This window comes from Strix aluco, chromosome Z, assembly GCF_031877795.1.
Source record: "Strix aluco isolate bStrAlu1 chromosome Z, bStrAlu1.hap1, whole genome shotgun sequence".
Taxonomy (NCBI): Eukaryota; Metazoa; Chordata; class Aves; order Strigiformes; family Strigidae; genus Strix; species Strix aluco.
Genome location: NC_133971.1, coordinates 59,344,513 through 59,488,691, shown reverse-complemented (window position 1 = coordinate 59,488,691; position 144,179 = coordinate 59,344,513). Strand labels below are relative to the sequence as shown.

At 41.6% G+C, this 144,179-nt stretch overlaps 1 protein-coding gene across 4 annotated transcripts; it reads left to right on the top strand.

The window, feature by feature from the left end:
* Positions 1–26,258: 26,258 nt before the first annotated feature.
* PCGF3 (polycomb group ring finger 3) lies at positions 26,259–96,018 on the top strand. 4 transcript variants are annotated; one of them, XM_074812819.1, is made up of 10 exons: positions 26,259–26,553; positions 63,539–63,581; positions 71,486–71,603; positions 77,693–77,789; positions 85,468–85,523; positions 86,485–86,595; positions 87,076–87,164; positions 88,384–88,521; positions 88,842–88,922; positions 90,664–96,018. In XM_074812819.1, the coding sequence occupies exons 3-10, from the start codon at positions 71,495–71,497 to the stop codon at positions 90,709–90,711; spliced, it is 729 nt and encodes a 242-aa protein (XP_074668920.1). In that variant the 5' UTR covers positions 26,259–26,553; positions 63,539–63,581; positions 71,486–71,494; the 3' UTR covers positions 90,712–96,018. The 4 variants fall into 4 exon arrangements, with proteins under 4 accessions (XP_074668920.1, XP_074668923.1, XP_074668922.1 ...); XM_074812821.1 differs by lacking the exon at positions 26,259–26,553 and adding an exon at positions 43,298–43,328; XM_074812822.1 differs by lacking the exon at positions 63,539–63,581.
* The last annotated feature ends 48,161 nt before the right edge of the window (positions 96,019–144,179 follow it).

The window sequence follows — 144,179 nt, the reverse complement described above, 5'->3', positions numbered from 1 at the left end:
AGCTTTTTAAAACATTTTCCTTTTAAACATTAGCAATCAGGGTTCTAGTATTACCGTATTTTCACAGTTTTGTCATTCTTACTTGTTAGGTGGGGGCACAGCAACATCTAACCAGTACAACATTTTTGCTCGATACCCAGTACAATGGTGGTGTCCCATTCCAAAGTTATCAGAGGTGTCCTCAACACACAAGCAGCTGCTGCTGTATTGCAGGCACAGTGCTAATGAGACAAGACAGTCTTTTTTCTCAGAAACATTCCCTGATTTATCCTTTGTTCTCCACACAAAGAAATGTGTTATGTGGGAGCTAAAGAATAGAGTAAGGATCCACATATTGGAAACAAGATTGGATGCTTGATGGTCCCAGAAAGCAACTGCTCTAAGTCTGCAGGTGCACTGCAGCCAAGATGATAAGAGATGCTCAGTGCTGGAAGTGAGCACACAAGTGACTTTGTTAAATCTGCTTTGCAGAGACACTGTGCAAGGGCCATATGATTATAATTAAACCTCCTGTCAGGTAGTTGTAGAGGGCGATGAGGTCTCCCCTCAGCCTCCCCTTCTCCACACTAAACAACCCCAGTTCCCTTAGCTGCTTCTTGTATGACATGTGCTCCAGACCCTTCATCAGCTTCGTTGCCCTTCTCTGGACACGCTCGAGTAATTCAATGTCCTTTTTGTAGTGAGGGGCCCAAAACTGAGCACAGTAATCAAGGTGCGGCCTCACCAGGGGTAAGATCACTTCCCTGTCCCTGCTGGCCATGCTATTTCTGATACAAGCCAGGATGCCATTGGCCTTCTTGGCCACCTGGACACACTGCTGGCTCATGTTCAGCCAGCTGTCAATCAACACCCCCAGGTCCCTCTCTGACTGGCAGCTCTCCAGCCACTCCTTCCCAAGCCTGTAGCGCTGCTGGGGGTTGTTGTGGCTGAAGTGCAGCACCCGGCATTTGGCCTTATTGAAACTCCTACAGTTGGCCTTAGCCCATCGCTCCAGCCTGTCCAGGTCTCTCTGCAGAGCCTCCCTACCCTCGAGCAGATCAACACTCCCACCCAACTTGGTGTCATCTGCAAACTTACTGAGGGTGCACTCGATCCCCTCGTCTAGGTCATCAATAAAGATGTTAAACAGGAGTGGCCCCTAAATCGAGCCCTGGGAGACACCACTTGTGACCGGCCACCAACTGGCTTTAACTCCATTCACCACAACTCTGGGCCCGGCCATCCAGCCAGTTTTTTACCCAGCAAAGCGTGTGCCCATCCAAGCCACGAGCAGCCAGTTTCACCAGGAGAATGTTGTGGGAAACGGTGTCAAAGGCCTTCCTAATGTCAAGGTACACTACATCCACAGCCTTTCCCTCATCCAATACGCAGGTCGCCCTCTCGTAGAATGAGATCAGGTTTGTCAAGCAGGACCTGTCTTTCATAAACCCATGCTGACTGGGCCTGATCATCTGGTTGTCCCGCATCTGTTGTGCGATGGTACTCAGGATGAGCTGCTCCGTCAGCTTCTCGGGCACCGAAGTCAAGCTGACAGGCCTGTAATTTCCCGGATCATCCTTCCAACCCTTCTTATATATGGGTGTCACATTGGCCAGTTTCCAATCTGTCAGGACCTCCCCGGTCAGCCAGGACTGCTGGTAAATGATGGAAAGTGGGTCGGCGAGCACCCCAGCCAGCTCCTTCAGCACCCTCGGGTGTATCCTGTCTGGTCCCATAGACTTGTGTGTGTCTGTGTGATGCAGTAGGTCACTGACTATCTCCTCCTAGATTGCGGGGGGATCGTTCTCCCAGTCTCTGTCTTCTGGCTGAGGAGGCTGGATTCCCTCAGTACAACTAGTCTTGTTATTAAAGACTGAGGCAAAGAAGGCAGGATCTGCAAACTCTGCAATTAAAGGCAGTAAGTGACTCCCAGGCCAGTTTTAAACACCTTGCAGACAGTAATTATATGCGGTTTCTCTCTTCCCCATCTTACGGGAACTGACACTGTTGGTTTGCGAACAATAAGTTCTTGCCACTGAAGGTCTTGTTTTCTCCTTCTCTATGGTTGTTTGCAAGTACCTCCTATCTCAAATGATTACAGTAGGGCTGAGTTTGAACCATGGGGTTCATTTTACTTTTTCAAATTTAGATCTCACTTAAGCTACTTAGAATGAAATTATAACTGATCATCTTTAAAGTCAAGCTCCAAATCCAATAGCTTATTTAAAGAATATAAATTAATTTCTGGACATGAGAGGGAAGTTTGAAAGACAGTTTTAGATAGATTTTTTAGTTCTGAAAATAATTTGTTTGGAAATGGATATCTCTTAGATTCTTGTATGGAGACAAGTCTCTGTGTAGTTTCTGAAAGGTACTTATAAAAATTTGAACCAAAAGACTTCTAGTGACATTTAAGAATTAGTATGGTGTGTGCCGATGTCCCAAGGTAGCAATGTTAGGCAGCCTTTCAGTTGTTTTCTGTTGGACAAGAAAACCCTCTTTCCTGGGCAGACAGGCAGTGGAACAGCATTCATTTTATTATGAAAGTCTCTGGATCACAGTTTCACACATCAGCATCTGCGAGTAATTAAACCCACAATGAGTAAGTGCAATTATATAGGGGGTCTCATGGCACAAAATAGATGACAAGCTTAAATATGTCACATTTTTCCCTCTTATGAGGCCAAAGAAAATCAGACTGAACTTTAGGTATGAGACAGTAGAAAGGAACACATGTACTTCAGCATTCCATGAGGACAGTTTTAAATGGTGTTCCCCTGCAGGGCTGGCGCAGTGTTAAGGAACTATTCTATACACTGTATTCTGTATCATTCACAATTTGCTGTTTCCTTCTGGAAAAAACAGTATCTTGTGTGCACCAATTTCTGACCCAAGAACTCCCCTCTCAAACCCAGGGGAGAATGAAGGCCACTGTTAATTGATAGCCCCAATAGACTCAGCTACCAAAACCTGCTTCTGTGCCACCTCATCCCAATCCTAGGGATCTTTCCCCTTACATCAGCACCACTAAGCCTGACAGCATCTGGAGACCTGTGTCCAGTTTGGCCTTCCCAGAGCAGGAGAACCACTGACTCCATGGAAAAAGTTCAGCAGATGCCACAGAGATGAGGAGGGTGCTGGAGCACAGCACATCTGGAAAGAGGTGGAGAGAAAGGCCTTTGTTCAGTCCAGAGAACAGAAGGAAAAGGAGGACTCTTTTGGATGTCTTCCTTGGGGTGGGAGAACAGAAAGGAAGGAGCCAGACTCTTCTCAGAGGTGCAGAGGGACAGTACCAAAGACACCTGCCAGAGACCAAAGAAGCCCCTTCTTCCCCAGGAAGATGCTCGACCCAGGAAAAGAGACCCAGAGAAGCCATGGGATCTCCACTTCTGTGGATCTTCCCAGGTCTACTGGACAAGGCCTGTGGCCGTCTGATTCAGCTGGCACTGCTTTAAACTTCATGAGTGGTGATGGAGCAAGTGGTGGATCAGAGAACTCCAGAGGTCCCTTGTGAACAAAATTATTCTACAATATCTCACAGCTTCCTGAACATTGCTTCAGCTGTGCTCATTTTCCTGAAATATCCTCTGCAATGTGTTAGCATTCCAGAACTAACAGGGGTAGTATTTGTTGTGCTGGCTGAATCCTCACCTTGGAGGACAAATATAGGCAGGAGGAGCTAATTTGTTGTGAGGCTTCTTTGCCCAGAAGTTCTAGTACTGGTGACAACTGCTCTGCCCTCAGGTCACCAAATATATTTCTACTGCCTGTTCTTCATCAAACTATGATCCCCAAATTTATCCTGATTTCAGAAGTTAGTAGTGTTTTTTTTTAAAAAAAAGAGACTTTTAATGTGTCATGTTGCATCCAGGTGGAATTCATTCGGGTATAAAGCTTACAGGAGGAAAGGGAGTCTGGGGCCTCTGTAAGTAAACCTAAATGATGCCTTGGCTACTGGAGAGGGGTAAGAAAAGTTGAGGCAGAAACTGTAGTAGCAGCACCAGGTATGAGCAGGTAGAAAGGGTTAATGGTCTACTCCAGAGAGAAAAGTAGTGCAAGAAGATGTTTATAAAGGTGTTACTTGAGAAAAAAACTTCTTAACAAGGAAAGGGAGAGCTGAAATCTAACATGGGTATATGCTTTCAGTCTGTAAAAAAGGGAACTACTATCAGCTTTGATTGCTCAGAACATGAAGGCTCTTCAGAAGAAATCAGCACAGAGCTAAGGGATAATGTGTTTCCCTTTACAGATCGCTATTCTAAGAAATACTGTGTGGTTTACATCTAGATATGGGCTTTGGAATTACTTTCTAATTCCTGGGTCTGAGCCTTGTGTCCCATGATTTGTCTTGGCTTCCTTAGTAACAAAACCTCAGTGTGAATGCTGAAGAAAATGAGTTGTGGTGTTTTTCTAATGAGAAGCTGAAAATACAGCCTTTGTATTCCTCTGGTACACAGCTTCACATATGTGCCCATTGTTTCTGCTTGTTTTCTGCCTGTTGCACTAGAAATACTGAAAAAACAGTGTTGTAGTAGCAGAGCTGTACTTGGGAACCCACCACTTGGGAGCCCCCATACCTCAGCTCCAAATTTCTACATGGCTGGAACAGTCTTTCTGTCCATATTTTTGTTTTGTTTTCCGTTTGAAACATTTTCTTGCTCCTTTTAAAGTGTACTCAGATTCCCGAAAGATCTGGCTACTTCGGGAGCCAGGACTCTGTCATTAATGTCTCTTATCACTATAGTCTAAATATGATGCTGCACTGGTGACCATAGAAATATCCTGTCACTGTGAGTCTTTCATGCATCATGCAAAAACATTTCTCAATTTTCTTTTTTAAATCTGAACTGCAGTAAGCTAACCCACAAATGTCTTGGCATGATCCCACTCTTAATCACTGTCGTTGCTTTGTAGGAGTCCGGCATCTCAGTTTATCCTGTTTGCAGTTTGGTCCTTGATACTGAGGCTAACCTGGAAGGAGGGAAGAGAGAAAGGTGGGACAGCACCTTCCCTGCCCTCAAACTCTTGTGCACTCAAGGCTGCAAAAGCTTCTGGAAGTCTTATGCCACTGAAATAATTCTGCAGCCTGCAGATCCTCCTCCACGTGCTTGGAAATGTGGCACAGATGGAGCTGTGCTGTCAGTGGAGATTACATAATGGGAGAGAGTGGCTATGTACAAGAACCCTGTCAGTGTTCAAACCCACTCACTGGAGGCTCATGGGGAGGAACAGAACATGGGGATGAGCTGTGACACCTCAGCTCTTGGGTGGGTCCTGTCCCAGACAGGGAAGCACAACTTGAGAGTCTGTCTTCTGACCATGGACAGAGGAGTACCTCTGGAAACACACAGTGGAAATGGATTTCTTAGCGCCTCTAGGAAGGCCATAAGTAGGGCTGAAAAGTAGATTTTTAGTGAGGGAAAGACAGGAAAAGAAGTCAAAGCATGTACGTTTTCTGCATGCAGAGTGCAAGTTACAACCCAGGGACCTAAAAGGATCAGATCACATCAAATGGAAGTAACTTCTGTCTTTCCCTACTCTTCCCTGCAGAGCTGTTCCTTCACAGCTCCTATTTTCAGGGCACAGTAACTCCTGCATGCTGCACCACTTGAAGGCTACACATGCTATCAAATCAGGGTGTGCTGAAAGTCTTTTGAGAAAATTTCTCCTCCTCAAGGAGAATCATGCACTGTTTTGTATTCAGGAGAGTTTCAGGAAAGTTTTTAGTGTCCATCTGGTGTTAAGATACGGGGCTAATGAGGAGGAATTAATTTTGAGGCCATTTACTCAGGTGCAGGTCTTTTAGCTCTTGCAGAACTTTTTTATTGCTATGCTTTTTTAACTGTAGTTGAGCATTACATGTATTTCAGATAAATGAAGTTAATTGAGCTGGTATTATTGGCCAAACAGGCTATTTTAACAAAGTGCTGGGTGGCTGCTCAGTATGCAAATGCTATAATGACACTGAATTTTGGAAAGAGAAAAGCACCCATATAGGAACTGTATAACGTACTATGCAACAAAACTTTGAATTACCCAAGCTGAATGTTTAAATAAATAGGTGTAGACTAACCATTAGAGATTTATCTTCAGTAATCAATTCAATTCTAACCTGCAGCACTTAACAGAATCCTCTTTGCCAGAGATTTGGACTCCACTGTGGGACCCATTCCCACCCTCACCCATACCCCACCAAAGTGAAAGAAGTGTAGGAGTCTGTTTGGGGGCCCATCTGTAAATAAGGAGGCTAGAACAGATGTGGTCCTGTGCTTGGATGGTCCCAACACTGTCCTCAGTCCATGCAACAGCCCGTTGAACAGACTGCCCACTTCAGTAGACTGGAGGTAAATGTGAAGATTTGACTCTCTCTTTACATATAATGGAAATTTCATTTAAATGTCTTAAGGATAGATTTAAGTGCAAAACTTTGTATTCACAAACCTGTTGACACTGGTGGTTTCACAGAGTGCTGGCTAAAAGAGTCGTATAATTAGTGTTAGTCCTGTTAACTGCTTGCCTTCCCCAAAGTCCTTTACCTTCAGCCTATTTTTCCCCCAGATTAATAGTGAGGACAAACTTTTCAAAAAGATCAAAACAGTGCTAATAAGCTACAATTTGAGGTACAAAGAAGGCAGAAAAACATTAGGTAAAAATCCAGGGTTTCAAAGCAGGCTAGCACAACAGTTGGTACTTCAGAACTGCTTGTGGCCTAAGCAATCTTCTTTGTTCTCAGAGAAAAATGACACTCATTTAAGCCAAAAACTTCTGGGAACCTACAATGGGGTTTGAGAATGGAAGTAGGTTGTTAACTTAATTTTGCTTCTCACAAAAAATAAATGTTAAAGAACAAAATACTTCAAAAGGGATTAAAGGTATCAATATAAGAAACCAAAACCAGATGCCTGACTTTCAGAGTGAGCATGCAATACCTCCTATACTGCACCTCTTCAAAACACCCCAAATCATTAGTGACTGGTGAATAACATCATCTTCAGAGTTCACAGAAGGGATAAATATATTCCTGTCCATGACTGAGGACCTCAGCAGACTAGGATTCATTAATCAGCACTGCCTTTTCCTCAAAGAAAATGATAGTGCTTCTAAATTTTATCTGTAGTTTTCATAATGTGTGAGTGATTCGGCTGACTCATTAACCCTGGAGGAAGATTGTTAATCAGTGTATGACTGATATATGTGCCACAAAGCCATGATTCAGATTTGCTCCTTTATGGGAATGCCTGGTTGAAATAAATTGCATGTCTTACATTAAGCTGTAGTCTTCTCACTTTGATCCTTGTTTTCCTAAGAAATGTGGCTTGTGTAAACACTCCCTGTCTTTTCTCTGCCTTCCCAAAATCTTTGCTTTCCTTTGCCAATCTCCAAAAAATTAATCAATAGTGACCTCTGTCTTTAGTTGCCACAAGGTTTGTCATAGCAGGTGGCTGGGTCAAGAGACACCACATTATTGTAGCCTCTTGACAGAAAGAGTTGCAGTCCTTACTAAGCCTGGGTGAAGAAGGGGTAGGGGAGCTAGGGCTTCACTTCCCCTGTTACACCCAATGAGTGCATAGACAGTGGGAGGCAGGTTCTCCTCCTGTGCACCTTTGTGGCCACTACAGAAGAGGTTTTAGATATGCAATTATATATCTCCAGAGGAATTACTTGCATTTTTTCCACTTAGAAAGTTGATTTATTTCTTTTTGGTTTTGATGTAAATAGTTCTTCTACATCCCAATGTGCAGTTACAGACAGGGCAGATATTGCAGGTGTGAAGGAGACTAAGAGGAGGCAGTTAGTAGACTTTTTCCAAGTCTTAGGATTCTCCAGTATAAACTACTGTTATCTTAGTCATAAGACTGAAAATATTGCAAGGCTTTGTACACAGCGCTGGGTGAAGGGTAGCGGAGTACCCCAACAATTTCTTAACTAAAGCTGTTTAAAAAAATCTTGAAAAGCTCAGCCTAGAAATCCCTGGGCTTCATAGTAGCTGGCTTTTAGAAGGCACCCCACATGCTGAAATGTCCTTTCAAAATTGGATGTGAATTCACAGCTTCAACTGTACCTTAGTGCAGTGTACTTTGGTTGGAAAGTAAAAGAGAAAGCAATGCACTAGTGCCAGTTTGGAAACACAATCCAAATCCAACAAGCCTTCTGGGTTTAGGTCATGGCACATAACCTTGTGCCACTGCCAAATAACCTTCAGGGCTCAGTCACAGGTCACACGCCAAACAGAAAGGGGACCATCCATTTAATTTTGCCTACCAAAGCTTTCAAGCGGCATGAAACAAAAGAACATGTTTGCAGTATGGATACTTGAAAATGATAAATGGGGAATTGGCTTTCATGTATAGGTACAACATTTTTTGTAAAACTTAAGAAAAAAACAAATCTAAACCTCATATGCTGTCTCCTCCACTTTCTCTCTTCCTCTCCTTCCCCCCCTCCTACAGACTTTCATAATAGTTTGTATTAACTCTTCCCCCTCTTCCCTGCAATATTATTCTCTCCCTTGGTATTAATTTGTGCTTAATTTTTTCCTGCTTAGCTTGCCTAGTAGATCTCAAGGTGTGCATCTCCCAGCTTCCCTTTGCTCCTCCTGCACAGCCCATTGCTTTGCTCATGGCCATTCCTCCTCACTCCCTGAAGCCATGGGGCCATTAACTTGCCACTCCTCCATGTATCTGCCTCCTTGCAGTCCTTATTGTTTGCTCCTCCCCCCCTTCCTCTTTAGTCTTCCATGGTTTTGCCCACTTCTTTCCTTCTGTCTTGTGCTCCATCAGTGGCTGAGGCTCCCATGCACTCCTGATCTCTCTCCAGCTTTCCTCCCTTCTTTCTAGTTAGCAAGTGCTCCCCATGTATCTCCCCATGGAGAAACCCAGACCAAACCTATAGAGTTTTTCACTTGTATCGGGTTTATGTGACAAGGTTTCAGTAGCAGAGGGGCTGCAGGGGGGCCTTTGTGAGGAGAAGCCAGGGCTGATCTGTGCCAGACCCACCCCAGGGCACAGCTGAGGCCCCTCAGCCAAGATGGGAGGAAGTACTTAAGAAAGGGCAAAAATACCATGAAGGCAAAGAAGGAAAGGAAAAAAAAAAGTGTGGGAAACAGCCCTGCAGACTCCAAGGCAGAGGAGGTGCTCCAGATGCTGGAGCAGAGATTCCCCTGCAGCCTGTGGAGAAGGCCATGGTGGAGCAGGTAGTCCCCTAGCAACCTAAGGAGGACTATAGTGGAGCAGATATCCACGCCGTAACCTGTGGAGGACCCCACATCACAGCAGGTGGAGATGCCCTGAAGGAAGCTGCTGCAACCTGTGGAGAGCCTGCACCAGAGCAGGCAGCTGGCAGGAGCTGTGGCCCTTGGAGAGGACCCCATGCAGGAGCAGGTTTTCTAGCAGAAGCTGCGACCCATGGGGGACCCATACTAGTGCAGTCTGTTCCTTAAAGACTGCAACCCTGTGGAGAGGACCCACATTGGAGCAGTTCGTGAGACTTGATCCCATGTGAGCAACCCCATGCTGGAGCAGGGGAACAGTGTGTGGAGGAAGGAAAGGCAGAGAGGAACCTATGGACTGACCACAACTCTCATTCCTCTGTGTGTCTGGGGTGAGAAGAGGTAGAGGAGTTGGGAGTGAAGAAGTGAAGTTGAGCCTGAGAAGAAGGGGTAGGGTGAGGGGAAAGTGTTTTATGCTTCTCTTTGTTTCTCACCATCCTACTTTGTTTCTAATTGGCAATAAATTAATATAATTTTCACCAAGCTGAGTCTGCTTTGTCTGTTGTAGCAACTGCCTTTATCTTGACCCACAAGCTTTTCCATCTTATATTCTCATCCTGCCCTGTTGGTGAGGGGGAGTAAGAGAGCAGCTGGGTGGGAGTCTGGTAGCCAGTTGAGGTCAAACCTGCACATCTTCACTGAGCATTTTCCCTTGCCCAGTTTCTTTAACGGGACTGTCAGCCCTCTACATTCGTGGGTTTTTTTCTTCACCCCAGTAGACCCCCACACTTTCCTCAACACTCTTCTCTCCTTTGTCCCCAGCACTTCCTGGTACTTCACTGCTTGCCTGCTGATTTGCCTGTTGGCTGGAGGACCCCATTACTGTCCCATTCTGACATGGCAATGCAACTCTAACCACATGGGTATGTCCATGCTCAGCCTCTCTCTCACTGTTACTTCTCTGCCCTAGCACATCCAGGACTCAGCTGCCTTCTGAAATCTGTTTTGAACCTCACCTTGGCATCTCCCTTCTTTGACATAACAAACTTCCCCTACACTATGCCCACTCACTATAATCCCAGGCTCACACCTATTGCTTAGCTTCCTCCTGCTCTACTGGGTAGGGGCTGCCTATTGTGACCTTAGACACTAAAAGCCAAGCACAGAGGAAAAGGCATTACAGCAGCTTCTCCTGGCCACAGGAGGTCACATCTATGGGCAATCCTACTTGATGCTGACTGGTCTGTCTGGAGAAAGTAATTATGGGCAAGCTGATATCACTCTGTGAAGACAATCTCATTCTGGTCATGACTGGACTGGATTACCTTAGGGAAATAGATGAAAGTTCTGTCTTTCCCAAACCACATACAGGAGTTCTTTAGTATCAGTGAGGCAGAAGACCTAGCTTCATCTCAGCCTTCTGGGCAAACAGCAGATCCACATTAGAAATAAGGTCATTAATTCTCCTAGACAAAGAGAAACTTGGTTTGCTCATCCCTGAAAATGAGCTTGCTGCTTTGAACTCCTGTTTAGTGACCACTGCAAACACAAAGCTTGGCTAGTCCTTTCAGGCCAATGCAGGACATAAATAGGTCAGTGCTGATCTATGACTGATCTATGCTGGAATGAAACAGTGCATAATCTAACTTGCCCTGCTGGGAGGAGGAAGGACTCCTCATAGCATCTTTCCAGGAGAAATGATGTTGACACCAGAAGAAGTGGCAACTGAGTCTCTTATTTTGGAGGAGTGGAGAGGAATTGGGAAATTGTATCTTGTTTGGAGAAGACATCACTTGAGATCTCTCTTAGCCCATAGGCAATGAAAAGTTTCTGCTACAATACTCTGTATTTTATTTGGCAGTTGCCAAGCCCTTGATATGTAACAGCCTGTGAACCTTTTCCATTTCTCTTGGCCGTATGACTATCTTCCACCTTATTAAGCAGATTGAATGTCTGTTCTTAGGCTGCAGTTTCCATGTAAGCTTCCAGAACTCCAGTTTTCAGATCTGTCATTGGAGACAAAGGCTTGTCAGTGGAGCCTGCCAGTGGCTCAGAACTCATTTTAGGACATGGTTTCTATTCCTTCCTGAACTTCTGCGTGGTTTAGCAGCTGGTGCTGTTGGACTTCAACCTTTCCCCATGGTTTCTAGCTAGGTCTGTCTCTTTGTGGTCTTATCGGTTCATTATTTTCCCAGAGAAGGCCTCACAGCTGTCAAGGGAAACACTGATGCTTGTCTCCATAGTCAGTAATAAATTGTCAGGAAGACGTGGTTGTGGCATCTTGTCCAGGTTGTCTGTGGTGTGAAGTAGATGGTTCTGGCTAAATTTCAGTAGTTTGAAGGTCTGGGGAGACATGCATTAGCAGGTACATCTCTTGCTGATAAGCCCTAGGTCTCTGTACCATTTGGGGAATCATTTTTGTTCTCATACATTATCTAAAATCTCATTCAGAATTGAGGCCTTAAAAATTATTTTAATTCGTTTCCTTGTTCTAAGGGTAATAAACCCTAGGGAACTCAGGAAATCCCACCTACAGCCTTCAAAGATAATACTTTGGCCTGAAACCCCTTTTTATTTGCAGAACTACAAAGCCTGATTTGGGGTCTTGGAGCACATAAACTTACGAAAGCAGACCTGTTCTTTCAACCTGAAATGTATTCATTGAAACAGAGCTGTCCTTAAAACACAATGTGGCTGAAAAACTTCAGCTTGTTTTCTGGCCAAGAATATTTCAAAAGTATTTTATATTGAAGCAGATAACTTATCTAGCATCTGACCTGTGACCTAACATGTCCACTAACAATTGTGCTCCCATTCAAAAAGACCAGCAAGTGCCAACTCTGCACAACTGCTTTTGAGGCTGAAGCATCCTTGAGGAACTGCTGGATATACTACATGTTGGTGAAGAGGCAAGTAAAACTTACCGAAGCTCTGGCTGCAACAGAAGTATTAAATAAATGTAAATTTTCCTTGGTTTCAAGTCATTGTATATGTCCTGATGAAAACACAGAGTGGTGTGCAAACTTCCTCCAAAGAAGAATTTAAGCATGAGGAAAATAGGGAAGACCCAGGAAGAAAGGGGAAGAGAAATGCTTGAAATAAGCTTCTTGAGGAAGACTAAGTGTGGCATTGTTTTTGAGGTGTGCATTACTTAACAGTGTGCTCGGCCTGGTTTTATAATATTGTCTATTTGAGTTCAGGGAGTGGATTGTAGGAAACCTGTTCATGACTTGGGTGTGGGACCTCATTTATCCAGTGGTGCAAACAGAAAATGTACAATTACTTAATAATTTAAATATAAAACCCACAATTATTTTTGTTGCTTTGAGTAATATATCTCCATGCAGGGCTGACATGAACAAGCAGACAGTACACATGGTTCTGCCTAGGGCAAGATTCTGCAAGGGGTGGCAAATATGGAGACTCTGGCTGTGGGTGTATGCAGATGAAATGGTGGCCACCCCTGCCTTCTAGCGGTCTGCTAGACTGGTCTGCATTGCTTCTGCACCATAGGTGCAGCGGTCTGTACTGATTCTGCATCATAGGTGATTCCCCCCTTACCAGGGATGGGCGATTGACATGCCCATTTGCTTCTGGTCTCCAGTTACTAACTGCACTGACCTAAACTAGAAAGCTGTTCAGAATGTGGGCTGTGTGTACTGTTTCCATAGGTTGTGAGTAGGTATCAAGTTTTAGTACAATTAAAGCCCTTTGTTAGGAGAACAATGATTTTTTAAAACTTTTATATGGTTATGCATAACTTTCAGCTAGCCATGTCTCCTAGATACAGACAGAACTGTTCTTTTTTTGTTATGTATTTAAATGTCTGAAGTAATACTGTTAAATAAAGAGTGGGGCAGATATAAAAAGGAGGTAAAATGGTACCAGCTTGAAAACCAGACTAACGTAATTAAACTGTATTTAATACTTCCAAAAGCAACTTTTATTCTCTTTTCATTCTTCACTTTTGTTTAGTTTATTTGGTGGATTTAGTGGTAGATGGGATGGTCAAAATATACTGTTCCCTTCCAGTAGTCAGCTGTTTTCTGTTTTCCCCTCATTCTTCACAGAATGAAGCATTTTCTGACTTACAAAAAAAATCGGGAGCCACTTTCTTGTTTGTGAAACGTTAAGCTGGTGTGATATCTACCTCTTGCCTGAGCTCAGAAAAAAAAAAAATTCTGATGATCTGGACAACCATTCTTCCTCTTAGAAGGGACAATTATTCATTGCAATGTTTTAAAGGCACAATCCCAACTCCTGCTTACCTGCCCACCAACCCTGCAAAATTCCAAGGACGGTCTGACTCTGTGGCCCATATTTTTTTAATCTTGCTGAGTTCTAAAAATTGAAGTTGTTTCAAAATGTCGCCTAAGTCAAGAATAACATGCTCGAGAGTGATGCTGATTTGACTGGTAGGGTTCAAGGTGGAGGCAGCATATTTTTCCATTAAATTGTTAGATGTAAGAATCCAGAACTCCTCTATCTCCCTCTTTCTGTAGTTCAGGGCTTCCCAAATTATGTTATATGTCCCAGTAGTAGTATGCAAACCATTTCAGAGTAATATTCTGTCCCAACAGACTGCAACCTTCTCCCTCATGCTGGCTTAGTAGAACCTCAGAAACCTTTGGAAACCTTTGATCAGAACAATATGGTCTCTTCAGACAGGCTGAACGAAAGATCAGTCACTCTTCCTCCTCATCTAGCTGAGAGGTGGAGGCACAGAAGAAGTAGTAGAGCCAGAATGATAAAGGAGAGCTGTGGAAACACTGAGATTTTGATTTGGGTGTGCCTCAGTTGCTGATCTACTTCTTTCTTTGGGACTTTCCCTGTTGAGTACATGGCAGCAGAGCTCTACTTGACTTGGCAATCAGAGAACCTTAAATGCAAGCTCCCAAGCATGACAGCTGTGTCATCTCTGAAAAAAAACAGTGCAGTCCCTGCTTGTACTGGGGGCAAAGATTTCCCCGCCAAGTCCCCGGAGCCCACAGGGGTTCAGGGAAGGCTCAAACTCTGCAGGACCTTATGTTGCAAATATGTTCATGGGACAACTGGATTTTGTCCTTAATTATCTCTCACTTCTCCCCGTGTTTTCAGATACTTCTCTAAAGAAAAAGGAGAAATACTACACAGTGGTAGATGATGGGGAGGTGGAGGAACCAGATACAAAGTTTTATGACTAGGTTCTCTGGTAATAAAGAGTAGTACAGTCCAAACACTTCCAGTGTTAATATCTACAGGAGATTTGCCTTGACTTGAGATGTCTAAGACTGCCTTTAGACAATTATCCCACAAAAGTTTTGGCTTCAAGACATCAATATCTCATCCCAAAGAAATAGCTACTTTGGGGACTTATATCCACCATTAAACATTTCTCTTTGTCTCCAGGCTACATCTCTTCCTCCTCCCTGGAGGAAGTAGTAAGCATGAACTATTCCAAGTAAACACCATAAAAGCAGGGCACTTTGGTTCCCCTGTGAGACAGGATCACAAAGATCAACCAGAAAAAAAATTGAATTCAGTTTATTGTAATAAACTGAAGTGCCTTGTCTTCATTGGGGGAAGGTGGAGTTATTTTTCAGTGATCCACACTATTTAACTGGATGTTAACATAATAATAATTTCAATTATAAAAATCTATAATTTAAATTGTATAAATTAAATTTAAACAAGATAATATCTAATATATACTTTTATGTATATTATTATAATATAATAATATAAATTTATCTAAATTATAAAATGTGCTTCCTAGGTCTGGGTGCAGCTCTTGATAAATCCAGGTCACTATCAAACTGCTTTAAGACACCTTGTTTCCCCTTCCCGTATAAACATCTGAATCCTTTCCAGTCCTGAGACCTTCCACTTAAAGTTGAATGTCTTACATGCTTCTGGGGAGATTTGTGATAATTAGGTGGTGGTCTAAGTAAGTTACTGCTTTGAGGAAGGCTGTGAGAATCACTTATGTGATGCAGACCCAGCTATTGCATGGGATGGCTCAGAGTGTATCCTCTGTGTCACTTAGCACAGAAGGTCTCACATTGAATCCCTGTACCCCTTTGGACATGGTCACAAAGGGAAGTCACAGCCATCTAGAGCTGCTCCATTTCAGGACACGGTTCCCCATGCCTGCAGGTGCAGCCTATTCTTGCTACACTCAAGTCCAGCCACCCGATGCAGCTTATCATAACATAGCTCTTTCCATAATGGACTATGAGTATTTCTTCAGAGTGAGGTGGCTGTTGTGCCTGGTGCAGCAGGAATATGCTAGTCTCACAAATAGGTATGATTACAAGTTAAGCATATGAATTCCTGAGGTCTTGATGGTAGTAAATTAGTCTTCTTGAGCTTTCTTTTCTCCCTCTGTCTCTCTCCTGATTCCTAGATCAACGGAATGCTTCACCTCAAGGGCTGCAGCAGCATCTGGAAACATTTACCTTCTAGTACATGAGGCAGAAACTCCTCTGCTATTGACACTGATCTGACAAGCTTTAGCATATCATCAGGATGCCCCCATATTTTTTTCTGCCACAAGAAAGCTGATCCTAAATTTATAAATCTTATGGTGGTCTTGACTGACCAAATCCACGTGGATGAGTTACTGGGTGGGTATATTTAGCAGGGAGAATGCTTTTTGATAGTATACTGGACATCATCCAGATACATCCACGACAATTTATAAATCTCTTGTAATACCATTGTGCAAAATGCTATAGGGGAATATTCTCTCCATTGCAGAGAAATGGAAAGCTTAGGCATGAATGTCCAAGGATGATCAGAAAAAGACTAAAAAGGAGTCTATCAAAGGCCACAGGAATCCCCAGCCATGCTGGAGATCACAGCATGGGCTATGTGTCTTTCCATGAAAGGAAGGATGTGCCACTTCAGCCCACAAGACAATAGGTGATATAGATCTCTAGTTATTGTAGAGAATATTAATTGAAACTTGGGGATAAAGCTCCTGTATCAGTGAGACTATTACAGTAAGCAGCAGAAATAATTTGTGCTGGTTGAGCAAGTGTAACAAAAGAAAATTGGCTGTTTTGATTTTAAAGTTGTGTTTTAAAAGACACTATTAAGCACCTGCAGCAAATTTGTCTTTAGAAATGGAGAACCACCTAGCAGGTAAAAAATGTACTGAGAAGATATATCTGGAATTATATAATCAGGGGAATTCAGAAAGAAAGAAACAATAGATGTAGAAGAAAAGTAGAGGTGCACTGTACACATTAATCCCTCTACAGTGCAGTGATTCACCCTACAGCAAAGGAAATTCCAGTAAGACCTGGTCACAGTAAATATGAAGCTAAAATTAGATGTCTGCAAAAGCAAATAAGGATGCAAGAATCAAATCTAGCTTCTGTATATGCAGAAAGAGAGGGAAAACTTGATTTGGAACTCTCAGAGATTATCTCTGTGGGCTAACAAGTTTGAATTGTTCACTGAAATTACTTTAATCCTAGAAGTGAGGGCTATTGTCACCCTACAAAATACAGTTCCATATGATTGCTAAACCATTCCTGTCTTGGAAACCTACATAGAAGCAACTGGTGATTATGCTAATTTCACTCAAGGTGAAGTCCTGATGCAGAACGTTTTGCAACAGGACAGTTTCCTGGAGGATATGCTGGAAGCTAGATTCCCAGAAGTAAAAAATAAGCCCCCCACCCCAAGGTAAGATCAACTAGATTTACAGGCATGTTTGTTGTCAGCCTGGCAGATGCTTGTTTAGCTTCCTAGGATAGAAACTACACACCTTCCCTGCATCTTCACAGTTGGATGCTAGAAAAATTTTCCCCAAAATACCTCAAAACTTTCAGCTATCTTTGATGTGTTTCCCTCAAATGCACTTAGACTAAACACATGCTCCACTAGTCTTTCCTCTTAGGCCACATTTTCTATATGTGTTTATCCTTATGCCCCTTCTCTAATTTATTTCTTTGAGTATGATACCTGACGAGTAGTACCAACAATACAGAAAACCTGGATCACTGACATACAGGTCATACACTATTTACACACTGTGAAGTTAGGCCTACTTTTTTTTTTTTTTTGCATCAGCATAATATGGTATCTCCAACCCCAAGATAAAATGCTTATCTGTAGCTGTAGTCTCTGAGTGTGTCTTTCCTGGGCCCCATAAGACCCTGCTGTTGACTCCACTGCATCAGTTCCACTTTCAGGACTATGGGCTCTTCTCACTGACTGAGGTACTTCACTGGTACTCACTTCCTTCACTGCATGCAGTCAAGACATTCATTTGCTTTACAGACAGTTCCTGAGAGGAGGCCTAGCCTGAAATGCAAACAGGCAGGATCAACACTCCCATTTTAGTCACTTGTGTGGACCTGTTGTTCCTCCTTCCTTCCCTCCCTCCCTCTTTTGTTGTCTGATGTAATAGAAGGAATTTTGTTGACCAAAAAAGATACATATTCAGTCAATCAGGAGATTCCCAGATGACATTACGGTTGATGATCTGCCTGCTCCTTCATTTGTAACTGTTCATTCCAGCTCAGAAGTGCTGTGTGAGGTGTCCTCTTGTCTACATGACCCTGGTGAAACATACTATACACTGTATGACTGTTTTGCACTCCACCTGCTCTCTCAAGGGAGATCTGATCAGGATTCCTGGTATTTTGTTCTGTGAAACAAGTGTTTTAAAGGGGAGAACTAAGTATTTGAATAAGCCTCTGTTGAGAGTTCTTATCTCTTAACTCATACCCTTCTTAGATAATGCAACCCTAACAACCAACACCTGAAATTTCAGTCAGGATCCATAGAAATGTTAGTGATCAGTAAATGAGAAGTGACTGGTAACTGTATCATGCTGTATACATATATAGTGTACACGGCACAGTTTGTGTAGAGGAGTATTTGTCTATCACAATCTGTATATGGTAGAAAAAATCCAAATCTTAAATATATATGAAGGTGATGTGCTTGAGTTGGAAGACAAATGAACCTCCTTATTTTCCTGGATAATCTTAAGAAATAAAGTCTGTCTGCTGATATTACACCCCCCCACCGCACTCCCACCCCGCCCCCCCCCAAAAAAAGAGAGAGAAAAACGACAATACTGGAAATCAGCAAGGCTCTAGTTTGGTTTTGGTCAGCAGTGGATGGTCAATATCCAAGTCAGAGTGGCTACTTTCTCCCTGCTTGGAGGAACCAGAGCCAGAGCTGATCATATACAGAAAACTACTTGGAGTAGCAAGTGGACCATGAATTACACACTGTCCTATAACCAGTATTGTGACTTGCAAAACATTGAGGGTTGAAGGTATGTATGGGACAACCCAGCAGCAGATAAATGTGAGCAGGTTGGATACATACAGCTGCATCCACTTGGTTAACATGGTTTCTAAAGCTGTCAGGTTCATGCACTGGTCTTGCAGCTACCTGCTGGAAAAAGAAGTCATGAACCTGAAGAGATGTGAGCCAAGCACAGCTTATACAAAGTGTGCTTTGGCTCATCACAATGAATAGGTAGCATTCTACCAGGTTTCATTGTAGTATGATTGCATCTTGCACCTCAGTTTCATATCAACTCAGATTAAAAGGAAAAAATCCCCAAGGGAAAGGACATCATGTACTGCATTCTAATAGCAATAGCCAGAAGCCTATTTGCTTAAAAACCCCTACCTCTGCAATTTAGTAGCACATGCTGGTAATTCAAGAACAAATTTTTTGAGTTCTTCTTCCAAGTGGCCATCACTTCCTCCTGTAGCCTGCTCCTCTTTTGATTTTGTACATGTTGTCTGGGAGTGTATCTGAAACTGAATTGCTGAAATTTAAGTGGTGATGTTAGTGGTTTCTACATATGTAGGCAATCAAAAATCTCACCAATGTTCTGTATACATGTAATCTGGTATGTTAGCAGCCAAATGATAACTTATGGTCATAAGAACTGCACCAGTCAGGAAGGTAACTTCCTCCTCAGGTTTAATGCAGTAACTACAGCCCAGAGTCAAAGGGTCAACACACTGACTTGCACAATGCAGTAGGTTTCCTCTTACTAGAGCAAGCTCCAAGTTCTGAGAATGGAACATCCCAGATGCAGAATTCCTGGGAACTGAGTGTGGGTTTTGATTTTGCTTCTCCCTGATGCCCCCTGCTCCCAGTGTAAATCTCATCATTTAACAGTAAGGATATGGCTGAGGCTTTTTGTGTTTATAAAACCAATCCCTGAATGGATCTAAGATGTGTTTATGTAAGTAGTTAGTGGTAACAAACATACTTATTTCTTGAGTCACCTGCCTATTTCCACTTTTCTATCTAATGCTCATCTTTGAAGCATGAAGAGGTCTCTGGTGAGGAAGAATATGTAACCAGAAGTTTCTAATTGCTAGTTAACAGTTGCTGACATGCTCTGCGAAAAGCCTTAATCTTTCACTTACCAGTGGGAATATTTGTAAGCCTAGAGTTACATTAAGTGGTTAGTATTTGCTAAAATAGTGTATTTCATCTTTTCCAAATGACTGCTGAATCAGCTTGTCTTGTACAGTGAGAGGATTTGGCTAGACGGCTTAATGAACCTGATTTATTTGAGTTTGACACTAGAGAGAAAACCAGGGATTTTTTTGATATGGGAAATGGAGGAATTTGAAAGCCAAGTAACAGTGAGGATTGAAGAGCTTAGGTGGGTTGGAATGACTGAGGATATAGTTAAATACTTGCCTCTTGGGTTTAAATCTCTTCGGGTTTTATGGTATCCTTCAGTCATAAAAAAATGCTGCAGATCAGAATAGGGATAAAACTGTTTAGCTAGAGGCCAAGACAGCATGCCTTGTCAATTCTATAGCAGGGACAACAAGGAGAAAGATATCAACTCCCCAAAACCTAAAGATTAAAGATTATTGAAAGAAATAGAAGTATCTTACTGCTTTACAGGTGAAGGAAGTTGCATAACAGCTACAGAGCTAAAAACTGTTATGGATTACACTTAAACTAAAGTAAATCTATAACAAAACATTGATAAATACTTCAGAATGTTCCTGAATTTGTGGGGCAGTGAACCTCCAAGCTGCCTCTGATTTACAACTCCCCAGCATAAGATTTGTATGACAGACCATACTTCTCCATTTGTCATAGTGTTTCTGGGAGAGTGTGGATTCCAAGTCTGGTTTGTGTCAACAAACTGCATCTCTGGGTTTCTACATATTAGAGCAAAGCATCTGGATGGTGAAAGCAGATCTTCTTAAAGTTGCTTTCCTGAGGGAAGGCAAGGTATCTGTGTGTCTTGAAAAGAAATAGCCAGTCTTGTGAAGAGGAAGAAAGGTCTATTGGGGCAGCTAACTGGGAAAATTGTGACAAAGAAACACAAACTTTGCAAGCCCAAAACCTAGGATGCAAAATGAGGGAAAAAGTAGTTACTTAGTCAAGAGAGGACTGACTGGAGGTTATGTCAGATATGTCACAAGCATTTGCAAAGACAAAGGCTATGAACTGCTTTGTCTACTAAAATCACAGCAGGAAGAGCAAGGTTAGAAACTGGGAAATACTTTCTAACAATCAGACCAACAAAGCAAGGCTAGGTTGTCAAATCTATTTGAAAGACTCAGAGAATGGACACTGTAATTCTTCATGACTCACCTATCAGAAGCTTACACAGTAGAGATACCACTGATCGTATCCCTTGGTAGATCAAATAACCTTTCACGACCCTACCTCATCTTCCTAGCAAACGGCTGGGGAAAGGGGGAGGAAGTGAGCTTCTAAGGCTAGCATTGCTGGCAAAGCACATGAAGGGGACTTAATGGTAGGACCACTTCGCAAACAGTTCTTCACACTGAGCCATCTGGAGCTGCATGATACAGCATGCACTGGCTACACAAAACATACCTTTCATCTGCTTCAGCTGTTTCATTGCTGAAGCAACAGATGTTCTTTAGTCAGTTTCTCCAGTTGATTGGCCTGTTGTCTATGCAGCTGTGTCCACAGGGGATGCTAAATCATATCTTTTCCTGTATAGGAGGATTAACAGACTACACCTCTGAAGTCAGAATTTACTTGTGGTAAAAGTGACATTCAGAAGATTGGCTCCCAGTAGTTCCTGAACAAGAATGAAGTTATGATTCAGTCATCAGGATGTTCACACAGAATCTACATTGTAAGAATGGCAGTGTTTGATCTTGTGATAAATAGCAGAAGCAAGACAGACTGCTCTACCTGACCCTCCTTTGAGCAGGGAGACTGTCGTGGGCAATCTCTAAAGGTCCCTTCCAATGTCATCTATTCTACAATACTCTCATAAAGTGCTGTGCACCATCTCTCAATCGTTAAGAGTCTTCTCTGGTCATTAGCAGGAGAATGGAGGCTTATGGGGCTGGAAAAACCACAAACTCAGCCAGAAATGTCAGTGGTGTCTCCCCAAGACTTTAAAACCTATTCTATTTCCAAAATATTATGACTGACTTAATGCTAGAACATCACTTGTATCTAATTCTGTTGTTATTAAAAACTTGAAGCATAGTTACATTGTCTAAGCATTTCTGTAAATCTACATGATCTACAAGTTTGTAAAATAAATCTGGATATTCTTGAATGAACAAGAACTTGCATCTTGCATCTTCAGGAACTGAAACTTTAAATTAAATGTGTGCTAACTTTGCAGAAGTTGGTGATGAGGACTGTTTTATACTCTTGATGCAAAGGTTCAAGTGCAGACTAATGTAATACAATGCAGGCCTGTAACATACATGCATATTAAGGGAATGTGGTACACATGTGTGTGTGGATATCCAGAAAAGCAAACTGGTAGTGTAAAAGGAAAAAGTGTAAAAAAGGAGATGTCAAAACATAGGATTTTACATATATATCTATATGTATATAAATATATGTATAGCATGTGTTCTGAAGTGATCATTTTGTGCTGCTAATGCGCAAATCTTGTAGATACTTCCCGTAAGAACAGGTTACTCGGATAATTAGTGCATGGTACATTCATCTAGAAGCCAAAAGCTGGTGAATGTTTGGGTTTAGTTTTAGGCTGCAAGATGTTTAAAGTCCAGCTCTGAGATCTTTGGTTACTACTACAGTGTTTTCTTGCTACCTGCCATTTGAACCTGAATGAAGAAATCTAAGTGAATCCAGTGCTGACTGAAGATTTATGACTAGGAAAGACTGAATGTGAAAGGTGATGATTAGAAATGCTCTGAGTTTTCAGTTGTAACTAACAGGTACTAGGAGTGGCAGTAATTGGTGAGGGCCTGTTGGGAGCTAATAGCAGCCAAGGTGAAAGGTGAAGCATGGAGAAAGCAGTCAACAGTTCACTGACAAAGTTTAGTCACCCAGATCAGCCTATTCACACATCATCTAAAAGGCAATGATGTTCTTGAGCACTTTTAGAAAGTTGCTCTGTCTTCCCAAGACGATTCAGCCATTTTAGATACTCTTTCTTCTGTTAATCTAGATTTTCCTGGACAATTTTGATTTCTCTGCTTGACAATTAATCCCAGAAATACAGAAACATTTAGGGAAGGGACATCCAGAGGTCTCTAGTACAAGCTCTTCCTTAAAGCAGGGCTTTGTCCAGCCTGGTCTTGAAAACCTCCAAAGAGGCACAATGCACAGCCTCTCTAGGAAAGCGCTTCCAAAGTTTAACTATCCTCATAGTGATATTTTTAATCCTTTCTGTCCCATCAGAATCTTCCCTGATTCACTTTATGACCACTGTCTTTCATTCTCCTGCCATTTGCCTCACTAAAGAGTCTGGCTCCGCTTTTTGTAGGTGAGACCCCTGTAGGTGTTGAAGGCAGTTATTAGGTCCCCCTGAAGCCATCTCTTCTCCAGGCTGAACTATTCCAGTTCCTTCAGCTTCTCCTTGCAGGACATGTTCTTCAGACCCACTACCATCCTGGTGGCCTCCTGTTGGACTTGATCAAGTTGATCAGTAACTTTCTCATATTGGTGCACCCAAAACTGGACACACTCTGCCAGACTCATTCTAACAAGTTGTTTCCGCACATCATACCACATAAAGAGGAACAGTCATGTCCCCCAATGTACTAGCCTGTTAATACATCCCAAGATGCTGTTAATTCTCATCAGTGCCAGGGCACACTGGTGACTCATGTTTAGCAAGAATTCACAAATTGTTTTCTACAGATCTGCTTTCCAGCTAGTTGGTCACACCCCAGCCTGTACTGTTGCAGGAAGTTAAGTCTGTTCCAGGACTTTCTATTTCCTGAATTTTATTCCAGCTGCCTGCTTAGGTCTCTCCTAATGACAGCCCTGTCCTCAGGCATATAGACTTCACTCCCAGTTTGGTGTTGTCCACAGACTTATTTCTGCATGTCCAAGTCATTGACAAAGATATTAAACAGGTCCCAGGAAAATTGCTGAAGAACTTCATGCTGTCACTAGCCTTCAGATAGAATATGACCCATTAACCAGTACTCTTTCAGACCAACGATGCAGCTAATATTTCATCCATCCAGTAGTTCATCTATCCAGGCCATAATGTCCTAGTGTGGGAGAATAATATTGTGGGAGACTGTATCAAAAGCATTGCTAAAGTCTAAATACACAACATTCACCACATTCCTCACATCCACAAACCCAGGCATTTCATCACAGAAGACGATCAGGTTGGTCCACCCTGATTTACCTTTGATAAGACATGTTCTTCTTCATGTGTTCAGAAATGTCATGGATGGATTTGCTCCATGATTCTCTCGGGGACCAAAGTGGGGCTGTAGTTCCCTGAATTTTCTTTCCTGATGTTTCCAAAGATGGGTGAAATATTTACCATTCTCTAGTACTGGAGGACTTACCTGGTCACCATGATCTTGCAAAGGTAATAGAGAGGGAGTAGCCTTACAATGGTATCAACAGGCTGTCTCAGCACCCTCGGATGCAACCAGTCTAGTACATAGACCTACAGGATCAATATAGCTCTATTGCTCTGAAAAGGAACCAAGCAACTACTGGAAATACTAGTTCTCAAACTTGCTGTTTGTAAACACTGTATTATGGTCAGTCTTAAACTAAACTCATTTTGTCATGTATTTGCCTACTTTGTGCTTTACTGCTCATGAAAATATCCTGTTTTGTTGGGTTTCTAGACATTTCCCTGTTTATACCATTACCATTAATGTGTTCATGCTGACCAATACCTTTTCACTGTTATAAGTCCTAAAGGACTTATTTCACCTGAGATGTTTGGGGTTTTTTTCCTGTCGAGAAGTCTGATAGATTCTCTTCCGTGAATTGTTTTAGCTAGGAAATACATGCTTCCACAAAGTAGAGCTTCAATTTACCTGCGTTCACACTATGCTTTTGTTTGCGTGAAAACTGTGAGGACTAACACATGTAAAGCTAACCGAAGAAATCCTTTAAATGCTATTTCCAGTTACCTGTGAATCATTCTCTGAAAATCTGTAGTTTGATCACCACTCACTGACTGCAATGCTACCAAAGGGTTTCATTCCTCTCCTAGTATCAAGTGCTGCAGTTCAGACAAGGCACTCATATCTACTCAGTTATGATCTTAGATACTCTAGTCACTGGCTAAGCTCATATTTTAGAAATATCACTTACAGGTTAACACTCTTTAATGGCATTGCCAAAGGCATTAGAATTGATGTTAGGGTAATGAGGTTGAATGAAGAGCAAACAATTGCCTTGGCTCTCTGAGGGTCACAACAGTCTTGTCATAAGGGGTATATTAAAATAGATTAATTGTTTGAGTAGGCATGGCCATATCATCTTGCTTCAGGTACCATCTTTAAAAAAAAATCTATAATAAGAGAAAAACAAAAAAACCAAAACTCATAGACTCTGGCCTTAATGGTTTTCCTGACCTGCAGTGTTTGGCTCTGGAAACATGAGGAACAGAAAAAAAAAAAAAAAAAAAGGAGGCATCCAGTTTATAATTTCATGCACACTCTTATAATTTGTTACTTTTGCTTCTGGCTACTTGAACCCCAATTCCAGAAGTCAGGCAGGAGGCCCCATTACTTCCTCTGTAAGCAAAGGCCCACACAAAGTAATTTGTGGTTAAACTGAAAACAGCATTTAAATTTCTGGTGGACAAGATGCATCCACTTAACCACACAACCCTTGATGTTAAACAGAGCAAATCTACAGTGCTGGCATATTTCCTATTAACACAGGCTTAGTTTCTGCATAACATAGCTCCTAGAGCCAAGCACAGACCCTGACATCTTGGTACACAATGAAGGCTCAGTAGTCTGTTGGACAAGGAGGAAAACATCTTGTAGGACTGTGCCATGTCAAGACAGCCCATTTCAAGTTGCATTCTTAGACTAAGTGGAAGACTGTCTTGTGGCTGGCAGGGAGGAAAGAAAGAGTGAAACATGCAGGTATTTTAAAGCATTACATTAAAAATATATGCATAATTGGGAACATAAAGCTTGCTCTGGTGACTTGAGTTTGGACAGTTGAACTTGTCATTGCAACCTTGGCATTCAGGTTCTTAAGAGTGAAGTTGAACTTGGTATGGGTTTCCTAAGCTTCAAGCATGCTCCTTGACCTAAGGCCTCATACCTTTCAACTTTCAGGAAGCCACAATCTTCTTAATTTCATCAGTTGGAGTGTTCGAGTCACCTGCAGTTTGTCACCAAGTTGTGTGTCTTGCCACCAGCTCTCCCAGCTCCTATTGAAGTTCCACGTTCATCCGTTAAAAAGACGCCTATGTGCTTTTGAAGAAAACCTTGAGACATGAGACATCTTAGAGCAATAAAAGGCCATACCCTACCCTGTCGAAAAGTAAATCACCGTCATTAACCTCACCCTGCTCACAAGTTCGACTGATTTTTTCAAGGCTGGACACCCCAGGGACCCGGGCACCCCGGAAATCCGGGCACCCTCCCTCCGACCATGGGGCCAGGCTCCCGAGGCGGCCGGAGCTGCTGGCGGGTGGCACTGAGAACCCCACGGGCGGTGCCCCACGGCCGGACCCCACCCCCCAGGCACGAGCACCCGGCTGGAGCCGGGGGGGCGGCTGCGGGCCTGCCCCGCTCCCGGGTAGGAGGAGGCTGGAGCCGTGCCCGGCGGAGCGCCGTGCGCATGCGCCCTCAGCGCTGCGCCCCCACTCGGCTCTGCTCGGGCCGCGCTCGGCTATTTCCGTCTCTTTGTTTTAAACTCCGGGGCGAGCCTTTTAATTTTATTCCCCCCCTCCCCCTCTCCCTCATTTTTTTTTATTTTAATTTTTTGGCGGGGGAGGGGAAGAGGGGCTGGTGTTTTCCTCTGTCTCGCGTTACCTCGCTCGCGTCCTCTGCTTTCTTACTGCAGTGGCACCCGGGGAAGGACGGGCCGGGGAGCGAAGGATCGGTGGCGGGGACGAAAACCCCCCGCCAGCCCCTCCCCTGTCAACGGACACGGCGCCGCCCCTCCCCCGTCAGGTCAGTCCGGGGCCGCGGCGTCGCGTGGGGTGGCGTGGGGGCCCGCCGATGGCCCGCCGGTGGCGGGGCCGAGGTCCCGGCTCTCCCCCGCCCCGCTGTAGGGCCGCGAGCCGTTTGAGGCCAGGCGAGGGTCTTGGGGGCGGGGCGGGCCTGCCCGAGGTGTTTGCAGTGGGGGGCTGCGGGGGCCCTCCCGGCACGGGTGTGCGGGGCGGGGAGGGACGGGCGGAGAGTGCGGTACGAGGGTCTTCTCCGCCCCAAGGGGGTGGGGGTCTGCGGAGGAGCGGGCCCTCTGCTCCCTAGGTGTCCGGGGTTCGGACGGGGGAGGGCTGTGCTTGAACTTTCCCTGCTGCAGCAAGCACGCTGTGTTCTCGGGTAGGGGGGTGTGTGTGTTAACAGAAGAGGTTGGGTTTTGTGGAGGGTTCTCCTCCCCAAACACCCCTCCCCCAGCAGGGAACCTTCTGTGGGCTATCTCTGTCTTTTTGTCTGTTTGGACAGCTCCCCCCAGTCCCAGGGGAAGGTGGATCTTGTATTGTGGGAGAAAGGAAACCCTGACACCCCCCAACTCCACCCTTTCCTACCTCCGAGCAGCGTTGCCTGTTGTGTGAAGGGGCCTGGGACAGCTCAGCTGCGGGCATGGCGGTGCTGCCTGGCAAGCCGGGGTAGACGGAGCTGTCCCGAGTTGTCCCTGCATGTACAGGACTCCAAAATCCCACGGCTTTGGGAGAAAGGGTCGCTTTGAGGGATGGGGTGGCGGTTGGTAGTGGTGAAGATACCGTTTCCAGTAAGCTAGAGAATAGAGAGGACATGTCCCTTGCGTGTACGACCTCAGATGTGCGGGTATGTGTCTTCAGTGCTGTGTATCTATGTGGCATATGGGATTTTAAGTCTTGTGAGACAGGAAATGAAGTGGTACTCATAGATAAAATATAGAATGCTTGAGGTTTGAGTTGTTTTAAGGTCTAAGGATATATACACACACATATATATATTTGATACTACAAAATCCTGATTATTTTCTCAACCACTGAGTTGTGGTGCTCTTAGATTTGGTCACTTAAGTTGGTCTGTTTTAGTCTGAAAATATCAGGTATTACTTCAGAGTGTCCTCTGTGGAAAGTTTAGCATGGCCAGAAGTTAATAAAGCTCATAGGAAGTTTGAGTATTATGGTTTATGAAGTACTTGGATGTTCTTTTGTTACTTCACAGGTTTGTGATTTTTTTTTTTTTTTTTTTTTTAAGTGTTGCAAACCTATCACTCTATGCATGCTTTGTGTCCAATCAGTTTAGCAGTTTCCTGCCTTTGGTATGAAGTGTGTGCCTCTGAGAAACCAGAAATTCTGTTTTATTATTTGTATATGCTCAGGAACATTCTTCTGGAAATATTTTGTTTGATATTTTTCAAAATAATCTTACATAATTGACTTTCAGAGTTTCACAGACGAGTTAAGTTTGTGGCTGATAATGTTTGAATCAAAAAAACCCAACCAGCTGAGATCAACCTTATGTTTAAGGAGCATCCCATGTATGTATCTTCCACTGTAAACTGGTTTTCTTTTACAGCATGAACTATTAGGCATATGCTGAATTTGTTGTTATGAGTCTTTTTAATACTATATAGTGTGCTTTAAAAAATTATTATTGATATTGTTAGGTAGGATACTTGTGAATTTTATGTTTGTTCTTTTAGTGGAAGGTCAGATGAGAATCTGAACTGTGGTACTTATCACATGTCTCATAAAGGTACTCTGCAATTCATAAAATTCTTTGGTTGGTAACAGGGTAAATAGAAATGGAAACCTTGTACTCTTCCAGTAGCTTTACTATTTCAATTTAAGTTGTACATATTTTATAATGTGTTTAAGAGAATACAGAACCTGTGCAGAACTGAAAGTACTTGGTGAGATCATGCAGGATGCATTAGAAAGGGGTCAGGCAGTTTCCAAAGAGATGCGTGGAGGTACTGCACAGAAAGCTTGGAAATAAATACATTTTAAAGCATTTTGTAAATCACTTTTTGAGGAAAATTGGTTTGATTTCTTTATGTGGGCCGACCTAGCCAGCTTGATATTGTTACTCTTTTGTCACCATAGAAAATCAAGACTGAACACATGTAAATGTTGTATTAAACTTGGCTTAGAGTTTGTAGCTATGCTAGCCTAATACTAATGCCTAGAATGGCAGATATTAATTACCATGCTATGAAAGACTTCTGCTACTAAGAGACTATAAAGTACAGCTTCTAGTTGCTGCCGCTGCCCAACCTACTCTTACTTCATCTGACCATCTACATGATTTAGAAGAGGTCATCTCTAAGCTTTATATTTGAGATATAAGTAAGCTTTCTGGCCAAGAACTGTTCTACATTTGCTTTAATAGCTTCCATTTCCTTTTTCCCATATGACTGTTTAACCCAGGTGGCCTTTTTAGCTTTTGTCAGGTAATGATCTCACAGGACTGAAATAATTCCAGATTAAATTCCTGAACTCTCTGGGAAATTCTAAGAAGTAGAAGCATTTCCATTGAAGCTCTAAGCTAGGTACAACCTACAAAGTGGATGTGGACATGATGTTTTGAAAAGCATGCATGTTGATAGTGTTTCACTTTTCAGCTACTGTTTTAAGAGATGACACTAGCTTACAAGAAAGTGTAATGAGATACTGTACATTGTAAAAATAAACATTTTCTCTGTTTTTTGTTTTGAAACTATTGTCCAATTGGTACATATGTGGAAGTAGAGTTACTACATGGAAGCTTGTATTGATAATGGTGTATTCCTTGCACCTACCTTTTTAAAAAGCGTGCTTGTTGTATTAAACTGTAAATTTAGCTAGTAAGTCATAAGTGCAATGAAAGGAAAGAGAGAAAGGTGTTATTCTGCACTGAAAGCAGTCTTTGCTATTGTGATATGTAACATAGTTTCATTCCAAACTGAAGACTCCGTGTAAACGGTGGTTTGTTCTATAATTGCTCTAAAGAGCCAAGAAAAAACTTCCTGCTCTTACCTGAATTAGATTTTCTCAAGTTAATTTTACAGAAAAAGTGCATCTATATTTAAGTCAACAGGCTATGAAAATGAAATATTCAGTGAGGTGAGAACTAGTGAGATTGAAAGCCTTATTTGGTGTTGAAAGTTTGATTGCTACAGCAGAGACCTGAAGTCTTGCAGTCATATTGCAGAGCCAGCATTGTAGGAAGGAATAAACAGCAGTGAGTTGATCAATGATACCATTTTCCCTTTTTTTATAATTTTTTTTTTTCTTAATCAGAAACAGGACTTTATATTAGGAATCTTCATACTATACATAGGAATTTAAGCATCTTTTTATTCCTTTGTCAAACACATCATGTATTACTCAGAGGCAGGGGGTAGTACAGAGCATTCAGAAGTAGGGGGAATGACAAATTATGGTGAGCTTAGGTTACTTGTTCTTTGTGCCAAAAGATGACTGCTCTCACAGTTATGACTGCTTCTTTTCCAAATCACAAGTTAACGGAGCCAGTGGGGGAAATTGTTGAGCAGGTGTGGGGGGAGAACTGGAGGTAATTGAGGTGTGTGTGTTGGCATTATTACAATGCAGGGTAAGATTGTAAGGGAGAAATATGCAAGTGTAAAGAAAATCAGGCTTTTTTGTTGTCTTGCTGCTAGTGGGAAAACTTATTCAAACTAGCTCTACCATTATTTTCTATTTCTCTGCAAAGTAGCAAGGAGACTTCTGATTATCCATACAGACATATATTTAGTTTAACATTAACAGATAATTTATTTTGTATTCTGACCTCATGACTGACAATAACTTAGAACTTTGTCTACATTAAAAGGGCTTGTCTTTTGGTGGCAATAAGGATCCTTCTTGTGTGAGGCTATCCTTATTGTTGGAAACTCAAGATATTTTTGCTTTGTCAATAGCTTAAGGTAGGAAGTATTCTGTATATGTTGTGTGTGGGCGAGAATGTGCTGTGCAGTATTTGCTTAATTAAGAAAGTTATTTTTTCAGGTTGCCAGAATGAGTATCATGTTATTTGCTAACTTGCAAATGCCTGTCTTGTCAAGTTTTTCAGTTTTAGTTAAGAACTTTCTTTTCACTCTCTATAACCAGTCAGTGTGTGATACCATCTTTAGTTGACTATTGTATAGTCATTGTGATGTTACTGGATATTATGCAAATCTTGTGTGACTTATGCATGGTGTTATGCTGGAACAGGTCATCTCTGCTATCTTCTCCTGCAACGTGCATGTAAACAATATAATGTTTATAACCATAAACATCATTTATTAATGACCATATGTAAGCATTGCCAGTGCAGTGTTTGCTGATTTTTCAGGTAATGTGTTGTGCTGTATGGCTTTTTCTAGTTTGTCACCTGAAAGAACAACCTGAAAGTTACAGTACAGCTGGCTAACTTATATATTCTTTATTTATGAATGCTTGTCTCTGACATTTCTTGTTGTATCTGAACTATTAGTCTGAGTGCACAGATTGGCATAATGAGAGACATAGGTCAGTTGATTATGGAGGACATTGCTACTGCTCAATACAACAAATAAATTGTTATAATAAAAATAAACACTTTGTCTAGTAAGTTAAAATAAATTTGGCAATCAGTAGAATTTATTTGCAGAATGGATTTTTTTTTTTTAACACAGGGGCATGCTTTGTTCATTCAGAGTGACTTTTAACAAAAATCATTTGGACATAAAGACATTTGGAAGTTAAAGTTGTGTGTAGGGGCTAAGGTCAAAATGAACTGGGATCTTATATTAACTCCTGTGTTTCAGATCATTGTATTTCATACTGTTCTATTGTGATAATAACTGGGTTTTGTTTCACTTATATTTTTTTTTCCTAAAATATCAAGTATGTTCTAGACTTTGATCTTGATTTGAGGATTCAAAATAGGCAAGAGGTAAGATAAATTTTTATGTGCTTAAGTACCTAATCATGCACACTGCTGAAAATACATATTCTCCTGTTTCTAATCAAACTATTTATATTTCAGACTCTAACTTGTTAAATCTGTATCTGTTAAAGATATTTCTAATACTGTTTCCTCACTTTAAGAGAATGCTAACACACTGTAATCAAATAATGCTTGAAATGCTTTTCTTTCCACCTTTGAATTATTCCTATCTTGTGAACCCCAAACTAGTGTACAGTGTTTGTCTGATCGCTTCTGTCTGTACTTATGAAAGGCTGCCAGTTGTGGTGTTACAGCAAGCGATTCCCTTAGTCTTTCTTGCTCTAGCATTATACTATTTGGTTGTTTACTGAGTATTTTTCAAGCTTTACTGAATCTTTTTCAGGGAAAAGCAAGCATAACACCACCACTTGTTAAATGCTCCCTTAGAATTTCTTATCCACAAATGAAGTTGTTCTTGCCCTGTGCAAAAGTCTGCACTTGTGGAAAAGTTCTTTTGTGTTGGTGTGGAAACAGTGTAGTAAAAAAATAAACTCTGTGAATGAAATCCATCAGGTTTAGAGATAAACATTTACCTTTTTTAGGAACAGTTCCATGGATTTATTTCATTTGTTGAATAAAGTAAGTAACTAGACTGCCTCTTCCTGTAGCAGTTTCTCAAGTCTGATTGCAAAGTAGCCTTGCATCTTAAATCAATTTATGCTTTAAGATCATGCTTTTTGTATTGAATTGCCGTAAGATGATGATTAATTCACAGGTGTTTACTTAAAATCTTGATAAAAGAAATTTCTTTGACCTATGCTTATACTGTTTTCAGACAAATTGCAAAGAGATGCCCAACATTTCCCCCCCCACCCCCGGAAAATCCATATATGTGTTTTCCTTCCTAACCCTCTTTTCCCAATGTGTTTGGATTTGGTAAATTGGCATTACCTTACCCTGAATCTGTACTTTTAAATCCTGAAGTTCATTGCTACAACCTGTATCCATTTCTGCAGTGAAATATAAAATCTAGTCTATTTGAAATATTGTGGTAATACCTTATTTTTCCAAAAGTTTCAATCTAGCTATTATTGAGCAGGAGCAGTTTAATTGAAAGGTGTTTTTTAATATTCTTTATCTTTGTTAATAGTGGCATTATGCTTGGTGGCACCAGAATAAGTAATTTATTTGCATACTAATTTATTAATCTTGTGTTTCAAATCTTGTACTTCTATTTCTTGACTGACCGGAATGAGGTGGAAATCCCTCCCAAGATTAGATCATTCTGTAACCATTTCAGAAGAGACTTGTTTTCATATTCATAAAATGCTTCATTCATACTTCTTATTTCAACCATTGTCCACAAGAAAAACTAGTCTAGATGTGTATAGGCTTAATATCTGAGGTAGCATAAATAGCACTGGACCACATAAAAAAGCTTCTGGGTAGCTAATGGAGCTAATTTTCTTCAGTTCATTTTCTTGCATGTCAAATTCTTTCAAGATTTGACAGAAGTTACCAGAAGCAGCCTATGTATATTGATCCACCAGGTATTAAGTGAATCTTGGCACTCAAAGGTTTAATTTTATTATTATCTTTGAAATATGTAGGTGTAAAAAGTACTGTATTAGTTGCAGTCATTTTAAATGAAACTTTTTAGGCATAGTCTTAGATGCTACCACCAAAAATTGTTTGTCAAGAATATGTTTGCTCTAATCTGTAACAATTACTCAAATTATGTAAGGTTATTGTGCCCAAATGATAATAGTTTATGCGTATGTGGTTATGATTCTATGAATAAAAATGGCCTGAATTTGGACAGAGTGTTACAGATGCAGAGAGGATAACACCTTGTAGAGTTTTCATTTTTCTTGGACAAAAAGGTATTTTACACTGGCCTTTTTTCTTTTTTACTGAAATTAACAATGCAGTAGGACACAAGTAAGTGTGACTAGCTCAGTATATAAGCCATTCTGTGATCAAGTATGTAAATGGATTATGGTCTTCAAAGGAAGTATTTTTGCTACTTCTCTTTGGGAAGGGAAAGTACATTCTGTCCCCATGTTTCAGTTCCTCCCTCCATTGCTCCACCAGATGGGTCAAGTGACTTGCCTAGTGGAACTTGAGGTAGACTTGCAAAGCCACTCCTCTGTCAGGACATTTATTCTCCAATCACAGGCATGAGTTGATACTGAACTGAATTTCTGGAGGTAACTGGAAAGTGTCATGGAGATCGGTTTTATCTTTAGAATGAGGAAATACAGAGTATAAGGATAAGTGAAAAGATTCCAGATTCCTCTTCTGTAGCTTCCATTATTAGGTCTGATGTTACTGTAAGATACATTAAGTGGAAGGGTGAAGACAAGGGAAAAATGAGCTTCTTTTGCTTCTCCCCCAGATTCCTTAGTCACTTATTGCTTCCCATGATAAGTAGCCTTTTTTACCAGTTAGTCATCCATTATCACCATCTGCAGACATTGACAATTTTAGCATGGAAATGGAAAAAAAAAAAAATTAGTGCTCTATTCTCCCAGCTTTAATCCAAAATCAAAGGAATGAACTTTTTTTCCCTGAAATTACTCTTTAAAATGCTCATAATGTATGAAGAGATGTACACATTGTACATCCTGAGACAAAAAGTCTTTCAGATGCCCAGGATTTTGCTGAGTGGAGATCACTGTGAGGCAGGGTCCTCTCTGTACTTGTCAGCCAGACTTTTAACAATATGTGGTTTTTGTGAGGTATTTTATTAAGTTGTGTTCTAAATAATGGAGGGAGAGAGTGTCAGTGAAGATGTCATCAACTATTACATTTTTATTAATGTTTGTAAGTTATTTTGATTGTCCCTTATGGCATAGTTCAATTTCCAAAAGCACTACTTGATGAATTGCAGAGAGGAACCAAATTCAAGCCTACAGATAGTGCTAGCAGACTGCAGTAGTTAACATCTTGCGCTGAAAGACTGTTTCTTCCCTTTTTTCTGTACGTGTCACACATCCATCTAGTGTTTGAAATTTGTTGTAGGAAGCAATAAGGGTGTATGAAAGTGATTTTGCTTTTAAAAATTCCTGGGGGGAATGTATACCTGGAATGCAATTGTTACGATACATAGCAAAAGTAGTGTTTATTTACTTATTTATTCCTTGCGTGGACTGTCAGACCCTATTTAGGCTGAACCTTTTCAAAGAATATTTTCTTCCTACAGTTTTTGAATAGTTTGTATGAATGTGAGTTTTGTTGGTAATGGCCATCTCTTTGAATGCTAATTATTAATTCTGTCTGTAAGTTCAGTGGTGTTTTTAATGATGGATAGCTTTTCATGTAGAATGAATAAAGATTGATATAAAAAGCTTTAGGTCACAGATGATTTGCCACTGCTTTCTTTGCAACTTGCTGCTTTCTGATCTGCTGCTGTGGAGTAGAAATGTTCTGCAGTGTATCGTAGAATCACAGAATCAGTGTGTCCATGCAAAATGCTGTTGTAAATGCCTGATTCCTTCCACCATAAAAGCCATTTAGTGGTTGTCTGCATTCACACTAGTTTTCCACATAGATGCCTCTTTAAAAAAAAAAAAAAAAAAAAAAGTTGGTCTAGTGATCCATTCTTCTACTGATTTTATTTCTTCTTATTGCTATTTTGTTATTGTTAATTGCTATTTTTATTTGTTTCATCTGGCTATTAGTGCTGTCTTTGTTTACTTGAAGCTGGAAAGAGCTAGCTGCTTAGCTAATGGTTTTCTGTTTCATCTTCTTTATTTTCACCAACAGTCTTCCCTTACCTGTAAAAACTGACATCTGTGCCTTGTTTTAAGGGATTCTGAGGAGTTTTGTGCAAAAATCTAAATGCAGAACTTGTCTTCAACTCATTTGTGGATTAGAACTAAACTATCCCAGAGGCTGTAGTTTTTATCCAGTCGTTACCATGACTGGATAAGAAAGAGAGATTTAACTTTTGTACTGTTCAAAGATGTGTTTTCTATACTTCTGACTCTAGAGAGACAGACTTGAGCATGTGACAAAATTACTATATGGAGGGCTGGAAAGGGAAATTTCTGTTCAGGAGGTAGTTAATTTCTCTTGATAGGTCAAATATATGAAGCTTGTGTTCGTGCTGCAGCAGGTGCTGAGTAAGTTGTAGTAAGAGAAACTGCTTACTTTCCCTGAGATTCAGTTAAGCTGTTGGTATTTGACAATTTAGAGAACATTTTCATGGCTACTCCTTGTTAAAGTGTAAATCTTACTGGACATAAGAAGGGAAATACAGACTATCATTTTGGGTGATCTTACTAATGTATGCTGTAAGAACAACACTTGAGAGTTACGGCTGATAGGCAAGTTGCTGGATCTAGCTCTTATTCTACCTGCTTTTCCCTGAAGACTTCCCCCTTCCTCTACTGCTGCATTGAGTCTGTACTGGCATAAAGCTGCCTTCATAAGTGGTTTCTGCTAATGCTCTATGCTGTTAAAATAAGCACCTGATGTGTAAGGAATTTTTGCTTCAAGATGGCAAGGGAAGTGGATGGTTGCAGCTGGTAATTTCTGAAACCACAAAAATGAGGCCGTCAAAGCCCTTAAACAAGTGAAACTAGTCTCATAGTGAGATTATTTTGTTGCCTTAATACTTTAGACCTTTCAGCTCCTGCCTACTGATCAAGCGAATTTTCTGTTTTAAATAAAACAGCAAAAGTCAGGTCACAGCAGTTATCAGGTCACAGCAAAGAATTCAGGCTTTTAAGTGCTAGTCTAAATTCCACTAGATTTTTCTGTCAAGAGTCTTGTCCCTTAAACCAGTGTCATGTTGCAGCATTAGCACTGACAGACAAGATAGTGATATTGTAATTGTGTTGCTCTGCTTTTTGGTTAGAATTTGCAGAGCTACCTGTTAATAGTGACTTTGATGCAAAGTTTAGAATGATTGAATGATATTCCATATATTCTATGAGGTTTTCTTGAACACATTATTAGATTATGCAGTGAAAACAAGTCTTAGTGGTTAAATTTTGGAAATCTTTCCTTATTGAAACATGGCCAATGAAACAAAAAAACCCAAACCCAACCCAAACCAAACCAAACAAAACCCCACAAGAAACAACCAAAAGGTTTGATAATTGCAGGTATCTTTTCTGTGAAACATCATTTCTTTGTGGAAGATAATGCATGTTTTTGTATCGGTAGACATTTAACTTCTTCCTTCTTACACACATGCAGAACACTAGATCTAATGATGATGAGGAAATGAAAATAAATGGAATGTGAGAACTTTAAAGGTATAATTCTTTCTACAAGTTTAAGTTTTCAAACACTATTATCTTGTTGAGAATGTTGTGAACCTTTTTGAACAGGAAAGTTGGTGCATTCTTCAATCATTTGCACTGGAGCTGGATTGCAAAAGATGGTTGTTTCAGATCTTAAAAGACACCCCCCCCCCCCCCCCAAAAAAAAAAAAAAAACACTAAAAAAATAAATCTCTGGTCAGTTAGACAAGTACTTGAGAATGCTGGCTTCTGCACTCTGACTTGAAAATGTAGAGCTTGTTTTACATGAGCAACATAGCAATTTAAGGAAATACCAGATAGCAGGCTTATGTTGCTGTAATGATTTCGTTAAGCCTGCCAAAAGTGTGAGGTTGGAGTCTTTCCTTCATGCGATGTATCCTAAATACAGACACCTTGAGTTCAGAACATGCGGCCTATGAGAAACATGGCTGATGAAATGTAGTTATGAATGTCTTCTGTGTTTTGTTGAAAGATACTTTCAAACCCCTGTGCTCTCTGCTGCTTCTAGTGGATAAAGTTATTGGACTTAACTCCTGAAAAGCTGTAAAGGTAAAAAGCTGTTAAAATGGCTGGGTTAGAATATCAGTTTAGGGCTGCTCTTTATATTCTTTATATTCTTGTTCTGTTTTAGTATGGTCAAGGTGGTATAGTCAACATGTCAAAATAAGCCAAGAGCTGAAAAAGCTAGAATTACTGTATTGGACAATTTTTTTTTTTTTTTTTTTTTTTTTGTGCTTATAGCATGAGTGCAGTTTTTTCCCCTGTCTTTATAGTCTGCTTCATTACAAATGGGAAGGAGTTAAAAACCCCACAGTAAACTAGATGGTATTTTGGTGGTGTATTTTCTCTTTCTTCCAGAATAACTTTCCTTTTCTTCCTCCTTTGTTCAAACTACTATTTTTCACTTTATTTTCTATTACCTGTTGAACATTGCCATTTCTTCCCTAATTCTTCTCAATTATTCATTCTTCTACTGCAAGCGTATGTGCTTTTGTCACTCTAATGGCAGTCTTCATTTTAAGTGCTGTTTATATTAAAGCCTGTTTCTCAGTTGGCTTGAGTGCAGTTTATATGGGTACAACAGGAAAAAAGGAGAATTCTGCTGAGCACACTTCCTTTGTCCAGGTTACTGTTTTTTTCCCTGCCTTTGTAGGGTTGACAAGTGTATATTCATTGCATTTGATTCTGCAGAGGGCAAATGGGCCTGAGGGTTTTTTGCACAGCTGTGGAATAGAGGGCCTCACTGTGTCTTGACAGTTCAGCTGTTCCATTGCAGGTTGACGGAAGTGACTTTTGGCCCTTCAGCATTGTGGCTGTCTTTCAAGGGAAGTTTGTCACATCTAATGGATGGAATGAAAGACTTACCATGAGAAATATGTGTGCTACATGAGGCCTATAGGGCTGACACTAAAGAAGGGTCTGCTAAAATAGGAGCCAATGCTGCTTCATGAGAAGTGCACCCTCTCTAGTAAGTGATGACTTTCTCCTGGTATTTTAGTATGGCTATCAGTGGTGGAGGGGGAGAGAAAGAGGAAGATAGCAAAGAAGCAGCAATGTAGCTTGGCTTAGAGTTAGGTGATGTAATTGGGGCTAGGAGCTTCATGGTAGGATTTGAAAAGTTCCATGCTGCTGTTGTGATCAAAATAGTTTTTCACAATATGTTTAACTTGTAAGGCATTAACACTGAAATTGATATATGAAGTACTGTAGATTTCTCTCTAAAAGCACCTGAAAAGATAGAATTGGATACTTCAGAGATACTGTCATAAGCATACTGAACTAAAGATTAATTTTGTTTTAAAAAATTAAGTTCCTAATATTTCATTTATGCTAAAGTTCTACTCAGCAAAGTGGAAATGACAATTCATGTCTCACAGAAAACTTGAAACTTTTGTCTTTAGTCTGTTTGTCCTAGGACTAATTTAGTAGTTTAGTTGACACAGTCCAAGGTATTAGTGAAGAAAAGAGCGAGTCTTCATAACAGAAAAGTCAGATGTTACTGTGTTGTCTCCAAATATTAGGACTGTTGTGTTCCTGCTTATTAAAAATAATCAAGCCTTTTGATTATGTTGCCTTGACTTGTACAGTCAGTTTTATCAATGAGAAGTTAAATGTCGGGTTTTATCACTTAATGAGGTTCTCTTCACTTTGGAGCTTTTGGGCAAATATGTAGTTGTATCTTAGCTTAGTATTGGACTGAATCAGCTCTTTGAAGGGGCTGATTGTGTTCTCAGACTTGTGTGTTTTCAAAGAAAGGGGCAGATGCACATTGCAGAGTGAGAATTGTGGAATAGAAACACAGGAGGCCAGAACTGGATTGGTACAGGGTGTTGTCTGAGTCATCACTTAAGCTGGTGGAGCTCGAGATGTATGTATACTAGACTTCACAACTTGTTTGGCACCCTCAGATTCTTCATGTTACACTGAGCCAGAGAGTGTTGAAAATTCAAAAATTTATGAGGACTTTCAAGAAAACTGGCTCTGCTCTGCAGTGCTGCTTGGTATTGCTCAGACTGTCATAAATGCCATCAGTGCAGATGATCTGAGTATCTCCCTCTCTCCTATCCTATTGTACTTGAGGTCTTAAAGCAATGATGAGTAGTTGCAACAGGTGTTTCCTATAAAACTTTGAAAAGGGTCACTGTGAAAACAGATTCTATTTAATTTGTGTTAACAGCTAGTTAAAAGAAAGGTGTTGTATGCCTTGCATAATAAAGCTGGAGTTCTCTGCTATTTATACTCACTGTACTTTGTGTCCTCTAAACATAAAGTACTTGTTAGAATACTGTCTGCTGTAAAATTAGCAGTGGTGTCTAAATTTGATACAAGGCATAAAAACTGTATAATTTTAATTTTTTTAATCAGTTGGATTTATACTCGTGAAGACTCAAAGCTGTTTCTCTTAAGTCTAGCAGTACAAACTCCTTTATGTTGAACAAAGTGAAATGTTCTTAAAGATAGTGAGGGGAAGTCACTTGGATACTTGAAAAATATGCCAAAATAGTGAAATAATATAGTAAATTTTTAGATGGTGTATCCAGCCATTTGCAGGTATAGTGACAAAGAGTTACAAGCTATTGGAGTAAACTCAAGAGGTTATGAACATTTTTCCTGCTGGCAGTGGCTGACAACTGTAGCTTTATTCCAACCGTTAATGGGCTGATGTATTATTGAAATGATTTGTATATCTCCTTGTTAAGAAAAACAAAGCTTTTAGTAGCACATTCTACTCTATTTTTAACACGGAGAAATCTTGCAGTCTTGAAATCATACAAGCCTCTGGTGCTTTTGCTTTAACACCTGCAAGTCCCAGATCAGATGGTCCTGATTTTGTATTGCATTCTTGTGTCCCTTCCTCAATGTTTTCAATTAACAATTGTATTTGTTTTAAGAGAGGAAAAAAAGAAAAAGGTAAAATGTTTTCAAAACTGAAGTTTCAAGACTTCAAGGTAAGAACTGAAGCAATCAAATACTGGAAGATATGGAGGACTGAATAGTTTTTGGTGGAAAGAAAAAAAGGTTTTATGCTCTATTGATTAAAATCCTGCTATATAAGTTAATACTAAATAATGCTAACTATCAGGTTTGTTTTCACACTTCCAGTCAACTGAAAGGTTAGGATCTTGTGTGGGGTAAGAAAGCTGCAGCAGTAAGAGTTCAAAGGAGACGATAACTGTGTTACATGGTTAGTTCAATCTATATCTGAAAGAGCTGAATGTTAGAACAATAGGAGAAGTGTGAGTGGAGCGCATCCTAAAGCCCTCCTGGAGTTTCAAGAACAAAAGAAGAAATATTTTGAAAAGCTCCTTTTCATTTGAGTTGTATGGTTCATGGGTAGCTATCTTTATATAAGTTACTGTGTGTACATTTGAATCCAGAAAGAATACAGAATACCTACTAACCATTTGCAAGATATGGGGCAATTCTAGCAACATTTGCTCATCTTGCAGCACAGAAGCATTATTGGACAGATCAGTGAAGTTGAAAGCTTTGATCACTGGAGTTCTTAAACCAAAGGCATGGATTATTTTTCAGATCTTTAAAATCTTTTAAGTTTTGTTTGAATTAATTAACCATCAAATGCTGTAATCTGGGTTTAAACTACGCCGGGATGTATCCTGGTTTCAGCTGGGGTAGAGCTAATTGTTTTTGTTTTGTTTCAGTTTTTTTCCTTCATTCTTAGTAGCTAGAATAGTGATGTGTTTTGGATTCAGTATGGGATTTGCTATGAGAAGAATGTTGATAACGTACTGATATTTTTAGTTGTTGCTAAGAAATCAAGGACTTTTCACCTTCTCATGTCCTGGTAGTGCACAGGTACACAAGAAGCTGGAGGGGGAGCACAGTCAAAACAATGGACCCTAACTGGCCACTGGAATATTTCATATAATCTGATGTCATGCTCAATATATACATAAGGGTTGATCAAGAAGCTCCACTCAGGTCTTCGGGATGGTGGTTTCACAGTTCTCTCTTCTTTGGGATCACTAGCTGGGAACGGGCTGCACATTGGTCAGCGTGTGGTAAGCAATCAGATTGTGCATTACCCATTTACATTTTCTATTATTATTATAATAATTATTATTCTTTTAATTTTATTTCAATTATTAAATTGTTTTTATCTAAACCTTACCCCTCCAACTTCCTCCCCACATTCCCTGAAGGTGGGGGAGGGTGAGTGGTGTTTGGCTGTCAACCAGGTTTAAACCATGGCAGACCTTTTCAGTGCCCAATGTGGGGCAGAGGAATGTGAGATGAGGATAGGAATTGGGAGAGGTAATGGGCAAAACATGGACTAAACCCTGTTAGCAAAATAATCATGGGAATTTCTGTTGTAATTGTGGTGGAGGAACAAGGGGTGGATTGTGTGGATTGTGTTTCAGTATTGTGATGATGTTATTTTAATGTGGGGAAGTCTTTTTTGTTTTTTTCTGGTTTTGTGTTGATGTGAGTGAAGTTTGTGACTATTGTCTAGTATAATGAATGTGGATTTTAATGACAGTTCTTAAATACGTCATTTGCAGAGGTGAGGGGTAGAATGTGTTGAGTTTGTGTGTAGCAGGGGTTTTTGGTAGCGGGGCAGCCCCCTGTGAGAAGCTTCTTGAAGCTCCCCCTGGCTCCAGGTGGGAGCCACCTCTGACCAAGGCCCAGCCAATGCAATGGTGGGCAGACCTCTGTGGTAACATATTTAAGAAGGGGAACCTGGGAAGAGGAGTGGGAGTTGTGAGGAGTTCTGAGGGAGACACCTATGTAAACACTGAGGTCAGTGGAAGAACAGAGGAGGAGGAGGAGGGAGGGTGTGCCAGAGCAGAGGCTCCCCTGCAGCTCATGGTGAGAGGGCAGAGGCCGTGGAGGTCACCAGTGGCATAGATGCCCACCTGCAGCCCACGGAGGACCCCATGCCGGAGCAGGTGTCTGCACCCGAAGGAGGCTGGGACTCTCTGGGAAGCCCCCGCTGTTGTAGTATGGCGCTGGGAGGACTGTGACATATGGGAGGGACCCCCTGTAAAGTGATTGCTGGTAAAATGTGCATTCAGATTAATTGTAGCACCTTCCTACTTCTTACCTGCTGGTAGCTTCCGGCTTGTCACGACAGATTTCCATTTTGACAGCTACTGTTTTACTGGGCTGACAGTGTGTCTGGGTCAGTAAGTGGAGTGAGGTGGCTGAAAACCTCAATTTTTAAAGGCCTTTTACTAAAATACCAAAAGGAATTATCTTTGGTTCCTATACGAAGATTCTTTACCCTCTCTTTTTCAAAAATAAGCAATACTTGCATGAGAATGGGCAAATTGTTGTTTTTGATAGAGATCCGTAACCGCTTCAGACAAAAGGTATAAAAATCCCAGTACTTAGGTTACCATACAGTTACTCACTAGGGATGCACCTTTTCCTTCTCTTTGGTAATAAGTGGTTGGTTTCTGGGTTTTAAGAATCACATATAACATTTTATGTAACTAGATGTTTTCATTGTAGGATTAAGATTTTTTGAATGTATGGAATGAATGATGGAATTTAAAACATAGGTGTGTAAGAGGAAGGAGGAAGGGTAAGATCACCAAAACTTGAAGTTTTTTAGGAGTTGATGGCACAGGTCCATAAGGCTTCTTGCTTCTCCATGGTGAACTTTTCAAGCCCTTGTTATCTTGCATGGAGTCATAGAGCAATCAGTTCAAATGGCAACTAAAAGTCACTTGGTATTTTGAGTTGCTCATCTGTTTTGCAGAGGACATAGTAATGAAGATTACAATCTGTTTCAGCTGTGGTTAAGTCCTAAATTACTTTCTCTGAAGTACATGGATATTAAACATTCAAAAAAGTGATGTGGGTTCAGATAGAATCTCACTGAATGTTTGGTTTCAAAGGACTTTGTTCTTTATGAGGTTCAAGGCTGGTTTTGACTAACTTTTAATTACTCGAAGTCAAGTATCTGTTCCTCTCCTTCTGATCCATGCGTACTAAATTGAAACAAAGTGCCTTTTTAATGGCATATAGTTTCTGTCTGTTGTGGTTTAGGTCCAGCTGGCAACTAAGCACCATGCGGCCACTCACTCACTCCTTCTGTCTTGCTGGGATGGGAGGAGAATCAGAAGAAAAAAGGTAAAAACTCGTGGGTTGAGATAAGGACAGTTTGATAGGACAACACAAGGAAAGAAGAAATAGTAATAACAATAATACTAATAAAAGAATTATAAAATGAGTGATGCACAATGCAATGGCTCACCACCCAGAACCTGATGCTCAGCTGTTCCCCTGCCAGCCCATTCCTAAACCTTAATCCCACCTCTACCCCCCTTCCCCAGCCAGCTCCCCCAGTTACATACTGAGCCTGATGTCCTATGGTATCGCATATCCCCTTGGCTAGTTCTCATCAGTTGTCCTGACTGTGTCCTATCCCAGCTTCTTGTGAAAATTAACTCTATCCCAGCTGAACCTAGGACACTGTCTCTAAATTCTCTACAAGGAGGATATTGGAACATGTTCTCCAGTGTATGACAAATGGGTCTACAGCATTTTGTCAAGACTTAATCTGGGATAGTACTCAGGTTAAGAGTAGTCTTTCCTTCAAAAGCCTCCTGTCTCTAGCAGTGATTTTGATTCATGATAATGAGCCAGATTTTATTTAGAGAAGGTTATAGTGGTATTCATTAATTAAATGAAGGTCACACCTGAGATAATGCTGTCTTATAGTATTTTTAAAGACTTTAAAAACTTTGCCAGTTTAAGACTTATTCCCAGTTTTGTCAGTGGTTGTAATGCATGTGGTTTGGAAATGATCTTGTACTCTCAGCACTAACAAAGGAAATAGCAGAATGTAAAGAGTAATTTGAATGTAACTAAACACATCAGAAATGGAAAATTGCTCAGTAGGATCAAACCTGTCCCTTCAGACATTGCAGAAAATTTTAACTTTTGTTGTATACATATTCGGCATCCCAGTATTTGTAAGTTTGCTCTTAGGACTGTGTCAAGACCCGACCATGAACAACTCATGATCTGAATAACTAAGCACATTTTGATTGGAAGAGGTGTCTGGTGTTGCCTTTGTTGGCGTGGCAACCTGGTTCAGGAACAGCACGGCGACCACCCCCAGGCCGCTCAGGCCATCAGCACACAGACACCAATGTGGTGGATGGCAAATGGCGTTTATTAGTAGATAACACAGGTTTATATAGCCTGGGTTTTACAACATCACTTCCATCTGCTCACGTCATGAGCTAGGCACCATTTGCTATCAGGAGGGGGGTCCTGTGTTTCCGTACAACGCGACATCTTCCGACCGCCAGGCCCTAACTACCTACATTTCCCCCTCCCTATGCTTAACTAAACAGTGTAAGCTACAAAAGTATAAAATATATATATATATAAAATAAACATAAGGAACACTGAATGTGAGGTAGTTGGGGGGGGGGGGTGGTGGGGTAGCTAAGAGTAAGTGAGTGTGACTAGGGGTGATCGGGGATAGTGAAAAAAGGTGAATTTTGTGCTGAGGTATTCTTAAAAATGGTAAAAAATATATAAAAAATCCTTAAAAAAAAATTACCATCTTGCGATGACAAGTATAAGGCACACTGAGCAAGTATATTTTTAGAATAGCTGGTGGTGTTCTACCATCATAATGTTAACTTTCTCTAGTCGGTTCTTGACAAACGACACGAGTTTATTTAATATACAGGGTCCGAACACCAATGCTATTATAATCATTGTGATAGGCCCAATTAAGGATGAAATCAGGGCGGTTAGCCATGGTGAAAAGTTAAACCATGATTCAAACCACCCTTGTTGGGCTTCCCTGTCCTTTTTTCTTTGTGCCAATCTCTCTCTTAATTCTTCCATCGTATCTCTGACCACTCCGGTGTGGTTGGCATAAAAACAACATTCTTCTTCCAAAGCGGCACAGAGGCCTCCTTGTTGCATGAATAGGAGATCTAATCCCCGTCTATTCTGTAAAACAACCTCTGATAACGAAGAGAGGGATTGTTCCAAAAAGGTCATAGATTTCTCGATCTTTTGCAGGTCTTCATCAATGGCAGTTTGTAGTTGAGATAGACCTCGTTGCTGTGTTACTAGGGAGGTCACTCCTGTGGTTGTGCCGGCTACTCCTAACCCAAGTAGCGTTGCTATCGTTACTGCCGTCCATACTTCTCTTTTTTGACGTTTGTTGTTAGCTTCTCCCCAATGATAATACATCTCTTCTTCTGGATGGTATAGAACCCTAGGAACGATTAAGATTTGCACACAAAAGTCAGCAGAATCATCAAAAAGTTCGAGGGACACGCAAGGGGTTACTCCTGACTTGTGGCAAATCCACATTCCAGATGCGGACGGGATCGCCCACTTATAGGCTTTGTTAACCGTAACGGTTTTCATGCAGACAGCACTATCCCAATTTGCCAGCGCGGTATTACCAAAACACACGCCCTGGCCTCTGATTTGGCTTAGGGTGATCCCTTTCCGTGGTGTTCCCCATTTACACTGGGTCAGATTGCTGTCTGATGAGTAGTCAAAAGGGGCATCGAGGGCAACGCCCTCATAAAAGGGGGGATACACATCATAACATAACCAACAAGAACTCGTGAGATTCGGGTTTGACTGATTCAATGACCAAAAGGTGGCATCTAACACATCAAAAAATGGCTTATCAGGTAAGTATTGGGAGTTAATGTGTGGTTCGCTTAAGGGAACTGTTTGCTTAGTTGGGAAGGTGCTGGTTAGGACGGGGGTGGGGTTCGGTAGGATTTCTTTTCTTTGCCAGTTATCGTTTTTAATTGCTACATTGGGGCCAATGGCTGCACTGCTCTGTACTTTCTGTTTTTTAATGAAAAACAATCCTCCTCTATCTGTACCCTTTTCATAGTATCTAACGCCCCAAGTTTTGCCAATTGTCCATCCCAAGTCGTTTTCATTGGTTACATTTAAATAAGTAAATTTACAGGTACATGGGTCATCACACCCAAAACTTCCTGGCGAGTTTGCATTCCAAGGGGTGCAACCCGGAGGTCCCCAGCTGGTCTTAGGATATGGGTCTACTTTTGTTACCTTCCAGTGAGACGCAATGGTTTCACAGCCCCAGTGAGAACAATAATACTGATTAGGAGCGTTATAGTAAGATTTGCCGGGGTTGGAGGCGGGACACATATAGTACATTTTGTGATTCAGACAGGGGTCTGTGGGGGCTAGGTCACAAAGTTTTGCCTGAAAGCTAGGGGGTCCTGAGGTAACGATTTTTTGTAATATTTTCTGATCCTCCCATCTCACCAACACCCATTCCCATGGTTGATGTTCATACAAACCGCTAGTTGGCGTTACGAGCCCCAAAAGTAAAATTACACAAAAACATCGCAGCCCCCTCCTTCGGAGGCTATTTTGGTGTCGTTTGGATTCTGCTAGTGTGGAGCTCTCAGGTGTGGGCGGGGTGCTTGCCGACTCGTTGTCCCCTCTTGTCACCGGGGCGTACGGATTATGGGGGCGTCCAACAATCCGGTCCTTCATAAGAGCTTCCATCCTCCTTGTTGGTCCGGGAGAGTCCTCCCCACCGGGCTGGTCCTGCCGCTCCGGCCGCCGTTCACTCGAATCCAGGCGACGAGTTTTCCCGGGTTTCGGCTCCAATTGTTGCCTTTGTTGGCGTGGCGACCTGGTTCAGGAACCGGCCCGGCGACCACCCCCAGGCCGCTCGGGCCATCAGCGCACAGACACCAATGTGGTGGATGGCAAATGGCGTTTATTAGTAGATAACACAGGTTTATATAGCCTGGGTTTTACAACATCACTTCCGTCTGCTCATGTCATGAGCTAGGCACCATTTGCTATCAGGAGGGGGGTCCTGTGTTTCTGTACAGCGCGACATCTTCCGACCGCCAGGCCCTAACTACCTACAGTCTGGAATGCACTGTACTGAAGAGTTTTGAAGGATGTGGTTTCACAGTCTGTGGAGCCAAGCTAATGGCTTGCTGCTGTCAAACCAAGTTCAGTTTTCACTGTGCGGTGCATCCTCTTCCCTTGAGCATTCTCAAGTTCTCCTTTAACTTTCCTGTAAGTGAATTTATCAGTCTGACAGAAGACTATCCACAGGTTTGAGTCATTCCCAAAGCATCCCTAAGCCTTGAAACAGCACTAACAGCACAGAAGATGCTGTTTTAAGGAGACTATTAAGAGCTGCTTTGAACAATACAGTGATGAAATTCTAAAGTTCTGCTACTCAAGACAGCTAGATGGCAGAAAAGGAAAAATTTGTTCTACTTGAAAATGACAACAGAATCTTTTTCTTGCAAGAAAGTTTACTGACAATGTAATCTGTAAAAGCTTTTCTAACAAAAGTTTCATTAACTAAGCTTTATTTTAATTGTATGCCTTATGAGTCTATATGAAGGAACTTTGTGCATGTAGGTATTATACAGCAAACCACAAATACAGTAGTAAGTCCATCTGATTAAAAAAGATTTCTCAAAATAAAAATTAAAAATAATTGTGGTGATATTTTGGACCTTTGAGACCATTAAACCACTTTTTCTGATTGGATTATTTTACAAATGGGACAGATTTCTTCAGGTTATCTAATGTTAAATGAAACATCTGCCTTGAGACAGATGGGAAAATGAGGAAATATGCTTAGCTCTTCTCTGCTTATGCTGCAGCTGTCTAAGCTCTACCAGAATGAAATGGAAATAGCTTACATCACTATAAATCACCGTAACGCGATTTCAGAGTATCGATAGATACATTGAATGCTTGCTGTTACTGTTTGGATACTTCTGCAACTCTCAAAACCAGTGAAAGCAACTGTGTGAAAATGGTTTCTGTGGAGGGTACGGTACTGGCTGAGTTTAAATAAAAACCTGTAGAGGTTTGCACATGACAGTCAAGTGAGTTTTAAAAACTCTGCTGCCCCTATTAACAGGTGAGTGCAAAAGTTATAAAAGGTCCTTGTCCTAAGATTCTATTTAATATCTTTTTTCTTTTTTTTTTTTTTTTGAGATGGTACTCAGTTTATTGGGGTGTGTAGAAGGAAGACATAAAATTCTTGGTAATAAAATTTAATCCTAACTTTCTCTAAATGGACTTAGTATTTTTGTAATATCTGACACTGTAATTAAGTACCCCATCTCTAATTTCAGTGATGTTGAGTACATGCAGAACAACCAAAACCAGTGCAAGACACCAAGTTTTAAAAGTTTTGACGTTTCCAATACCTTTTATCTTGCCTTTTCCCTTCCCTCTGCTTTTGTGCTGCGGACTCCTACTCTGCCCACTACATTACTTGCCTCAGAAGCTAAAAGGAATAAGTGATTGGGAAAGCTGGGATTGAAGATGAGAGGGTCCTGTTTCCCTTAGCAGCCAGTGCTGCAGGTACAATGAAACTTAAAATTTTCATGCTCTTGCATGAAAATGTCTGTAGAGACGCTGCTGCTCATTGCAGATCCTTTAGCAAAGACATCTTTCCTCCAGTGGTGAAAACGAGGTCTGTACTGTTCTCATATTTGGAGTTCTAATGCCGGTGGTTAAATTCAGGTGCTAATAGTATCTTACCTCTGAAATTTGACTGACTAGCTAGGTGCCTACTGACCTATGCAAAAAAGTCAATTAACTCTGTCCTGTCTTAAATGGTAGAAATTCACAATACTAAATGTCCCTGTATTTTTGTGGTAGTATGTTAACTGCCATTTAAAATGTTCATTCAAGAAACCTAGCAAAGTTTAATCAATGTTTTTTTTTCTTTGAGGTTTACAGGCTAGCTTTATGATATTAATACATGAGAACAATACAGTTTAGGAACCCTGATTGTACTATGATGCTTTTGAGATGGCTACTTTGAGAAAAAACAAAACAAAACACTATATAAACAAGAAAACTCCCTAGTATCTTAATACACTTCAATAAAACTGTAGAAAATTATTTCTAGCCATGCTTAGAGTACTCTTGAGAATTGGATTAATCCTGTTTTGTACATATTTGGCTAGGTACATGAATGCATTATTTTTGTTTGTTTGCTTTATATTTTTATATTTTACTTTTTTTTTCCCCTCTTTTGTAACATAGCAGCAGTCTTCTGGATTAGTTCCAATGACTTCTGAGTATTGATTTTAAGATAACACATCATTATAAAATGAAATCTCTATTGAAATCTAAAAGCTCAAGGTAGATCTGTGTAACTGCACTTAAGGCAGCTTTTTAAGTTAATACTCTGATTGAAAGAAAACTGAAAGTATCTGTAAAAAAATTATCATATTGTGTTCTTTTATGTTCCTGATCATGTTTTATTTCTGATGAAATGCCTGCCATCTGTTGCCACTTGAAAAGCCTCCTGTTGCTGAATTATGAGAATGTGATCTCTTCCATAATCACACTTGCCAGTGTGTCTTGGGTGGATGTGATACATATTTATACCTTGCCTGACTCTGTAAGAAGAGTTGAGGCAGTGGAAAGAGTGGAGGAGGCAGGATATGGGAAATAACACACTGTGGCTGACAGTTGCGATGGTGGGTAGGTAGTAATCAAGTAAGTAGGCCAGGTTGCATTTAGTGTGTATATATATTTTCCTTACTTTAAAAGTCTGCTGTTCTCTTACTTTTTACTCTTACTGCTTCTCTTCCTAAACAGAACCTTTTAAAATGCCAGCTTCAATTTAGTATCGATGCTTTATGCATATTCATATAAGGCAATTTTCAGTCATCATTGCTTGAAGTCAGGAAAACCTTAGTCTTGCATCTTTGCATTGTGTTTGCTTTTACCTTCAGAGCTGAAGGCACCTAATGCCAGGATCTGTCTCCAGCTTGATAGAAGCAGAGTGCTTAATTTCTGTGACCTTTTGAACTCCCATTTGTATGTGTTTAATGCACTTTCACTTTCTTTCAATATATATACTTTTGCAACAAAACTCCATAGTGGACTTCTACAAGAAAGATTTGAAGAGGTTACAGGTAGCCTTTACAAGAGGCGATTAATAACAAATGCACTGCAAACCAAAGAGTTGAAGGTGTGACATAGTTTGCATTTGCTGATCTGCAGTTGGCATACTGAGAAGGAAAAACATATATATATTTTCATCTTCCTGAGTTTGCTGTGACCTTGCCGTATCAGAGGCTCCATCTTTGAGAAACAGTAAAAGCCTGATATATTGTCTGGATCATTTTAGTTAATTTTGCTAACATCTCCACCATCTCCCACTGTCTTTAGTTAAGTAAACAAGGTTCCCGATTACCTACGTTAACTGAAGTGTAAGACTACTACAGATATTTGGGAACATTTTTCTAAAGTCCTCCTAAACTTAACTCTCAGATAGTTTATGCATGTGTTTTCTTTCAATCATATATTTTTAGCTTAAATAATTCTGCTTTCTCCTTAGCTTATAAGTAGCAGTCATACTGCCCTCTCAGACCGGGATGTGATAGGTGAATATAGGCAGGACAGATGTTTTTTTCATTCACACTCTGTGTTCTAATTGTGATAACTCTTCCTGGTACATGGTCCAGTTTCATGCCATTCTTCCTTAATGTGTTCAACTAGAATTGAATATTAATTCAGAAGATGTTTTACCAGTGACTTACAAAATTGCACTGACAGCAAACTGTGGCTATTGATATTGACCCATGACACATTCTGAGTTAATATATATCTGACTATGGCTGCAGTAAATATTGCTAAAGTTTGAAACTTGTGCTTTCACATGTTTGGATGGAAGGCACTGTATATGGGGGATTTTATATTATTAAGTCATGGTGACTACGAATTCAGAGCTACTATGAATCTAATAAAACAGCATTTACGGAAAACAAAATATGAGTCTCAATGCAGGGATGATGTTTTTCTTCTTTGCAGTGTTCTATTATACTAACGGTTAGACAAAGATGTAGATGAGTTTTTAAAGTACAGTAAAATACTGCATATTACAACTCTTTATGTAGTCTTTTGCCTTTTTACTGACACTGGTATTTATCTTATTTAGTTAATTTTATTAAAGGAATAACAGTTAATTATTTACTTGATTTACAAAGTGTCGTCCTTAATTTAGTGCTTTATAAGCATCTGTTGTCAGGTGAAAGTTAAAGAACTAACTTCCATAATTTGGGTATTTGTATATCTCTTTGGCTGCAGGCACGTTGAGACATCAGTTGTGTGTCCATTTTTGGCTAAAATTTAGCAAACAGGTAGTTGTTTGACTGTTCAAAACTCTTAATACAGGCAGTTTTAATACAGACTCCAAATCTAAGCAATGTGTAAGAGTAAATATTTAAATAAAACCTTATATTAAAATGTCTTAGAATCCAGCCCTGGTATTAAACATGTGTCTAGTAAGTTTGAGGTTTTTTATGATTAGATGCCAAGGTGAGATTGAATGGCTCTGTTTTGTTGTGGGTTTTTTAAACATATTTAACATTTTTATAGTACTTACATTTTATGAATTTTTTAAGAAAGTTAACTCCTGTAACAGCTGGGAAGAGGTGGTGTTTGACATTCCTTATTCCTCTCTGCAAAGTGAAATGATGGGAAATGTTACCAAAATTTGTGTGAAGGGACGTAGGACCCAGTTTTGAGTCACTCAGTTGTCTCCAACTTCACTGCTATTTCTCCTGCCTTACTGAAGTCCTTTTTTTCCTCATTTCACTTAATTACATTCAAGACAGAAACTTTGAACTGTCATCTTTTCTGTTTTGACAACTTCCTGCAGGACATAACTCATTTTGTGTAGACAGAAATAAGTGTTTTATGGAAAAGTATCAGTCTCTCATTGTACCATAAAAGGTAAGTATGTGGGATGAATAAAGATTAAATGGGTAGATTTAATGCTACCGTGTCCTGATTATTACTTCTACTTTGTCTCAAACATTTGTGTTACTTTTTACATGTCATTTATTAACAGTGGTGTCTTTTACTTTGCATTGACATGAATGAGACCCATGGAAAAGTGAATGAGTTTTTCTTTGGGGTGGACATTTCTTAAGACACCCTAGTGCAACTATTAGTAATGGTGTGACTACACCCCAAGTAGTTTCTCTTTAACCTGTTAGTCAAGTCTCCTCAAAGAACACCAAAGTACTCTTGAGCATAACAGATCAAAGAAATCAGTAATACGTGGTCATTTTCAGAGGATGTTTTGATGAAAGTGAAGTGATACTAGAGTCTTTTCTTTGTTTTTTTATTACCTCATGGATGACATTACCATTAATCATGATCTTAATTCTCTAAAATAACATGACAGACTTTATTTCAAATAAGTTGGCTAAAGAGCACATTATTCATACTTTGCCTGACTTGTCTAGTCACTTCTTTGACTTTTGATCATGAATAAAGTGTTAAAAACTTGAGTAATGTGTAATAACTAGGGAATAGTAAGAATTTCTAATTTAATAATCTGACTGGCATAAAACCCATCACTGAAGCAGTCTCTTGGGAAGTAATGTTGAAGATTGAGTTATACTTACTGTGTTCAGGCAATTTTACTACAGAAGTATTCAAGCAGAGCTTATTTTGGTTACAGGGAGGGAGAGAAAAAATATTTCACTCATTTGTCTAGTTATGGAACCAAGACTAGAGATTAAAAAGAAAACAAAACCAAAACAACCCTTCCAGTTACCAACTTATGTAGTTTAAAAGTGGGATCATGAGCTTAGGTTTTTTTTTCAATAAAATTTTTCTCCAGTACTCTTGTGGGGATAGTAATACTTTTGTATTAAGTAAAAATTTTTAGATGTCTGTCTTGAAGGGGCTTTTACTTGCTGTCCACAAAATAAGGTGAGGGTTTTTGTTGTTATTTTTTGCTAGTTCTTCAAAACGGTGCTTAAAAGAAATAAACTTAGACTTGGGAAATACTTCGGAGAGAAAAATGTAATAGCAGTCTAGAGCTTTAGGTACTGTTCCAGTTGTCCTCTTTTCACCTTCCCTTTCACTTAGTTGTATGACTCTGTCTTTGTGAATGTCTTTTGTAGGCAAAGTGTTCTTCTTGACAGGAGACAGTACCTCTGACACAAACCTCTGGTAATTCAAGATGCTGGGAAGAAATCAACAACTTGCCTGTAGCTTATGAAGTTATACTTTCTAAAGAAAGCTCCTGATTCATTAGGGAACAGTGAAATGTCTCAGCACCCCTACCCACCCCCCCCCAAAAAAAAAAAGAACCCAAAGTATTGGAATATGTAAAAATGAAAGGTATTGATGTTTGCTTGCTCTAGAAGGCATGGTGACTTTCTAATCCCTTCGTGAAGGGTAGGTACATTCTGATAATATAACTTTTATATAGGCCTTGTAATATCCTAGTTTTTAATTTGATTGACTAACCTGATCACCTTCTGTGACAAGGTGACCTGCTTAGTGGATCAGGGAAAGGCTGTGGATGTTGTCTACCTAGACTTCAGTAAAGCCTTTGATACCATTTTCCACAGCATTCTCCTGGAGAAACTGGCTGCTTATGGCTTGGACGGGCATAGACTTTGCTGAGTAAAAAGCTGGCTGGATGGCTGAGCCCAAAGAGTTGTGATGAATGGAATTAAATCCAGTTGGTGGCCAGTCACAAATGTTGTTCTCCAGGGTCCAGTACTGGGGCCAGTTCCGTTCAGTATCTTTATCAGTGATCTGGATGAGTGGATTGAGTGCATGCTCAGTAAGTTTGCAGACAACACCAAGTTGGGTGGGAGAGTTGATCTGCTTGAGAGCAGAAAGGGTCTACAGAGGGATCTGGACAGGCTGGATCTATGGGCCAAGGCCAACTGTATGAGATTCAACAAGACTAAGTGGGTCCTCCACTTGGGTCACTACAACCCCACACAATGTTACAGTCTTGGGGAAGAGTGGCTGGAGAGCTGCCCGATGGTAAAGGACCTGGGGGTGTTGGTCGACAGCCAGCTGAATATGAACCAGCAGTATGCCCAGATGGCCAAGGCGGCCAATAGCATCCTGGCTTGTATCAGAAATAGTGTGGCCAACAGGACTAGGGAAATGATCGGTCCCCCTGTACTCAGCACTGGTGAGGCCGCACCTCGATTACTGTGTTCAGTTTTGGGCCCCTCACTAAAAGAAAGACACTGAGATGCTGAGCATGTCCAAAGAAGTGCAACAAAACTGTTGAAGAGTCTAGAGCACAAGTCTTATGAGGAGTGGCTGAGTAGCCTGGGGTTGTTTAGCTTGGACAGAAGGAGGCTGAGGGGAAACCTTATTGCTTTCTACAACTACCTGAAAGGAGTTGCAAGGTGAGTGTCAGTCTCTTTTCCCAAGTAACAAGCCAGGACAGGAGGAAATGGCTGTAAGTTGTGCCAGGAAAGGTTTAGACTGGATATTAGGAAAAATTTCTCCACCAAAAGGGTTTTCAAGCATTGGAACAGGCTGCCCAAGGAATTGGTTGAGTCACCATGCCTGGAGATACTTAAAAGATGTGTAGACGTGGCACTTAGGGACATGGTTTAGTGGTGGACTTGGCAGTGTTATGTTAATAGTTGGGCTAGATGATCTTAAAGGTCGTTTCCAACCTAAATGAGTCTATGATCTTTAGTGAAATTAACTTAAACCTGTGTTTTGAAATAGTGATTATGAAGGAACTGAGATTGGGTTGTAACTGACTAGAAACTCAAATAGTGGAGAATGTTGTGCTGGTTATAAGAGTCAGGCTGTTATCCCACACTTAGTTGTGGCAGGCCCTAAAAGAAACATTAAGGTAGTGGCTTATCTGAATAATTATGTGCACTCTGTGCTGTGTAACTGGAAAGGTGGTTAAACCCATTATTCTAGTGGTAAAGGCAGCTAATATTTTAGATGTGACAGTAAATTAAGGCTCTTTATTCTAAATGTCATGTTTTAAGATAACATGAACTTTGAGAAGCCATATTCTTTCTAAGTGTTTCCAGTTTCCAATACACAGAGTGAAAGATATCATGGCTGAATTAGTCTTTGGAGGTTCACCCTATGCTTAAATACATTTGGTAGACAGTTCTGGATTTGGAAGAGGAGGGAAAATCTTTGGACTAGTTTTAACGGGATTTAAAAAGTACGTATGATGACTTCCAGGCTTGATGACTATTTGAGTTGGTTTTTTTTTATTTGGGATAAACTGTAAACACTAAGGGGACTTCATGAAATGTTAATTTAGCAGATTTTCCTTTGGATTTCTTTAAGGGATCATCTGTACTATTTTAGACCTGAGCACATGAACGTAAAGTTACACTACGTGGTCATGCATATGTGTTTCTCTTCTTTTGTGAACTGCAGCTGAAGTATGTATCTAATTGTATCTAAACTCTGGTTTGGCATTCAGATGCTCCACAAGCATTCCTGTGAGAGACTGAAGAGGGAAAACTATTTCTAAGCACGCAGTGGAATGCCATATTTTGATAGGTCTGGTACAGAGAAAATAGGGCTTGCTTGTTGGTGAGCTGAGAAATAACTTCTTGGAAGAACTGTTCTTGTTGAGGATCCATCCTGTGTTCTGCACCCTCTGTTTAACTATTTCCTTCTTGCAGGGCTGAATAATAGCTAACATTTACTTTGATTAGAATCATAGAACCACAGAATGGTTTGTGTTGGAAGGGACCTTACAGATCATCCAGTCCAACTCCCCTGCTATGGATAGGGACATCTTTCACTAGATCAGGTTGCTCAAAGCCTCTGACACTGGACACTTCCAGGGATGGGCCATCCACAACTTCTCTGGGCAACTTGTTCCAGTGTCTCACCACCTTTGTCGTAAAAACTTTCTTTCTTGTATCCAATCTAAACCTACCCTCTTTCAGTTTAAAACTGTTGCCCCTTGTCCTGTCAGTTCAGGCCCTGGTAACAAGTCTGTCCCCATCTTTCTCATAAGCCCTCTTTCAGTATTGAATGGCTACAATAAGGTCTCCCCAGAGCCTTCTCTTCTCCAGGTTAACAACCCCAACTCTTTCAGCCTTTCTTCACAGGAGAGGTGTTCCATCCCTCTGATCATTTTTGTGGCCCTCCTCTGGACCTGCTGTAATAGGCCCATGTCTTTCTTGTACTGGGGGACACATGATACAGAGAAATGATTACTTGCTTTGAGACTTATTTACTTATAGCGAACTGCTTTGCAACTTATTTACTTATAGCAATTACAGTATTACTTATAGTATTTTTGAATATTGCTAATTTTGATTAATAATCCTGCTTGCCCAGACTGCTCTGTGGAATTTTACCAAGGACTACTGCGTTCATCAAAACAAAGCAGTTTACTGTGGAAACCTACCAAGAACTGCAGTGTTCAGCAAAAAATATGTTTTTGTCCTTGGAAAGCAGATGTGCTCTAACTAGTTTAGTCTTGGTAATGAATAAGATAGCCATATATGGACAGTAGAAATGGATACACTGGTACTTTTAGATAAGATAGAATGAATAAACCAGCTGAAAACATTTTCGTTATTCAAGAAATTGGCTAAGAGAATCTGCGTATGCTCTGAGGAAAAGTACAAGGTGAGGAAGACTACGAGCCTTCTTCCCAGGGACCCCCGGAGATGACCACCAGGAGGCAAGGAGGCAATGTGCAGGTGCAAAGATAACATAAACTGCTGACACCAGCCTTTTGAACTAACCCAGCCTTACTCATGCATATGTATGTTTGTGTTATGTAATCCAGTGAATATGTATATCTACACTCTATAAGTTTCTGGTAAAAAGTGCTGTTGGTGTGCAAGCTTTGTGGATAAATCCCCTTGCACCCCATTGCCAGAGTAAACATACCTGCTTTATAATTCTATTTGAGTTGTAGAGTCTTTTTTCCGCAAATCACACAGAACTGTACTCTGAAAGTACACAATACTCTGGGTGGGATGACATGAGAGCAGAGTAGAGGGGGAGAATCACCTCCCTTACCTGCTGGCTGCACTTCTTTTGATGCAGCCTGGAACACAGTTGGCTTTCTGGGCTGCAAGCATACACTGCTGGCTCATGTCCAATTTTTTTGCTCACCAGTATCACCAAGTCCTTCTCTCCAGGGCTTCTTCTAATCCATTCATCCCCCAGTCTGTATTGATAATGGAGATTTTCCTGACCCAGGTGCAGGACCATGCACTTGGCCTTGTTGAACTTCTTGAGGTTCACACTGGCCCAATGTGAACCTCAAACCTGTCAAGATTGCCCTGGATGACATCCCTTCCTTCAAGTCTGTCAACTACACCGCTCATCTTGGTGTCATCCACAAGCTTCATGAGAGTGCATTCAATCCCACTATGTCAGTGATGAAAATATCAAATAGTACTGGAACTAATGTGGACCCTTGAGAGACACCACTCATTACTGGTTTCCACTTGGACATTGAACCATTGACTGTAACTGTTTGGATGTGACCATCCAGCCAATTCCTTATCCATCTAACAGTCCATCTGTCAAACCCATCTATCTGCAATTCAGTTGGAACATGCTTTTAGAAAGAACTATTAGGTTACGTGGTAAATCTCATCTGCACACCCACAAAGGAGTGCAGAGAGACAATGGCAGCAGAGATGGAATAATCGTACCCTGTTTAATTACTTCCAGGCCCATCACAGGAGCCATCAGCTTGTCAAAGGCCTATCTCCACAAACCCAGAGGAGCACAGGGACACAATGACAGTCAGGGAACCCAAATTAAGGACTCAGAAGGGGGCACGCCCAATCAGGTGTGTAACATAACCAGGGCTCTCCCTGGAGAGCCATCAGCCCCATTGTCCAGACATAACTCCCATGACTATGAGTCAGTGCTGGAGCACCATTTAGACTGGGGGCTAGAGGTGTTGCTTCAAGGGGTATGGGACATGTAGGGAGCAGGGGGAAGAGCATTCTGGGATTGCAAAGGACTTACAGGATGTTTTGGGGAAGAGCCAAAGGCAGGGGAAAGGAGGCATTTGGGTGATTCAGGGAGCAACAAACATAGGAAAACAGAGGGATAAGGGGGATTTAGAAGCCTGGGCATGTGTAAATAGTTGGCTGGTCAATGCACGTGTCTGACTATGCCCTGTTGTCTGAATGAAATCTGTTTTACTTTCTTAAATTCCTTCTAACTCCTTCCTGGATGAGGGGTGTTCTGTTCTCTGTGCAGGTGTGTCTGTGGGAGCCTGAGTGCCAGCAACTGCAAGTCAGACCACCAGTTGGAGGGCCCAAGGTGCCAGCCACTGGAGAGACTGGCATGAGTGGACTTAAGTGCCAGCAACAGGAGTGGGACCTCAAGGTCACTGGGGCCCATGCATCCACGGTGCCAAGAACTGAAGCAAGTGAGGGCCTGGGCACCAAAGCTGGAGTGGGGCTGCAGGCCAGAGGGACCGTGTGCTTGACTGCCAGCGGCTGGAGGGACTGGAGTGAGCAAAACTAAGTGCCAGACACTGGAGTAGGACCAGGGGTCAGAAGCCCATGTGTCCATAGTGCCAGCAATTACAGTTAAGTGAGTGTTAGTGAAGAGCAAGCCAGGCTAGCCTGCATGTAGGTGACATGGCCAAGCATGTGTGTCTCTCTTAAGGGGGAGACCAGAGGAGGAGCTGGCTGGTGGGGTGACCGAGTGAGTCCTGCTGACTGCCAGGGACACCGTAGGATCTGGGCATCTCAGAGGGTGAGACTGCTGGTGAATGTGTGACTCTAAGGGCAAGACCACATGTGTTTGACTACTGTGAGACCAGTGGAGTCTCAGGCATCTGTGTGTATGTGTGCCTGTGTGTCTTTAAGTGTGAGAGACTGTGGTGGGAGGTGGAGGGGGGAACTACTGGGGGAGCAGTAGAGTCACAGTTTGCTCTGTGTGTGTGTGCATACCAGCAACCAGACCCCAGTCTGTACCAGCAACTGGAGTGCAGCTGTAGCCTCAAAGGCATGTATGTTGAAGTGACAGCAAATGTAGAGACTGGGATCCAGGGGACAGCTACTGGGCAGACTGGGGGTCTGAGTCCAGCTCCTGGGGGGATCCACCTTTCACATATGTGTGTATATTCTCACTAGTTGACCTCCATTCTACTCAGCCAGAGAGTGGAGCAGAGTGAGGCTGTTGGTGCTGTTTGTGTTCATATGTGTGCTCTGTGTGACTGTCTTGGTTGATCTGTTGTCACTGGCTATGGTGTATATGTGTTGTATACATGTGCTCTGTCTGTGTGTGTCCCTACTGGGAATACATGCTCAGCCTCTCTACTAGTTGTAGCTGGGGTCTTGGGGCTGCTGCAGCATTCCTCTTTTGGGCTACCAGATGCAGCCTGATTTTCCCTTAAGTCTCCTTTGCTGCTCTGCCTTTCACCTCCACAGTGTTCACCAGTGGAGAAATCAATCATAACTCTTAAATCTTTTCAGAGGAAAAGAACAAATACATTAAGAAGGCTGTAAAGCAAGTGGCTTTCCTTGCAAGAGTATTGTAATAGAGTATGGCACTCATTCCTGTAAGTAATATTAAATGATTTGAATTCCTTCTTTGGGACCAATTGCATATCAGTTTTTAGTAGTATTTTAGCCATGTAACAGTGAGGCATATACTCAGAAAAGTGAAAAAAGTAGTGTACTATTCTTGCAGGCCATCTCTATTTTTTCTGAGATGATGAAAAATAAATACCTTAATTTCCACTGGAACTGGAGAAACCTGACCTGTTAGTGAGTTCGTATGTGATGTGATCTCAGCAAATTGCTCAGCACACCCATGAAATAGACACAGAAATGAAATGCTGTATTCCACTCAACAGAAGGTAAACTTAAAATAACAACAAAACTGCCTGAACAAATGCATGAGAAAACATGCTGCTGCTCTCTGTATTCTGGGGGTAGTGCTGGTTTTACAATAATGTCAGAATACTATGTACTGATTCAAATTAACTGCATGCTGTGATTGTGCTCAGTAGATCGTTGTTTTAAGAAGACAGAGACAACAAAGTTATAAAGGTTGTTTTTAATTTATTTTTCCGGTTGGGGGGGGGGGTGTGTGGGGGTGTGTCCTTTTTTTCCCTGGTACTAAGAGGTATACCTGCTTTATTGAAGTTAGGGCACTGGTGCCCTCTGGTGGTGCTAGTTCATTATCGGAAACGGGGAAGACGACTTGTGAGGAGTTCCACTGAGATGTGAGAAATTGCTGGCATGATACTGAAAAGAGGACACGGATGCATTTGTTGCCTTAACATATAATTATGCCGTTGAAGTATGTCATAAAAGACTGCACATGGGCTGTTAATCATAAGTTGGCTTGCTGAAGCAAATTGAAGTCTTTAACCTATTTCTTTCTGCTCAACGAAACGGTTTGTTTCTGGTAGTTTCTTTTGTTAAATCATGCTTTGCAAACACAACGTAAAGAATTTTGTTGAAGTTTACAATATTTTAAAACTCAATTTGGAAGAAAAATTTTCTTATGTGATTGCATTTTGTGAAATCCAGCACAACCTTCTTACTGCTAGTATGTTTGACGTTACTGTTCTCTTTTAAAGTGACCAATACATTAAGTTTGAAAGTAAAAATTCAACAACATAAACCTGACAACAGTTGAAATAAACAACTTTGATATCTGAAACTAAAGCATCCACAAATACTGTTTTCTTTATCCCTCTACCACTTAAAAAAGTTGTCCTGCATCTTGTTTACCTGAGGTAATATCCGCATCATTCTCTAGAGTACTGTGTAGGCTGTATTGACCTTGTTAATAATGAAAATAGGAGTATGACTATTTTTCTGTTCTCTTGAAATAAATTTCTGGCTCACAAATATCTTGCCCTGTGATGGAAAGATTTGCAAGAGTGCAAGGTACTTCATATTAAGCTAGTGGGGTTTTTAATTTGTTTCATTTAGCCCAAATTCTTTTGATCTGTTGCAGGTCAGCATGATATTATTCTAACAAGTTACTGCTAAGTAAATTTCCATACAGAACTGTCTGTTCAGCCATTAACAATTTACATCTTTCTGTTGCAACTGATTATAATAACAGGCTATTTTTATGTTTTAATACAGATAGTTGAAGAGGCAAAAGTTTTGTGCTTGTATTTCTTTGCAATCTCTGACCTGATGACCATGCAACACTGCCTTCAGTTGCATCATGCTGAAAGTGTGAATTAGACTTACCTTTTAACCAGGAATTAGTCCTCTATTTACATGGTTACATTCACAGTGTCAGGAGCCTTTTTTGGATCTTATCTTGATGGAATGAGATATTTGCAGACCTGTTCAGCTAATGTTGTAGATTGTGGAAACGTATGCTAAAAATGAAAATATTTAATAGTATTGAAGAATTTAATATTTAATTTAATATCAAAATAGTTAATTTATCAATATTTATTGGACATCTTTGAGAATAATTAATTAAACTGGCTGCCACAGCAAGGACTGTATTTTTTTGTTCTACAGTTTAATTCAACTTGTTCTAGACATAGGTTTGTCTGCTGGTTTTCATCTGCGTGCATCTACTAACAAAAGTTTGTGAGGCTTATGCCTGGCATAAGCCAAGCCATCGTAAGCATCAGGTTTGAAAATTTTCTTTCCCACAGTAAATTTTGGGTCTGAAAGTTCCATTGTTGTCATGTTATGTTCTTAGAGCTGCGAGTTTCACTTTAATGAACTGTCCTTGTGAATTAAGGCATACCTGCTGCTTCTATTACTGTTGTCATTCAGCTTTCAGTGCTCTGTGACCTTTAGTACTTTTCAGTAATTATTCTGGAAAATTACAAGCATCTGCCACAATGCAGATTTTTTTTCTCCAGCTCTCTCCACTGTGAGCACTATACTTCTGCTTTTTAATGAGGTAACATTATTATACTGTATTTCAGCAAAAGAAAAATATATGTGCTTATCCTTTTAAAACAGAGCAAGGTTGTAATGGTTTGTAAATTTTCAGGCATTCACTTCAGTTCTGAATTTATATCTGGTAAGAGTGACTTCCTGGTTTGCTTTACAAAGCTAGGTGGTACAAATGAGAATTACAGTTTGCTAATCTGTCAAGTTATCAAAAGCAGTCATAGCAGTTGAACAGTCCTTTAAAGAAAATCCATTTTGGAATATTAGTACTCACTTCTGACTTAGTGTGCAGGATCAGTAGAACAATCCACTTGCCTGGTGTCCAACAACTGTCTAGATAGAAGATGCAGTTTATAGTGGTGATTTAGCACTCACTTGATGGTTGTCTTTTCCCTCGCAAGTTGGGTGCCACTTTTTTAATCCAGCTGAATGAAAGTGTTACCTTGTCCTCTTCCAGTAAAAGTGAGGGAAGATGCGTGGCAATTACTTTTGAAAGGCTGTTACTCAGAAGTTTATGTTATGATATGTTCTTGGAATGGTGATAAGCCTCTGACTCAGTTTCTTCAGAAACTGTGTCATTGACTGCTCTGTTCTCCACATTTTGCTGCAGAAATAGATGGTTTTTTGTGAGAAATGCCTTCTGGAGTTGCTTCTCCTGTCCATATGAGGGGCTTTCCATCCTTGGTGAGGACTTTTTTTGTGGAGTCCAACAAAGGAGCATCTCATACAACTCTGCATTGCTTCCAGTTAATAGTAATTCTTTCTCTGAATGCAGTCAGGGAAGTTCACAGAGGAATTGCTAAGAGATTTTTATTTGCATTGTACTGAAGTGTTCTCGCCTAGTGCTATCATTAATATCTACTTGAATCATTGTATTTATAATTCCCTTAGCAATGTAACAGTAAAATCAGTAACTACAAGCTATGCCTTTGATTTTTTAGAACAGGAAGGCTGAAGTAGCAGTACTCTTTACCTGTCTCTGTAACATCAGAGTATTTGCCTGTTTGAATTAACTTAATAAGAAAAATTGCCTTCTGTCAAGCTAATCTATTTGTGTGGGATTATCCCCTGGCAAAGGTCTTTTTTTTTTGTTAATACAGTTTTATTTTGGAAAATATCTAGAGGTTCTACAAATACAAAGTATTTCCTTGAACAAAAGTATTTTTGGAAACTTAAGATACAAAGAGCAGATTACTTGCAAATATAGCTTGAAAATAATATTCATCTGGCTGTGGATCTTCAAAATTTCTTTTCTTACAGACCGATCAGTATCTAGTCCATAGGTTGTGGTTCAAGGTTTCTGCTTATTTGTTTGGTTATTTTCCCTGTCATTTATGAAGATTATGAATTTCTTTTCATTTTGCCATCACATGGTGACAGGACTACTTGGATTTTTGAGTAATTTTTGTTGCCTATGTGTGTCCTTTCATAGGACTGTCTTACACAGGTTTTTTTTCTTTTTTCTTTCCTGAGGATCTAATTCCGACAGTCTTTTCCCCCTTTCTCTTTCTTACTCAGAAATGCCCCTGCCCTGCTGTTGTCTTCAATTAATATAGATACTTAGAAACTTTTAGGTGAATTTAGTGAGCTAAGTATTTCTTTGTGGCAGCTGGATTTCGAGGAATTTTGGATGTTAACTTTCAGACTATTTTTCTGTCTTTTCAGGTCTCTGGATGGCAGACTCTGAAAAGAAATGCTGTTTTAAGAGGTATGCCTCATGTAGGCCAGAATATTCTTGACTAATATGTATGTAAGTTATAAGGCCATACTTCTAAGGAGTCCCTCTGCTGATCCTTTCTGTAAACTTGCATGAATAATAGTTTGCAGTGCTGAAGTCTGAAGGAAAGGTGAAAGCTTGTACAGAGACATTCAGGCTTGTTTTACTGGTGACCCAATAGAGAGATTTGTAATACACTGCTTACCTTGTTGCTTGATTATCTTAATAGAACACTGCTCTAGTGGATGAAGTATAGCCTGAACAAAACCAGTTGACTATCTGACATGTACCTATCTCTGCCAACCTCTCCTGATACTGTGTGTGGGGTTTTGTTTGTTTGCTTGGTTTTTATTTGGGAATATAGTCCAGATGCTTTTGTAATTGTCTTCACTCACTTTGTCGTGGTGTGATGTAAGACTTACCAGGCAGTGAGAAGCTGATACCAGGCCAACCGTGTGGTATAAAACAATGTCAGTTGGAACCAAGATGAAAAAATACTAAAATTTGTGCAAGTGATCATTTTTGCATATTAGCTGGATATTTGGAACATTTTGTGTCTTTGTTTGGGGCTTCATGTTCCAGCACTTAAGGAGAATGCCTGTTCTCCATTGTTGGTATGTTGCTTCTGAATAATTCATTGCTTTACAGCTGTTAGGAAAACAGTCTCTTCAAAATTGAATTGCATAGCTTTTCTATTATGTCTCCCATCCTTTTCAGGATTCATAAGTGGAAAATTTTAGGAAAGTAGGGTTTGTTTGTCTTTCTAAGAGAAAGATTGGTCTAATTCAGTCTTTTCAGGGCTCTCATTGTTTTCATTTTTTTTTAAACAACACCTCCTAATTCTTTTTTAGGCATGATTCAGGTCTCTGAAACCTTAGCATGTTTCCTATTTCTCTAAAGCAGTACAGTGCTGATTTGTTTGTTCTGGCTCAAAAATAATTACCACTGTGAAGTTTAAGAACTTGGGTTAAAAGTGGCTCTTCAGCTATTGACTGAGATTCTGGTGTTGCTGGTTTTCATGCTGTGCTTACAAAGGTCCTAAAGAAAATGATGCTAACAATAAGGGAAGTATTATTGCTATTTTCAACACACCTGTGGACAGAAATAAAGAAGATGGGGCTGCACTATTCTTGGAGGTGTGCACTTGTAGGATGAGAAGCGTTGCACACAAGTTGCAACACAGGACGTTCCTATGAGACAGCATGAGCACTTTTTGCCAGTGAGGGTGCTCAAACCCTGAAACAGGTTGCCTAGAGAGGCTGTGGAATCTCCATTCTTGAAGGTTTTCTGCATGTAGCAAGAATAGGCCTAGAGCAACTCAATTTAAATGGGCCTGCTTTGAGCGCAAGGTTGGATTAGAGTAGTTTGGAGGTTACATCCAATCTATGTTATTTTATAAATCTCTGTAACCTGCTGAGGGGTCCCTTTTTTTGCTTTTTACGTTTTTTGTAAAAACAGGTGAGGCTCAGGTTGGTGTGTTTTGTTGCATGTTTTGCTCTGGTATTTTTTTTTTTTAAGAAGCATACGTAGTTGAAAAGTGTTTTGAGACTATAGAACCAAGGAGTTAACTTCTTCCTATTCCAGCAACACAGTTTTGAGGGAGAAGGATTGTGCTTTGGCTTTAGTGTTCACATGTTGGCTAGGTAAAGAGTGAGAAACTTTAATTTTTTATCAGATGTCACTGTTCAGTCAGTGCATTGAGAGTTCTCCGAAAGTTATCTCCAGTTCTTACAGTTTATTTGAGATTGCTTGCTGTAGTAGGTTACTGTTTAAGCAGGTAACTCCATGTAGAAGAACTAATGAACTGCTGCATCCTAGATTTGCCTTGCTTGTCTTTGGCTTTCTAAAAACTAAATTAAGGCATGATATCTCTGTTGTATACTAATTGCCATAGAGGTTTGATGGGAGCCTAAGGTTTGCAGTGTTCAACTGTGAAAAAGGAGCTATTGGGTTTGGAAAATGACATTGTAAATGTTCAGATTCTGCTCTGTCCTCTGAAGTTGCTTGCTTTTATATAGGAAGACAACTTTCTTTGAGACATCTGCTTCCGAACTTGGCCGTGACCCTGTGAAAGATTCAGAAGTTCTTGAGCGTGCATCTTCTACACAGTGACTGATTGGTCACATTACAAAATGAGGCAAATTCAAATAGTCTGTTATTGTAGAGGCTGGCTTTTCATACTTCCTCCTGCACAGTCTAGTGAGTTTATAAAGTCACTGTAATGAAGTTTCAATTTGGAGATATGTTTTTGTTTTGTTTTGATTTTTAAAAATTTCTGCAAGAAGACATCAACCTGGGTGGTGTTTTGGAACAGTAGACTTATCATACCCTCGTATGATAAGTTTGATAACTTTGAGCTGGTGTGTATGACTTTAACCTCAACCTGATTCTGCCACTTTTCTTTTTAAAGCAATCAGTTTTAGATTTTGAACTCATGCTAACTTCATTGGGTTGATGTCTATGTGATTATGACTGGATAAGAGTTGTTTAAAGTACAATAAGCAGCTTGAGAGCAGTCAAAACAGTAAGACATTCACCTTGTCTGTTGCATGGCTAGGTGAAGGTAGTGTAATAGTGTAGCAAGTTCTTAGGATTATAGGATAATTCAAGTTGGAAAAGACATCACAAGATCTTGTAATCCAAATGCTCAAAGTATAGTAAGATATGAGGTCAGGCCAGGTTGCTCAGTGCTTTATCCAGTTGTCTGAACATTTCCATGCTCTTAAACTGCAAGCTTGCTTAGGAATGTGTATTCAGAGATGGTTTTGCACTTCCGTTGTTTTTCTTTTTAAGGTTAGATAACTTGTTTTGGAAGTTTATGAATTAACTTTTAGCTTTCGTTTCAACATATCACTGTTTGAAAGATGGGAAGATGGGATTTCTGGAAGATACCACCTTGAATTCAGATTTGAAAAAATCTCATTCCCTTTTTCAAAGGGAATTTTGCAGATGACACCAAGTTGGGTGGCAGTGTTGATCAGCTTGAGGGTAGGGAGGCTCTGCAGAGGGATCTGGACAGGCTGGAGCGATGGGTAAGGCCAACTGTAGGAGTTTCAATAAGGCCAAATGTCGGGTGCTGCACATGGGCCACAACAACACCCAGCAGTGCTACAGGGTTGGGGCCTGAGAGGGACCTGGGGGTGTTGATTGATAGCCAGCTGAACATGAGCCAGCAGTGTGCCCAGGTGGCTAAGAAGGCCAATGGCATCCTGGCCTGTATCAGAAATAGCATGGCCAGCAGGGACAGGGAAGTGATCTTATCCCTGTACTTGGCACTGGTGAGGCCGCACTTCAATTACTGTGCTCAGTTTTGGGCCCCTCACTACAAAAAGGACATTGAATGACTCAAGAATGTCCAGAGAAGGGCAACGAAGCTGGTGAAGGGTCTGGAGCACATGTCTTATGAGGAGTGGCTGAGGGAACTGGGGTTGTTTAGTCTGGAGAAGAGGAGGCTGAGGGGAGACCTCATCACCCTCTACAGCTGCCTGAAAGGAGGTTGCAGAGACCTGGGGATGAGTCTCTTTAACCAAGTAGTAAGCGATAGGACAAGAGGTAATGGCCTCAAGCTGCTCCAGGGAAGGTTTAGACTAGATATCAGGAAGCATTTATTTACAGAACGGGTTGTTAGGCGTTGGAATGTGCTGCCCAGGGAGGTGGTGGAGACCCCATCCCTGGAGGTGTTTGTGTCACAGAATCATCTAGGTTGGAGAAGACCTTGAAGATCACCTAGTCCAACGATTAACCTAACACTGACCGTTCTCACTACGCCATATCCCTAAGCGCTATGTCAACTCGAGGTGGTAGATGATTCTGTGATTCTGTATTAAAGGGAAACCTGGATTTGCCTAGAAAATAGAAAAATAGGTTGGTTAAAGCAAGATGGCTAACCTTGGTGGTTCTTAGTCAAACTTCACGTTTTGGACATTGTGTCATTTTGCTGTATAGTTTCTGTTTGTATGAGATTACTAACATGGATTAATTGTACATACAGAAAGTGTCAGTAGTCTAAGCAGAATGTAATTTCATTCAGAATTGTTAAGAGACATCCAGCAGCTGTTAAACATGATTTTTCTCCTTTCTTTATATTATTACATGTTAGTATGGAGGAAGTAGTTCTTTGAGAGTGCTACCTAAATAGTAAAAACAGATGCTGAAACTTCTGAAGGATACTGAGATTTTAAAAAGATAGATGTCATCTTGCTTTCATGGGAGCCTAGCGGTTAAAAAAATTAACTAGGTTTTCAGTTGCTTGGTTGATGAACTCAATATTTCAACTGAAATTTGCAAGCAGATTAGAGTGATATAAAATCTTAAATTTTTAATAAATAGATTTTTAATTCATTACATTGAAATAGTGGGTAGACTTTATAATAATTAAGGTGGAGTTAACATGACATAGAAATAGGGCTTGGAGATTTATGATATGATATGCTTGTCATCATGTCTTGGAAATTTTTTGTACCCTCTGCTTCTATATTCAGATCTAATCCACACTTCTTCCCCTACAGCAGTGTACTTCAGTGTATATATGGTTACTTGAAAAGTATGTTTGGTCTGGTTTTTTTGGTGGGGTGTTAAGAACTTGATGGTCTTATGTGATGAAAGTGACTTTTAACTTTTGTTTGGCAGCAGGCTGTAGGAACATGAGAATGTTGGGACTCCTTCCCAAGAGCAGATGTGTGGTTCAAATAGACTAGTATCCCTTCTGAGTTGACAGTCGTTAGCATATTCCTGTTAGGGACATGAAAGGCATCCTATATTAGCCTCTACCCACATGCAGAGTTTATTCCTAAGTATTGTGAATGGTAGCTTAACTTCGTATTTTGTAGTATGACTGTGTATCCCTTTCAAATACATTTATAATGATAAAAAAATAGTTGGCGAAATTTGCAATTATGTTTTCTACTTTCCTCTGAAGTGATACAAAACAGATAGCTGATGAATGTGGAATTACTTTACGTTTTTAATTTATTGCCGTTATTAATGAATTTTAATTTCTTACATGAGGCTGCAGTGTTAGTCCTTCTATTTCTTATTTATATATATCTGTAGTTTTGCTAATTTTTTTTTTTTCTCTTTCCCTCTGGGAAACAATTAAAGTTGTCTTCAAAGTCTGAGTCTTTATGTTGTCTAACTGAACTGGTATCTTGGTAATATATCATTTTGTTGATAGCTCCTCCCTTCCTTTCTAAATAGATATGAACTGGTCTGGCCTTTTTAAATTTTTTTTTTAGTTATTTTTAATAAGGCTTCTTATTGTTATACATTAACTGCTTTAAAAAATGAGAGGCATTCCAATTTTATTCTTTTTGCTGAGACTAGAAAGACACGGGTATCAATTGCACAAGATGCAGGCTAAAGTGAAGTCCAACACTGACAGCTTGCTTACAGGCCTTGAAAGTTGCATTGTTTATTGGAGATTGAAGCTGTGTTGAAGCTACCATGTTTGGGCCTCTGCATATGCAGAGAAGAGATCATTCTCTTGTTCTAGCAGCTGCAAGATAGCAGTGTGGGCCTTGCCTTCTCGAGAAATCTCCTACTGTAGGCTTTGTCTTGTTTTGTAACTGAGGTGTCTAATGCCCTGGAAAAACCTGTTCCCATTCTGCTGCCTCTTCCAATAGTTCCCAGTTTCTGTTCTTTAAACATCTGAAGAGAGGGGTTTTGTGTCATTCTTGAAAGGTGTATAAAATTTTCATAAGATTGATTTGACAGGCTTGCTCTGGATATTCCAGAATGCATGTATTTTTCCATTGCCAAAAAGTGTATGATTTTGTTTCCCGTTCAGTCAGTGGGGTGTGTATTACCTTTGCTATCCTCTTTTTCTCACACAATGGACTTTATTACCATTTAGTAGTATTTTTACCTTCTTCACCATATGGTTCATTCATTGTTCTCATAATATTATATCCCATCTGAACTGTTTTTTGTTAATTGCAGGTGTTTTTTCCTAGTGGCAGTGCTTGTCTCTGTGTGTGTAGTGGGGGAAAATGGTCATGCTTTTTCTAGAAAATAAATAATTTATTTTCTTTCACTGTAATATCTTTGGCTCTTCTGCCTTATTAGAGCTTGGATTCAGTCTGTGGTGATACTGAACACATTTTTCTGAATTTCTGTCTAGGCAAGTAACTGGAATTATATTGATATTGCCTTTTTAAGTACCCTTGTAGTTTAATTTCTCTTTTGCCAGTCATGAATTATGTTTTCCAATGTCCTGGCTTTCTTTTTAACTAGTTCCTGAACTCATCTTAAAGAGTGATGTTGAATAGCTCTTCCCCTGTGCCATAGAAATGTACTTTCTGCAGTAGCTTCTTTAACTGGAGACCACATGCACTAACTTCCAAGGATGTAATATGTGGCTGGTTTTCAGTTGGTTAGAGATAAATCTATAACATACAATTTAGAAAAGTAATTCAGTTTCCTAGCGGAGATTCTGACCTATCTTGTGTACTGCAAAACCAAGTTGTGCTTTCATTCTGCTGTAATGGCTAGTCACTAGCTTAATTAAGAAATGTCAAATACCATAAAGTTTGATTTTTGTGTCATTTACTTTTTAGCCATGAGACCTGGAAGTTGTCTTAGACATTTTTATATAGGACAATGCAGATCTTAATGGGTGGGTGTTGGATGTGCTTTTCCATAGATTATAATGGAATATAAAGTACTTTTTCAGTGCTGGTATAGTTCAGATCTGTGTGAAAGTGTGCCTTTTGGTAGTTCTTTTTGCTTAGTACCACTTCATTAAACAGAAAAAGAATATGAGAAATTAAAGATCAGACAACCTTCTTACGATATTTCTACGTAAAATTTGGGAAACATGTAACAGTTCAAATTTTGAAATATTTTCCAAAATAAGTTAGATGAAAATGAGTATTTGTAAGCCAGGGAAATAAAATCACTTTAATGGAAAACAGTGTAGGGTGGTGATTTCCGCAGTGCGGCAATCAAGTGTAATAGGTTGTAAGCCAGTTTAGCCTGTTCTGTTAATTAACTTGAATGCTGTCCACTCATGGTAACAGTACAATTTTCATTTAAATATATTGTGAAAAATAAAATATAGCTATAGTTAGAAGGTAACAGTTCATTAAGGCATGGACTTTGTGTGGTGTTTTCTCTAAAAGCAATTGAGGTTGCTGCAAAAAAAAAGTTAAATGAGCTGTTTAATTTTTAATTTCTGATTTTTCTTCCTTTTAATAGTGGTTATGCCATCCCTTGCTCTGAAGAAAGAAGAATTTTCTAGCTCAAATTTCTAGTTCAAGTTTCTTAATACAACAAACTGCAACTCTGCCAATAAGACTATTTTAGTTTGTAATGTGTTCTTTAATTGATTTTAAATAAAATGGGATTTCAGAAAGTATACTTTTCAACTCTATTATTGAGACACAGCTTCAATATTATGCTTTAACCGTACTGGAACAAGGCAGACACTTAAAAGTGTGGTTAAACCAACTATGCCAAATTAGACCTTGTTATTTTGACTTTTGAATTATCAAAATGCTTTTGATTCTCAAATTTCTTTGAGTATTTTCTCTCTCCAAATTTTTGTGATTTTTTTCCCCATTATTAACTGAATGTGATGACTTAGATCACTAGAATAATAGGGGTTCACCTTAAATCCAAGTGCCTTGGTTGGTAAAGGAACTTCTTTATAGCATGCTAGAAAGACTTTTCTGTGCCATTGAAATTTTAACTTGCAAAATAGTGTGGATTTTACACTGTTTCACTTCTGTGAAGTCCTTTAAAAGTTAGTGCTATCACACGTTCATATGCATACAGTATATGGGAGCCTGAAGCTGTATGAACATATCTTCAGGGTTAATTCTAGTTAATCTTTGTTCTCAAATTATTTTTACCTGATCGCTACAGCTGTGTTACTTTATGATATGTCTTTTCTGCAGACACCAAAGATGCTAACAAGAAAGATTAAGCTTTGGGACATTAATGCCCATATAACCTGTCGTCTGTGCAGTGGATACCTGATTGATGCTACTACTGTAACAGAATGCTTACATACTTGTAAGTAGAAGTATAATTAAGTTAAAGACATTGGGTTTGGTTTTGTTTTTTTAACTTCATGTGCAACATGTTTTAATGGTTTTTAGTTGAAATTAAAAAATCTGTTGTGCATTAGCCAAAATAACTTTTCTAGACATTGCTTTTTTTAACAGGTTATTAATTTTTTTAATAAAGTAAATGAAGAGAACATTAAAGTTGTACTACACAAACTTGAAGCCATGTACAATTAGTGGTAACATATGCATTCAAGAATACAGCCTGTCTTCCTCTAAAGGAATGTGGAATGCCTAGTTCTCTCTTCTATGACAGTTGACATAGCATGTGTTCTCCACCTGGAGCCTTCCACATATCTCTTGTTCTCCTGTTCCTATGCAGAAAACAGCCATAGTTTATCAATAAAGAATAAATACATTGTATTGTACCCTAGAAATAATTTTTTGTTGCAAAACATTGTGATGAAGTAGTTGTTTGTTGTTATGTTGCTTTGTGAATTTCTAGTTTCACATTGGTGAAGTATGCCCTAGAACCTTGCAAAGCCTTTTCAAAAAAACTGAAGGTGTAAGTCCATCCCAGCATCTTTGTTGTTGACATCGTGGGATATAGGAGTGCTAGGGTTCACAGTATTCTCATGGAAACCTTACATATTAGCACAGTTCCAACTAAAGATCCAGAAAGATTCCTTCTAAGCAGAAGCACCCTTATAGTCCAAAGTGCTAACTCCAAAACTATTCTTTGTCTTGAATCTGTTCTGATACACAGTTGCCTTTGCCAAGGCAGGTATCAGCTGAGGAATTAACTGTCAGTCCAGAAGCCCAGCTGTAGCAACATTAAATAAATATCTGCTGTAGCAGCCACATCAATGCCTTTACACCTTACATTACAGGATTTTACTAGAAGTATTTTTTTCTAGCTGTGTATTCAGAATCCTTGCAATTTACCCACGTCCGTGTCACCCAGGATCTTCTATGTGTCCAGTTTCATCTGATCAGAGCTTAGAATATAATTAATTTTGTTTATATGCACTTGTATTAATCTATTAAATAATATTTGCCATGCAACTTCAAACATCCCATATTTTAAAACCCTTCTGTCACAGTATTTTACTCTTATTCTGATAAAGCTAGTATGTTGTTTGAATAGCTTAATGACTCATAATCCTAAACTTTCTTGGAAGGGAATTATTTGGTGGCAGTGACTTCATCTCTACAAAATGAAAGTCTCAGCGGAGTTAGTCTTCACCTAAAATGCCTTACAAAGGGGAAATACAGTGCTCATGATTTGTGAGAGATTACATTTTCCGTTGTATTCCATTTAGTAGTTCTGTTCATCAGCTTTGAGTTTGTTCTTGTCACACTTCCAGGTCATTTTGATTATTCTCATGTCCCTTCTGCATCTGTTTCACATCTTAATTTCCATAGTGTTCTTTTTGAAGTGTAGAGATCCTTAAGCTACACTTCTTAGTTCTGTGCCACATTCTTTACTGCAGCTATTAACAGGATTATATGCAAACCTAGTATTATAATAAATTTACGTGGCTGACATGGTTCTTTAAAAAAACCCAACCAAACCCACAAAACCCCCTCACTAACATCATCTACACCATTTCTTACATTTGCTTATGGAGGAAATTTTTAGATTAATCCACAATGCTACAGCCACGGAATGCTCCTTCCTAGCTTCTGCTTCCCCCGCTCCCTGTGACTTGTCCCTCCCTTATTTTGGCTGTTTATGTTTTCAGAATACTACTTCAGTGTGTGCCCTGTAGAATTACAGTTTTTTGAGCAGAGGCACACAGCCTTGTCTTGTTTTAAAAACTTTATACATGTTGGTGTTGTTTGTATTGTGTATGTTAACGCTAATAATATATGTTCCTGGAAAAGCACCCTTGCAAAATCTATCCTGAAAGTAACCTGCCTTTTGAGATACTGGATTCTCTGCTGAATTACACCACTTTGAAATTTTCTCTGTTTCTACTCAGAACTGCATGGTGTTCTTATCTTTTTCATTTTTTTTCTAATTTTCTGTCCTTCAGACATTCAGAGACTCTTCACTTCAGTAGTAAATGTAGCTCTTGAGTCCTTTGGTAAGAGTCATTTGGAGGACCATGGCCAGTCCTTTGGAGGGACAGGGCCAACTTCATTTTGTAAAACAGAATTCAGGGGGAAACAAGCTTTTTTGCTCTCTGCTATATCTTTAGTTTATTGGTGACAGGCAGGCCTATAAGATAAAAACGTCATTAGTAGTAACTCACTGTTAAGTCCTAGTTTACATGTGGTTTCTTGATTAGAATTCTAGGCTAGCAGATATATGCAGGTCTTGTTAAACGTTTACATTTGTAATTTGAGTTTCATTACTGTTTATGTGTGAAATCTGTCCTTTTATGTTATGAAAGGGAAATCCTCATATCTTATGAAAGGTATTGTTTTGTGGGTTCATGAGGATGGTGAAAGACCAACTGTATTTCTTCACCTAGATATAGAAATGAAAAAAGTCAAGAGGAATGAAACTGTTTAAAAAAAAAAAAAGTGAGTGAGGATTAACCTTGCCTGTTCCTTTTCTAAAGAAAGTTCTCTGATGTGTTTAAGTGTACTGTAAAAGTAACCAGAAAATGTACAGCTCAGTTCAGGCCTACAATCAGCGCCCAAGTATCTGGGTAAATGGAGATTGGGGACTTTGGAAATCCCAGTTAGTGGAAAAACTCTAGTAATACTATTGTTTCAGAGCCTAGAATGATTCCCATATAGGCTGTCCCGTGCTCCTAGGACTTCCAGTTTCAGGAGAATTTATTAATCCCAACTTGACCCTGTGAAAAAAGAACCAATCTAGAAGACTGCAGCACCCTCCATAGTCTATCTAATCGCATTTATTTGGAAGCTGTGCTTAGACTAATAAACCTGCCAGAACCGAAGCTGACTTGTGACGAGTTCAGTTTAGGAAGGGTTAGTGTATATCTAGTCCAAACTGGAAGATGTACTGAAATGGGATGTTGTTTTAGAAGGTATCATAGAATCATAGACTGGTATGTGTTGGAAGGGATCTTTAAATGTTGTCTAGTCCAACTCTCCTGTAATGAGGAGTAATCTTTAAGTAGGTCAGGTTGCTCAGAGCCCAGTCCAACCTGACCTTGAATATTTCCAGGGATGGAGCATCTGCTACATCTCTGGGCAACCTGTTCCAGTGTTGCACCACCCTCATTGTAAAAAATGTCTTCCTTATATCTAGTCTGAATCTACCTTTTCTTAGTTTAAAACCGTTACCCCTTGTCCTATCGCAACAGGCCCTACTGAAATGTCTGTCCCCATCTTTCTTATAAGCCCCCTTTAAGTATTGAAAGACTACAGTAAGGTCTCCCCAGAACCTTCTCTTCTCCAGGCTAAACAACCCCAACACACTCAGCCTTTCCTCATAGGAGAGGTGTTTCATCCCTCTGACCATTTTTGTGGCATTCCTCTGGACCCGCTCCAACAGGTCCATGTCTTTCCTATGCTGAGGACTCCAGAGCTAGATGTAGTACTCCATGTGGGGTCTCCAAGAGCGGAGTAGAGGGGCAGAATCACCTCCCTTGACCTGCTGGCCATGCTTCTTTTGGTGCAGACCAGGATACAGTTCGCTTTCTGGGCTGGAAGCGCACATTGCTGGCTCATGTCCAGATTTTCACCCACCATTACTCCAAGTCCTTCTCTGCAGGACTGCTCTCAATCCCTTCATCCCCCAGCCTGTATTGATACTAGGGGTTGCCCTGACCCAGGTGCAGGACCTTCTACTTGATCTTGCTGAACCTCATGAGGTTCACAGGGTCCCTCTTATTGAGCTTGTCTAGGTCCCTCTGAATGGCATCCCATCCCTCAGGTGTGTCAGCCACACCACTCAACTTGGTATCATCTGCAAACTTGCTGAGGTGCACTCTGTCCCACTCTGTATGTTGTTGCTGAAGATATTAAATAGTACTGGTCCCAATACCGACCCTTGAGGGACACCAGTCATCACTGATCTCCACCTGGACATTGAGCTGTTGACCACTATTCTCTGGCTGTGACCATGCAGCCAATTCCTTGTCCACTGAATAGTCTATCCATCAAATCCATTCTCTCCAATTTAGAGAGAGGGGTGTTGTGGGGGACCGTGTTGAGGGCCTGACAGAAGTCCAGGCAGATGACATCCATAGCTCTTCCCTTGTCCACTGCTGTACTTAGTCCATTGTAGAAGGCTACTAGGTTGGTCAGGCAAGACTTGGCCTTGATGAAGCCATGCTGACTGTTTCAGAACTCCTCCCTGTTCTCCATGTGCTTTAGCATAGCTTCTAGGAGGCTCTGTTCTATGATCTTCCCAAGCACACAGGTGAGGCTGACAGGTCAGTAGTTCCCAGGATCCTCCTTTTATACCCTTTTCAAAAATGGATGCAATGTTTCCTTCTTTCCAGTCTTGGGGGACTTCACCTGACTTCCATGACCATCATGGAGAGTGGCTTGGCAATTACATCAGCCAGTTCCCTCAGGACTCTGGGATGCATCTCCTCAGGTCCCATAGAGTTATGTATGTTCAGGTTCCTTAGGTGGTCACAAACCTGATTTTCTCTTAGTAGGAGGGACTTTGATCCCCCAGTCCCTGTCTTGAGGTCCACCCACTTGAGAGGAGTGGGGAGATTGCCAGTGAAAACAGGAAAAATACTCAAGTACTTCAGCCTTCTCCTCGTCCATTGTTACCTTGTCAGTCATGTTCATCGGGTGTGTACACTTTCTTTGGCCTTCCTTTTCTGCCTGACGTACCTATGGAAGCCCTTCTTATTCTTTGCGTTCCTTGCCAAGTTCAGCTCCAGCCACGCCTTGGCCTTCCTGACCCCATCCCTACACAACTGGGCAATGTCCCTTTACTCTTCACAGAATTCCTGTCCCTGCTTCTACTGACTTGGTAAGTCTGGGGTTTGGCTTCACTTTTGCAAATGGATCTATTGCTCTGGCACTCCACTGAAACAGTCTGCTGTGTGAGATCTGTACTTAGTGTGCAAAGCTATGAGGCTTGATCTAACCTCTACCAGCAACAGTACTGTCATCCTAAGCATGTAAATGCAATGAAGAATGTAAACTTACTATGCTTCGTTTGCTGATCCTTAATTTTTTTATATTAACAGGTGTTTATTTAATTGTACTATCATCTTGTCTGAGAGGTTGATGGCCCTATAGTTACAGTAATTTTATGTGATAAGAATGAGTGCATTACTACCAAGATTACATGAAGTGCTGCAGTTTAAGAAAAAGCTATTTCCCACTCCCCCCCCCTTTTTTTTCCCTGCATTTTTGAGTTGGAACTTCAAGTGTGTCAGGATATCATGTAGTAGTGCACAATAGAGTACTGTTTCTGGAAGGGGGTGGGGGGTAATATAAATAGTTTATTTTGAATGAAATACAGATGGTTGTATATATGCGTATGGAAACAGTTCCAAAACTATGCAGCTTTATAATGAACGACTGCTTTAGCAACTTCTACCAGGTCATTTTACAAATACTGAAGGTCTGTGCCCATGTAATTTTTTTTTTTTTTGGTGGAAGTTTAACTGTAGTGTACTTTGTGAAAGTTAGAATCTAAATAGCACCTGGATATCCATTTTTTGAAAGTTTTTTGTTCTTTTAAAAAGTATCCAACTTTGAAATAACCTTGTTGGTTGGGTTCATTTCCACTGAACTCTTTACTTTTACATGTGGCCATGGTTAAGGCAAATAGGCTTAGTATCTTAATGGCATACAGTTTCTGTAATACTATCTGTGCAAGCTGAATGGTGCAAGCAATATGATGTTGACCTGCTAGAAATTGTTGTTCTAGTAAATTCTGGAGTAGAATTCTGTGTTGTATGCTTTATTAGGAAGACTCTGGCTAGGTACAGATGCCTTAATTCTGGTGCATCACTTCCCTGTATCAAAAACATTAATGACAGATATTGGAAACTGTATTCTGCATGATTAGACATCACGCTTACATGATGTAAAAAATTAACTTTGTGAAAATTTCAGTAAGGTGCATTTCTGTGACTGTATAAAACAAACTTTATTATGCTTCTTTTATTTCTTTTTAATTATGAATGTCATTGTTATCAGTCTGTAGAAGCTGCCTAGTGAAATATTTGGAGGAAAACAACACCTGTCCGACCTGTAGAATTGTTATACATCAGAGCCACCCATTACAGTATATTGGGTAAGTATGAAAGCAGAAGTGCAGCTAAACTCACTCTAGACTGTTTCAGCCTCTTTAATGCAGCACAGCTTTTTCCTAAATTTTCTTACTTGCTTATCCAGCAACATTTAAAAGGAAGTTTGAAGGTGATTGAGGAGATACGGATCAAACTTTGCTATGAATTTGCAACTCCTTGACATCTGTTAGCTTCTTCCAGACTTGAAAGCAAGCAAAGTATGGACTTTACTGTTTAATTTCTCTGTGAGTTTTAATGGGATTTAGTCATTCCTCATTCTGTATGCTTCAGTTATAAAAGTTATGTTAATGAAACAGAATAATTAGTCTTAGTTGAACAGCGTTTTTCAGTGTCTGACAGAGTAATGAGAGAAATAACTGTCAGCTTTATTGTTCAGTTAATCTTTCAAAGGTCTGTTTAGTTCATAGGAACTGGTAAGAATATGGCAGAAAATATATTCAACCAGTAGCTTTAATCTCTAGAATGGAACAATATTGTCCTTCGTTCTGTTTTGATCCCTACACAGAGTGCTCTCGCTTTCTGGCTTAATATGAATGTGGTATTAATATGAATATGGTATTGTTCATAGTTTTCCCTCTTTTTTTTTTTCCCTAAGTATTTTTGTTTTGTTTTGTTTTTCTTTTATTTTCGGAAAAGATATTGCCTTTCTTTTCCTTCAGTGCTATCCTTTCATTTTACTGAACTGTAGTAACTTTTTGTCTTGGTTTCAGCTGGGATAGAGTTAATTTTCTTCCTAGTAGCTGGTAGAGTGCTTTTGGATTTAGTATGAGCACAATATTGATAACACGCTGATGTGTTGTTGCTAAGTAGTGCTTATCCTAAATTAAGGCTTTTCAGTTTCCCACTGCCAGTGAACAGGTGTACAAGTAACTGGTAGGGATCATAGCCAGGACAGGTGACCTGAACTAGCCAAAGGGATATTCCAAGCCATAGGACATCATGCTCTCAGTATATAAACCTGGGTGGAGGAGAGGGGCTCCGAAGAGGAGGATAGTAGCGGGGGACCCTTCTGAAAGTGTCAAAAACCCACGGCAAAACCGCAAGCCAAGAAGGCAGAAGCCCAGGGCAGAGGGAGAGCCTCAAGCTGTGCCCCGCCCCGAGCGGGAAGAGCAAGCTGCAAATGAGGGCAGTGGAGACTCAGAGTGGGGTGAAGACTGGAGTGATGATGCCCAATGCCCCTCACATACAAGAACTGCCCAGGGAGGTGGTGATCAGGAGCGCGGCGAACAGGACGGGCAAACAGGGCATGGCGCGTCAGAAGGCTGTGGCACAGCAGTTCGCGCAGACAGGGCATAGTCCCTCTCCTGGGTCTAGAGCTTATCTGAGCTAGTTGTCTTCTTGCCGTCCTCCATGAGTAAACTGAACTATGGTCTCCACTCGTGTCAAAACCACCACCAGAAAGAATGTGGCAACCCAGACAGAGCTGCCACGCAAACATGCAGCAGTTCAGGCCCCAGGCTGCAGGGAGTGCCTGAGCCTGTCAATCCTGCCAGAGGGCAGCAGTGACAGCACCTGTGTGTGCTGTGATCAGCTGGATGACCTGCTCAGCCTGGTGGAGGAACTCAAAGAAGAGGTTGAAAGATTAAGAAGTATTAGAGAGTGTGAAAGGGAAATTGATTGGTGGAGTAGCACCTTGGCACCCATGAAGCATAAGGAGCAAATGGAGGCTCCAAAAGAGGCAGGCGATCCCTCAACCTCTTGCTACCAGGCAGAAGGAGGGGGGAGACTGGAAACAGGTCCCAGCTCAGGGATGCAGGAAAATCCCCTCCTGACCTCCCTCATCTTTCATGGTACCCCTTCACAACAGATATGCGGCCCTGGAACTTTTGAATGAAGTAGAGAAGGATGAAGAAAATGCATCATACAAGGAGGAAGATGAAGGTCAACAAGGCCAGGTCGCTCTAGACCAGGTATTAAAACCAATTCTAAAAGAAAACCCAGAAGGGTCATTGCAGTGTGTGACTCCATTCTGAGGGGTGTCAAAGGCCCAATATGTAGACCAGATCCACTTCATAGGGAAGTCTGCTGCCTTCCTGGGGCCCAGGTGAAGGACCTTATGGCAAAACTCCCGGCTTTAGTGAGATCCAAGGGCTACTACCCTCTCTTGATTTTTCGGGTAAGTAGCGACGATATTACCAAGAGAAGTCCTAAATCAATGAAGAGAGATTTCAGGGCCTTGGGGAAACTTAAGGAGTTGGGGGCAGAAATAGTGTTCTCCTCCATCCCTTCAGGTGCAGGGATGGATGAAGAAGATCACAGGAGAACCCAACAGATGAACTTGTGGCTCCGATACTGGGGTTACCGGCAGGGTTTCGGATTTTTCAATCACGGGTTAGTATACAGGATGCCAGACCTTTTGACATCAGGAGAGATACGCCTGTCCCAGAAGGGAAAAAGGGTCTTGGGGCAGTGGTTAGCTGGGCTCATTGAGAGAGCTTTAAACTGGATTTGAAGGGGACAAAACTGGAACTCCCAGACATAAGCCCCAGGATAGATTACCAGAGTTTGTGAGCTGTTGTGCCAGTGATGATCCTCACCCTACCATCTCAGTGGAGGCAAAGGATGGAGACATGCAGAACGACAAAGATGCAAGGGATACTGATGGATCAGTAACCGTGGTAACACCTGTGAAAGCTCAGGCTGGACTTAGGACCTCTAAATGCAAAAAGGTGCTGGGGACATCAGCCCATCTGAAGTGCATGTATACCAATGCACTCAGCATGGGTAACAAACAGGAGGAGCTTGAAGCCATGATGAAACAGGAAAATTATGATGTTGTGGCTATTATAAACATGGTGGGATGTTTCCCATGACTGGAGTGCGCCAGTTGATGGCTATAAGCTCTTTAGGAGGGATAGACAAGGAGGGAGAGGTGGTGGGATAGCGCTGTATGTTAGGGACTGTTATGATTGCTTTGAGTACAAGTGTAGTGAAGACAGGGTGGAGTGTCTTTACGTTAGAATCAGGGGGAAGGCCAACAGGGCAGATGTTGTAGTAGGAGTCTACTATAGGCCACCCACCCAGGACAGAGAGGTGGATGAAATATTCTGTAGGCACTTAGGAGAAATCTCACAATCGCTTGCCCTTGTTCTTGTGGGAGACTTTAACTTCCCAGACATCTGCTGGAAATACAAGCAGAGCAGAACCAGTCCCGGAGATTCCTGGAATGTGTGGGAGATAACTTCCTGACACAGCTGGTGAGTGAACTGACCAGAGAAGGTGCCCTGCTGGATCTCCTCTTTGTGAACAGAGAAGGACTGGTGGATGATGTGGCGGTCGGAGGATGACTAGGGCACAGCAATCATGAAATAATAGAGTTCTCTATTCTTAGAGAGGCCAGGAGAGGGGGCAGCAGAACTGACATCCTGGACTTCCAAAGAGCTGAATTTGACTTGTTTAGGCAACTAACTGCTTGACAGAATCCCTTGGGAGATGGTTCTGAAGGGGATAGGGGTCCAGGAAGTCTTAATGGGACAGGAGCAGGCTGTCCCCAGGTGCTGTAAGAGAAGCCAGCAACAGAGAAGACCACCCTGGCTAAACAGGGAGTGTTGGCTGCAGCTCAGGGAGAAAAGGAGAGTTTACAGCTTTTGGAAGAAGGGGCTAGCCACTCACAATGATTAGAAAGATGCTGTGAGGCCCAGCTAGAAATTACCCTGGCTTCAGCAATCAAGGACAACAAGAAATGTTTCTATAAGTATGTGAGCAACAAAAGAAAGACCAGAGAGAGCCTTCATCCCCTGCTAGACACAGGAGGAAACATGGTAAAAAGTGATGAGGAGAAGGCTGAGGTGCTTAATGCCCTCTTTGCCTCAGTCTTTAATAACAAGACTAGTTGTATTGAAGGAATCCAGCCTCCTCAGCCAGAAGACAGAGACTGGGAGAACGACCACCCCACAATCCAGGAGGAGACAGTCAGTGACCTACTGCATCACACAGACACACACAAGTCTATGGGACCAGACAGGATACACCCGAGGGTGTTGAAGGAGCTGGCTGGGGTGCTCACCAAGCCGCTTTCCATCATTTACCAGCAGTCCTGGCTGACCAGGGAGGTCCCGACAGATTGGAAATTGGCCAATGTGATGCCCATATATAAGAAGGGTCGGAAGGATGATCTGGGAAATTACAGGCCTGTCAGCTTGATTTCAGTGCCTGGGAAACTGATGGAGCAGCTCATCCTGAGTACCATCACACAACACATGCGGGACAACCAGATGATCAGGCCCAGTCAGCATGGGTTTATGAAAGGCAGGTCCTGCTTGACAAACCTGATCTCATTCTACGAGAGGGCGACCTGCTTATTGGATGGGGGAAAGGCTGTGGATGTTGTTTACCTTGACTTTAGGAAGGCCTTTGACACCGTTTCCCACAGCATTCTCCTGGTGAAACTGACTGCTTGTGGCTTGGATGGGCACACACTTTGATGGGTAAAAAACTGGCTGGATGGCCGGGCCCAAAGAGTTGTGGTGAATGGAGTTAAATCTGGTTGGTGGCCGGTCACGAGTGGTGTCCCCCAGGGCTCGGTTTTGGGGCCACTCCTGTTTAACATCTTTATTGATGATCTAGACGAGGGGATCGAGTGCACCCTCAGTAAGTTTGCAGATGACACCAAGTTGGGTGGGAGTGTTGATCTGCTCGAGGGTAGGGAGGCTCTGCAGAGAGACCTGGACAGGCTGGAGCAATGTGCTAAGGCCAACTGGAGGAGTTTCAATAAGGCCAAATGGGCCTCAACAACCCCCAGCAGCGCTACAGGCTTGGGGAGGAGTGTCTGGAGAGCTGCCAGTCAGAGAGGGACCTGGGGGTGTTGATTGACAGCCGGCTGAACATGAGCCAGCAGTGTGCCCAGGTGGCCAAGAAGGCCAATGGTATCCTGGCTTGCATCAGAAATAGCGTGGCCAGCAGGGACAGGGAAGTGATCTTACCCTGTACTCGGCACTGGTGAGGCCGCACCTCGATGACTGTGTTCAGTTTTGGGCCCCTCACTACAAAAAGGACATTGAATTACTCGAGCGTGTCCAAAGAAGGGCAATGAAGCTGGTGCAGGGTCTGGAGCACAGGTCGTACGAGGAGTGGCTGAGGGAACTGGGGTTGTTTAGTCTGGAGAAGAGGAGGCTGAGGGGAGACCTCATCGCCCTCTACAACTACCTGAAAGGAGGTTGCAGAGAGCTGGGGATGAGTCTCTTTAACCGAGTAATAAGCGATAGGACAAGAGGTAATGGCCTCAAGTTGCGCAAGGGAAGGTTTAAACTACATATTAGGAAGCATTTCTTTACAGAATGGGTTGTTAGTTGTTGGAATGGGCTTCCCAGAGAGGTGGTGGAGTCCCCATCACTGGAGGTGTTTAAGAGTAGGGTCGACATAGCACTTACGGATATGGTGTAGTTGGTAACTGTCAATGTTATGTTAATGGTTCAACTGGATGATCTTCAAGGTCTTTTCCAACCTAGATGATTCTGTGATTCTGTGAGTTTGTTGGGGGAGCACATAGCTGCTCAGGCATTTGACAGTGGGGGTTGAGCAATTGCACTGTGCATCACTTGTCTTTTCTTGGGTTTTATTTCTCTCTCTCTTTTTTATATTCCTTTTCCTTACAGTTATTATTATATTTTATAATTATTATTGCTACTTTTATTATATTTTGTTTTATTTAATTATTAAAATGTTCTTATCTCAACCTTTTTTTTTTTTTTTGATTCTCCTCCCTTTCCCACTGGGAGGGGGGAGGAGCGAGTGAGCGACTGGGTCATGTGTAGTTGCTGGCTGGGATTAAACCATAACACTTTTGCTGATGAAAATCTATAGTGGCAGTCTGTTTGGCCTAGCTGTTGCATATCACATAGTGTTTTGTCTGCCTTTATAAAGTATTTGCTTTTGTTTGTGGCAGTTTTCAGAGTGCCTTTCCCAGTTCTAAAAGAACTTCTGAAGCAAAGCTTATAGAAAATTAGCCTGATTTCTCTTCACTTTTACAGAAAACTGTCGATACAGACATTGCTCAAGTTGGTCCTCATTCAAGAGCCTGAAACTAGTTATGCCAGCTCTGCATCTGAAGAATAATAGTGGACACTGATAATGTGTTATATGATACACTTACAATACCCTATATGAGTGTATGCTTTGAAGGGACAAGTAGATGACAATAGACAAGAACAAATAACTGACACGACAGCACATGTGTCTTCTGTAAAGCTACAGGAATACAACAGTGCCTTGGTTCAGAAGCTTTTTTCTGTGCCAGAAGGGGCCAGGAAACAGCATCAGATTGAGAACAGCTAGAAGGGAATTTGTTACTTGTTTTTGGTCCTTGAATACACTGCAAAGGAAGTATTTTGTCTGAACTAGTTCTAAAATACTGTCCCTTCAAGACTGAAACAGCTTTTGCCCAGCCTGTTTCTGGATATATATGTATTTTAATAAAGAATTGAGTGTCAGGAGTTTTACAAAATGTCTTAGAATGTAGATTTGCACTCCTGTTCATCTCCCTTTATCTGGAAAACAGGTAAACCAAATGTGTCTCCTATTTCACATTTCTGAGTACTCTTAAATTCTCACCTCTGATTGATAGCTGATTACGTTGAAATATTTTTGGAGATGTTCCTGCAATCCATATGTGACACATGAAAGTCTCAGCCTGTGCAAATGGGATTGCTACTGGTTGAAATGAATTTAGAATTAATGATACTTTGATTCTTTTTGTAGTGCTACTTTAAAAGATTGTAATGGTTGACTGTAAATCTCTTGATTTGTCATCATTTCTATACTAGTTCACTGGTCTCCACTGCTGTGAAGTGGTCATGTCAGGTGATGAGAAGCCTGAGACTACTCTTGCAAGCCTCTTCCCCTATTTAAGTCAGATTCAGGATTTGGTATTGCAAGCTCTCCTTGGGTAATGACCTTGCAGCAGCCAAGACAGACATTTGAAATGTTTCTGATTTTATTTATTAATTGGAATTTAGGGTAATACTTTGTTTCTTTCAGACAGTGACTTATTTTAGAGTAAAACAGAATTTTGTCAAAATGAGCTGGTAATTAAAGTTTAGAATCTCAACCAGTCCTGCTGCTCCAGTTCCAGTGGGATTATTACTTTTCATTTATTTGAGCCACACTACCTGTACAGACTTATCAACTACATAATGTTGCTAACAGTTAAAATGTTGGCTTTTCAGGGCAAAGTAAAATGTTATTGTTGTGGTCTTTTTCTCTGAACTGTTCTTTTGCATTTTTGGAGAAGCCTAGTAAAGATAGCTAAGTAATCTAGAAATGTGAGAGATGAGTCTGTAAGGGTAGAGAAACAGGCTATCCTTGATTCTTTTGTATTAAAAATTAGTTTACCTCACAGTTGTCAAAGAATTTTGAGATTATTAGTGACATACTTGCCTTGAGGCAGGAGGCTGTGTTCCATGGGACGTCATCCTCTAGATGTCCAAGACTGTTCTTCCTCAAACTTCCATTGTGTTTCTGTCTTAGCCAAGACTTTTTCATAACTTGTTTCATGTTATTGTCCTCTCTTGTGTGATATAAATACTGATTTGAGAATTGAAATGCTTCTTCGGTGAATTTAGAGATTTTACATCAGTTTAGTACTAGAGCTTTTTGAAGAGAAATGTTTTGAATCAAGATGGTTGACTTAAACTTTTGATTTTGGGATTTTTTTTTTTTTGCTAGTCATGACAGAACAATGCAAGATATTGTTTACAAACTTGTGCCAGGCCTCCAAGAAGGTAAGCTGTTGTATGACCTTTCTTATAGGTCGTTTTGCACATACTGGTTTAACACTTAAAAAAATAAGTTTCAGGTGATGAAAATGGGGAGGTAAACTGAGGAAAAATACAGTGGAAAACCGTATTTCTTCATCTGTGTCATTTCTAGTGATTAGTTTAATTTCATACTTGTACTAACAGCAATTGGGGGGTGAGGGTGTTTGGAGGGAAGATGGGATGTTTCTTTGAAAAGCAGTATTATGTAAAGCAGAATGAGAGTTCAGCTTTTAAACGTTTGGCACAGGCACACTGTAACTCATTTGTTCTTGTTGAACTGTGTACTTAAACCTGTTGTGCCAACTTTCTAAAATTCTCAGAGGTAGAATGTAATGCAGAACAATTTAGTTTCAATGATGTTTCTGCCACTGTGTGAGTCCTTTCTTAGCAGGTAACTTTCAGGCATAATCCTCTTTGCGACTGGATCTGTTCAAATACAGAAGTACTTTGTAGTAACTGCTCTGTAATTTTTTGTCTTAATGTGTGGTACAACTTTCATTTAAATAGAGTATTTTAATCCATTTAAGCTGCAAAACCAGAACATTCTCAAACATTGATAAGATTAAATAGATTATTTAAAAATTATTTCTAGTGTATTGAAAATCAGAACTATAAATAAAAGTTCAAAAACAATGGTTTGACTGAAATATTGTGGGAGGGATTCAAAATAAGGTATGTTATTTTAAATACTATCTCATTCTAATAGAAATGCTAGAATAGTAGCTATACCAATGCTTTGTATTATTCTAACTCTGAAAAATAAGATGAGGAATGACTTGATACGATCGCAGAGATTAGTAAATACTGACAATACCACTATTTGTTGGCAAACCTGTTTCACTGAAGAGGGAAGGGATTTGGAATAACTTCGTAAATATTGCATTAGAACTTTATTACAGGGATTAATATTTACAATTTTAAACAGCGGAAATGAAAAAGCAAAGGGAGTTTTATCACAAACTGGGCATGGAAGTTCCAGGGGACGTCAAAGGGGAGACATGTTCTACAAAACAGCACCTAGATTCCCATCGAAATGGTAAATGGTCCTTTATTTATTCTGTATTGAGCGGGTGATGGCTAGTAAGTTGATGAACAGACCTGTTGGGAGGTATGTGCCTAGTTGGTTTATTACAATCACAATCATTTTATAACACTGCACAATGCAGTGAGTGTAGGATTGTTGCTTTGTCCCTTATTTGTGCACAGAATCTTTCTTTTTAGCTGGTCATAGCATATTACTCTTAACGAAGGATGTCTCCAGAGTAGTGCCTACATGGGGACTGTGAAATTACCCAGCTTCTGGGCTGCTAGCAGTTGAACCGAAGGTTGTGCTCTGTATGTATTCCTCTCTTTGATGCATGGGAATGTTAGCAGCTAGTGTTGCCTAAGCAGATAAGCACAAATCAGAAAAAGCAAGTTTATTCTATATTGCAGTCCTGAATTGTGCTGTTTTAATCATATTAGCATCACAAGCTGCTGCAGAGTGCTATCCCATATATCTGGTTTCTTATTTAAGGTGAAACTAAAACAGATGAAAATTCAAACAAAGAAACTTCAGAGGAAAAACAGGAAGAAGATAATGACTACCACCGAAGTGATGAACAGGTGAGCTTGCAGGGCATGTTTTAGTTTTATCTTGTATTTTAACTTTAGTGCTTTGGTAATCTAACAGAGAAGAAAAATAACTGTTTCAAACTACTTTTTCTGTCCTCTGCTACAAACAAGATGCAGTGTTGCTCAGTGCTTTGTGTAAGCATGTATTTCATCTTTGGGTTTCAACAGGAATGGAGAATCCAGTAAAGACATTTACATTAAAATTTGATAGTTCTCTTTGTTTATAAGTTTCCAAAGTATTTCCTTTCAAAACAAATTCAGGATATTCAGCCCCCTTTCTGAAGGAGTGTATCCCAGTGTTATTGTGATACATTGAGCTGAATGTATAGCAATAATTATGAATAAAACCTTTTGCACTTTTACTGCCTTACTATTTATTTTATTTTAAACCTCTACACCATAAAAATAGTATGAAAGCTGGGAAGTTCACTATTAAGTTTTAAACACAAAGCATGTTTGAAAGTGAAATCTTGTTTTGGGATAAACAAACCATCCCTTTTATGTTTTCCTGTTATGTGTGTCCAGAGTAAATTACAACTTGGATTAATTTTATTTTCAATGATAATGTACGAGAACTTTGAAAGGGATTGTATGTAGTACTAGATCCAATTAGTGCACAAAGTAAATCATCACAAAGACCTTAGACCAAGTAATGAATAGCTGGATGAGAAAAGAAGTGAGAATTGAAGCATAGAAGTTAGAGACATCTTGGGGGGGGGAAATAATCTTCAGAATTTTAAAAATCTGTTATTTCATTTTTATCCTTTGTTTTTAAACTTTATCTTTTAAACGTGTTAAAATTTTGTTTTCAACTGGATTTAGCAGTTGCATTAAAAGCAAGGTGTTAGAAGCAATCACTGAACATTGGCAATGGTATTCTTACTATTTGTCTTACCCTAGCTTTTGACATAGGGTCCTCTTGAGCTATTGGCAGCCTGTGAATTTGGACTGGAGCAGCCTTGTTCGAGCATCAAAAATTCTTTCCTGAACTTCTTTGTCTAGATCCAGTTTGGTTGCAACAGTGCTTATCACTAAACTGACAAGATGTTAGAATTTTTTTTTTTAATAGGACTATGGACATTTCAATTTAAGGAATACTAGTACTGTACTTTTTCACATTGTTGTATTAATAAGAACTGCATATGGAATACATAATTATAACTGCAGAAAATTGTTCTGGCCAGCCCTGACTTCTTGCTTTTTCCTGAAGGTAAGCATCTGCTTGGAATGCAATAGCAGCAAATTGCGTGGATTGAAGCGAAAATGGATTCGTTGCTCAGCACAGGCAACAGTCTTGCATCTAAAGAAGTTCATTGCCAAAAAACTTAACCTCTCTTCTTTTAATGAGGTAATATTTTAATTTTTAAAAATTATTTTGCAGATATAAAAACCTTATGAAAAGTGTGGGATTGTTCCTTTGTAAAGGAATGTCTTTTATTATGATTTTACTTTCAGAAAACAGAAGCATACACTGTTTCTTGAATTATGTGTTACACAGCCATCTTCTTGTCCTTTCTTGGGTCTATACAGGACTTACCACTTAGTTTGCAGATGAATAGTTCCAGTGTCTCCAGAGAAGAAAAATGTCAAACATTTGTAGTAGTATCTGAAATACGTTGTTTCAGGTGCTGTGTCCCAATGAATTAACTGTTGTCTTTGTTTTGTCAGCTGGACATATTATGCAATGAAGAGATTCTTGGCAAGGACCACACGCTCAAGTTTGTAGTTGTTACCAGATGGAGATTTAAGGTATGACACGGTGGTTCCCAGTAAATCATGAAATGGCCAAATAAAATGTTTATAAAATAGGCATCATTTGGAACTATACTGCAGTAACTGCAAACTCTATAAAAATATACTTTAATAAATATCTAATACAGCATTCTTAAACACCAAGTATTAATTTTGTTTCCAAGAAAATGAAGGATAATGGAAATTCAGTATTAATTGCAAGGGAAAAGGGAACACTGCATCAACTGTCAAAATGTCATCAAGTCTGGCAAAGGAAGTGGAAGCCACAAGAAAGTATTATTTTTAGCTACTCCAGGTAAAACTGGTTTTAATCCACGTAGGTTGGGAAATTGATTGTTATGCAGAAAAGGCAGAAAATTTCAACACAGTCCTCTTCTGTAGCTCATGAAGGCTGGTTTACTTCTAAGGGAGAGGCAGTAATTGCAATGCTTGTCTGCCTTAGTTAAGGAAACTTGTAGCACCATTTCGTAGCCATAGAGAAGGCTGGTTAAAAATGTTTGAGTACATCTTTGACTTGCTTATTGTGGTTTCTTTAAACAACTTCCTTTATGCAACTGAATAGTAAGCAGTGGGGCATTTATTCTGAGTATTAGTTATCACATTAATAATGGCAGCTCAAGTGAAATGGGTGTAAGAATGAATTGTATGTCAGTGTATGTGTAGTTGGGGATATTTGAACTAGGAGTTAGTGTTCAAAATGGACAAGCAACACAGTCTGAGCTTACAGTGTATACTGACATAGAACCACTTGATGGCTTTGGTTGCATATCTAGCTGAAGTGCAGGTGGGAGTAGGGAAGCATTTTTCTGTCTTAGTGTAGAAAAACAATTGACCTGCATAAGAGTCAATGGTCAGTCTTTGAAATGCAGAGAGGTCACGAGTGGAATCCTACCGCAGTCTGTTTTGTATAATGTTCCTGAAGGACCTGGAAAGGGATTTGAGTAGTGCAGTAACAGTGCACTGACAACATTGTGTTTTTTTAGGATAGTGAAGACAGATTGATAACAAAGGCTTGAAGCAAGCCTTTACAGTTCTGAGTGACAGGTGATTAGTGAGCACCTTAAGTTCAATGTAGGTACATATAAAAGGATAAAAAGAAAATGTTAGGGTTTTTTATGGGGGTGGGGGAAGAGAACCAAACAAGCATCAAATTGATGTGCAAAATGATGTGTACAAGTCTACTATTCACGTTTCTCATGGAAATCTATGCAATTGTGAGTCACATGGAAAAGGGAACTGTAAACTGGCAAGTGAAAGAGGTGGGGGATGTAAAATGAAACTGGGAGGTGGAAGGTCCTGAATAAACAAGAGGAAGCAGTTCTTTACATGAGACACAGAACTCCTTGGTGCAGGATGTTGTGGGTGTTAGAAGTTTACCTATTCATAAAAAAAGCAATGGATACGTTCACAGAAGAGGAATCAAGTGAGAGCTGTTAATCCTCTTATGCTGCTTTATAGACATCTGCATTTCTCACTTGGGAATGGGTTTTGCAAGTTAAACAGACCTGATAGAACTGATCTTAAGGTGATCAGCTCCTAAGACAAAACGGAAGGGATTCTTCATCTCTTATTTGAGCACCACAGATGAAATTGCATCTTGTCTTGGTGAAATTTTGATGGGTCAGATAATTACTCCGATAGTTCATTTAAGCTTTAGTTTATGAAACAAAAGTGTTGCCTACTGAACAGATTAGTGCTGGTTTTGTTTCTTAACTTATCTGATATTTCTGTCTTGCAGAAAGCACCTCTACTGCTACATTACAGACCCAAAATGGACTTGCTGTGAGAGAACTTTATTGTCCTTCTGGACAGAGTTTTTTGCAGAGACTATCATCTGGCACCTTCTTAGTGCACCACTAATCACATGACACAAACCAGCCGAATAATTTTGGAAGACTGTAGGGCTTTCATAGAGGACTGTACTTCTGAATATTTCTTCTAGGGATGTATTACCTAGATTTCTGGACAGAAAATATTTATACTTTTTTTGTATGGAAGAAAAGTCGCAACTCAGCAGGACACTACCAGCACTAAGTTTACAGATACTGAAAACACTTCACAGTTCCATGTAGCTCAGCCTGATTTATCTCTTACAGTTACACAGAAATAAGTTAGAATGCTGTGGGGTGATTCAAAAATGTTGCTTTTGACACCATTGTATTTAGTTACTTTTCACATTCTGAATCTTTAAAAACTATATTTTTGCAAAGTGTTAGTCTTATATAGTATTGCCAGATTGCATTGGCTTTATTCAAGTTATTCTGCAGAGCATTGACCATGCCTGATGATACAGTGACTGGTGATAATTTATTATGCTGCTTTGAAAACTTCTGAAAATCTGGGAAACCAAGAAGTTTGTCATTGTTGCCCAGTTATTCCTCTCCCTCACTTTGTGTTTTAGTAAAGTTTTGATACTCACCTAGGCATGTTGGTTTGGTGAGATTAATAGAAATTATTTCAGTTTATTTTAATGTGCCCTGTTATTTTACTGTGGCATAAATTTCACCACATAATGACAAATACTCAAAAGTGCTAGATTAGTGAACTTTTTAAAAAATAAACATTTCTTATGTAGTTGTAGCTTGCAGAAATCAGTTTTTAATTTGGAGAGAATTTACTCTCACTACCTATTGGAACAGTGGCTCTTGGGCAACTTTGGGTGATACTGCACAGTTTCAACTTCACTGATTAAAAATTTCTCAGATCATTATGGGCAGCTTTATACTTCCTTTACCTGTTTTCTTAGGAAACCATAGCATTTTCCTTAAGGCAATTCCTAGCTGTCTTGGGGTGGAGGTGTGGGGGGGTGTCAGACAAGATTATTTTAGCACCTTCTGGCCTTAACCAATAATTTTGCTTGCATCAGCCCTAATGGGTGCAAGGTAATACGCATGCATGTATGTATGTGTGCATATGTCTGTACACTCATATAACTATATATGTTAAAGAATGCACCCTCAATAGCACTTACCAGGATTCACTGCACTTTGTAAGGCTTTTTGAAATAGTTGGCTTTTTAAAAACAGTAGTTGAAAGTGGTTTCTGCAAGCTATATACAGTATAGCATATATAGTATGATTGTGAGAGTATTTGTCTGGCACAGGTGTCAAGTCACTGAAAACAGGCTATGCCATATTATTGGCAGCTGGAAATAGTTAACCTTCTAATTTTCAGAAGAGTTTTCCAGTCAGCTGAAAATGCTAGTTGCTATTCCTATTATTAAACCCTGTTATTTTTTGATAAATTGTCTTTGGATAAGAAAATAAGTTTGCCTGTAACTGCCCTTCCTCTAGCTGTGCTCTTTCACCTCTCGTGCTAGAAAGTATTACTTTTTATTCCATAACTAATACTCCATAAGCTGATACTGCAAGAAGTTTATCCAAGCATTTTGAATCCTTGTCCTCTTCTTGAGTTCTCAAAGTACCACATTCCTCAGCATGTGTCCCATAATTTCCTTCTTTGGAGTCTTCAGTCCTCGTTTCTCATCTCTGCTGCTGCAGAAGGAATGCTCCAACTTGTGTTTACCTTTGAAAACAGGGCTCTTCATTTTTAATTACAGTCACAGATGTGAATGGCAAATCGTAAAGCATGTGAGCAGAGAATGAAAGAGAGCCTACTGAACTGTGGAGATAGAAAAGAGAGCCACACAAAGGCCAAAAAGTGCTGCTGTCCTTGCAAATGAGGATGTAGGATAGCTGCATTTGAGTTAGACAGAACTCCACATTTGGGCTGCATGGCTGGGTTTGTTGGGAGGGGGGTGTGCATGCATATGAGCAATGGAATTGGAACTTGGCTGTGGTTTTGTCTTACTGTTTGTGGACTCGGATATATGTATTTTAGCTTTTTTCTGTCTGTAACATTACTTGAACTGGCAGACGAGAACAAATGAGATCATGGGTCTACCAGCTTTCTAATCTTTTCATGAAACGATGAATGAAGGTGGTACGGATGTGTTCACAAAACTGACATATTTGGCCTTTCTGGAGCTCTTTATGTGGCTATCACTGTCCTAGTGTAAATAAGGGACTGACTCTAGCTGTTGAGGCACTGAAAATATGAACAGGGCTGTTAGTGTCCACCCTCTCTGCATCCTGAGTATACAGACACTGGCTGTACCAGTTGTAGACATAAAATTAAGGCTGCCAGACAGCATTCTGATTAACCACCTTAATCAGGATATATATACACATAAAAACAAATACATGTATATATGTGAGATCTGTCTACCTCAGAGTGTGTGTGTACTGCAGAAACTTTTTGTATGACTAGATGCAGTGCTGTTAAAGTACATTGAGATTTTGGTACTTGCCCGTTTACTTGTGCAACTGAGAAATTAGTTACAAACACGCAAATTCAGAAGCCTTTTAAATCTATCTCTTGCTGTAACAATCTACAGTACAGAATATAAATTTATAAGCATCTTTAGAATCACTTGAATTTGTTATGGTGCTATCAATATATTGAAAACTCTGTTTATACCTATATGGATAAATAAATTCAAGCCAGTATTAATACCTACAGCTGGGGTTTTTGCTCATAATAGTGTGTAACTGCTTTTGCAATGTCTTTAATCTGATAAAACCTCACCAGTAAAAAGAAAAAAAAACCCAAAACCAAACACTCAGTTATTTTTCTAAATCACATGTCACAACATCTTTGCTACAGAAACTCTTTCCCTCAGGAGGGATGTGACTGTGTCTGGACCATACGTTTATTTCCTTTAGCCTTACTAAAAGACTACAATGCATTTGAATTGAGGGAGGTCTCCTTTGGGTCAGAGCCTTGTTTCACTTCTGTGAAGCTTAAGAGACAGTGAATTTATATCAAGATTATGTTGGGTAAAGTAACCCTGATACTGTTCAGAGTTAGACTAAAATTTGGACTCAGCATAGGTACTCTTAGTGCTAGTTGTTACATGTTAGGTTTTTTGGCTTTTGTGACGATGCCATTACTGTGAAGTAGTTTTCACAATTGCTTATGCTGGTAAATAATTGCAGTAAAGAAGTATCTTATTGCATTATCCTCAGCAGCAATGAGACTGATGAATCACCCAGGCTCAGAGTCTCATGAAATATAGTTTCATTAAAAATAGAGATTTCAGATAGAATATATAATATTGAATTTAAATAAGATTTGGGGTTTTAAAGTTAAACTTTATGAAATTATTTATTCTATTTTAAACCTTCTGTCTTATTTTACCATCCAAGTATTTTTGGTTTCAGTGATCCAGCTTTATTTACGGGCATATAAAATGAAATTGTAAGATGTTTTTACAAGCTTCTTCCTTTTACATTGAGTTTGAGTAGCTTTTATTTGTATGTTTTTGTTTTGTATGGATAAAGAGCATTACTTGTGCTTTTGTGCAATAGGTTTGAAACATGCATTTTATTAGGCATATGTTTAAATTGTAAATGTAGCATCTACTTACTATTAAATTTAAAAGGAATGTAGATGGTTTTTCTCACTTGTTCAAGTGGGGTTTTATTTGGGGCTATTTGAGGAGACTGGTTTTTTTATTTCCTTTTATTTTAAGAGTGAAGTGTGGGATTTAAATTTGTGTAAGTACAAGAACTATCTGTCAGCAATATTTTGAAATAAAAGATCTTGCAAGAAACCTTAATGTGAATTGTAGAAGCAATTGGCAAGACTTGCAGCCTGTCTGAAAATGTTTTGTGCCATTGTTATGTCTGGTATATTGGTGTACCATCAGACCTGGAAATATTTATTTTTATTGGTTGTGCAATAGTATACACAACACTATCACCTCTGGGGATATGGGACCATAAAAAATATCAGACTACAACTGTGCTGGTGCTATTTTTTTCCAGTAGGCTATGAGCCTTTGAAAGCTTATCTGGCTCTTACTGGCTTTATAACATCATAGGTAGTCCTAGTAGATTGAGTTTTTTCTACTGGATAATAACCATATAACTAGCCTATTTTACAGCATTATGCATCTTGCCATTGAGCTAAATATAATAGGAAAAAGCCAACCAGTCTGTACATCAGCAAGATGAATTAAGTAATTAAAATAAGTACTTAATAAGTACTTGTACAGAAGGCTTGACTGTACAGAAAAATCAAGTTGCTGTATTTCCTCAGGTAATCATTTCAGTTTGGATGTTTCACTGGAAATGTTAATGCAACCTACACTTCAGTTAGTCTGCCTACAGTTGATAACAAGGGAAAAAATTGTGCGATACACTAGAGTCTCTACATAAGATATAAATAAGTGTAACTAAGGTCTTGAGATCTGTTGCTGAAGTAAAAAGTTGCACAGAGAACAACATTAAGGAACATGGACAATGCTTCAATCTCTGCTTTAATCCAAATTTGCAATCAGTACAAATGCTTGCTGGGAACTTGTCTTGTGGCAAGTCAACAGTAATGTTTTACTGTGGAGTTATGGTTTATTTATATGCAAATTAAAGCTCTGGTCCTGCTATTTGATCCATCTTTGATCATCCTTAGAGCTTTTAGGAAATCTTTCAGAGCCACAGTGACCTGTCCAGATACTAGTGGTAGGGTAGGAACTAAATGTCCAATTCTATGAACATTTGTATTGGTAACTTTACTAATAACCTGGATGGTTCCACAGAAACCAGGGGGATCATTCATGAAAACAGTTAGGTGTGGCTGAAGGAAGAAGCCCTAATTTTTTAATACTGATATTCCAGTATTTTTTTATTTTCATTTGAAACTCAAAGCATTTGTTTAATGGAATCTTGAATTCAAGTGACTTATCTGGACAAAAGGAGAGTTTGTTCTTCTTCTGCAACAAGATTATTTTACAGTTAAGGAACAATAAGCCAGTACAACCACTAAGCCTTTATCCTTATATGTGGCATAATAAAGATTCTGGAACTGTCACAGTATAAAACCATATTTTTGGCTTAGCTTCATTTGAAAGTTTACAATTTTTTATGCTTTGCATTGCTGTGTAATTTTTGTACTATTGGTGGCTAGTTTTGTCTGAATAAGCCTTTTGGGATTATTGCTTAATGTTTTGGTTTTATGGTAGTGAAGCTTGTATCCAGTGTTTTGCCAATTAATATTATATGCTTGTTAATAAAAGCAGAGAAACTAACTGAAATACTGTCAGGCTGGAAGTTACTGTCCCATTTTTTCCCAAGAACATAAGGAACTAACCATCATAATATAGCACTGAACAAACACAGCGTGACTGACACAATGGTGGTGTGGCATTGCATTGTCATAATCAGCCTTTTACTCAAAACTAGTATGGCCCAAAGTAGAATGGCAGTATATTTGTGACAAGTGTGTGGCAAGTAACTGACAGGAAACAATATGGCTTCAGCTACAAAGAGGAAACACACAGTTGTCCTGATGTTTTTATGTATCTGTGGATAGAAAGGTACTTATCCAACCTGTATGTGTTACTTTCAATCTGACCCTTACCTGATGATGTTGATGTGCAGGGGCTGACTGCAGCATTCACGTAGACACATGCCAGGTTATAAAGCATATCCACACATGCATTCTGATTTTATTTTATTTTACTTTGGTGAGCTGCTAGGGGAAAAAACATTCTCTTACTTACAGGAAGCTTTGCTTAATGAACTGAATATGTTTTGCCTTTGAAAAAATTGGTCTGTCTGTATTTGGCAAACATTGGTGCTTGCCCTCTTTGTAACTTCAAGAGCTTTTTCCTTCAAGATCCTTGAGATTTATTTTAATACCTGAGCATATCAAAGGTATGGGGAAAGTTTTAAGTAAAATTAATTGAAATGCCTAGTCAAGATAATACAGTAAAGCTGCAAAGCTACAGTAGTTGAATTTCTTGCAGGATTTACATGCAGTAATGCAAATTGATAGCTTGTGAAGCCCTCTGTACATACTGAGAAGGGAGGAAGGGCTTTTATTCCTGCTATTGGCTTGTTAGGAGCTGCCAACAACTATGGTCTGGCTTGAAGTCAGGGTTTGTATTTCTTACTTGCACTGATTGTACCAACGTATAAATGTCCTGAGGAAATTAGGCATTTGTCACGTACTAGCTTCATTTAAATACCAGCATGAGAGACTTACAGCAGAAAGGTCCCTTTGCCTGTATGTAGTCACGTAAAAGTGAATAAATGTTAGTACTAACTGAGCAAGCATTACATTTCTTAAATCTTTCATACTGTCATTATTAGTGGTTCTAACACTTCCCCGAACTTTGTACTACTGGTTGTTTTCATCTATCTGTAAACTAACCAGTGATGGGCCTGGGTCAGCCTGCTTCTTTCCTTCCTGCATTTTCAGCAACTATTACAGAAGTCTAGAGATGTGCTTGGATGGAAGGCTTCTGTTTCATGGGAGTGTGGTAAAAGATTTTCTGACCTCTGTAAATGCTGGAGTAGTTAAGAGATGACAGAAGCTTTCTTCACCTATGCAAGCAAAAGTACATGGTCACTTAGTGCTGTACACAAGTTGTGGTCTCTTTAATTGGCACATACATCATGAAGAAATCTCTCAGGTTTTCAGGAGGAATGATGTGTATAGCTCACTTCAGGAATATTAAAGCACCACCACCAGCGTCTGTTGTGAATGTGACCTTTGAAGTAGTTGTGGCAACAATTGTTTTGTAAGTCAATGTTTTGTATTGTCCCAGGAAAAAATACTTGTAGAAATTCAGACTGTTTTCTGGTTTTTATTTGGACAGAAAAAAATAACTGATGCTTTATATTTTATTACCATTACTTTGTGTTAGTTTGAGTCATTTAAAACTAGGCTGCAAAACACTGTTGAAAACCTAAACAACAGAAATACATGATGGAACTGAACAAGGTGCTAATCTAATAAATAAGAGTAAAACCAGTTCCAGTTTGACTGAAATTCCCAAGACTCGCAACAAGAAATTGTGCTAATAGTCATGTTAGCTAGCACTGAAAGCATAAACCTGCCCTGCAACTAATAGCAACTAACTGCATTTTTTACCCCACAGGTAATTCAGTGTGAGAAAGCTCTAACTGGTATTATTTTATATGCAACTGGTCTTTTCTTACTCGGCCGATTGAGTATTTTGCTATAAAAATCAGTACTTACAAGTGTAATATCTCTTTTTGTGCAGTAATGGGCTTTCCTTTTCCTTCTCTTCCACACAGCTCTCCAGCCACACCTCCCCAAGCCTGTAGCGATGCACGGGGTTGTTGTGGCCCAAGTGCAGGACCTGCACTTGGCCTTGTTGAAGCTCATCCCATTAACGTTGGCCCACCGATCCAATCTATCCAAGTCTCTCTGTAGAGCCTTCCTATCTTCATGCAGATCAACACTCCCACTTAACTTCTGTCATCTGAAAACTTACTGATGATACACTCTATGTCCTTATCAAGATCATCAATAAAGATGTTGAACAGAAATGGTCCCAACACCGAGCCCTGAGGAACACCACTTGTGACTGGCCACCAGCTGGATTTAGCTCCATTGACCACCACTCTCTGGGACCGTCCATCCAGCCAGTGCTTGACCCAGCAGACTGTACGCTCATCCAGGCCATGAGCAGCCAGTTTTTCTATGAGAATTCTATGGGGAACTGTGTCAAATGCTTTTTGAAAATCCAGGTAGACAATATCCACAGCTTTTCCCTCGTCCAATAGTTGGGTCATCTTGTCATAGAAGGAGATCACTTTTGCCAGGCAGGACCTGCCTTTCATAACCCCATGCTGACTAGGCCTGATCCCCCGGTTGTCCATTATATGACTTGTAATGGCACTCAAGATGATCTGCTCCATGACCTTCCCTGGTACCAAGGTCAGACTGACAGGTCTATAGTTTCCTGGATCCTCCTTTCTGCCTCTCTTGTAGATGGGTGTCACATTTGCCACCCTCCAGTCCAATGGGACCTCCCCAGTTAGCCATGACTTCAGGTAGATCACGGAAAGCAGCTTGGTGAGCACATCTGCCAACTCTTTCAGCACCCTTGGGTGTAACCCATCCGGTCCCACAGACTTGTGTGCATCCAAACAGTGTAGCAGGTCAATGACCACTTCCTCTTTAATTGTGATGACTTCATTCTGCTTCCCCTCCCCATCTCCCAGCTCATGAGGCTGGGTGTCCAGGGAACAGCCAGTTCCACTGCTAAAGACTGAGGCAAAGTAGGTGTTGAGCACCTCAGCCTTTTCCTCATCCTTTGTTACTCTGTTTCCCTCTGCATCCAATAAAGGAGGGAGATTTTCCTTAATCCTCCTTTTGCTGTTAATGAATTTATAGAAACATTTTTTATTATCCTTAACAGCTGTAGCCAAGTTGAGCTCTAGCTGTGCCTTGGCTCTCCTAATGCTCTCCCTGCATAGCTTCACTACACCTTTATCATCTTCATGATAGACCTGCCCCCTCTTCCAAAGGTCATAGATTCTCCTTTTGTTCTTGAGATCCAGCCAAAGGTCCCTGTTTAGCCAGGCTGGTCTCCTTCCCCACCTGCTTGTTTTTCGGCACACGGGAACAGCCTGCTCCTGTGCCTTTAAGACTTCTCTCTTGAAGTATGTCCAGCCTTCCTGGACTCCCATATCCTTCAGGGCAGCCTCCCAAGGGATTTTGTTAATCAGTCTTTTAAACAGGTCAAAGTTCCTTCACCAGTTGGCCTAATTACCTTATTGTCAGGGTGTTGGGACCACACACCACCTGCTGCCTGATGCTATTTTGAATAAACATCTTGTCTTGGTTTGCACCTGTGACACTGAAGTTTATGCAGAGAAGTGAGGGCTGGGCAGGCAAGTGCAGCATCACAAACATGATCCTTGCCCTATGGAGATGTATATTTTGTCTCATGGCTCAAGCACCACCAAGTTCCCTCAGCCTTAGTATTGTTTTTATCACTAATCTTTAAATCAGGTAGCTTTTTTTAAAGCCCCCACCTACTTTGTAGGGAAGGGGAATCAAATTACTTTTAAAACTCTCCTGGGCATGCCTAAGTTAAATACTTCCCGTGAAATATTTTGGCAGTGGACCTGCCTGCTTTGGGGTCCTGGAGCACTTTAAAGAAATCAATTTGCTGACACCTAAATGTAATCCTTTGTGTAAGAAAAGCCTTGGAGAGAAAACTGTGAATAATGCTTGTTAATCTCAAGGCTGTATATGGGACATTGCTCAAAGAAGCTCACATCTCATGAAACTGCCTGATGTGGGTATGAGGGGTGTTGTTTCTCAGTTTACTCACTTCACATTTCTCCTGTCCTTACTCTCACCTGGGGTCTTTTCTCCCATGCTTGACCATCTGCCCATGCTGCATGGGGACAGGATTTCTCTGATCAACCACAGAACTCCATTTTACTTCAGTCTTAAGGAACATTTCAGAAAATGAATAGACTTCAAAAGTCATATTTCTTTCAAAGGTTTAAGATCTCTGTGGTGTCTGCCATACAGTGGCCTGCTGCCTGGTCCACTGCCAGGTTCTGGGCCATACCTTGGCTCAGCTGGGGCAGTTTTCAGGGGTGTTGCCATTTCATTGTGTGAAGAAACTGTCCTTGGAGTGGCATTTCATACATGTTGTAACCAGATCGTCATCCTGAGCACACTCTGGAAGACATATACACAGGCTCTTTTACACAGGTGTTGCACACTGGGGCAAAGCTCTGAGCTCCAGTGTAGCAGGACAGTGCTCATACAGCTGGGTGAGGAGGACAGGGCCCAGGCTGCTATTGCAGATTTGTATAGGTAATACTGCTTCCACCATTAGGTGAGAAGGTGTCTTGTGAGGGACATGAAGCCTTGTTTTTTAGAACTTGTGCCCAGACCAAGGGTCTGGAGCAATACTTTCACATGTTCCTGACTGAAGAACTCCCAGACAATGTTTTCAAGTAGCGGTATTTGTGTCACACAGTTTAGCTTGCCTGTCAAGCAGAGGGCACAGCCACTGTTAACCAGATGAGTTTGAGGGCCAAATGGCTATTGACTTCATATTCTAAATTTCTAATTCAGATTCTTTGCTTATTTCAACTTTTGTGTTTCATGTGTAATAAATCAGAGGTTTACAAACAAAGGAAGCTTTTGAGGTTTTTTTGTATGCTATTGCACACAAAGTAGTCTTTAAAGGACTTTAGGTAACAGCTTCAGGAAAGCAGGGGAATATGGGTGGTCAACACCTAGGATGCTTGGATTTAGAGTTCACAGGTCTCTCCAGTGCAGTATTTTATTGAACAATTTCCAATATGTGATTACATTAACACAGAAAAAACAACACAGGAGAGAAAGAGAGATGAGGAAAATATCCTTTTACCAGGCTGCACCACATGAAAAGACAGTAGTGGTTTGGCCTGGATCCAAGTTTTAGCAGGTTTAATTCAGACTTACATACATATGAATGTTTTTGATGTTATTTACAACCTTTAATGTTGCTTCTGCTGTAAAATCTGTCCCAGTTCACTGGAGCTGTGTTAAATCCTCATGAATAAAAACATACATGTTGTTCCTCTTGGCTGTTTGTCCACTTATTCCTCTGCTAAGGAGGTATTCCCACGATGAGCAAAGTGAAGCTTGCCTCAGGCACCCAGACTGACTGGAGGAGTGTTTTCCAGACTGGCTTCCCTATCAGATTTTAATTCAGATCATTGTCATGGTTTGAACTTGGCCAGCAGACAAACACCACGCAGCAGCTCGCTCACCCTCCCCCCTGCCTGGGGGATGGAGAGGGAATTGGAGGGATAAAGGGCGACTCCTAGGTTGAGATAAAAAAACAGTTTAGTAATTGTAATAAAATAAAACAATAATAAAGTAGAAGCGGGTAATGCACAATGTAATTGCTCACCACCTGCCGACTGATGCCCAGCCCATTCCTGGCTAGTGATCCTGATAAACCAAGATCCTGCAACTGCAATCCCTGAAGTGAGAGAGAACCCTCTCCTTCCTGGCCGCTCCTCCTTTATATACTGAGCATGACATTACATGATATAGAATATTCCATTGGCTAATTTGGGTCTGGTTCTCTGGCTATGCTCCCTCCCAGCTTCTTGTACACCTGTGCACGGACAGGACATGGGGATTTGGAGAGTCCCTGATCTCTTAGCAACAGCTGTAAACATCAATGTATTATCAGCATTCTTCTCATACCAAATCCCATACTGAATCCAAACCATAGCATTAGTCCAGCTACTAAGAAGAAAAATTAACTCTATCCCAGCCAAAACCAGGACAGTCATAAAGACTTTACATTCACTACCTACAGTGAAGTGGGATCATAGTCAGGGGTGGACTATTGGTGTTGTATGGCAGGAGAGAGGGTTGTAATTTATAGAGCACTCAGATTAATGGCTGTTTTTATGCTATACATCCTCCTGGTTTCTATTTGGGGGCTGTCTCTACTAATACTGTCATAAGCCAATTTTCTTGAGCTATTTGTGGGTTCAGTGGAACACATCCTAGTCCAGGGAGTGCAACAAAAGCTAGGCTCAGTTTAATGTGATATTTGATGTCTTCGCTTTAGCCTGGTCAGCCTTGCATTATTCCTACTGAAAGGGCTCAACCAAATTAATTTCTGACAATTATTGATTAAGACTAAACTGTGATGCATGAAAGCTTTGCTTGTGTTTTGCTTCGTTTATTTCTAAGCTTTGCTTGTGTTTTGCTTTGTTTGTTTCCCAAGGACTCCTGACTCCTTAACTCTTTCCCTAGGCCTCTGTGTCTGTTTAGACAGGATTAAAATGCTCCCTACATAAATCACTGATAGCAGAGACTCAAAGCCTTCAGTGGACACTTGGGCAACTCCTAGAATGGGCAAACTAAGATAACGGGGACTCGAACAAAGGGACACAGAGACCTTAATATAGGGAGGATGATTTTGTTGATTTAGAAAGAAGGCACCTGGACTTTACTTCACAGCGCATGCTCTGGAAAGAGGGTCAGCTAGTGAACACCGTGAAGAAGACTGCTTACTTCTCCCCTCGACCACTGAAGACTCTCTCTCTATTTTTACTACACATGCTTGGACTATGTAGATGAATTCTCAGAACTCATTATCATAAGACACCCCTTTCCAAGAAATCTAATGAATATGTATGATTTGTGTGTATGTAAACTGATGTCCCTTGTTAATGCTTGGGAGCCCTTATGGTTGAATATCCCCAGGGCGACCTCAGTGCTGCTAATAAAGAATACCTGCTTAACAGTAAAAGAACTTTACTGTTAAGTCAGTTTCTTTGTTTCACTACCATTTTGTAAAACTTCCCTCATCAAGCCATGCTCTTTTGTGCAGCCTGTGGGCTTGGCTCATGTATTACAGTATTGGATAGAATGAATGGTGCTGAGGACAGAGCAAGCAGAGCTCTCATGATCTGTTGCTTGGCAGTAAGCTTGGAGGTGTTTAAGTGAAGCTTTTCCACCTCTGCAATAGAAACTGATTGTGGGTCTAAGTCAGGTTAGTCCTGGAGTTCTGGATCATTTTGGAGCTCCTTCCAGGCTTTCATGGGATTTCTGGAACATAACCTAAAGCTGAAAAATATGCACTCTTTGCAGAAGGATGTCTTTTAACTGCTTTGTGCCTGAGGGAATCAGCAGTGTTTGCAGAGTGCTACATGCTGACATAATGAAATATTTCAAGGGTACCTCAGATGGTTGGGCTGGATATAAACAGTACTAGAGGAAGCTGCATGAAAGTCACGTAAACTGCTTCTAAAATTCTCTGCAGGGAGGTATTTTTAATACCCATCCACTGCACTTTCATTACCTCCCTCTATATTGCATTTGGAGAAAAATAGAGATGATGATCTCCAAATATTTGTAGTACCCTAAGAAGCAATGTATGCAAGTGATTAAATATTCACGGTGTCCCTTCACGTTCAAGTATTTCTTATTTAAGCCTGCAGCTGACGACTGCCTGCCTTAGAGAGACATTGGAGGACGGCAGGATTCTGTGAGATTTCACGGCTAATAAGTAAATTAAATGTTGGCCCTAGGAAATACCCAATTTAGATGTATGCAATGCAATCAGCTATGGTAAGCCAGCAGCAATTCCTGGGTATTTCACAGTTGTGAATTTTATTTAACTTTCCAGAGGAATGTTTGAAATGATGAGAAGATAGTAGAAGGCTGTAAAATTCAAGAGGTTAATCTAGTAATACATTAGCTTTGTTCACAGAATCAGAGAATCACAGAATCATCTAGACTGGAAAAAACCTTGAAGATCATTTAGTCCAACCATTAACCTAACACTGACCGTTCTCAACTACACCATATCCCTAAGCGCTATGTCAGCCCGACTCTTAAACACCTCCAGGGATGGGGAGTCCACCACCTCCCTGGGCAGCCATTCCAACGCCTAACAACCCATTCTGTAAATAAACGCTTCCTAATATCTAGTCTAAACCTTCCCAGCTGCAACCTTGAGGCCATCACCTCTTGTCTTATCGCATGTTACTTGGTTAAAGAGACTCATCCCCAGCTCTCTGCAACCTCCTTTCAGGTAGTTGTAGAGGGCGATGAGGTCTCCCCTCAGCCTCCTCTTCTCCAGACTAAACAACCCCAGTTCCCTCAGCCGCTCCTCATACGACATGTGCTCCAGACCCTTCACCAGCTTCGTTGCCCTTCTCTGGACACGCTCGAGTAATTCAATGTCCTTTTTGTAGTGAGGGGCCCAAAACTGAACACAGTAATTGAGGTGTGGCCTCACCAGTGCCAAGTACAGGGGTAAGATCACTTCCCTGTCCCTGCTGGCCACGCTATTTCTGATGCAAGCCAGGATACCATTGGCCTTCTTGGCCACCTGGGCACACTGCTGGCTCATGTTCAGCCAGCTGTCAATCAACACCCCCAGGTCCCTCTCTGACTGGCAGCTCTCCAGCCACTCCTCCCCAAGCCTGTAGTGCTGCTGGTGGTTGTTGTGGCCCAAGTGCAGCACCCGGCATTTGGCCTTATTGAAACTCCTCCAGTTGGCCTTAGCCCATCGCTCCAGCCTGTCCAGGTCTCTCTGCAGAGCCTCCCTACCCTCGAGCACATCAACACTCCCACCCAACATGGTGTCATCTGCAAACTTACTGAGGGTGCACTCGATCCCCTCGTCTAGATCATCAATAAAGATGTTAAACAGGAGTGGCCCCTAAATCGAGCCCTGGGGGACACCACTCGTGACCGGCCGCCAACTGGCTTTAACTCCATTCACCACAACTCTTTGGGCCCGGCCACCCAGCCAGTTTTTTACCCAGCAAAGTGTGTGCCCATCCAAGCCACAAGCAGCCAGTTTTGCCAGGAGAATGCTATGGGAAACAGTGTCAAAGGCCTTCCTAAAGTCAAGGTAAACAACATCCACAGCCTTTCCCCCATCCAATAAGCAGGTCGCCCTCTCGTAGAATGAGATCAGGTTTGTCAAGCAGGACCTGTCTTTCATAAACCCATGCTGACTGGGCCTGATCATCTGGTTGTCCCGCATGTGTTGTGTGATGGTACTCAGGATGAGCTGCTCCATCAGCTTCCCAGGCACCGAAATCAAGCTGACAGGCCTGTAATTTCCCGGATGATCCTTCCGACCCTTCTTATATATGGGCATCACACTGGCCAATTTCCAACCTGTCAGGACCTCCCCAGTCAGCCAGGACTGCTGGTAAATGATGGAAAGCGGCTTGGTGAGCACCCCAGCCAGCTCCTTCAGCACCCTCGGGTGTATCCCGTCTGGTCCCATAGACTTGTGTGTGTCTGTGTGATGCAGTAGGTCACTGACTGTCTCCTCCTGGAATGCGGGGGGGTCGTTCTCCCAGTCTCTGTCCTCTGGCTGAGGAGGCTGGATTCCTTCAATACAACTAGTCTTGTTATTAAAGACTGAGGCAAAGAAGGCATTAAGCACCTCAGCCTTCTCCTCATCACTTGTTACCATGTTTCCTCCTGTGTCTAGCAGGGGATGAAGGCTCTCTCTGGTCTTTCTTTTGCTGCTCACATACTTATAAAAACATTTCTTGTTGTCCTTGATTGCTGAAGCCAGGGTAATTTCCAGCTGGGCTTTAGACCTCCTGATTTCTGCCCTGCATAGCCTCACAGCATCTTTGTAATCATTGTGACTGCCTAGTCCCTTCTTCCAAAGGCTGTAAACTCTCCTTTTCTCCCTGAGCTGCAGCCAACGCTCCCTGTTTAGCCAGGGTGGTCTTCTCTGTTGCTGGCTTCTCTTATAGCACCTGGGGACAGCCTGCTCCTGTCCCATTAAGACTTCCTTCTCAAAGACTGTCCAGCCTTCCTGGACCCCTATCCCCTTCAGAACCATCTCCCAAGGGATTCTGTCAAGCAGTTAGTTGCCTAAACAAGTCAAATTCAGCTCTTTGGAAGTCCAGGATGTCAGTTCTGCTTAGCCCTCTCCTGGCCTCTCTAAGAATAGAGAACTCTATTATTTCATGATCGCTGTGCCCTAGTCGTCCTCCGACCGCCACATCATCCACCAGTCCTTCTCTGTTCACAAAGAGGAGATCCAGCAGGGCACCTTCTCTGGTCAGTTCACTCACCAGCTGCGTCAGGAAGTTGTCTCCCACACATTTGAGGAATCTCCGGGACTGGTTCTACTCTGCTGTGTTGTATTTCCAGCAGATGTCTGGGAAGTTATGTTATGAGTAGAGATTCTCCCATCTATCCCAGGGAGCTAGCTGGGGACATCTGAAGCATGCTGTAGCTTGGTGGTTGTTAAACAGATTTAGTCAGGAAGAGTAAATGGAGGATTTGTGACTGGTTAGGGTGCTTCAAAAATAGTTACTGAAACTTTCCTCAGGATATGAACAAACTTTGAAAGGAGAATATCAGACTTTCTCCTCATTCAGGCAACCTCACTTTCAGACCTAGGACTTTAGCCCATTACAGTAGTGCAAGTGGGGTTCCTGGACTGATTCTTTCCTAGAACGTGTCTGTCCCGATCCCTTGTCGGGGGAGGTTTTGATATGATCCCAAGAGCGAGATTAAGACACAAACAAGGTCAATTGCTGTACAACCTTTTAAACTTTATTCCTACAACAAGAGATAATAGTGATTGGACAGAGAGAAGAAGAAAAGGTCAGAACAACTAAGCAAGCAAATGGAAGAGATGCAACAAGATCAGTTACCACTACAATGTATCCAGCAGCGTCCCGTTGCTTTTGTCTCAGTACAGGTGATGGGGAGTTTACTGAGAGAAGAGTATGCAGTCCTTTTATCATCCCAGTCCCCACGATTTCTTTGAAGAGTCCGCCCATTTCCACAGAGCTCATTATCATACTCACCGCCCCGTTTTCCTCCATGGATGAATGCTCAGGTGTTTGAGGTGGCTGTACTGGGGGGGAGTTGACTGGCGATGCCTTCAGCCTCAGCATATCATCCTCACCCTGACTTCCTCTTCACACAGCCTTGCCTGCAAGCGCAGTTTGGTAGGCATTTGTCCTGGTGTCGGCCAGGATAAACTTTCCTTGGGCTGAGAGGGAGCGCAGCTGAAGGGCTGGGTCCTGATCTATCATTGGAGAATTCCATATCATGTGACATCATGCTCAGTATATAGGTGGATGTGCATGCCCCATTTTGGTTTCCTGGTCAGCGTGGCAGCATATTCTGGTGCAGCTGGGATCGCTGCTGGGGGCGGGCTGTGTACCAGTCATCACTCGGTGAGCTGCTGCTGCATTTTATCTGTTTTGGATTTACTATTGTTACTGTTGGTTTTGTTACTATTACTATTTTTTTTTTTATTCAACCTATGAATTTCTTCTTTTGTCTCTCCCTTATCTCACCAGAGAGGGAGGGGAAAGTAAACAGCTGGCCACATGGCGATTGGCTACTGGCTGGGCTTAAACCACAACAATTTTTTGGCACCCAACGTGGGGCCTGAGGTTTCAGATAGTGACAGAATGGGTAATAATGTTGGTTGCTTGGCTCCTCAAGATTTTATCACCTCATTTGCAATATGTATTTCCCATGATGTTGCTCACAGTCCATGAGAGTTGGGTTAAGATTTTGTTTTTGCTGTACTATATGACGCTCATCTGTGATAGGGTGCAGTCATCAGCCCTGGGGCTATTTACAATTATGTTTAAGGAATTCAGGAATTTCAGATATCTTTGGAATGTTGACATTAAAATGATTGTCTTACTGCTAGGAGTTAGTGTGTTCCTGCATGTGGTTCAGGTTTTGTTCAGGGTTAAGCAACTATTTAAGAGTATCACCTGGAAATCTACCCTGAGGCTGGAGAATTATGAGTGGCTGGGGGTGTGGAGAAGCACGGGCAAGTACCTAGAACAGTGGGCACCTCTGGTGTATTGGAACTTCACTCCTGCACAGGTGCAGAATCCTGAAGAACAAGTGGAATATTTGGAAAAAGTATGTTGTCACCTGGGTAATTCCAGAGAGGCACAGCTCACTGCAACATGCTGGGGCATAGCCCATGCTTACCGAGTACTATTAAACACTGTTCAGCACCCTCAAGAGGAAGAGAAGGGCTCTGGATCTGGTAACCAAGTAACAGAAACTGCAGCCACTGCAACTCTGAGGACAGGCACTGCAGCTGAACCAGAGAACCAACCCATGACGGTGTCAGTTGCTCCCATACAGAAGAAGAAATACACAAGAAAATCCCCTCACAGTGTACAGGGTGATGATGAACCAGGCCAATCACAAGAACAGGAGGAGGAGGCAGAGCCAGAGTTAGTCACCTGGTCCTTATCCCTGAGTGAGTTGCGAGACATGCAAAAAGATTTCAGCTGCCATCCAGGTGAGCAACTCTTTACCTGGCTGCTCCAGTGCTGGAATAGCAGGGCCAGTAGAGTGGACTTAGAGGGTAGGGAGGCCAGGCAGCTGGGATCCCTGTCTAGGGAAGGGGGCATCAACAAAGCCGTTGGAAAGAAGACACAAAATCTCAGTCTCTGGAGGCGACTTCTGTCAAGTGTGAGGGAGAGGTATCCCTTCAAGGAAGATTTTGTACGTCATCCAAGAAAGTGGACCACTATGGAGAGAGGCATTCAATACTTGAGGGAACTAGCCGTATGGGAGATGGTTTACTATGACCCAGATAATGCACAGCTACCCACAGATCAAGATGAAGTCCAATACACCCAGCCCATGTGTCGGAAGTTTGTATGGAGCACACCATCATCATATGCCAATGCATTAGCAGTAATGGACTGGAGAGACGAAGACGGACAAACGTGGATGAATTGGCTCACCAACTATGACAATATGAAGAAAGTCTCTCTTCCTCCCTTGTCATGGCTATGGAGGAATTATCTCAAGATTTCCAGCAATTTAAAGAGGACATGTCCTACTCCCCACCTGCACAGACTAGAATCTCAGGCTATCAGGAGCAGTTGTTCCTCTACTTGAGAGAACTGGTACACACCACGGGGGAAGCTATGGCAATGCCTGCATGACTATGGAGAAGACATGAAGAAATAGGATGGAAAACCTACCTACCTCCTAAAAGAATGGGTATGTGAGCTGGAAGGAAGAACAAGTACAAAACAGGGTTCTTGTAGGAGAAATGCTGCTCCGGTTTCCAGTAATCAAGTGCCCAAATAGAACAGAAAGGGCGACTTCGCTCATGATCCTATGAGAAGAACTTCTGATTTGTATTCACAAGAAGTGAGTGATCAAGATGAGACTGAAACCTGCGCACACCACACTAACCCATTTGTCGTCAGTGGGTATTATGACCACATTAGAGGAGCCCTGCCTCCAGCCAGGCGGAGTACAGGGACAATCGAGTTTATTGGCCCATGTGGATTTGATGGCCTGGCAGATCTGACCCCCAGCAGTATAAGGCTTTAGTGGACAGTGGTGCTCAGAGCACCCTAATGCCGTCAAATTTTAAAGGGGCAGAACCCATTTGTATTTCAGGAGTGACAGGAGGGTCTCAACAGTTGACTGTGTTGGAAGTCGAGGTGAGCCTAAGTGGAAAAGAGTGGGAAAAACATCCCATTGTGACTGGCCCAGATGTTCCATGTATTCTTGGTATAGATTATCTCAGAAGAGGGTATTTTAAGGACGCAAAAGGGTATCGGTGGGCTTTTGGTATAGCTGCCTTGGAAACAGAAGAAATTAAACAGCTCTCTGTGTTACCTGGTCTATCAGAGGATCTTTCCGTTGTGGGATTGCTGACCGTCAAAGAACAACGGGTGCCAGCTGCCACTACAACAGTGCAGTGACGGCAATATCGCACCAATTGAGACTCTGTAATCCCTATCTATAAACTGATTCATCAGAGAGACAAGGAGTCATCAGCAAGACGCACTCCCCCTTTAACAGCCCCATATGGCCAGTGCGAAAGGTCTAATGGAGAGTGGAGATTGACAGTAGACTATCGTGGCCTGAATGAAGTCACACCACCACTGAGTGCTGCTGTGCCAGACATGCTAGAACTTCCGTATGAACTAGAGTCGAAGGCGGCCAAGTGGTACCCCACGATTGATATTGCCAACGCATTTTTCTCCATCCCTCTGGCAGCAGAATGCAGGCCACAGTTTGCTTTTACCTGGAGGGGTGTCCAATACACCTGGAATCGACTGCCCCAGGGGTGGAAACACAGCCCCACCATTTGCCATGGACTGATCCAGACTGCACTGGAACAGAGTGAAGCCCCAGAATACTTACAGTACATTGATGACATCATTATATGGGGTAATAGAGCAGAAGAAGTTTTTGAGAAAGGGGAGAAAATAATCCAAAACCTTCTGAGAGCCAGTTTTGCTATAAAACGTGGTAAGGTCAAGGGACCTGCACAAGAAATTCATTTTTTAGGAATAAAACGGCAAGATGTACGTTGTCAGATTCAAGTGGAGATGATTAATAAAATAACAGCTATGTCCCCACCGACTAACAGAAAGGAAAGGGAAGCTTTCTTGGGTGTTGTGGGTTTCTGGAGACTGCACATTCCAAATTACAGTCAGATTGTAAGCCCTCTCTCTCTAGCAAGTGACCCAGAAAAAGAATTATTTTATATGGGGCCTGGAGCAATGACAAGCTTTTGAACAAATTAAGCAGGAAATAGTTCATGCAGTAGCCCTTGGGCCAGTTCAGACAGGACAAGTTGTTAAAAATGTGGTCTACACTTCAGCCGGGAAGAATGGCCCTACCTGGAGTCTCTGGCAGAGAGCATCAGGGGACACTCGGGGTCGACCCCTGGGGTTTTGGAGTCGGGGATACAGAGGATCCAAGGACTGTTATACTCCAACTGAAAAGGAGATTGGCAGCATATGAAGGGGTCCGAGCTGCTTCAGAGGTGATTGGGACTGAAGCACAGCTCCTCCTGGCTCCCCAACTGCCAGTGCTGGGCTGGATGTTCAAAGGGAGTGTCCCCTCTACACACCATGCAACTGATGCCACGTGGAGTAAATGGGTCACATTAATCACACAATGGGCTCGAATAAGGAGCCCCAGCCGTCCGGGAATATTGGAAGTGATCACAAATTGGCCAGAAGGCAAAGATTTTGGAATGGCTCCAGAGGAAAGGTAAGGCGTGCTAAAGAGGCCCCACCATATAATAAACCATTGGATAATGAGAAGAGATATGCCCTGTTTACTGACAGGTCCTGTCGCATTGTGGGGAAACATCAAAGGTGGAAAGCAGCTGTGTGGAGCTCCACGTGATGGGTCGCTGAAGCTGCTGAAGGAGAAGGTGAATTGAGTCAGTTCACAGAGGTGAAAGCCGTCCAGCTGGCCTTGGATATTGCTGAGCGAGAGAAGTGGCCAGTGCTCTACCTCTATACTGACTCCTGGATGGTGGCAGATGCTCTGTGGGGGTGGTTACAGCAGTGGAAATGGAGCAACAGGCAGCGCAGAGGCAAACCCATCTGGGCTGCTGAATTATGGCAAAGTATTGCTGCTTGGGTAGAGAATCTTGTTGTGAAAGTACGCCATGTAGATGCTCATGTACCCAAGAGCCGGGCCACTGAAGAACATCAGAACAACCAACAGGCACATCAGGCTGCCAAGATTAAGGTGTCTCAAGTAGATCTGGACTGGCCACATAAGGGTGAACAATTTATGGCTCGCTGGGCCCATGACTCCTCAGGCCATCAGGGAAGAGATGCAACATACAGATGGGCTCGTGACTGAGGGGTGGACTTAACTATGGCTACTATTGCACAGGTAATCCATGAATGTGAGACATGTGCTACGATCAAGCAAGCCAAACAGTTAAAGCCCATTTGGGATGGAGGATGATGGTCAAAGTATAAATATGGGGAGGCCTGGCAGATTGATTATATCACGCTCCCACAAACTCAGCATGGCAAACACTATGTGCTTACAATGGTAGAAGCAGCCACTGGTTGGTTGGAAACTTATTCCGTGTCCCATGTCACTGCCCAGAACACCATTTTAGGCCTTGAGGAGAAAGTCTTATGTCGGCATGGCATGCCAGGAGGGATTGAGTCAGGTAATGGGACACATTTCCGAAACAACCTCATAGATGCCTAGGCCAAAGAACATGGCATTGAGTGGATATATCACATTCCCTACCATGCACCAGCCTCTGGGAAAATTGAGTGATACAATGGATTGCTGAAAACTACACTGAGAGCAATGGGTGGTGGAAGTTTCAAACACTGGGACGTGCATTTAGCAAAGGCCACCTGGTTAGTCAATACTAGAGGATCTGCTGAGCAAGCTGGCCCTGCTCAGTCAAACCTCCTGCGTACTGTGGATGGGGATAAAGCCCCTGTAGTGCGCATTAGGAATATGCTGGGGAAGACCATCTGGGTTACTCCTGCATTGGGTAAAGGTAAACCCATGGGTGGGATTACTTTTGCCCAAGGACCTGGGTGCACTTGGTGGGTGATGCAGAAGAATGAAGAAGTCCGATGCATGCCTCAAGGAGATTTGATTTTAGGTGAAAATAGCCAATGAATCGAACTGTCAATTCGATTGCAACTGGTTATTGCAATCGGTGCCTTGCAACATCCTCCTGCCACATCCAAAGCCTCCTGCTTCACAGACTGAGCCAAATCCACCTCATTCCTCCAGCCTTAAAGTCTGTCATGTCACATGGAACCCAAAGTTATGGGCTAAATGAACTCAGTAGACATTTTGGAAGGATGGCCCATAGACTAAGGGAATGATATCTGTGAGACCCGGGAAAAGGGGTGGTGATTCCTTAGACTGTATTTGGAACCTGAGCATGACGTAAATGGTATGGAATAAGGGGTGGAGACTGTCCTGGTTTTGGCCAGGATAGAGTTAACTTTCCTTGGGCTGAGAGGGAGCACAGCTAGAGGGCCAGGTCCTGATCGATCATTGGAGAATTCCATATTATGTGATGTCATGCTCAGTATATAGGTGGGCGCGTGCTCTCCCACGCTGCATTTCGGTTTCCCGGTCAGTGTGGCAGCATATTCTGGTGCAGTCAGGATCGCTGCTGGGGGCAGGCTGCATACCGGTCGCCACTCGGTGAGCCACTGCTGCATTTTATCTGTTTTGGACTTACTATTGTTACTGTTGGTTTTGTTACTATTACTAAATATTTTTTTATTCAACCTATGAATTTCTTCTTTTGTCCCTCCCCTATCTCACCAGGGAGGGGGGCGGGGAAGTAAGCAATTGGCCACATGGTGATTGGCCACATGGCGATTGGCTACTTCAAACCACAACAGAGTTACAAAAGATGTAGTTGCCTCAGCTTCAGGCGGATCAACAAGATGTCAAGGATAAGTTGAGGAGGTGGTAGTGGTGCAACAGTGATGCCGAAACAGATCTCAGTCCGACACAGTCTCTTACACCACCCCGCAGCTCAGGAAATGGTAATGGTGCAACAGCAATGTCGAGACAAAACATCTAACACAGTCTCTTACAAAGTCTAGTCCACATCCCAGCTTTTCTTACAAATTAGTGGTTAATGAAGTTCAGTGGTTCCAATTAAACCGGGAAGTGGCACTGTTTGAAAGCAATGAGAAGTCAAGTCTGCTGTGCAGCCCCTGTAAAGGCAAATTCACAAACAGACGGTTAATCTGATGAGAGAGCGGGATGGAGCATATGACCTAATCGCCAAGGCTGCAAGTTACCTTTGAGTGTCACTACATGAACTCTGAACCAGAATGCTCTGGGGGTCTCATTTCTCTTCAAGCTTTGGCAAAAAACATGTATTGCGAAAAGAAAGAATCACTGATTTCTTCCACTTCTTGCCCTTCAGAACCTCTCCCAGAGCACAGATAATTCAGAAGGTTCCTTCCTACAGTGCCTTTGAAAAACTTTTCCTCTTTCAGAAGCTACAACACAAGAGACGGCATATGAACATCCCAGGTTTTTTTCTTAAGGCCTCAGATCTTCTGGAAAACATTTTCATCTTTTAAAAAAATTCAGAACTGTCAGGAATGCTCATGAGGCATTGACACCTGCAAAATTAAAGATGTGTCATGTTTTGCATGATGATCTGATGGTGCTGTCCAGTACTATTACATGTGAGACATAAGACAGCACTGCAAAATCTGCAAGGCATTAGATATTGACTTAGATTCTCTCTGAGAGAGAAAAAGGAGACTCTGCTTCAGTCCAGAGCATGTTTATTTCATGGCTTCTCCTTTTGTCAGCCACTGAGATGAACCAAAACTGTATTATACCAAAAAGTATTCCCAAAACTGATCAAACACTAAACAGGCATCTCCATGGTCATCTCTGTCCACTGCCTGTTAGACCTCTCCCTGTAGCTTGATGGTAGTACATGCCTGCTAGAGGGAAGACACCAGCAGGTTGGCCATAGCACAGCTTTTGAACTGTGGTCACCTGCTGTATTTCTTAGTGACTGTGAGGCCACTTAGAGCAGCACTATTTTGAAGTAACCAAAGTTTGCTAAAGTGCAGAAGGACTTGTCCTTTTTGCCTTTCTTCCCTCTGTCTTGTCTTTTAGACAGCTATGCTCTAGGCAGTGCAGTCCTTTGATAAGCCGACTGACATGTGGCTACTTTAGATTTTCAGAAGAAAACAGGCTTCTGAGTTGATTGTCTGTGCAGTTGCCCAGCAGCTTGGTGCTATCAGCAGCCAATGTCACAGTGCAGAGCGCTCCAGGGTCTGGCCAGCAGGCAGATTCAGGCTGGTGGAAGGCTGAGTAAAAATCCTCCTCTGTCATTACAGATTTGCATCTTCTTCATTCCATGCAGACTGTCTGTGTTTTTCAGTCTGTGGCTGCAAAGACTTAAGGTACCTCAGTCAGAGTCTCTAACAGAAGTAACCCGGGAGGTTTGTATGTGCACTGGCATTGCTGATAGATTTCTCCTACGTTAGTGAGTATGGGCATGCTGGTTAGTGTTGCTTTCTGAGTGTGTATAGGTAGACAAGTACATCAGTTCTATTGACTCTGATGTATCATTGGCATGAGGATCTTTTCTGATCTTGGTTTCTAGGCCTTTTCATTCATTCACATCTGCTATAGTATTGTCATGGATTATTTGAACAAAAAATTCATGTTAGATTTCTTTCTGAAAGAACTGAAACTGATAGCTCACCACCCAAACAGTTTCAGTGTTACTATTTCTTCTATGTTCCCTGACCTGCCAATATTAACTCCTACTGAGAATTTCCTAGCTGAGCTATAGTAGTAAGCATTATTTCTTTTGGCAGCCTATGGCTATTTTTTAAATTAAGACAAAGTAAATGTTATAAGCGTTTCTGAGCAATACACTGAGTCCTCAAAAAAATTATCCTTCTTTTTTGGATCACCTTTTTATTAAATAAAACTTCTTTTGTTAAGAAAAAAGGTGATCAAAAAGAGAAAGTTAATCATTTAGATTTTAGTTATTAGCTTAGGTTTTGGTTATTTCAAAATTTTCAATCTTTCTTGCTACATATCCATCCCTTACAGTTCTCATGAGAATCCTCATACCTCCTCTTGGGAGAATAATGTATTTAATTAAATACATGTATAATGCTAGTGCAGTGACTCACACTTTTCACTTCCATACAACCTACTTTGGATGATGCATTTTCAGTGCACAGAGCATTTAAGATTTCTCATCCTGGCCATGTTGTTATACAGGAATTACCTGGGGAAATCCTGCAGTCTTGGACTTCCCCCTCAGAGATGGAATAAGACTACTTTCTCCCAAGACTCGTCCTCCACCTGCATTATACTCTCCGACCCCAGCAACCACACGGAGTCACGGTAAAATTCAACTCTGACAAAATCGCGGTACTTTCTTTGAATTTTAACACCCCAAACCAGTCCCTTCCTACCGAAAAGGTGGAAGCAAACGCCTTTTGAAAGGCAAAATCGATACGCCGTACTCCGGGCGGCTGCCTCCCTTACCTTGCCACGGGGTAGTCAAACACGCCCCCCGCGCCCGCGGGAAGCGGCGCGGTGGGGCGTCCGTGGGGGGGCTGCAGCCGGTCTGTCGCGCCGCCCGCTGGCGGGCGGGATGGCACAAGTGGTAGCCGCCACAGGTCAGCAGCGGCAGCACGCGGGTAAGCTGCTTACCCTGTGACAAGCCGTCAGTTCTTCTTTCGGAGACTTTTGTTTGCGTGACTTCCGCGAGGACAGCAAGCGGCCTTCCGTTACCTATGATGTATACTAAGAACAAGTCCAGCTGGCAGAATTACCCAAAATACATTAGCGAAGGTCCTTCAGCATCGATCAATGATTTTACTCCTCACTTAAGTTTCATTACTTAATTTTGCAGATAACAACCTCAAAGTCAAACTGCAGAAAAGTAATTTGGATGGATAATAAAAAAACCCTACTCTTATAAATATTCAGAAAATATATATTCTTTGTAATGCTACAGAATATACTAAAATATCTGTTAATTCAATGCAGAATAAAGTTCATTAATCTAGGTTTAATTTATTTTCCTTCAAACATGTTATGTATTTACCTTTTTTTGAGAGTGTAAGTCCTTATCTCATTGCTTTATTAATTCAGAGAATGTCACTGCACTTTTCCCAGCTATCTTCTTTAATGTAACTCTTTTATGCCTTTGCTTTGCTTAGTCTGCTTCCAGAAGTCAGGTCAAAAAAGTGAATTACAGTTGCTCCAGGAGAGCCAGATTCTACTTTGAAATTAATTCTAAAATGAGTTTTCTGCAAGTGGTTTTGTGTGTTCTTTTTTAATTAAACCTTTTAACCTATTGAGATGCGGGGGAAAGTAACCACTAAATATTTTGATTTTTTTTTTTTCTTATTTCTGTATGATTTATTACTGTTATATGCCTTGGAAAAAATGAGTATCACTATAGATAATTTTTAATGTAGTGCCAAACTCTAGAAAATGAATGAAAATATCTGGTTTTTATGAAAAGTGACACTAGACTTTGAACTAAAATGTACTGTTCATAGACTTGGCGATACAATCGTTTTCTCTGGCTAGGAATAGTGTTTGTCTTCTGTGTTCTTGTATGGAATTTGCAATAGAGTGGATGGGATCCTCACATTGTCTATGGAGCTTGTCTGCATCTCAGCCTGGACAAGAGACAAAGAAAGAAGCTCAGAGATGGGAAGGACAAATCTTTTCTGCTTTTGACCATCAGACTGATTTGGGGCAGCAATAATCACTATTTACTAAGTTTGCAAACCTGGTAAGTAGTGGTAAAGAGTTTTGAGTGCTTTTGTTGGGAGCCTTGTTTCCTCACCAGAGAAATGAGCAAAAAGATGGGTCACAGTGAGGATCAATGGGGAACAAGTGTTTGAAGTATTGACACCTCTCTGCTGGGGGAAGAGAGAGAATCATTATGACAGATTAAGTTTAAAAGTTATGGGGAAGTGATACTCCTGTCACACATCTGCATGCAAGCTCCCTTGAACAGAGTGTGAATTTTATAGACAGGTCTAATCATGTGGGGTGGCTCTGAGCAAAATACTGTATTTTACACTTCTTTGGCTATTGCTTGATGGATCCTGGCCTTGGAGCATCTGAAATTCCCACATGGCTTTTGTCTAAGAGAGTAATTCAGTGATGTCAGCCTTGGCTGAGCAGTGTGGCCAAACCAGCAGCAATCTGCAGCGGGGCATGCCAGCACCCTCTTATTCTACCTCCATAAAGACAGCAAGGTTTTTTTCACATTCCTGCCTTGGTGCAGGAATGGCTGGCCTTGTCACAAGCTCTGGCTGGGGGAATTGATGCCAGTGGGGACGGAAAAGAGTTGGGGAGAGCTGGGGAGGAACATCCTTTGGGTCCAGCTGTGCTAAAACATGAGTTACTTCTTTGCTCTGAATCCACAGAAGCTTTGTCACACACAGTAAGCAAACTGTGTTCCTTTAGGCTGGTATAGAATGAAATCCTACCAAGGTCTGCAGGCTGGGGGACAAAGTGTCAGACACTAACATTGCACTAAGTTCTGACTGGCTTTAAATTTCACCTCTCCCCCTCCCCCCTCCCACCATGCTAATGATGTTGTAATATGTTAATTAACAGAGGTGCATCTGACTTGGAGACAGGAGAGCTTTGAGAAGCTTCCCACAGGGGCCACCACTGTAGCTTACTCCCCGCTACCAAAAACCCCGCCACACACAAACCCAACACACTTCTACAGAAGCAGTCCTTTCCATGTTATGGACACATGGCTGCCATTGGTATTCTTCAGGTCTGAAGGACCAGCCTTGGAGCCAGAAGCTGGGAAGAGGTTTCTGAGGAAGCTGTCACAAGGCCTTGCCTGCCTCTTTCTTTGCCTCAATGTATAACAGATTGCATCACAGTGCAAAAGAAGAGTTCATAGCAATGTAACCTGGAATGATGCTTGGTATGCAGCCTAACAGTTGTAGCCACAAGCTGTATGATCCCTCTTGCAAACATACTGGTTAGTCACCAGCAGCTCTGTTCTGCATGTGTAAGGCTCCTGAGACCAAGAAGTCGGAGAGGGCTGTCTGGGATGGCTCTCCTGGAACTGGGCAAGGGGAGGTGGACAGAAAACTACTTGGAAATTTTGATAGCTGTGTTAACAGGGAAGAACTTTAATAAGCAAAACCAAGCAAACTTTTTCTGCTCCCTGACAAGGACCCTAACACAGCAGTCTGTTCCCTTAGATTCATTGCACAATGCGTGTGTGCAGGGCAGTGTTATGGATGAGGGCAAATAACTACACATTTCACTGATAACACTTCAGTGGCACTTCAGAAGATGTCATTTGGCCTCTGCAGGTTTGTGATTCTTCTGTCTGGTAAGTCAATTTCATTTGTCATCACACTGGTGAGATCTGCTTGAATATGCTTCCCTCCCACCTCTGGAAGGGAGAAACTCTGATAGGGAGAAAAGGAAATTTCCTGGTTCAGCTGGAAGAAGTGAAGATTTCAGCCTCCCTCATGATATGATAACATGTGCAATGATTGGTCCATTACTACTAGCACAAGCCAGTGTAAAGGGCACCTGAAAATGGAAATAAAAGAGATGGAGAGACCACTAAAGATCTCAGCTGTTCACAGCATCCACTTGTGCTTTAAGATTGTCTCTGGCACAAGCTGAAACAATCCAAGTGGAAGACCTTTGAAACTTCTAGTGGAAATGGAGTGCATAGCAAGGGGGACAGTTTGATTTGTGGTCAGATTACAGCCAGAAACTACTCATAAGACATGGAACCATGCACTTTGACATTAAATGAAATTGAACACTTTTTTTCTTTAGAGGAAAGAATGAGTAAGAGGAAAATGGCATTACTTGATTGCAACCTCAGAAAATGGCGGTAGCTTATTTAGATTGTCGATTAACCCAGTGGAACAGCTCTGTCCTGAGTTGTTTAGTACAGTGTGCCAGAGCTGATTCTTGTCAGGATTACAATTAATTGTTTTTAATTATGTCCACCTTTTGACATTACTGATTTTGGCAGGTGCTAGTATTCCAGCATGCTAGGCTTTATAATTATAATCTACAATTAGATAGGTTTGCAAATGGCCTAGAAAACATGCTTAAAGAATGACATCAGTGTTCCTGAAGTTATTTAACCCTGTAAACTACTCCTTCCTCCAGCTGTTAGCTCTACCTCTTTCATGTTCTGTACTCCCTTCTCTAAGATAGTGTGCTATGCTGATGCATAAGGAATAAACGCAATGACAACATTTAACAGGTCAGGCAAGCAAGTTATAGTCTAGTTAGACTATAGTCATATAGTTATATACTTACCTAACTATAGGTCTATAGTTGTAGTGAGTTATCAGTGAAACTTGTGCTTATCCACCAGTTAAAACAATTTCAACTTCAGCTTTAGATGGGACATAACAGACAGAATCGTTTGGAACTTGCTAATGGGGTCTGGCAGCAAAACCCTCATCCTGTTGCTAAGGGTGGTAGTGCTTTGCTCCTCGTAGAAGCTTTACAGTTTTGTCAGCAGAAGAGCCTAAGAAGGTAAGTTCAACTGACCTAAATTAGACAAAAGGTCTGGCCCTGGCCCAGTATCTTCGTGTCCTGGTTTCAGCCCAGAGGGAAACTGGGCACCATACAGCTGTTCATTCACCCCTTCCCCCCCAGCACTGGGAAAGAGAAAATGAATAAAAAGACTCAGAAATAGAGATAAGGACAAGGGGGAGTGGTTCATTAAGGATATGGGCAAAAGACAGACTCATTAGTGGAAGAAAAAGAACATAATTTTGATTCAAACACTAAAACTAGCAACACTTAACAGACAGAGTGGGACAGTGAAAAACATTGCCAGATCTTAAAAACACCTTCCCGAACCCCTCCCTTCTTCCCGGGCTCAGATTTGTTCCTGATACCTCTACCTCTTTCTCCCAGCAGCACAGGGGACAGGGAATGGGGTTATGTTCTGTCTGCCTCTCTTTCCTCCTCAGCAGGAGGACTCCTCACATTCTCCCCTTCTCCAGCGTGGTGTCTCTCTTATGGGAGACAGTCTTCCACAAACTTTCTTCAGTGTGAGTCCTTCCCATGGGATACAGCCATTCCTGTGCTGCTCTGGCATGGGTCACCCCTGTGTGTTGCAATCCTCCCAGCGCTGAACTACAACAGTAGGGACTGGTTCCCACAGAGTCCTGGCCTCCTTTGGGAGCAGCTGCCTGCTCTGGTGTGGGGTCCTCCACAGGCTGCAGGTCAGCATCTGCTCCACCAGTGACCTCCATGGGTGACAGCGAGGGCAGCCCTACCATCTCACCATGGACTGCAGGGGGGATCTGCACCTGCTCATCTCACCCCTCCTCCTCCTCCTTTGTTCCACTGACCTCAGGCTTCGCATAGGTGTCCTTCTTGTAACTACTTGTTGCATTTAAGGTAATGAATTAATTTAGTAAGAGATGAATCCCCTTGCATTCTAGCCGGTCCTCAGAGATTAGAGGGGCTAGGGGCAGTTGGACTTACCTCTTAAGAGGTATGCCAGACTATAGGTCTGACCCAGATGCATGAACAGCCCATGTGTTGTAGGTCCGGTTGCATTCAAAAGAAGCTGTCAGGTTCACGAGTAGTATGGTTTATTCTTATGCAACATCTACAGATTCTTTGAGATTGCTTGCGATAAATGCACAAACTGCAGGTTGGCTATATAGCACTGCACACAAAAATAATGATTGCAATCACACACACTTAATTCCTGGGTAATCACTCAGTGTAGCCGATGGCCCAAATCTTACCAAAAGGTGTCCCTTCTGGGGTGGGGGGTGGAGGGGGGGGCGGGGCGAGGAGCACAAACCCATCGATCTGTCCGTCTGATTTAATATCAGATTATCATCTCTCCAAGTTAGATGCAAACTTGGGGTAGTATTTATCTAAGTTATGTATGTTGTCAGTGGGTGGGACTGTGCTCAAGCCATTGGTTCTTGAGTAACGACACAGCACATTCCTTGGTGCAAGGTGTGCGCTGGTTTTGTGGGAAAAGAGAAAGAATGAAAAATAAGGTCTGCAGAGTACTGCAAAACAGTCCATGAGAGAGAGGGAAGAGCAGGAGATAAATCTGCATAGTCATGTCAAATGTTCCTTGAGAAAAGTGGAAGAACGGGACCATGCAGCCTCCACCTTTCTTCGCATTCCTCCTTGGTGCCACGACAACACAAATCACTGGATCTCCATCCTGTCCTGTTTTTGTTCTGGGCACCATGTGTTAAGGAAATGTGTGTTTTGCAGATTTTTTGCTGTTTTGCTTTTCCCACACTTCCAACACTTCCACCCCGGGACTACAGTCACACCCACACACTTGAATGTGGTCTTTGATTAAGGTCTTCAGGACCAGGGAGTCGACTGGGTTCTCCTACTCTACAGGGATATAGATAGTTGGTTGAATCATTCTTATGCTAATAGTTTTCATTATAGTTGATTTTATACAAGTTATTGCTATATCTATGACAATGGTACATTAACAAAAGCACAATGAACATTAACACATATTGTATCAAATTTTGGATCTAACCAGTAATACCAAGTCCAAACCAACTAAACACTTTTGAAAGCCAGCTGTTATTCATTGACTCTTGTAGCTTGTGTGTGTCTTTTGCTACTTGCCATATCTTCTCCAGTTGGCTGTTGAGGTCCTGTATAACATTAGGGATGTAAACGCAGCAGTCAGTATTGGAGAGTTTTATATAGAACAATCATGGCCACAGCTGTTTCTTTTGGAGCAATTTCGCCCTTTACTCCACTGTATGCACCAGGAAGCTTTTATAGGTTGGTTATATTGTAATATGTTGGTTGCTCGTCCCCAAGGTTGCAAATCTGTGTTAACCCATATGATCCAATTACAGGGGAGAGTTATATTTTCATTTGTGTAATACATACAACTTGTTTTGTCTATGGTAGAAAAATTGAATGATCAAGTCACACAGCAACTTGCTTTCTATGTGAGGAATAAGCATTTATTATGTGGAGGATACCACTTGTATTCCACAGTCTTAGCAGACTTGCTGCTATATCTGTGGGAAGAATACCCATGGGAAGGGAGTCTTCCACAGATTTGGGTAGGGGCAAGCAAGCAATAATACTAGATTCATTGAGGGAAATTGCAAATCCCTTTATCAAGCTTAAGACTAGGTTATCCTCTAAACCATGGGTGGTTTGGACAGGTAAAGTTTGCCTATTCTTACTCCAAGTACTTTCTTTGTTCCAGTGGGGTGTCATCCATTTCCATAATACATAAAAACATGTTAAACCAAAACATATCTTTCCAATACAGGTTATAAATGTCATGTTTGCTAATCCTAACTATAAGTGTTATTTAACTAAACGTGTGAACGTGGTACTTGCAATTGACATCCTTGTTCACAATAAAAAGTTACATTCCCAAAAACATTTGGTTTACAAGCACATACACAAATTAAAAACAGGATCACACCAAACATAAAAATTAATAACCCTTGTGGACACTTGAGATTGCTATAGAGGAGTCCTTCGCTCCAGGTGCAGTTGTCCAACGTCTGGGGTACTGGTAACCTGTAAAAAAAAAAAAAAGAAGAATCACTCTGCTTCTGTCTAACTGGTGCACAATGGGTTAGAAAGAGGGCATTATCCATCTGGTATTGATTGAATGGATTTTTCCAGAACTGTCCTTTGCTTCACAAGCATAGAGATTCTTTGGAGTGGTTAGTACCATTGCTACCATTCCAATCTGTGGTAGCTTGACTAACATAGGTTGTCCTGCATAGAAACCCATAGGATATTCTCCATATGCACTTGTGGTGCTATAGTTGTAGCAGTTGTTCAAGCAACCTTTCATCCTGGGACAGCCACTCCATCTATTGTTTAATTGATAGATGGCGTTGGTGAGTCATAAATGCCATCCAGTCTCATGGGTTTTAGCAAATCTCTTGACCAGAACATTTGTTCGCTCAACAGTACCGTTGGCCTGGGGATAATACAGAGTATGAAATATCCAGCAGATACCTTCTTCTTTTGCCCATTCTTGTACTGTTGCAGCAGAAAAGTGGGTTCCGTTATCACTTTGAATCTCTTCTGGAAGGGTAGGGTACTAAACCATCCTCTCAGACTATGGACTGTGTTTTCTCCATTGGCATCAGTAACGGCTGTTACAGGCCATGGTAGTTCCTGAAATAACTTCTACTCCTACCAGGATATATTTTTTTCCACCTGAGGGTCATAGAGGGCCTATGTAATCTATTTGCCAGGTGTGCCACAGCATTTTCCCATCCCAGATGTGTAAGGGAAATGTTTTACCTGGATGATCTTTGCTGAGCTGTAAAAGACAGTGTGAACAGGCAGTTCCTATTTGCTCACATAAATTTACAGAAACAGGCCATCCTCAGGCTATAGATTTCCAATATAGATTGACTGTCCAGTGTGGCCTCATTTTATGTGTAGCCACTCAAGTAAGTGTTCCCATTCATAATCATCATTTACAATATCCACTTGTTGCAATTGGGTAAGGCTATCGACTTGTTGATTAAATCGAGCAGCTATTGATGTTATTGGATCATGTCCTTTCACCCATCCAATACGTAATGTTCGCTGTTCTCCTATTTCTAACAATTTTTTTCAGCTGTGGGTTTGCCAGACTGGGACTCTATTCACTTGCCAGTTGTTAACTGCCCAGGGGCCTATCCACTCTGTTGCTTCTTTAAAGACTGTGTATGAGTCAGAATAGATATGGTCGGCACCATGTTGTGCTGCTAGTAGGACTGCCCTAAGTTCCCCTACTTGTGCACTGCCTTTGCCTGTTTTGTTCAGCCTGTCTCCCATAGCCACATTCAGTGTCACTGCCTTGTAATTCCATTCAATGTTCTGTCAGTAAACCATACCCCTTTAAGGTCATTGCCCTCTTTTAATGGAGGTGCCTCCCTAATGGGAGATAGTCTGCTTGGTGGGGTTTGAAATAGCAGATTGCTATCTATATCTTTTTGGAGTTTAGATACTTTGATGTTACCTTCTGTAATAGGCGTGACTTCATTAATGCTTTCCAAATAAACATACCATTTACAGACTGTTGGTTTCTGAGCAATGCCAGCGGGTGGCGCTGCGCCCTTTCAGATCACATCCAGAAGACAGGTCCCTGGCTAATTACACTTTGTTCCCTTCTTATCTGTTCTACTCGACTCAGGGCTCGTACCAATGATAACAAACCCTTCTCGAGATCTGTATACCTGGTTTCAGTATCACTGAAGGAGCGAGAGCTAAATTCTGATGGTCTCTCTGGTCCTTCTGGTCCTCACTCCCATAGATTGCGAGGGCAGACATGTTCACTGAGTCCCCGTTCTACATGGATTGAATCAACTGGGCGTCCAGGGCCTAATTGCTGGGAAAGTCTTAATTCTTTAATGGGTAAATCTAATGCAGTCTCATGTTGTTCAGTCCACTCCCATGATCTGCCCCTTTTGAGTCGGTTGTACAAAGGACAGGCAATAATAGAAAAGCCAGGGATGTGTTTGCGCCAGTGATTTAAAGTCCCTAAAACTTGTTGTAATTCCTTTTTACAAGCTGTATTCTGTCCATATTCTACGTTTTCTAGGGTGTCTGGGGGAACAGAGGCAGCTCCTTTAATCCACCAGACTCCTAGGAACTTAACGTCTCGTGTTGGCTCTTGACATTTGGATGGTGGAATGTGTAGTCCTAAAGCAGTCAATTTTTCTTGTATGTTTTCCATGACATGCTTAACTTCTTCAGGGTTTTCCCCTCCTATTAGTATGTCATCAATGTATTGATATACTGTAACACTTGGCAGATGAGAAATGTCTGCTAAAATTTTCGCCAAGGCATTGTGGGCAATGGTGGGGGAGTGTTTGTATCCTTGAGGTAACCTGTTAAAGGTATGCTGTATTCCTTTCCAAGTAAATGCAAACTGATCCTTATCTTGTTCCTGAAGTGGGATCATGAAAAACATCTCTTTAATATCTAGGGTTGCCATCCAGGAATGAGATGCTCGCTGTATCTGGGTCACTAATCTGCTATATTTGGCACGGCTGCTGTCAGCGGGGCAGTGTTAGCATTCAGTCGTCTGTAATTGACTGTAAGTCGCCACAGTCCATTTAATTTTCTCACTGGCCACACTGGAAAGTTGTAGGAAGAATGTGTGTGAGAGGTTTAGGAAAAATCTACCATTGTGATGGACTATGGTCTGCTTTTGTCTTTTTCTGATGATACAGTACTGCTTACAGATCTTCCTCTGGTGAGAGTGCTGCTCTGTGTTCATGTGGCAACGGAAACAGCATATTTTTCTTCCCCTATGTCTATTCCCTCCAAGTCCCTGAGCTGTGGATGTTGCAGAATGAGAGAAGGGTTTTCCTTCTCTCAGATGCCAGTAGTGAAACCCAGAGCCCTGAGTACACTGTTCTCGGCACACATATCTGCTCTGATGTGGATCCGGCCACCAGCCGTGTCTGATGATGGCTTTCAAATGGAAGAATTGGCTTTCGAGTAGAAAGGATAGTAGAGCACAATGTTTGTCCTCTGAAGTCCTGAGTAAGTCCTGCAGAGGGACACCTTGTGCAGCTTTTGAAAGACAAACCACTACCCAGTGGCATTTGGGTGAAAAACTACAAGGGGATGCTGACAGCTGGACTCAGTTGTGAGGGTAAAGTGCTTGATTCCTACAAGAGGGGGCAGAAGAGGAAGTCCTTCACTCAGGTCACCCGTTTCACTGGAAGCTGGTCCCTGAGCACTTTTTCCTCCCCACAGAATCACAGAATGGTGGGGTTGGAAGGGACCTTCAAAGATCAACCAGTCCTTCTCCCTTCCTGTAGGCAGGACATTTTTCACTAGATCAGATTGCTCCAAGGCCCATCCAACCTGACCCCTTCCAATGATGGGGCATCCACAGCTTCTCTGGGCAACGTGTTCCAGTGTCTCTCCACCCTCATCATAAAAAATTTATTCCTTATATGTAATCTAAATCTATCCTCTTTTAGTTCAAAACCATTGTCCCTTGTCCTGGTGCTACAGATCCTGGTAACAAGTCTTTCTGCATCTTTCTTATAAGCCGTCTTTTATATATTGAAAGGCCACCACGACAGGTGTCCCCAGAGCCTTTTATTCTCCAGGCTGAACAACCCCAACTCTCTCAGCCTTTCTTCATAGGACAGGTGGGGTCTCACGAGAGCAGAGTAGATGGAGAGAATCATCTCCCTTGATCTATTGGTTATGCTTCTTTTTAGGCAGCCCAGGTTACAAATGGCTTTCTGGGCTGCAAGCACACATTGCTGGCTCATATCTAATTTTCCATCTACTGATATTCCCAAGTCCTTCTCCACAGGGCTGCACTCAATTCATTCATCCCCCAGTCTGTATTGATAGTGGGGATTTCCCCCAGGTGCAGGACCTTGCACTTGGCCTTGTTGAACTTCACAAGATTCACACTGGCCCACTCTTCAAGCCTGTCATGATGCCTCTCGATGTCATCCCTTCCCTCTAGCTTATCAGCTGAACCACTCATCTTGGTGTCATCCAGAAACTTGCTGAGAGTGCACTCAATCCCACTGTCTATGCTATTAATAAATATATTGAACAGTACCAGTCCCGGTGCAGACCCCACTCGGACATTGAGCTGTTGACTGCAACTATTTGTATGCAGCCATCCAGCCAACTCCTTATCCATCAAATGGTCCATCTATTAAGCCCCTATCTCTCCAGTTTAGAGGTAAGAATGTTGTGTGGGACCATGTCAAATGTTCTACAGAAGTCCAGGTATAGCTCTTCCCTTGTCCACTGATGGAATCACTATTGTAGAAGGCCACTAGATTAGCCAGGCATGATTTGCCTTTGTGAAGCCATGTTGTCTCTCTCTAACAACCTGCGTGTCTTCCATATGCTTTGAGATATATTCCAGGAGGATCTGTTCCATGATCTTACTGGGCACTGAGGTGAGGCCGACTTGCTGGTAGTTCCCACTGTCCTTCTTATTACCCTTTTTAAAAATAAGTGTGATATTCCCTTTTCTTCTGTCATCAGGGATGTCACCTGACTGCTATGACTTTTCAAATATAACGGAGAGTTACTTAGCAACTACATCTGCTAGTTCCCTCAGGACCCTGGGATGGATCTCATTGGGTCCCACAGACTTCTGTATGTTCAGATTCCTCACATGGTCTCAAACCTGATCTTCTCCTATGATGGGAGGGACTTTATCTGCCCAGTCTCCCTTGAGGTTCAGGGACTTGAGAGATGTGTTGCATCCCCAACATACAACACATTCCTTTTATCTGGCATCAGGCCCATCAAGGACCTGTTAATTGTCACAGCCAACTCCTTTTTTAGTCCTGTATTTTGGGTATCATCATGAAGGCAGTGTAGAGTCCACCCCATCACTTTTCGAAACAGATGGGATCCTTTACGCATATATGTTTTTGTTCCCATTTTTGCTGGCATGCAAAAGGACAACAAATACACACAAAATAAATATAGCTGCACCTGACCTCTGTTCATGACCATGCCAGATGATTTGGCAGTATGTGTGGTTTAGCACTAAGCAGAAACAGGGCTCAGAATAGACAAGACACATGTACTGGTGTTCTAGCCCATTTAGCCTGCCCAACATTTTGTTAACTGTAAAACAGCAAAAAATAACCTGTCCATCTAATAGCCTTTATTGTTGTATTCAGCTATCCTTAAATTATACTGCATGGACACAACTTTAGAAGGATATATTTCGATTATCATTCTGGTGCTGTGTAATTCACCTGAGTACATTTGTTTATTCTTTCCTTTTGGTCAAAAGAACAGAGCATGGTTTCCAAGTCATAAGTCCAAAGAGACAAGATACACTTCTATGGCATTTGAGGTAGCCATATTCCAATTTCACTCTATGATGTTGAATTCTTCTGCATTTTGGATGTGAAAAGATTTTTCTAAGACTAGGAAATTTTTTTTTTTCTAAACTTGGATCTTAATTTCTTTTTTTTTTTTTTGTTTTGTTTTGTTTAAATTTTAAATGTACTGCAAGAGAAAGAGAACTAAACCTTTCCAATGATCAGTTCCCTTCTGTTCAGTTCCAGCAGTACTCAAATAACAATTCTCTCTTGGTTCTCTTCAGGATTGACATGTAGCTGCTAGGGAAAAATTGTTTAAGATATCATGGTGTTAAATTTTCTTTTTTTGTTTTTAATCATGTGTACACAAAGACTGTATAAAACACCTAATCCTTTCAAATCTTTACCGATTTTTGATGACAAGATTTTTCAAAATGTGTGTCTTGGGCATAGCTCCTGTTCAGTTAAACTCAGGATTGGTGGTCATCTAGAAAAGCACACACTCGGTTTAGGTTCTTCATTGCAGAATGCTTACAGTTAAATTGCAGTGTAGTTCTCCCATCCTGGGCAGCATGGGTCAGGTGACTGCTCAAGGTATACCAGTCCAAGTTCTAATAATTGTTGGAAATCCTTGTCTAAATATAATACCTGGGAATTACCTGCAGGTATTAGGCACATTTTACAGATTAGCTGCACAAGAATTAAAGTTGATGCATCAATTGCTCCCTGTAACTTACTCTTAAGAGTCTAAAGAAGAATAGGAGGATTCCATGAAGCATCTTAAAACACAGATGCTGTATTTTCAATAAAATTTTGTTCATCTTCTCCGTCTCTTTGTGATCTTAAGCAGAGGAAGGTTGATTGATGGCTTTGGGGGCTGGATCTAGCCTGAAAGGTACTGGTGTCTGGGTATACTCTCCAGGATTCAGCCTGACTGCATTGGGATTTTGAGTCATGTGTGAAGTACATTGAGGAGGGTGCAAACTCAAATCTGAAGTTGGCAGGCTTTATTGAGACTGTTGTACTGAATAAACATGATCTTACTGGTCTCCTCTAAATGTCTGGGACAGAGCATGCTGAAGGAAAAATTCAAATTATAACTGCTCAGCAATGGTAATTTGTGATTAAAGAATGATATAGCATGGAGGGCAAGAAGATTTATCTGCAGAAGGGATTAAACTGCCTGATTAGGTAAGAGATGCTGCAGTGTTGTCTTGTAACAGTTGTGGAATGTGAGTGCTGAGGGCCCAATTCTGGTAAACAGAGCTGGGCTGGGGTACAAACCAGGCTAGGAAGTCTGATGCCAATACTCACATGATAGGTGCTGGTGTAAGTGTGTATTAGGAATCAGCTTGTGTTGCATCTTTGCAGACTCATTGCAGAACTGCTTATGGTGATAGGACTCTATCCAATACATTGTTCATTGAATCTTTCTATGTATAAGTACAAATGTGTTTAATTTGCCTTGAGGGGTAAAATAAAAATTCCCCAGCAGTTTTGTGGCAGAAGTAGGATTGCTGCAGGCTGGTGTCCCAATCCAATATCAGGGAGGATTCTTAAATGATCCCAAGAGCGAGATTAAGACACAAACGAGGTGAGATGCTGTACAACATTGGAAGCTTTATTTCCCATACCAACTGATAATAGCAATAGGACAGAGAGAAGAAGAAAGAAAAAGACAGAATACCTAAGCAAGCAAACAAAAGAGATGCAGTAAGATTAGTTACCACCACCACAAATCCAGTGGCGTCCCATTGGTTCGGTCTCAGTGCAGGTGATGGGGGGTCCCCCAAGAGAAGAGTACACAGACCTTTTATCATCCCAGTCCCCACAATCAGTCCCTCCATTTCCACAAAGCTCATTATCATATTCACCGCCCTGTGTTCCTCTATGCGTGCATGCCCAGGTGTTCACGGTGATCGTACTGAGGGGGAGGGTCAGCCAACAACACCTTTAGCCTCCACACGTCCTTCTCATCCCAACTTCTTCCCCCCTGGCTCTGTGCACAAGCGCAGCTTGGTAGATGTTACAAAAGAGGTAGTTGTTCCAGGTCCGGGCAGACACTGTGGGTTTTTCGGGGATATTTTTGTCCTCTTCAGGGTGTACTTCTTCATGGCAACGGGATGTTGAGGCCTAGTTTAGGAAGTGGTGCAGTGCCAAAACAAGCAGTCGACGTGGTCCGACAGTCTTACACCACCCTGTGTCTCAGAAGATGGTAATGGCGCAACAGCAGTGCCAAGACAAAACAGCTGACACAGTCCCTTACAGCTGACAGAAGCAGACAGACTGGAACTGGAAGGGTGACCCAAATATGTGCCACCACAAGAGGTAAGAGATCCTAATTTCAAAATCTCACTTGTGTGTGGTCTTCTTCCCTACCATGTCTCCTGGCTGGCTGTCACATCATCAATAAGTAAATCCTATGTTATTTTAGTTTATACTTATAATATAAAGACGGGAAAATTAAGGGGATGAATGTTTGAAAAGGCCTTTGTTTAACTCAATTAATATAGGCTATGTTTGAGACTGCTGAAAGCTCAGATTGAGCTCTGGAGTCATCTTTATGGGTGTTGATGATTCATCTCTTTTGTGGGCTGAGGTTTTGAGGGAATGAAGTCAAAGCTCTGTTTTCTCAGGACATCCAAACCTCTCCTATCCCTTTGCTGTGTACTGACCTGAGCTTCATGTCATCTCAGTATTGTAAGGCTACAAAAGCTGAATGAGAGTAGGCTTGGAAAGCTTTTTGCTTTGAGATGGTCAGTTTGAAGGTCTGTTTTCTCAGTGATGACTGAACTTCTCTTTCTATCCCTTTGCCACGAATAGGCCTTAGATTTGTTCTTCCCCATTGAAAAAAGTTGAAAATTAATTGGGAAAATGGGTGAACATTCCTCATGTCTGGATCCTAAAAGCCCATTAGGTTCCATGTGCCACAACTGTGGCTCACGACTGGAAAAAATGGGGGCCGGCAACGGGTCCAACTTGCCCACCAGTGGAATGGTTGTAATTGTGGCAAGCCAGAACTGCAATTTCTAGATGAGGGAACCTTTGATCTGGCTAAATTAAGTTACCTTGATGATAATAAACTGAAAAAAATACGTACTTGATTTTCATTGGACAAGAGGCAAACAAAACCTGACAGAATAAAAGAACAAATTGAAAAGATTGGGCAAAAATGAAGAATCCTTCTAAAACTTCAGCTGCACCATTTAGAACTCTGTACCTAAGCTTAGTACCTAGTTCTACTGCACCAGTCCTACCCTCATATCCCAAGACTCTGGTGATGCTGGACATCCCATCTAATACTCCAGGTGGTGCAGGGTTAGAAGCTAATCCACATCTGGAGAATTATAATATGAAGTCTTTAGAGGAGACTGTTAATCATAAAGAACCCAAGCAATACAAAACACTTAAGAGAGAAATAATGGAGGGAACCTGGAGAGTAAGAGTTGTCCCCATATATCCTGATTCAGTTCTTGCTTACCTTCACCCACGAAGCGCGGGAGTACACTTAGACCAGACCTCCCCACAGACACTGTGAATGCTCTACTATTTTCTCCATCTAGTAGGATATTGTATTGAGCTATCCAATATTGTCAAACTAATGTCTTCTCTACAGGACTTGCATCCTGTACTGACTTATCACAGAATCATTCAGGTTGGAAAAGACCCTTGGGATCATCGAGTCCAACCATCAGCCCTACTCTACAAAGTTCTCCCCTACACCATATCCCCCAACATGTCATCTAAATGACTCTTAAACACATCCAGGGATGGTGACTCCACCACCTCCCTGGGCAGCCTATTCTACTGTCTGACCACTCTTTCTGTGAAAATTTTTTTCCTAATGTCCAGTCTGAACCTCCCCTGTTGCAGTTTAAAGCCATTCCCTCTTGTTCTATCACTAATTACCTGTGAGAAGAGACCAGCACCAACCTCTCTACAATGTCCTTTCAGGTAGTTGTAGAGAGTGATGAGGTCTCCCCTCAGTCTTCTCTTCCTCAAACTAAACAGTCCCAGCTCCCTCAATCTCTCCTCATGGGATTTATTCTCCAGGCGCTTCACCAGCTTCGCTGCCCTCCTCTGCACTCGCTCCAGCACCTCGATATCTCTTTTGTATTGGGGTGCCCAAAACTGGACACAATACTCCAGGTGTGGCTTCACCAGTGCAGAGTACAGGGGGACTAGCACCTCCCTACTTCTGCTGGTCACACTATTTCTAATACAAGCCAGGATGCCGTTGGCTTTCTTGGCCACCTGGGCACACTGCTGGCTCATGTTCAGCTGCTTGTCAGTTAGAACCCCCAGATCCTTCTCTTCCAGACAGCTCTCCAGCCACACCTCCCCAAGCCTGTAGCGATGCATGGGGTTGTTGTGGCCCAAGTGCAGGACCTGGCACTTGGCCTTGTTGAAGCTCATCCCATTAGGGATGGCCCACCGATCCAATCTATCCAAGTCTCTCTGTAGTGCCTCCCTATCTTCATGCAGATCAACACTCTTGCTTAACTTGTTGTCATCTGTGAACTTACTGATGATACACTCTATGTCCTTATCAAGATCATCAATAAAGATGTTGAACAGAAATGGTCCCAACACCGAGCCCTGAGGAACACCACTTGTGACTGGCCACCAGCTGGATTTAGCTCCATTGACCACCACTCTCTGGGACCGTCCATCCAGCCAGTGCTTGACCCAGCAGACCGTACGCTCATCCAGGCCATGAGCAGCCAGTTTTTCTATGAGAATTCTATGGGGAACTGTGTCAAATGCTTTTTGAAAATCCAGGTAGACAATATCCACAGCTTTTCCCTCGTCCAATAGTTGGGTCATTTTGTCACAGAAGGAGATCACTTTTGCCAGGCAGGACCTGCCTTTCATAACCCCATGCTGACTAGGCTGGGTGTCCAGCAAACAGCCAGTTCCACTGCTAAAGACTGAGGCAAAGTAGGCATTGAGCAACTCAGCTTTTTCCTCATTATTTGTTACTATGTTTCCCTCTGCATCCAATAAAGGAGGGAGATTTTCCCTAATCCTCCTCTTGCTGTTAATGAATTTATAGAAACATTTTTTATTATCTTTAACAGCTGTAGCCAGGTTGAGATCTAGCTGCGCTTTGGCTCTCTTAATATTCTCCCTGCATATCTTCACTACATCTTTATAGTCTTCATGACAGATCTGCCCCCTCTTCCACAGGTCATAGAATCTCTTTTTGTTCTTGAGATCCAGCCAAAGGTCCCTGTTTAGCCAGGCTGGTCTCCTTCCCCACCTGCTTGTTTTTTGTCACACAGGAACAGCCTGCTCCTGTGCCTTTAAGACTTCTCTCTTGAAGTATGTCCAGCCTTCCTGGACTCCCATATCCTTCAGGGCAGCCTCCCAAGGGATTTTGTTAACCCGTCTTTTGAACAGGTCAAAGTTTGCCCTCTGGAAGTCTAAGATGGCAGTTTTACTAACCCCTCTCTTTGTTTCTCCAAGGATCGAAAACTCAATCATCTCATGATCACTGCACCCTAGACGGCCTCCAACCTTTACTCTCCCCACAAGCTCTTCCCTGTTCACAAGAAGCAGGTCCAGGAGGGCACCTTCCCTGGTCGGCTCACTCACCAGCTGTGTGAGGAAGTTATCCTCCACACATTCCAGGAACCTCCTGGATTGTTCCTTCTCTGCTGTGTTGTGATCCCAGCAGATACCCGGGAGGTTTAAGTCCCCCGCAAGAACAACGGCAAGTGACAGTGAGATTTCTCCCAACTGTTTATAGAAAGCTTCATCCACCTCACTGCTTTGGCTGGGAGGTCTATAGCAGACTCCCACAGCAAGATCTCTCAGCCTGGATGGGGAACATAGTCCCTGGTCCCCCGGCTGGGCTCCAGCAGCCAGGCAGTAGGGGTCCTGTCTGAGCCTACTGGAGGAGGTGGCCACACTCCTAATGTCCCTTAACAGGTTGTGAGTATTTCTGAGAGTATGCGCATATAATCCCTATGTGATAGCGGACTGATCCTTTACTAATGAGTGTCCGGTGTTAAATTTGTAACTAACCATCCAGAGCTTAAGGTGGGCAACAAATTGGGACCTGTATTAGTAAATTCTTGAGTTAATTGGAACAAGTGGATTGAAGTAGTGGACTGGGAAGTAATGAATGAATTCCTTATTTTGCTTTGCTTGCACAGGTAGCTTTTGCTTTACTATTAAACTGTCTTTATTTCAACCCATGAGTTTTCCTACTTTTACCCTTCTGACTCTCTCTCCATCGCACTGTGGGGAAAGTGAGTGAGTGGCTGTGTGGGGCTCAGCTGCCCACTGGGGTTAAACCACAACAAGCAGAAAGCCTCTTTTTTCTCCCCACTGCCTCTGCCCTGTGACAAGCAGCTGAACATCTGCCTTCTCCAAGCTCAAATATTCAGGGGAGAGGCAATGAGCATGCTTCCACAGTGGTCTGCACAGAGAGTAGGAGATGTGGGTGCTTGAGCTTTAGGTGCAGTCAGGCTGCTTCCTGCAATCTGTGCTTGCCTTTAGTGGTGGGATGTCACCCTGGGCTAGTCCCATGTGTGCCCCATCTGGCAGCCCCACAAGGTGCAGGGTGGGCTACTTGTGGCACTGACAGGGAGGCTCTTTGCTAGATATCCTCTGCCTTGCCAAGGATGGCATGGCCACATTCCCCATGACGTCCCAGTGGGCCACGCTGTGCTTGGAAGAGAGCAGGACACAGGCCTCCAAGGGGGACAGGAAACTACCTCTTAGGGCGCTGCCCCATCCAGGCAGAGGGAGATGATTGAGGCAGGCTGTTCAAGGATGTCTGCTTCGCCACCTTGCCAAAGATGAGACCTCCATCTGTGACCAGCACTGGGCAGAGCAACACAGAGCTGGGCAGAAAATCTTGCAAAAAAAAAGGGCCGTGTACCTGCTGGCATTTTCTTTTGCTGCATAACCAGGACCTCCATAGCAAGACAGGACAAGTGTTGAAGCAGAAGGCCAAGCCCTGGGTAGCTAGGTGCCCTGATTAAAGCACCATGTAGCCTGGCACTGGAATCCTTTCCCTGATTTGAGTGCTATGGGGCTGGGCCTTTTCTAGCATGACACTCACTGCTGTAGTACCGGTGAGTGAGAGAAGCTCTTCCCAGCCCACTGCAACATAGGCAGAGCATGACCATGACACTTGACAACCTCTGTCCCATATGCCTGGATATCTGGGAGGCAGCCGGCTACATGATGCCATGCTTCCAACAGTTCTGCTACACCTGCATCTTGTGGTGGCCTGAGTGCCCCCCTAAATGAGGAAGGTGACCTCCATCCTGCTCTCTGTGGACAATGACTTTGAAGAGCATGTCTTCAGAACATGTGTGGAGTCATCAGTAATCTTCCACCAAGCGGGAGGAGCTTGTGGCTCACAAATATCATTGCTCTGCAGCATCCCAGTCATCAGTTGTGGGGCTTGTGCTAGGGGATCCAGTGGGCAGCTTCCATTCTTATGTCTGGACATCCCTTTTACATGTATACCCAGATCTTCTCTGGACCCTGCTGCCCTGGCTGTGCAGGAAGATGAGGCAGTTATCTGGGTCTGAGTGTTCAGAGGCAGTCATGGTGGAACACATCATCATATCCATGCTGTACCCCTTTGGGCTGGACAAAACTCTGCTGGGCCAGATGCTGCAGGCCTCCCTCTGAAGCTGCACAACAATGTTCATGCACTGACTTATTCATGTTCCCCCGTGATGGTGCAGGGAGCAGACCCACTATGTGCTGGGCCAGAGGGTGGGAGGGCAGCCCCATGGCTGCCCCTGGCCCTGCAGCCTCCCAGGGATTGTCTCCTGCCCCCAGCCCTTTCCAGCAGCCCTGCTGGATCCAGTAGAGATGAGCTCCCCATCAGCACAGCTGCTGCCCTTTGTGGGTGTGCCAGCAGCCCCCTCTCTGCCCCCATTCCTACCTGTGGGGAAAAAGAAGAGCCCCAGGAGAACCCAGAGGAGGCTGTGCCAGGGCCCTCCACTCTCAACCAGGTCAACAAATGCTCCTGTATCCTGAAAATCAGCTACTGGAGAGACCAGTGTGACTGAGGGTCTCAGTGCCAGTGGTTGGAGTGGGATCACAGGTTAAGACCCATGTGCCTGCTGCCAGCTGCTGGAGAGGGCAAGTGTCTGTACCTTCCCCAAAAATGCTGTGTATGAGTGTGTGTATGTGTATGTGTGTAATTCATTGACAATTTTCAAGTTGGACCAGCTGGCAAGTGGGGGAGCCTCAGGTCTGGGCTGGGGTATCAGGTAGGTAGAGGGTCCATGCTGATATTTGGGGGGATCTGTGAGTGTGGGGTGCCTGTGGGATGAGTCATCCCATGAGAGGGAGGGGAACTGGCTGTCTGTGCTTGTGCTTATGTGAGTCCTGTATGTGGGTGCTGCTGTAGTCAACATCTTGTCTGTGGCAGTGCATGTGACCAGCTGTGTCGATGTCCTCTGTGTGTCTCTGGGATACATGCTCAGCTTTGCTACTGGTTGAGCCTCCAAATGGGAAAGGGGCAGCTGCATTCCTCAGTCTGGGCAAGAGCCCGGGTCCCCAGAGCATTGAGCTGGGCTCCAGCAGATGCTCCTAACATGCCTTAGCAGTCTGCCTTTTCCTAGAGATACACAGTCTGTTCTCTTTGGTTGCACACTATCTCCAAAGGAACCCAAGAAATGTCTGAGGTGAAATAAGGAAGTCTTTCTGTAGTTAGATGTGAACTACTAGGGAGAATATCTCTGAGTTTCTGTCTGAAAAGTAACAGCCTGGCACCTCCAGTACCTGCATTCTGCTGCTACTTGCTTTAGCAATTGGGTCTCCATCACCTGCACCCTGAGAGTGTCAAAACATACCAGGCTGTAAAGAGAAAGGATTGGAGAAGACTGTGTTGTAAAATCAAGCAATTTTTTTTAAATTAAATTGCTCTGTAGTCAAAGCAGATGGTTCTAGTACCTCTTCCTGATGCAGCTGGAGTGAATTTTAGTGAGGTTAGCCAATGCCTTTATCATCAAGACCTCAGCTCTGTCCATGAGTGGGATTAAATGCACTCAGTCTAGAGGTGTGATGGACTGAAAACTGTGTACTTGGAGGTGCAGAGGGCCTGAATTTACCTGTTTTCCTGTAGCTGCTGCAGAAGAACATGACTGCCTGCCTACCCCTGGCCAATGTGAGAGAATGAGCATGGGTCCCTGAAGGGCAGAAGACCCATGTCCACTTCTGGCTGCTGTTCCCTCTTCCTTTTCTCTGTACAGCCAAGTGATACCATGTGGCCCCTCCAACAAAACCAATTTATCTGTTTGTTGGTTTATGTTGTGTGCAGAAAAGCATTGGTACAAAGACAAACATCAGAAACCTAAGATAGGCTGGAAAGCAGTTTTCAGGCCATGGAGGGACAGGCAGAGTTCAACAGAGTCTGACAGCATGCAGAAATTTTCTGGATGTGAGAATGGTGTCACCTTCCTGAAACATCTGCTGTGAAGGGCTTCTCCTCCACAGTTTTCTTCTTGATTAGCTCTTTCTCTGTGTCAGCTTTATTCTATTTTTATTTGATAGAGTACAACTCACAGTTTAAATAGCTTGCCAGATTAATAGAAGCAGAATATTTCTATCTTTCAAAACAAAAATGAAAGTAGGGAAGAGAAATGTCAGCATTTTTAAATTGGACTAAACAAGATTCTGGATTTCATGGGGGCTTCTGTTTAATTAAAGTACTTTTAAAATGGTGCTGTTCTTCTAGTACTCTGTTTGCCCCACATGCTGTAGAAGGCAAAGAAGAAAAGCAATGCTTTTTCATGCCTGCCTGTTCCTAAATGTCAATATGAATAGGCTTAAATGTGTTCTCATTTCTCAGTAGGCACTTTACTTCCAGGCTTTTTAAGAGGTCAGTTACTCAGATTTGTCTGCTGTCACACAGAATGGAGGGGATGAGTTGAGCGTATGGGAGACCTCAGCTGGTCCGAGGGATCAGAATGTAAGCTTGATGTTGACCTTGAGCGGATAACCTTGTACCCTTAAGAGACTTGAAAGTCCCGAGAAGAGCTGAGTAAACAAGATTAAGGAACTACCAGACCGGAACTGCCTGACTGCAAGGAAAGGAAGGTTATTGAGGTTGCAACAGAGAAGAAGTCATCCAATCATGAACTGTTAGTCTCTAATTAAACCAATCATATATGGACACATACTCTTAATAAAGTTATAAAAAGGCTTGTTAGAACAATAAAGTAGCCATTTTGCACAATTCAGTGTTTGTCGTGTCCGTCTCAACAATGACATGAATGTTACTTCTGCAATGTCATAAAGAAGTGCAGCACTCACCCACATTCATAATTAACAGTACAGACACTCATACTCTGTCTGGCTCCCCTCACTTTGTGTTAGCTTCCTTGTTCACTTACATGCAGTGATCACTTAGCTACTGGTAAGGACAGGAAAGATTTCAAGGTGACACTCTGGTAATTCCCATGCATGCTCCCTCCCAGACACTGTATTACCACTCCAGTACAAACACCTCTTTCTTTGCAATAAATCAGCCCTGAGACCAAGAACGTCTAGAAATTACTTTCTGAAGTTTTTACCATTCAAGTCTGAAGGTGTCTTATTACACAATAAATCATGAGTAAGAAAGCCAAGTAGTAAAGGTAGAAATTCAAAAGCTGTCTCTTCCTAATATATCTTATAAACAATCAAAAACCCCTCTCCAAGCAACTTCCCTAAACTTAGGGTAGACTCAGAGCTTTGCAGTTATTGCAAGCAGAGAAGCTCACCAATGGAAGATGAAGTGCTAAGGTTTGGACAACCGTCCCAAGCCAGAGTTGACCTACAGATGAATCCTGTATATATTATAACTGGTAAGTATTGTGCTAGGTTATAACAAACCACCTATGCTGATGTAAAAAGTGCTAAAGTGTTGAAGTATTGAAGCCTGAACAACAGGCCCTGAGCCAAAGCTGCTAACTCAGTATGTAATCATTAACGAAGTATGTATGCTCACTAGTGAAAGGTGCAGCTTAGACAGAATATAATCAGTAGTGAGGATGAAATGCTGAGAGAATGTATCCAACTTCCCTTGTTTAGCCTTGTTCAAGGCTGAGAACCCAAGTATTCAGCCTTGTTAGAAACTCCCTTGGTTCTCCCCCCCAAGCCCTGGCCAAGGTTTGGGAGGATGAAACCAGATGTTTCTGCTCAAAACAAAGGTGCAAGGTATTCCAGCTTGCTGATTTTTGGTATATAAGGCTGGACCCGCTTGCAGCATCTTTGGATGCCTCACCTACGGATGGACATATCTCATAGAACTTCCTACTTGCCAGGAAAGGCTCTCCAAATCCTCGCTGTAACCGGGGCTCCCCAGCATCTATGGACCTGGATGATGGTAACATATGCAAGTGGTAATGCATCTTTCTTAATCACTATTCTCTCTCTCATGCAGTAATGATTTAATGTATTGCCCTGTATTTTCCTATTTGTTTGCTTTAAGTCCATCATTCTGTCTTTTCTTACTGCATGTTTTCTGTATTACTCTGTTACATTATTTAGTTAACACCAGTAAAATATGCCTGCTCTTTTCGCTCTGGTGTCTGAGTTTAATTGATATCCTTAATCAGCAAAACAGAAGCTGACTTTTACAAAGCCAAGCTGACTTGCACTTAAGCAGGCTCTGTGATCCTGGATGAGATTCCCTCTCTTTTCAGCAGTCATTAACTCTCCCCAGCAGGATTATCACTCCTGTCTGCCTGGCGCATTTAATTCATTGAGAGATAATGTGATCTGTAGCAGGTGGTTCTTTCCAGCACTGTGACTCATGGGATATCTCTCAGTGTCAAGTTTGTAGGTAATCATACTGAAGGCTGGCTGGGCTGCAGAATTTTATCATGGCAAGCAAAGTCACTGAAGCTTTCATAAGTGCTGTAGGGTCCCCATTTGTGTGTGTCCATCAGAAGATGATTATGCAATAACCCTGACAAGACTGGGCACCTGTTTGAGAATTATCCTCTGTGTTCAAAATCAAGGTCATACGATTGCATTAAGGCCAGGCAAAAGCATGGCTCTGATGCAAAAGATCTGCAAGTTGCCATATTATTTTCATTTTTTGGCTCTTTGTCTGTTTCAACTACATGTTCAGCAAATCTGAGTGACATTCCTGCAAGCTGAAACCATGTTGCAGGATTTTGGGATGACAAGCCTCCTGCTTGTACTCTAAACAGGAGACAAGCAATGTCATCTGTTGATCAGCCTCAGAACTTCTCCTCACTAGGGTAGAAATGTCCTGTTGTGCTTTGCCACTGTGCAGGAGGAAAATGCAGACACACCTGCTTCCATGGCTAATTGCAGTCACGTGAAACAAGGAGCTGGGCATGACACTGGGTCCAGGGCATCTATAGTAACTGTGAACCAGCATTTCTGCCTAGGACAGGGGCTACCAGCCATGCACACACACTTCAAACATATTTCCTCTAATCCTTCTGCCAGCAGTGACAGTGTGGCTGTATTCTTGTGTCCTCTGCAGAACTGGACCTCCTTGTCTGCCCGTCCACCAACATGTTGCCATTCAGCGCTTTCCCCTGCTATTTCTGGTGTATATGTGGTGCCTGCAAGAAGAATGGAGGAATGAGGAACGACTACTGTGTCAGTGATCCATTAGTGGAAGGGATCTACATGTGTCAAAGCACTGTTCTTCTTGTTGCTATGGGTCAGAGAGGATGAGAGAGCCGTGGACTGGCTCCCATAATCCCAGCTGCTAGTTTCGGTAACACTTAAGGCTGTCTTTGGAGCCTTTCCCCTGGAAGTTCCCTCCTGATCTCTGTCTGAGACTAGTCTGGTGAAGAAACAGGGCAGGGAGGAACTGTGAAAGTCACATTGCCCATTTCCCAAGTTGAATGTCCTGGATCTTCATTGTACTGCATCTAATTGTGAGTCCATGGATGAAAGTCTGGCCTAAATGACCCCTATCTGGCAGCAAGAAAATGGTCAATACCTGTGTTCTTCTTGAGGCTTTGCTCTTCTCTTAGCATTCATTCTACCTTTCACATCTCTTTTGATTACATTTCTATATTACCTATGTAGATACCATTCCCTTCTTCCAATTTCCTGTTACAAAGTCCTCAGCCCTCAGCCCTCAGCTTTGGTTGTTTCCTTTTCTGTATTTCAGTCCCAGATCACAAGGTTATGCTATTTCACTGTTTAAAGTGACACATGCTTTCTATTTACTGGCAGAACAGCTATGGATGCTGCTGTTGTTTATCAATTTGTGCAGATGCATTCCCTCTGCTTCTTACGATATTGCAAATTTTTCTTCAGTGTATTTTGTTCCACGATTAAATCAAGCAAACAGAATACATTTTTTTGTTGAGATGTCCACACTATATGGCCTGCTAACCACCCATCCAAGGAAAATGGTTCTCTAAAATGAATTCTGCTTATTGACTTGCTCATGTAAAAATTTAACCCTGGTGAAATCTGTAAAACCATTTTTCTTTCCCAACTTTCTTGTGTAAATTCTTTCCCTAGTGCTAGGAAAACAGTTCATGCTAGACTTAAGTTTAAATTAATGTCTTGAACAGCAAGGAAAAATGGTTATCTCCTCTGAAAATAACATCAGAAATCTGAAAGATACATTATACAGAAATAGATACATACAGAAATCTGAAAGATTATACATTATTTCATTTTCTGCCTGTTTTGCCTTAGTGACCACTTCTGTCTGTTTGCTTGGTTTTACAGTATCATTCTATCTGTCCTTGTTTTCTGCCTGTTTGTTAGCAGGCAGATGATTAAGAGGGTAATTTTTTTCGTTTAGCATCTTATTTCCTTTTTAAACACCTTGAGGAAAGTTTTTTTTTCTTTCCACTCTTCTGCCCTTTGTGTCTGGAATCTCAGTTCTCTGGATACATTGACTATGACTTAGATTAATGTCAGAGTCCTGTACAATCTGACCAAGTTCGTTTAGATAGTCCACACATGGAGGGTGTAATATTTAACATCAAATTTACTTATTTGAAGATAGTTATGTTGATTATTAAGTTATTTATGATGTTATGATAATTATTTATCAGTGATACAAAATATACTGAAAACACAATATAAATGTAAGTTACACTTAGAAAAATGTATTAATTGCAATACATAGTTCTATCACAATACCAATGTGATTCTCATTACCAGTCTACAAGCTGGGTGTCCCCGGTCTCACCAGGAAGTCCTACTTGGCTTGAAGCCAGCTGAAGCCCGTTGCGCTTTTTGAAATTCTTTTGTTAGTTTTTCAGTTTTTATTCTGGTGACATAGCTGTTTATCTAAAACAAAGGCCACCCTCAAGTTTGCTTTGTGTTGAGATAAAGTCAACTTTCTTTGCAACAGCTGTGGTCAACCATACCCCACGTTATTCTCTGAGCTTCATAAGTACATCACCTGTGTGCCAACTTCCATTCTCTGAGCCTTCTTCCATTATACAGGTTTATTGGTCAGTCACAACTCCCTGCAGCATAGCTTCCCTTTTTGGTGAGTTCTGTCTAGCCTCAGTGCAGAGAAACATCATTTTTGCAGTTCTCAGCCGTCCTGGTTGCACTCCTGAAAGAGTTGGTTTTGTGTGGTAGTTAGGTTTGATACTGTGATTACCAGTTTTGAGCCGGGATCCATGAGTCAAGAGTCTTTCACTCTTTTCCCTCTTGTGTACACAGTTCTTCTTAGCCTTTGGTATGTTGACTTTGGGTGGAATTAAGGATGAAGACAGAACCACTGTTTTACTGAGAAGGGAGCTTGCAGGTAGGGTGAGAAGACTTGGAAATCCCATGTAATGATTACCTCTTTCCAAGGGGAGGATGGATTGTATTTACCAAGCTGAAACATGATAGATCTTCAGTTCTGCTTCAGGATGTAGGCCTTTATTCTTCCTTCTTCAGTTTCTAGGACTTTCTGCTCATCTCACTCTAACCATCTTTGAGTTTCCTGGTTGGGTGGCAACGTCAGAAGTTCTAGGGAAATCCTCCTTTACAGAGGGCTAGGATATTCTGGAGGAGATATAAGAGACTTGGGAATGGTGTAAAACAAGATCTAACTTGATCTAACACTAGGCAAATGTGTTGACTTTACAGTGTGGTGTCCCAAAGTATTAAGGAGACTCTGCCATATTCCAGTCAGGGTTGGGTAAATCTGCTTGAAAGAAAAAGAGATGCTGAAATGAAGTCAGACAGGAGGTTTTTTCTTTCACTTGGGAAGCCTTTTCAGTGGGGGCCAGGGGCAGAGTAGCAGTCTAGGTCTCCACTCCATGTGAAATGTCCACAGTCAGCCAGGAGAAAAGGTATATACCTGTTGCCTCCTGGGGCTCAATATCTTTTTTTGGGATGTCTGTGCTGCTTCTGTTGCTGTTTTTTGAGTTTTGTGAGCCCATCTGCAGTGCAGAGCCCCTCAGTAAGTGTGCCTGACTCATGGCAGTCCATTCTCTATCATAGTAGTGTAAAATGGAAAAGGTGCCCACAGATCTGCAGAGGAGAAGTCAGCACTGCTAAAAACCTTTTAAGAGCACTGGCCAGCTCATATAATGAGTTCTGCATGCTTTAACATTCAGATATGCCAGTCTTGCCTAGTTAGTTGTGTTGCATAGCATAGTTGTATTTCCAGAGTTTTGTGCCTTAAGTAATCTGGCCAGAGCAAGCTGTTCAATGTTGCACTGTCATAATGTTTTAAAGGTTTTCAAGAGGAGTCAAAACCACGCTGTCTTGTTGACAGTTTTCTGTAACATGTTCTATAACACATCTAAATCCATGCCCTGGTAGCAGGCTATAATTTTATCACTAAACTGCAAAAATTATTGTCTTTTCAGCCTTTTTTAATTGC

What these genes read in the sequence shown, in the direction of transcription:
- PCGF3 (XM_074812818.1), top strand. Translation starts at nt 71,471, where the DNA reads ATGTCTTTTCTGCAGACACCAAAGATGCTAACAAGAAAGATTAAGCTT. An exon ending in AACAGAATGCTTACATACTT is followed by an intron (nt 71,604 to 77,692) that starts GTAAGTAGAAGT and finishes CATTGTTATCAG; the next exon opens with TCTGTAGAAGCTGCCTAGTG. An exon ending in CACCCATTACAGTATATTGG is followed by an intron (nt 77,790 to 85,467) that starts GTAAGTATGAAA and finishes TTTTTTTGCTAG; the next exon opens with TCATGACAGAACAATGCAAG.